The sequence below is a fragment of the Phaenicophaeus curvirostris genome, chromosome 11, assembly GCF_032191515.1.
Source record: "Phaenicophaeus curvirostris isolate KB17595 chromosome 11, BPBGC_Pcur_1.0, whole genome shotgun sequence".
Lineage (NCBI taxonomy): Eukaryota > Metazoa > Chordata > Aves > Cuculiformes > Cuculidae > Phaenicophaeus > Phaenicophaeus curvirostris.
Window position 1 is genome coordinate 4,485,410 of NC_091402.1, and position 112,618 is coordinate 4,598,027.

Below are 112,618 nucleotides of genomic sequence, written 5' to 3' on the forward strand. Positions count from 1 at the left end.
TATGAGGATGATCCGAGGGCTGGAGCACCTTCTCTGTGGGGACAGGGTGAGAGAGTTGGGGTTGATCAGCCTGGAGAAGAGAAAGCTCCCAGAAGACCTTCTAGTGACATTCCAGCACCTGAAAGGAGCCTACAAGAAGAGGGACTATTCATAAAGGCTTATAGTGATAGGACGAGGAGGAATGGATATAAACTGAAGAAGGTTAGATTCAGATTACAGATAAGGAAGAATTTCTTCACCATGAGAGTGGTGAGACACTGGAACAGTTTGCTAAAGGAAGTTGTGGATACCCCGTCCCTGGATGGGATGGGTTGTGTTTAAGGCCAAGTTGGATGGGCCTTGGGCAACCTGACCTAGTGGGAGGTGTCCCTGCCCCTGGCAGGGGGGTTGGAACTGGATGTTCTTTAAGGTCCCTCCCAACCCGAACTATTCTATGATTGTATAAGAGCCGAATTCTGTAAAATCACTTCTGGAAGGCCTGCTAAAATGTGTCTCATAACGAATAATACAAGTTTTGAATTTCTGGATGCTTTCCTCGCTGGTAAAGGACAGGCATCTGCTGACTCATTTTTTTGTGCATTTCCTCTAACGCCTTTAAGACTTCTATCCTGGAAGAGGTGTTTGCTTTTCTAGTTCCTGGCTGATTGCCAACAAATTGCTCTGTGATTACTTGGCTCTTTCCTTGCATAATTGTTTGCCGTTTCCAATATGGTGTTTTGGCTCTTGTATGCTGTGTTTCTTCACAGCACTCAGAATCAAGCTTCCCAAGGTAGACCCTTGGGTTGACATGTGATGCATGTGAGCTGAAATTCTGAAGCCCTGATTCCCATTCTGTCGTTGGACACAAAACTGGATGGAGACATGCCATCCATGCTTATTTTTCACATATTCTGAAGATAGGTACAACTACTTTCCCTAAATCACATGAATATTTGTAGACAGAAACAAATGTAAGCACTATGCAGTCATCACCTGCTGTTGTGGAATCATAGAGTTGTCTGGTTGGAAAAGACCTTTGAGATCATTGAGTGCAGCCATACCTGTCCACTGCTAAACCATGCTTGAGCACCTCACCTACCCACTTAGAGAATGATGTTTCTTTGCCATGGAAACCATTTCTCAGGGTGATTTCTTTTCCTTTTGTATGATGTTCTTTTCAACCCGGAGTTGCATCTTAACAGATGAAATGGAAATAAAAGAACTATCTCTGTGTTCTCTTCTGCTTTGAACTGAGAGCTGTCAGAACTGCAGGGGAGCAGTGAGGAAGGAAAGGCAAGTGTTCTGGGACTAAGACATAAGCAATCAGTTACTGCAGCTGATGTTAGGGAGCAACAGCAGCCTATGCGGCTGAATTATTAAATCAAAGAGAACCTTAAGGATATTTTCTTGATTTTAAATATCCTTTTTAATATGTTTTTTCCTTTTGCTACTGATTCAGTGCGTAACTATAGTTATGGTTGTTATATTTTGAAAATCATAGGTCTTAAAGGGCTTTTACCTTTTTTATTTTAAGTTATGTTATTTCATGTTATATTTGATTTTTTTGCATCTGTTCAACCTTTAGTTGACCAATATTCTGTAGGGGCAGGTGTGACAAACCGATAAGATCAGATAATTTAAGGGGAACTGTGGTGCTGTTAGCTATCTGTAGCACTGATTTCCATCGAAAGCATTATAAATTGGTGTAATCTTATGACCGGTCTATTTTAATGTGTTTCCTTACACTCCTAAATGCTAAGAATTAAATCTAAATAGCTTGGCTACTCAAACAAGATGTAAACATAGCTTTAGATCTAACTTTTTAACTGAAGATGCAGACAAAGCACACAGAGTTAATCTACAGAGGGAGTAACTGAGGAATTGCATTATATTAAAATACCATACCTGGTCCATATTAATTCTTCAGACAGAAACATACTCTGCAAGCACCTGTGTGACTGCAGAACTGTGCCACACAAGGACAGAAAATTCCCACAGATGGCTAAAATAGGAAAGCAATTTAGTTCTGTTATGCATTCATGTAAATCTTAGTCTTGTGTTAAAGACAGTTCTGCTTCCTAAGCTGCTTAAAAGAAGATATCCCCTTTGCCCCCGAGGAACTAGCGAATCAGAGAGCAAGCCAGCATCTTTTGCATTCATCTCTTTGCTTAGAGACCCTCTGTGTGGTGGAGATGACAACACTGCCAGGTCCCAGGGCACCCAGGCACTGAGCCAGTATGCACAATGGCACTGGCCAGTATCAGATCTTTTCATCGTCTAGGAAGGGTGAACGCAGGAGGCATGTGGTTAGAAGATTAGAGACATGCTGTTCAATGTTTATCTTGTAACAGCAATGAGAACAGGAGTTTATATGTGTTGTCTCAGATAATCAAAAAGGTAATATTTTTGTTATTTCATCCTTTTTGCTTTCTTTCTGTACTTTCTAATATGGCACATTCATCACTTCCCAGTTAACTACAGTTATAATTCGCAAACCAACTCTGAAAGTTTAGTGAATCACTAGACATCAGTCAACACAAATACATTATTATATTTCTGTTCCTTGATGCTTCCTGTAGTTTTCCTTTTCTCTGCTTCTAAAAAACACATTTGCTGTCTTTCAATTCCCTCTGTGTTCCTGTAATTCTTCCTCTAATTTCACTACCATTATGACAAGGCAAATTGAGAAAGAAAGAAATTAGGCCCATTAAAAAGAAAAGCAGAAAACTCCTTCTTTGCTATAAGTCATAAACAACTATTATCCTTTGGGTTTTTGTTTACATTTTTTTCTAGTACTCAAAGCTCAGCATCACTGAAAGTTATGGCCAGTCTCACTCCTTCATGGATGCTTACAGAACCATAGAATGGTTTGTGTTTGAAGGCACCTTTCGAGCCCATCCAGTCCAACCCCGTAGCAGGAGGCAGGGCCATCTTCAACCAGATCAGGTTACTTAGAGCCCCCTCCAACTTGACCCATCCCTGAATGTTTCCAGGGATGAGGCAGCTACCACCTCTCTGGGCAGCCTATGGCAGTTTTTCATCACCCTCGGTGTAAGAAATATCTTCTTTATATCTGTTCTGAATCTCTATTATTTTAGTTTAAAACCATTGCCCCTTGTCCTATCACAACAAACCCTGCTAAAAACTCTATCTCCATCATTCTTGTAGGCCCCCTTTAGGTACTGAAAGGCCACAGTCTGGTCTCCCTAGACCCTTCTCTTCTCCAGGCTGAACAACCCCAGCCCTCTCAGCCTTTCCTCGTATGGGAGGTGTTCCAGCCCTCTGATAATTTTTGTAGCCTCTGGACCTGCTTCAATAGGCCCATGTCTTTTCTGTGCTAAGGACTCCAGAGCTGGACGTAGGACTCCACGTGGGGTATCACCACAGCGGAGCAGGATCCCCTCCCTTGCACTGCTGGCCCCGCTGCTTTGGATGCAGCCCAGGACACGGTTGGAAACAGGTTCTCCCTCTACCTATCTATAGCTGCATTTTAATCCACGTTTTCACAGCTTATCAGGATTCTGACCATGAGGGATCTCCTACTTACCATCGTATGTAGCCCAGAAGGACAAGCACCTTTAACTGCCTTTTCTTGCTTTTGATGGCAAGGATCTTCATATGTTTACCTTCACTAAAAAATGAAGTAAAGTATATTAAATGACATGAACAGTAGTATATGCTAAATGTATATGAGTAGAAGGCAGCATTTGCTAGACATAATAAACCCATTCACTATGTACTCAACACTGACAGAGATGGAGGAGTGCCTGAGGCCAGCTGTCGTAGTACAATTACCTCTAATGCGGCCAAATTACTCGGTCAATCACTCAAGATACCTTAGTGGATCTAGTTTGCTAGACTGATGGGAGCTTTCAGTGGCATTCAAAGAAAGGGCGTTTTATAATTACTGATAATGTAACTCCTAGGATTATGAATTGCAGGCTTCTTTTTGAAATAGTTTTACAATGATCTCTTGTGCAAAATAATTAATAAGCAATTTGTTGATTTATAGGCAACTATTCAACAAACTCCTGTAGTTATGGTACTGTTTCCTTTCTACTATTCTTCAAACATAACAAATGTTACATACACACTTTCCCTTTGACCTACAGTATTTATTCTTTCTAGATGCTCTTGGCAGACTAGGAGCGATCCTACTTCCCTTGTCAAAATCTAGGAGAGATAGAAGAATCTGTTATTCAACAGCGATACCTGGCATGCAGTAGTTGCACCATTTTACAGGTTTTTCACTGGATCAGTTGTTTCCTTCAGCCCAAAGAACCCTCAGTTTTATTGAAATCAATTACAAATCATCACAGAGCCTAGGTGGAACTCTGATGTCTTACCTAATGCACCTAAAGAATTCTGTGTTTTAATGACTTCCTAGAAAAACCAGACGAGGACTCAGGAGAAGAGATTCTGCAAATAGAATTTAGTCTCATATTAAGTGAACATGAAATAACCTTACTTTTTCTTTTTAAAGCTTCTTGATTCCACGCCCACCATACGTATTTCAAGGTGATACTTCCTTTCCTGCAAACTGGAAAGGTCTGATCTGACATTCAAAAGAATGAGAATAACTTCTAATTTGATTGCATAGACTTCTGTTTCATTAATGTGTAGCAGAGTCAGCACCAACTGAAGAGCTGCAATGACAAATGTTAATCTGTAGCATCTATGGTAGTCTTATCAGTAATGAGATAATTAACTTTTTAACACCATCATTTTTGTAAAAGGACATTTCAAAATGCCTTGTCTGCCATATATTTCATCTTTACATGAAATAATTGTTGCTATATAACAATTATTAACCTATGTTGCACTTAAACAAATGCCAGTTCTCTGGAGTTATCTTGTGGTTGCTCGGAATTTCAGTGCAGTCACCAGCAGAGATTTAACTATGCCTTCTTGAAAGCAGTTACAAAACTCAGTTTAAGTTGAGATAAAATATTTTTAACCATGAAAGCAAAAGAAGTCTGAAGTAATTAAGTCTAATTTAAATAATTCGCAGAGTGACAGAATGGTTCAAGTTGGAAAGGGTCTCTGGAGGTCACCTTGTCCAAATCCCTGCTTAAGCAAGGTCACCAAAAGCAAGTTGTCCAGGACCATGTCCAAATGGTATTTCCAAGTATGGAGATTCAATGTGCCTGAGAGCCTGCCTGGATGAATGTCTACAAAGTAATAGGATAATTGATGGTGGTGTTTCTCGCTGGCAGTGGCAGAACTGGAACATATGGTCAGGTCTATTTTTATACTAAAATATTTTTCACTGCTGTTTTTATGCAAAATACATTTTACTGTACAAAATCTGTCTTTCCACTCTGCATTTTGAAGAATTTCTATGGGAATCCTATGTTTCAGGTAGAAAGTTTAAGACGATAACACCAGATGATGTTTTGGCTCAGATTCTCACCAACAGGGATAAGTACAGCTTTACAACTGGATCCCATCTTTGTATCTACAGAGTAGTTAAGAATGAGATCTATAGAAGCAATAATACCGCTGGAGCCAGGCTCTCTCAGTTGCTGTGGAGGCTGGCTTTTTGCAATACTAACAAAAATACCGACAAATACTACCAAAAACGTTAACAAACTGTAACAATTCAACACAAATTGCAACACAACCTAAAGGAGGTGGTTGGTTGATTCCTGATTTTATAAATATTTTTCAGTTACTTTCAGATGAATGTGTCTGTATTGGACCGATGCTGTTTAATATCTTCATCAATGATATAGACAGCGACATTGAGGGCACCCTCAGCAAGTTGGCAGATGGCACCAAACTGAGTGGGGTAGTTGCCACACCGGAAGGACAGGATGACATCCAGAGGGACCTGGACAGGCTGGAGAAGTGGGGCTGTGAGAACCTCATGAGGTTCATGAAGGCCAAGGGCAAGGTCCTGCACTTGGGTCAGGGCAATCTGCGGTTCCAATACATGATGGGGGATGATGGGATTGAGAGCAGACCTGCACAGAAGGACTTGAACCGGCAATGTGCATTCAGAGCCCAGAAGGCCAACCGTGTCCTGGGCTGCATCAAAAGAAGCATGGCAAGCAGGGTGAGGGAGGGGATTCTGCCCCTCTGTTCCTCTCTTGTGAGGCCTCATCTGGAGTACTGTGTCCAGTTCTGGAATCCTCAACGTAAGGAGGTAGAGCTGTTGGAACGGGCCCAGAGGAGGCTACCAGGATGACCCAAGGGCTGCAGCACCTTCCCTATGGGGACAGGGTGAGAGAGTTGGGGTTGTTCAGCCCGGAGAAGAGAAGGCTCCCAGGAGACCTTATAACGACCTTCCAGTACCTGAAGGGGCTACGAGAAAGCTGGGGAGGGACTGTTCACAAAGGCCTGGAGTGATAGGACAAGGAGCAATGGGTATAAACTGGAGAGGGGCAGATTTAGACTAGGCATAAGAAGGAATTTCTTCATAATGGAAGTGATGAGGCCCTGGCCCAGGTTGCCCAGGGAAGCTGTGGCTGCCCCATCCCTGGAGGTGACTTTGAGCCACTGATTTTTTGAAGACAACCATCCAGCCAGTTTCTTATCCACCAAACAGTCCACCCATCAAATCCATATCTCTGCAATTTATAGAGAAGGATGTTGTGGGGGACCGTGTCAAAGACTTTACAGCACAATAAAGAGATGATAGTGGCACAGAGATGCATACAGAGATGCATACAGGCTAGTTTACCAGGTTAAATTCATTTTGCAGGTGAAAAGCAGCAAAGATCAAGTCATGGTGGTTTTTGTATTGGCTTTTGACACAAGCATATATAGCAATGGCTTGTCTCTGGCTTGCTGGCCTATGCTGAATGCAGTGCTTCTTTATCTTTGTTAAATTAAAGATAGCATGATTATGTGATGCAGTTGTATTTTCTTTTTGGCTATATAGATTTGCTCAAAGTCTATAGGCCAGTATGCATCCAGTTGTTTATCAGAGTGTAAGTGCTCTCTGAATTTGGTTTCACAGCTGAGGACAGTTAGTGGCAGAACCTTTGTTGTGCAAGACCTGTGTTAACATGGTGTTAGGTCTGCGAGTTACCCTGTAGCACCAGAGTTCCTGAGTTGCCCTGAAACTTTGCAAAATCTTTTAAATATCCAACTGCCTTTTAGTCATCTGAATATCTTTATGTGTGGTTTCCACAGCCCATCAGCATTCAGTAATTGGATCCCACACTTTTTTTTTAATTTGTTGTTCAGTGTCAGTAACTGGCAGGCTGTGGATTGTGTGGGCAGCCACTATTCACAGCAAATTGATGGGATTACATTTTCAATCCTTGCTTCAACCTGAAAGGAGGTTGCAGAGAGGTGGGTGTTGGTCTCTTCTCCCAAGTGACAGGTGGTAGGACGAGAGGGAAGGGCCTCAAGCTGCACCAGGGAAGGTTCAGATTGGACATTAGGAAAAAATTCATCACGGAAAAGGTTCTCAGGCACTGGAACAGGCTGCCCAGGGAGGTGATTGATTTCCCATCCCTGGAGGGATTTAAAAGGTGGGCAGATGAAGTGCTCAGGGGTATGATTTAGTAGTGGACAAGTACAATTGGACTTGATGATCTCAAAAGTCTTTTCCAACCCAGGGATTCCATGATTCAGAAAATGTATCTGCAAATGAGGTGGCTGCAAGTGAGGTATACAGAAACAGAGCCTTCCACAGCATGTGCAGGTGTTAGCTTGTGCCTTTGCGTGCACTGACTTGTCTGGGTGTCAGCCAAAAGCTTCCTTTCTGCTCATTGCATGAGTTCTGTCCCACTTCTGTAAAGTGGTGTTGTACAAGTATGAAACTCTAGCTCTTTCCTGAGAATCCAAGCAGTTTTAATGAGGGCTCTTAAGTTCTCTCACAGCAGGAAGTTTTAGGTAATTCTTCTGAACTGTTGCATGTGCTGCTGGCTACCAGACACTGAAGCATTAGCAGTGCATCCTAAAATGAGAGAAGCAGTGGAGTGGAAAGCTGAGGTGAGCTGAGTAGCTCCGTGAAACCTACTTGAATAAAGGCCCAGAGGGTGTGTTGCAGTCTCTGGGCACCTGACTGGTGTGGTGCACACTGTGGTCTTCCAGGCCATGTGTGTTTTAAGGAGCACGATGTGCTTTCTAGTTTACAATCAGTTGCAGAGTGTCCAAACAAAATCCCTTTGAAATAAGGTTCCCTGACATCTGCTGTTCAATCACCCTCAAAACTTCTCATTCCTTGCTTGTTTTAGAGTTGCTGATTATCCATCTGCACCGTATTCAGAAAGATTTGTTAGTGCTGTCTTGAGAACATCTCACAGAGCTCTTTTATTTCATTTTCCATGTCTTAGGAGAGTGATTTATATTAGACAACTACCAAGCATTGTAGGAAAGTTTGTCCTTTAGCTAACTTATAGTGTGTTGCAGCTGGGGTATTGTAGAGGGTTGGTTAAGAAGGAAAGGGCATCAGGACGCTGGCTCTTTAAGGCTTGATATTTTGGCAGCGCCTCAATCTCAGAATAACCTTGACATTTAGAGGAAGCTGGCTTGTAGCAAGGCGAAGTGGGTAATGTAGTAAGTAGTACAGCTAACCGCAAGGCAGGAACAAGAACAGAGCATGCTTGGCAACTGCTACCAATGGGCACCTAGTGCGTAGTAACTGCTAACCAATTAGTGCATGAATAGCGGACACAGACCAACAGGCACCTTACGCGTAGACTGTAACACGGTGTATAAAAGTTGGCGGAGGGTTCGTAATAAACTGAGCAAGATTCTAAACTCATATTGGGTGTGTCTCTTGACTACGGCCGTTTCTCCTTGCAACAGGGTATAGCGTGTATTCACACTATTACACTGATATGTAGAAGCTTAGTAATATCCATCGACTTAGGGTGTTTGGCTTGCACCTTTCTTGTGTAAGTACAGCTGACTTCACCACATCAACAGTAAGATTAACCTTGATTTGTTTCCAGAGTGGTTTCTGTAGTATCCTACTGATTTCCTCATCCTCCAATTCTGCACTTCAGCCTAAACGTTTTTGATGCTGATGATAGAACAAAGTTGCCTTTTGAGGGCTGCTGGCTGTATCCCTTTGACCCGTACAGCTATCTAGACACGTATTCTTCTGTCTCCTTGTGCTTACAGCTTCCTCGGTGCTCCTTCACCCCTTGCTGCTGATTAGATTGGAGGCTCTGCCAGGACTTTGTCCTGAAGCTGTCACAGTCTTGTTGCAGAGCTGAAACGATGCTCACTGTTAGTATGCGTGTGTGTGATTGTACTAAAAGTAAACGGAACCTAAAAGCAAAAATACAGGAAAAACCTGTTTCAGTAGTACTAGTTTCATTTTCATGAATTGCTGCTCTGTGGCTTTGGAGATGCAAATGCTGCTCTACCTGAAATATTTGAAGGGGGAAAAAAAGGGAGAAATAATACAAGGAATCTTACAGATATTCTGTATTTCAGTACAAAGGTGAATTTGTTTGGAGCATTATAAACAGCAAAAGAAAAGAGGACTAATTTTTTAGAGTAATCAGCACAGTAAGGAATAGTGGTTTGGGGGGAAAAAAAAAGGATATATTTTCTTAAAACTGACACTTCTTTCCTGGGAAGATATTCCAGAAGGCTCTGAAAGTGGGTGTGTGGGGGTGGCTGGGAGGGCGTGCAGCCCGGGTGCCCGTACAGATCAGAAGGGAGCGGTGAGTGGCCCTTACTTGCTTTCAGCAGGAGTAGACGGTTCAAGTCTCATTGTTTTGCAGTGGTAGAAATAAGGAAACTGTTAGGTGCCTCTCCTTATCAACAGGATCCCAAAGGTCTGTGAGCTCCCTATGAGACAATACATTTGTGGAAGCGTTCTGGCAGCAGCACAGAGGCACTCTGTCCCTGGATGGTGGTAATGACTGTTCTGTTTCATTGCCAGCTGACTGGGTAGCAACAACTTTGATTTCTAAAATACCAGAATACCTACAGAAAGTGAGACTGGATCCTAAAACATTGCATTTATGTGCTAGATTTTGCCGGTAATGGGTTTAACAAAGATTTAACTGCACCCCCAGATAGGATCAAATTGTAGGATGTGTTGCAGCTGAGGAGAAGTGCTACCCAGAGAAGTGAAGGAGCCTTCCAGAGAGCAATCTTTTTGTCCCTTCAGGACAGTGGTCTGAATGACAAAGGGAGAGCAGTGCAAGGGAAAGGGAAATAAAGCAGGAATCTGTAGAGAGGGGAGGGAAGAAAAACCAATGGCGTCAAGAAAACTGGCAGTTTGCTGACACACCGGTGAGAACAGGGGACTGGGTAAGGTTCATCTTTCATTGAGCTCTGCTGGTGTCATCTGCAGCTCAAATTAGTAATTAAATGTCTCCCCCAAAGTTACTGGAATGATTTGAGGAGATGGTTTGAACAGGAAATGTCTGTAAAAGTTATGAGTGGAAATTAGGAACAGAACTTGCATTTCCAGGTGTGACACAGTGCAGAAAGGGCAATCTGTCCTAACAGTGAGTGGCATCTAATATAACTGTTTATTAGGATTGTAGCTTGGTTATAAAATGAGGATTTTTGTTCACTTCTTGAAGTCTTTGTTCCTCATTTGAGGGAAAAGAGTTACCCCAACCTGCAAGAGAACTCTTCCTGGGGGAGGAGGGGTGTGAAGTCAGCTCTCTTTGCCTTAACCATTTTGCCTGAAGACTGCCTGCTTGTGTGTCGGATTCAACAGAAGGACAATGGACGAGCGAGCACTGCTCTATCTTACTTGGGTGGACTCCGGACCCAGAGCTGGCTGCGGCTGCGTGGAGGTGATGCAGCGGCGTGTTCGACTGAGCAAGTTGCACTCTAAAGTGTCACCACTATAGACGACATGGATCTGAGTTTTCGATTTGACTTCTGTGACAAATGCTTAAGTCACGGGGTGGAATGTGAAGTTAGACTACGTTTATCTATCTGCCTTAAACATTTTGTTGGAGGACTACCCACTTGTGGCACCAGCTTGTCTGTGGTGCCACGGTTCAGCTGGGGGCAGTGCAGGAGCAGGCCCTGCTCTCCCTCGCTGGGGTGAAGTCGGGCCCCAGAGGTGGCTTTGGTCAGGGGAGGGGATGCAGCCGTTGCTGCTGCCCCCGCTACCCCCACCCCCCACCTGCTCGCTTACGGAGCCCGCCAAAAACACAGAGATAAATGGACTCGGAAGGGAGGAGTCGGGTCTCACCTCCATGCTCGCTCTCACACACTTCGATCGGACCAGCCTGGACCACGCGGCCTGGCCCACGTTTTCCCGAGATCATCTGCTGCCTTCGATGTGGTGATTTCTTTCCCTCTCTCTCTCTCTCTTTCTCTCTCTCCCCCACCATTACCTCATTGCATGCGTGTTGGATCAGATCCTAGGGACTGGGGTTGTTTTCGGGGATTCATTTCAGTAACTTTGGGTGGTTGCGCCCCGCTGTGTCTTAGTTGTGCGCCCCCGTATCTTGGTGTGTTTAGGTTTGCTGGAGCCAGAAATAAATCCTGCTTTTGATACTCACCCTGGGAGTGAGCTTATTGGCCTCCGGATCGCCACATAGACAAACGAATCCACTTTCCCCCCTCTCCCCTGTCAGGGCCGGACACGAGCATGTGGCTCGTGGGTCCGGGTTGTGACAAGGGGCTTGTCATTGAAATGAAAAATGAACAGCATTTCCCAGAGGAAATACTTAGAGGTTATTTGGTCCTTTAAGCTTGCAGGTGGAGAAACTGAGAAGGAAAAACAATCATGCAGTTGCAAATATTGCTTGTTTGTGCATTTGGAACTGCAGATTGTCTTTTATAACCCCATTACCTGCTTGGGGGGTTTTTTTGTCACTTGTTTCTTGGTTTATTGGGATAAAGAGAGGAAGTAGTTAAGATGTAATAATTTTTACAAGTTCACAGAGAGGCCGCTTGTCAGATCATGTCCTGTTGATAGAATTCTATTAGTCAGTCATAGTTCTTGTAGAGAAAAAGCTAAATGTTTAATGCTTGTGCTAATTACACTCATTGAGAACAGGACACGTAATACATCATGAAGTTGCAAAGAATGAGTTTTAACTTACTCCTTTATTAGCTAGAGGCTCATAATCATTTTCGTAGAGGAAATTGTTACTTTCTAAATCCAGGCGTAAGCACTATGCAGTAGGAAGGAGAATTCTTTTTTTCACCTATGTACTGATTTTTTTCAAAGTAGAGTCATGCTTTAAGTATATATATACACATATAAGTATGTAAAGCATGGTCTTAATTTAAAAATGTGTATCAAAAATAAGTGTGAGAGGGAAAATAAGGATCTTTTTAAAATCCTCTTTAGATAAGACAGACAGTTCAGCATTTAGATCAGGAATTATGTATTAGTTTCTTATCGTTTCTGGGAAGTTAAGGGAGAAAAGCATGTGCGTATATATATGGATATAACACATTTTCACCTTGCTGCTGCTTCCTTCCCCATCTCCTTTGCCTCCTAACCCAAACAGTAACAGAACAGATACCTTACAGGGTGGCAAACTGCACCTTGTGATGGGGTACAAATAAGAAATCCGAACTGCCCCTACAGCCACCACTGGATCCAGAACAAGGAAAATAAAAATAATAAGGTTCATTACCTCTGAAACTCCTCTCAGTATGTGAGATAACGAATCCAGGTCCTGCCGCTGTGGATTTTGAATAGATAGTTCAGCTGGGAGTGTTCATGGTTAAAAGCAGTATTTTCATCATGTTGGATGATACTCAGCGTGAATAATGATGGAAGAATCTGGCTCGTGATATTCAAAAGAAGAGCTAGTATTGATTTCTGGTAACTAAATGCTGATTCTAAAGATAAAGATGTCTGTTTTCCTTCTGTTTTGTCCTAGTAATTACTTTGGGGAAAAATAGAATTGAGATCACGACCTTTGTTTAACGTAGCTACATACCCTCTTTTTCACGTTTGACTTTGTTTTCCTGTGCTCATGGCTACTCATAATTAAACAGGGCATTAGAGAAATCTCTCTGCCAACTCGTACTTGTTTACAATGGGATGTTATTAGTTTTGACAAATTCGTTCTTTCAAGTTCAAGAAATAGTAACGCCTCCTGGTGCAGTTCATAGAAATATTTGTTGATCTTTGTTACAGTCTCTTATGGAAAATCAGTTGTGACAACTCAATAATAATACACTTCTTCATGGAGTCATCGAAGAACCTCTTCAGAGGCTGATTTTGTTAAGTAACGTGATTACATACAGCTTTTCAATAAAGGAACGCTTAGCTTTACACTTAAGTGAACTGTGAATTTACTGAATTACCCGGGCCCTTGATATGCTAAAACTTGTCACTGTAAGAACAATAAACTGATATTGCTCTGTGGCTTGGTGTTCTGGAGCCATGATGATGAACACGAGTGACTGAGCGGCAAGTATCTTGTAATCTTTAGTGTCTGGTTACTATTACAGTGATAAATATGCGACTCGCATGTGAGGTGTGGATATGGTTGGGACTCATTTGCCGTTAATCTAAACCCTGAAGTTCCTCTGCACATCTGTAGTAGCTGCACCCCGCAGTGCAGTAGTGACAGTTGCAGGGAGCCTTGCTCCTCTGAGTCATTCCATGAGGTCCCTTTCCCACAGCTGCCTTATCAATGTTTTAATAAATCCTCTGTAAATGTCTGTTTTCATATGATTTTTTTAAGGCCAAGAAGTTTGGCCATCAGTGCTTAAAAGAAAGATAGTCTTCTACAAGATTTGTTGATGAGCAACGGGAATAATGTTATCTGTTTATCCAGAACTGTTGACGAGAACTGGCCTTAATGTGGAATTTGTTGGTTTTGGAAAATGCCTATGTTATTCTGAGGAAGCATACAGCATACTTAGGAAGTATTTTCTGAAGTAATGAAAAATATCCTTCTTAAAATGGCTTAGATATTGTGTATTATTTATTTCAGTTAATGGTAAGATGTTGTGAATTAATAACTTCAGAATGCATTTCAACAATTCTTGGAGAAAACTTTTCCAAACTTTGAAAAAAAGTTCAGAAGTCTGCTCCATAAGAAATTGGTTTAGAATCTCTATCATCTTACCTAGATATGTACCTTTTCAATGGCAAGCAAGCATAGATAGAACATTGAATGGTTATATCATAGATATTGCATGTTGGTGAGTCAGTCAGAAAATGGAGGGAAGGTATCACAATATGACTGATAGGGTGATAGAGGATTTCACATGTGCAGACAGTAGGACCGTGAACGCTAGGGTTTTCACTTCTTGCTGGACAGACAGGCATGAACTCTTGCTGTAAACTACTTCCAAACACTGACAAAGGATAAATAAGCCATGGTGCAGTACCCAGTGCCTGTCAGTCTGTCTCTGTAAGATTTTGCATGTGCAAGTTGTGATAGAATTTTCAAAATCGCCTAAGGCAGTATTTCTTGTGGCCTAAAAGGTTTCTCTTCCACCATTTAAGCCCATTGTTTCCTTTCCTGTTTATGATGAGTGGCATGAGAAAGTTATTCTGCCTTTCTAATGACAGCTTATGCCCCTGCTTCATCATTTAACAATCCATTTTTTTCTGTTATAAGCTATATTTCTGAGACTTTTGCACACTTTTATTTTTGTCCTCTGAGCTGTCCAGTTGACTTGTGTCTTTCCAGAACTTTGTTGTACAAATGTAAGAGCTGTATCTGGCATCTTTGGGTTGAGAATAAAATTGTGAGGTTTACAGGGTGTGCTCTTATTTATACATTGCATGGTGGTATTTGTCATTTTCTTAAATATGTGTTGACTTATATAGCTATGATCCAATTTTAATTGTAATCTCATTTTTAAAAACATTTTTATATGATTCATGAAAATTGTAATGGGGAAAGTTATGCCAAAGCAAGGACGGTGTGGCTCAGCCCAGAACGTGACAGACTGTGGAAACTTGAACAAGTTTTAGAAAGGTTTTTTTAGTTTAATTTCAACAGAAGCACAAAGCACAGTCTGAATGGTCCCGTTTCGACTACTGAAATGGACAAACTGCAAGAAAAAAAAAAAGCAATCTAAGATAAAATTATGTTTTGTAGACTGCTCCGGATTAAGTGGATAATTTGGAAACTTTTGGAAGTAGTTCCGCTGTTTTATTAACAAAAATAAACCAGAGCAGTTCTACCTTAATCACAGAATCATGGAATAGTTTAGGTTGGAAGGGACCTCAAAGCCCATCCAGTTCCACCCCTGCCATGGGCAGGGACACCTCCCACTGGATCAGGGGCTCCAAGCCCCATCCAGCCTGGCCTTGAACACCTCCAGGGATGGGGCAGCCACAGCTTCCCTGGGCAACCTGGGCCAGGGCCTCACCACTCTCATGGTAAAGAAATTCCTCCTTTTGTCTAGTCTAAATCTGCCCCCCTCCAGTTTATACCCATTGCCCCTTGTCCTATCACTACAAGCCTTTGTAACCAGTCCCTAAACTATTTATTTATTTATTTATTCATTCATTCATTCATCCTGGGCTTTACAAGGGTTGTGACTTACAGACTTCTGCCACCTACAGAAAATAAGGCCCATTTGAATTATCTTCTGCTGGCCTTTAATCTTCCCTTTACCTTCTTTCAGCAATTTGATTTGCTGGAGCATAAAAGACGCTCATTGCCTGATGCATATCACACATAATCATAAAAACTGTAAGAATCGAAGGAACAGTTTGTCTTTGGTCTGGGGTTTCTTTGTTTTGTTCTCCTGGAAATGCCCTGCCTTTCTCTACAACATCCCTCTTGTGAAAGCAGAACAAGCAGAAGAAATCACATTCTCTAGCTATTTTAGAACAGAAGTGGATTTTCCTTTAAGATGACGCAGTGATGGAATGGGTGAGGTTAGAAGGGGATTCTGTCTCTTAAAGATTTTCGTTAACACTTTTCCTGAGGTTAAAGCAACAGTTGTCTTTTCTGAATTGGGCCAAAAACTCTTAAGTCTTTGTACTTACGTTAGAGGTACTGATGTGATTGTATTTGTGTAAAATCCTAGTGAAGAGAGATTAAGTTGCTTTTTTACTCGGTAACATCAAGGTTCATGGTGATTACTTATGTAATCCTGTGAGGATTTTACTGAGAGAGACATGGTTTAGGTGTGCTTTTGTACTTAACATTGTTCAGTTTGACATATTTCTGAAATTTTAGAAGTCTACCCTTAGAGCTTCTAAACACAACCCCTCCAAAGTTGAGCAGAAAGTAGGTCCACATAATGACCTGTATGTGAACGTGGGGAGAGTCTGAAACAAAAGTGGCAAGGAATTAATCCATTACATTGTTGTTACTAATCACACAATAACATATATTATATAACATATATTATATGTTATTGTATATATATTATATGTATATATATTATGTTATAAATATATTTATAATCCTATCTTCCGGTCACAGATCACCCATTTCAAACCATGAAGTGTTAAGTTTGAAACTTACACTGATAATTATCTTGCTACTTAACTCACATGATACTTCTAATAATTCTACTACCAACTTTTAGCTGAATGTTTTTTCCGTAATCTTTCAGTCTCCTTCTCATGTGCCAGAAGTCTGAACAGTGCCTGCCAAATTCTCTGGTTTCTTTCTGACAGCTTCTGATTTGCTTCTGCATTTTACATGAAGCTCATGCAGTGCGTTAATCACCCAAAATATAATTCGTTGAGTGTAATGCAATATTAAATCATGCTGATACGGCAGGGCATTTCCTTTTCATTCAGAGAAGCTGTAAAGAGCCCTCTGGTTTTTATTTCTTTGCTAAGCTGTCCAGAACTTTCTAGTAATTAGATTCTAACAGCTCTGCTGAAGAATGCTGCTATTGAGCCCTTATAGCCTTGAGTTCATATAGTGAATGTGAAAGATAAATGTTGTAGACTCATATAATAAGGTTGGAAGGGATCTTGACTGGTCATTTGGTCCAACCCCTGTTACAAAACAGGACCAATGTAAAATTTGTATCTAACTTTGAAGTTAGATCAGGATCTCATGCAGTCAAGGTTTGAATATCTCAAATGACAGAATTCCACCCCAGCAGCTTGTTCTAGTGTTTGAGCATTCCCATTATGAAGAATATTTTTCCTTGTGGGTAACTGGAACTTCTTTTGCACCTCAGTTTTGTTGCCTCTTACCATTTTGTAGAGCACCTCAGAGAAGATAGAGCCGGCCCCTTCCTATTAACAGCTGTTAGATAGTTAACAATAGCAACTGGATCTTTCAGTAACCTTCTTAGCTTTAGATTAATCAGATCCAGCACACTGAGCCTGGTGTCATGAGTCCTGTTCTTCAATCCCCTAACCAAGACCTTAATCATCTTGGGTGTCTTATGTGTAGTGGCACTCCACTGGACTCATGTTTTTACAATGTGTTTGCCCAAGCTGGATGCAGTACTCAAGATGTGATTGCACACAAGTACTGGATAGCGGATAACAGCCTCTTCACTTATACTGTTTGCTACCCTCTTGCTAATACTGTCCAGTATGTGGTAACCCTTTTTTGTCTCAAAGACATGGTGCTGCCTTATGTTCATTTTGTCTTCTGATGGGCCCCAGGTCCTTTTCTGCAAAGCTGCTACCTAGGCAGCTGGCCTCCAGCATGTGTGATGCCATTTCATTCCAGGTGCAAGGCCCTGCATTTACAATTCTTGACTTCATAAGATTTTCATCAGCTCATTGTCTGGGCTGCCCAGGTCTCTCTGATCAAGGAGCCCTACGCTCCACGTTCCACTGGTGTGATGTGGTTCTTTTTGTCTGACAGTCATGAAAGTTAAACAACTCAGGATTCCCAAGTAGCTGGTTGCTATGATGTTATAGAGACAGCAGTACCCTTCTTGAATTGCAAAGTAATGATTACATTGTTGTTCTAATAATGAAAATCTTGATTATGGTTTATTTATATGATAATCTGACCACAGACTATGCATAATAAATACAATACTGATAACTTGCAGCTGATTTAAGTGTATTGAACTGCTCATCTGATGCCTGTAAAATACAGTTGTATCTTATGGACATAGTTTGTGATCAAAGTCCCAGGGAGCTCTTTCCTACTGTGTCCTGGTGTTGTGTCTGTCTTGCTCCTGCCCCCCTGCAATGTTAAATGTCTTCCTGTTCAACTTTTGTAAGCATATTCTGCCTTTTCTGTGTGGTCAGTGTGTAATCACTACTCCATTTCCTCTCTGCAATCTTTGGATCATAAGGAGTGTTCTTGTTTTCTAAGCACTGACAGTTTTCCCCTGTAATCAATGCTAAGACCAGGAAAGCAGTCTGGGAAAACTGATAATGATTCTGTGCCATTCATTCTGTGTATGTCACTTGCTGCCCTCTCTGCGCAGGTCACTGGAATTACCTCCCGTATGTCACCATACTGAAAAGGAATACTCTGAACTTTTCTTCACCCAACACTAGTCGCTATAGACTTAAGCCAGAACCACTTAAATTTAAGTAAGAGGTGCTCTGTGTGTTAGCTGTAAAAAAACAGAAATAAACCAAACTTTCTTCTACTGGAAACAATTCATACTCGTAGTGATCAGGTGAACAGTCAATGTAGGCTTTTTGAGAGGAAGAAAGAGTGGATGTCTGGGCTAATGAGAAGCAGGACCTGTCTGCAGAACGTAACCAGATATGTCCTTTGCAATAGAAGCAGTAATAGGTGTTCCTTGTGGGATGCTAATTTCATAGGCTGGAGGATATGATTATTTTGCTGCTAGTTTCCTCCACTGATGTAGAAGATCTGCTGTCAGTACGCACGTTGTAAAAGGTCTAATGGGAACAGAGCAGCCAGATACATCCGAGAAAGAAAGTGAGAAAACAATAGTTGAAAAGTCTTATTCTGACAAATGCCGCTCTCATTGCTTGTCATCTTACTGTGGTACATTTCACTTATATTTGCTGCTGCCTTTACCCTGTAGACTAACAGTCCTTTGCTGTATGAATCTGTCAAGATCAAATAAAGTCAAGTTCAGTTAATCTTTAAGGGTTCTGTTAATGAAAGGAAGTTCTGTTAAAAATTACAGTCATGTGGATTCCAACACAGCTTGAATGTTCCTGTGTAGGGAAGCTAGAGGGTCCTTTCCCTCATTAGCATTCGTGGGTTTTTTGCCTAAAGACTGTGTTAAAGAACTGAAAGCCTGTTAGGCATTCCTCTCTCCAAAGGCTGTCTGTATTCTGTCCTTAAAAGCAAAGAAGTGAAATGTGGGAAGTCTAGTTTTTCTGCCCTGTGAACAATCCTTATGTTCTTATTACATCTTGATCTGGTAGTTAGAACAAGCTGTTGTACTTTAAATGCTGTAGAAGTCTTAAAAATCCACCCAGGATCGAAGTGGTTTCTAATGTTAGACTGACTAGCTGCTAGTCCAGTGAAAACGTTACAGGTCTGTGGTTTAGTTTGCTGGGTACAGTCTGTATTTTTGAAATCTGAACCACAGCTGATCAAGTTGTCGGTTGCCAGAGTTTAGCCCTGATCAAAAAATCAGGAATTCTTTTTGGCATCAGCAGGCCTTGGCTCAGCCAAACCATTGGACTCCCACAAGCTGAAGTCTTAAGCTGCAGGAGGGCATCCTACCATACTGAGGTTTATAAATGTGACTGCCAAGTATGTTTACAGAATCACAGAATCACAGAATAACCAGGTTGGAAGAGACCCACCGGATCATCGAGTCCAACCGTTCCCATCAAACACTAAACCATATCCCTCAGCACCTCATCCACCCGTGCCTTAAACACCTCCAGGGAAGGTGACTCAACCACCTCCCTGGGCAGCCTCTGCCAGTGCCCAATGACCCTTTCTGTAAAGAATTTTTTCCTAACGTCTAGCCTAAACCTCCCCTGGCGGAGCTTGAGGCCATTCCCTCTTGTCCTGTCCCCTGTCACTTGGGAGAAGAGGCCAGCTCCCTCCTCTCTACAACGTCCTTTCAGGTAGTTGTAGAGAGCAATATGGTCTCCCCTCAGCCTCCTCTTCTCCAGGCTAAACAACCCCAGCTCTCTCAGCCGCTCCTCATAAGGCCTGTTCTCCAGCCCTTTCACCAGCTTTGTTGCTCTTCTCTGGACTCGTTCCAGAGCCTCAACATCCTTCTTATGGTGAGGGGCCCAGAACTGAACACAGTACTCGAGGAGCGGTCTCACCAGTGCCGAGTACAGAGGGAGGATAACCTCCCTGGACCTGCTGGTCACGCCGTTTCTGATCCAAGCCAAGATGCCATTGGCCTTCTTGGCCCCCTGGGCCACTGCTGGCTCATATTCAGTCGGCTGTCAACCAACACCCCCAGGTCCCTCTCCTCCAGGCAGCTTTCTAGACAGACTTCTCCTAGTCTGTAGCACTGCACAGGGTTGTTGTGCCCCAAGTGCAGGACCCGGCATTTGGCCTTGTTAAACCTCATGCCATTGGACTCTGCCCAGCGGTCCAGCCTGTTCAGATCCCTTTGCAAAGCCTCCCGACCCTCCAGCAGATCCTCACTTCCACCCAGCTTAGTGTCGTCCGCAAACGACGGACTATATTTTAGCTATTGCATAAAGTAGAATCATAGTAAATCATAGTATAAACCACTAGCTTTATTGTTTGTTTCCTTCCTACGCTTCATCTTTGTTCTGTTTATTACTCACCCTGCCATACTCGCAAGTGACCATTTTCTTGGGTAACGCCCGTGTTTGTGCAATACTTGGTTCAGTGTAATGTTACCTTTGACTGAGACTTCAAACGGCAGTAAAACTTCCACTGTAATACACTTCTTAAAGCTCTATTAGTCAGGCTGTTTGGTGACTTACAAGTTCTTTTAAAAGAATTAAAGTACTGCAGTAGGAAGTAAAATATAGCTATTCTTTCAGCATCACTGAGAAATACTTTGGATCCATACACCTAAAGTGGAGGGCAAGTAGTAACCTTGTTGTTAGTGCTGGTTGAAGAGACTCTGGAGATCTGGACATCCTTCCCAGCTAAATTAGGCTTTTTGTGATCATCCCCATCTGCAAAGATCCATAAACATTCTGGACATGCTGTAGAGCTGAGAAAATAAATCTTTTACTTATGCACCTGAGGAGGATATCTCAGTGATAAAAATTGCTGAAAAGCCTGTAAGTATTACAGAAGTGTAAAATGTTTGTTGAATGAAGTTTAACTCTAGGCTCATTTTTACTTTCAAATTCTTTGACCTGAAGAGAATAAACAGGAATGATGGGCTTTTGCTGAAGAGCATTTGAGGATGAATGAGAAATGTAGGGTTTAGAGTAATCTACTTGTTTGTTTGCTTAACTTTCAAGTGTTATTGTTTTCATTAGAACAGGCAATTTCCAAAACACTCCATTCTCTGTGTTTTAGCGTTTGTGCAACTGTTGCTCATGTTTTCTGAACTAAAAGGAACTAGCAGCCTCTGCTGGCAAAAAAACTCACACCAATCCCAAACCAAAATGAACAAAACTCAACAAAGAGACCCTTCTAGAAAAGTATTTTTAAGCCATCTATACCAGCATGTATTCAGTGGGTCTGAAAATGTGAAAAAAGAAATTAAATATGTCATTGACTGTGGAATTTTGACATCATTGCTTAGGTCACCTCATCTACTTGATTAAACCTCCTGCAGTCTTCCAATCTCTGCAATGTTTAAGTATGAGCTTTACTAAGACAGCATCTACCTCTGCCAGCATTTTTCTAAGAAACTAGTTTTCATTTTAACATGTAAATCCACTTTTCATGGTCTTTGGTTTTTGAACATGTATTCTAAGTCTTGTTATTTGGAGGTCATCATACATAAATTTTGTTAAAAAAGAGTTCCATACTATGGCTGAAGACTATTACTGATACAGGAGAATGCGCTGCATGTGCAATTCCAGCTCCATTACTGATAACTTTCTTCTTGTGAACTAAAATTACAACCGAGCAAAAATCATACAGGGCTAAAATGTGCAATGTATACCGAAGTTTCATGAAAAATGAAAAGAAAGAAGCCCCTTACTCCTTAAACTGAGTGCTTACTATCTTTTCTTCAAGCTATTTCTAAAATAGTTTTCTTCTAAGAAAAGAACAGCCATTGCTTATTTTAGCAGTAAAATGCCCCAGTAAATTTACTGTGACATGGGAAGAATTTGCTCTTACCCTCTTTAAGAAATAAACACTCCATCTGCGGCTGATCGGCACTTTTTTCGTATAATGAAAACAATCATAGAATCATAGAATAGTTTGGGTTGGAAGGGACCTTAAAGATCATCCAGTTCCAACCCCCTGCCATGGGCAGGGACACCCCTGCAGTGATAATGAGTAGTATTAATGAATATGTAATAAATCATTTTAGGGATTCTAAACTGCCTTCAGATTGTTAAACAACAGGCATGTGCTAGGAGAGGTGAGGCAGTTGTGAAACTTAAGTTATTGGACCGAGACTGCATCTCACTACTACAAAAGATCTTCTGTAAGAAAACAAAACGGGAAGAGAGACTTCATGTCCGTAATAGTTTCTAGCCTGGCTGTTTCTGAGAACACTTCCGAGTGTGGTGTTGTGACTGGGAGACCTGTTGTGAGAGATTACATTAAGTTCTTCTGTCCCTTTGATGTTTTCTTAGCAAGAATAATAAGAATAATTCGAGAATTCTGGTAAAAATATATCAACTCCGGCAGAACTTATGGGAATTGTAAAGGCCGTTGATTTTTTTTTCCCCCATCTTCTTATTAAAAGTCTCATCTACACATCCTTGTTTTAGAAATGTCCCAACAAGATGTGACGCTGTATGTTAAGGAGAATGTATACTCTTGCCTAGCTTCCTCCCTCCCCATCGTTTTTTGAAAGATGGTATTTTGAGTCCATCTAATGAGTGGCTGGTTAGATGTTCCAAGAGAAGCTTTCCTCTAGGGGAAAAAGCTGAACAGGACTTGTTATAACAGCTAACATTGGAAAATGGGGAAATGGCAAGGTGGGCTGAGAAGTAGTTGAATGGAGTAGAATTCTGAATGTTTTGGAGCAGCTGAAGTTTCAAGGGTTGTGCTTTCCGAGGCATCAGGTTGAGATCTTTTCTGGGAAAACTTGTGAATTGCAGAAGAGGATTTCTCAGTTTGCTTCTAGTGATCATGTGTTCATTTTGTTTCTCCAGCCTTGAGTGTAAGCTGGGACAGACTCTTAAGCTACCTTAAGAGTCAGAGTAGTACCAGGGAAATCCTCACTGAGCTTAAACGACAAAGAAAATGTAAAAAATGCCTTTCAACTCTCAACACTTGCTTTGATGAGGTGCTTCTAGCTAGAAGCTTTTATGCCTGCATTTCTGCTGTCTCATGTAAAATGCGAAGTGTACGCGGTAGAAGGAAACAAAATGAAGTTGTTAATTTGCCCGTGTCATTTTGAGGCCAGACAGTGCTGGAAAATGGACAGGATTTGTGGGTGGGGCTTTACAGCACCGTCCTTCCTGCCACTGGATGGCAATGTTTGACAAAAAAATCCCTGGCCAAATATTAGGAAAAAATAAACCAAGAAACTGGTACCCTGTTTTACTGGCAGAGGAGGTACACATTTTCTTTTGAGTATATGGCTTTCTGGAATAAAATATTAGATTGTATTAAACTGAACTACATTTCTTTATTATTATTATTGCAATAGCTTAGAAACCTCCTGGGCCCTGAACTTCAGTGTGTTAGATGCTGTTGAAAACGTGTATTTCATGCCTACAAGAATTCAATAACTTCCACTGTATCCAAGCACCTTCTTTTAAAGTTATGGATGTTAGACTCAAATCTGAGCAATTTATTTTGGGTTGTTTTTTTTTTTTTTTTACAGTGAAGTGTGTGTTTTGAAATGTACCAAGCAAAACTTTGCAAACTATGCTATAGCTATATGCCTGCACATTAATTTTGTTTGTGAAGAAGAATTTGCTGAAGTGTTTTCTTGAATGAAAATTGAGATGAGACACTTGAAACAGCTGTGGCTGCTCTGTTCAACTGCAGGCAGCTCCAGTACATTGCACTTTGTAATCCAGGTAGTGGTCCAGCCAACAATGGACATGGGAAATAAATTCTATTATAACTAGATCAGAGCATATTTCACAGATCTTTTTGTTCAACTAATAAGCCCAGGAAAAGTAGTAATGTTGTATTGAATACGGTTAGACGTTATGCCTTGTGTGTGTGTGAAAATAGTCTACTTGTTACACTTTGACCTCAGTTGCTTTACTTAAGTGTTGGTTGCAGATGATTCTCTGTGGGATTAGCACTATGGAAAGCACAAATCTCAGTGCTCGCTTTACCGTACCTGACTCTTACTCTAACAAGGAGTTCATATAGAATCATAGAATAGTTTGGGTTGGAAGGGACCTTAAAAATCATCCAGTTCCAACACCTCCCACGGGATCAGGCTGCCTAAGGCCCATCCAACCTGGCCTTGAACACCTCCAGGGATGGGGCAGCCACAACTTCCCTGGGCAACCTGGACCAGGGCCTCCCCACTCTCATGGTGAAGAAATTCCTCCTTATGTCTAGTCTAAATCTGCCCCTTTCCAGTTTATACCCATTGCCCCTTGTCCTATCACTACAAGCCTTTGTAACCAGTCCCTCCCCAGGTTTCTTGTAGCCCCTTCAGGTATTTAGTCTTCTAAACATAGTATTTCCTTTTGAGCAGACAAATCAAGGGGGCTAGCTTTCAAAACTCAGATATTTAACTTTGCATGACAGCAACGAGGTAACTCTAGTAAAGATATAATAACATCTGAATATAAATATATGTGGATTATTTCTAACAGAGACATGGCATATATATGATATGGCTTAGCTGAGCAGCTAGTCTTGACAAAGATAATCACAAAAATGACGTGAGGATAGCAACAGTTGGATTTAGTACCTCAGAGGATGGTTGGCTCTCTGAGGCATGGGATATGGAGCAGTTGATATGAATACTGCAATCACTGAATAACATGGGAACAGGAGTGCAAATGGACTAGTGTGTTATAATGTGTAAGGTAATTCCCTCTGTCCTAATTATTATAAGTTGCAGGAAGAGAATTTAGGAGGCAATATGTCAAAGGCTAAAAAGTTGTTTCAAGACTGGAAGAGTTAAAGTGAAATCATCTGTGAGTCCCAGCAAATCTTCAAGGAACATGAGAAGGAACTCATAAACATGTAAAGGAGAGCTAATTGCAATAGGTTTATATATTTTTAATGTTAGACGTTAAGTAATAGGGAACTGTAGGTGTTACCAGACACCTGTGAAAGGGAGGGAATTTATGAGAATGTACATACGCACAGAATGTGTGGATAATTCTCATGAAGCAATGTCTGTAATGTTTACACAAAGTTTACATTGTGACACATTGCAACAGTGAAGATGACTGGGCTGTAGGAAAGCTGATTTCTGGGTTCATGTCCTAACGCTTGTCTCATTTTTCCTATATATAAACAAAAAGAATGATCTTTGACTGTCTTGTGGACACCTGAAGAATACAATAGAGAAGATAAGCACTCCCTACACACACACTTATTTTCTGTCATATATATTCCTTATGCCACTTGGAGTTTCAGTGTCCCTTCTTCCTCATCCCTAAAAGCTTGCATTCCGTTTTTTCCCCCCCATCTTTCTATTTTGCTTAAAATGGAAAGTGTTGAATGAATTCCAAACGTTCTGCCAGGATACAGCAGCATATAGCAAGGCTCTTCTTTTTCCACTCACTGTGGTTTTTTGTAATTGTTTTCCTTCACATTCGATATATTAAATATGAGCTTGTTGAGAGGAACCTAAATGGACCAAATTGTTGGGTTCTCTGTGGGTGTAACTGGTTGGTGTATACAGTCTTTGCTACTCTGGAAGTCAGGCAGGGCTTTAACTGTGTGTGTATCTCATGGAATAAATGAGTAAATGATGTCTATTTAACCGAAGATGTTTGGGAATGTATCTTTCAGCAATCATGCTGAGTTGCAAACCAATATATTGAAATATCTGGCATCTTCTTGTTGTAGGGGAAGGGTTTCAATTTTACCGAGTTGATTACTTTCTTTAAAGAGTCATTTGTGCCAATATCACAACAATATTATTAAGATAAATTAGATTTACACTTCCAATCATTTAATATTACTAGATGAATAAAGCAGCAGCAAATTATATTCTAGTAACCGTCTTTGACAGTTTTGCATTAAAAGTTAATGAAACCTCACTGTTTTGCTTTAGATTCAACTAATGCTGGATCAAAACTTGATTCCAACAGCAGTTCCTCCCTCCTCCTGATTTTGTTTTAGGACATGGTGGTCTTGAAAGTATTTGGGAAGGTCATTATTTTGGATAAAGGGACGTAAGTTTGTGGACTTAGTGGAGCTCTGACAGACTACCTGAGAATCTGCCTCTTCTATACTTCAACATGATCTGTTTGTCCGAACAGCAAGGCTCTGGCCTATCTTAAGGAATGTTTGCTGCACTCTGGTTTTATTGTCACTTGCAGTGAAATCAGGAAAATTCCACCTCATATGGGAGGAGAACTTGGGCTGCGAGTTATGACTGGGCAGAGTGGTGTGGCTAACAATGGCTTTGGATTTCGAACAATGACACCGTCAGGGCCAAGAGTATTAGTGAGATCATTTCCTTCCTTCATCTCATGCTGAATGGAGACTTCCCTATCCTTCAGTCATATCTGGAGGCCTGCGTGGTAAGGAACTGGATAGTATCTTGGGAATATCTTGATTAAAATCTCTGATGTTTGCCTGATAGGGTGAATAATGACATGCTGTAAAAGGGTGAATGCTGAAAGGTGCCTTTATGTGATGAAACATGCTCTGTGCAACATAAATCACATGTTGAATGGACTTCTGGGGTATCTGTTGGGCAGAAAAGAGAGGTGTTGGTGCTACTTACTGAATCGTGTTGTGTCTGATTGTTCCAAGCAATTGTTATGTGCAAGGCAGTGCGTGGGAGTTACTGTGACTGCAGTCCCTTTCTGCTGGTCACAGCACTGTTGACAGAGCAGTGTGTAAGGCTGTGTTATGGGGGATACGATTCCTATTAAAAAGCAAGTAGAATCATAGAATCATAGAATAACCAGGTTGGAAGAGACCCACCGGATCATCGAGTCCAACCATTCCTATCAAACCGTTACCGTCCCAAGAGCGGGATGGTGCGAGGTTGGCTGTAGGGAACCAACGCTGCGGGCTCAACGATGCTCTGGTCCAGCCCAGTCGCATCGAGAACCCCCCCAGCAGAGCCCTTTGCAGCTCCAGCACTCGAATCCGAGGACTGGAGGCTCATCAATTGCTCCGGCAGGATAAAATAAAACCAAAAACCACCCACCAAGCTAAATCCGGCGACCCCGAAGACTTAAGTAATTGACTTAACTCAGTTTTCTGTTTCGGGTTTTGGAGTTTTGTTTTGTAGGATGTGTTTGGGGTTTTTTTCTTTGCTTTGTTTTTTAAAGGTCAGTTAAAGCACCCACTTAATCATTTCCCCAAAGAAACGTAGATTTGAACTGCAGTGGAATCGTATCTGGGTGTCTCAATCTGGAGAGGGAAGATTCCAGAAATTTTGTTTGGCTGCAAAGTATGTGAGGGTGTGGGTGTGGGAGCCGGACCCCGAGTAACGATGAATCTCAATGTGAGTATGGTCGTTCTCCTTTATTCGTAAACACAACAATCCTTATATACTTTTCCAACAGAGCATGCGCCAACAAACAACTTACAATTGGTCCAATTAAACTGTCCGCGCGCCTTAAAAGTTACAGGATGGGCTCGAGAGGGTTGAGCGCGGGAAAGGAGCTAGTCCGGCCGTTTATGCGCTTCTCCCGGTCAACGTACCGAGGAAGGCTTAAAGGGGAACGCCAGGTTTAATCCTGAATGTTGAACCCTGGATTGTTCACTGCTATTAAATCATATAGCCACCCTTCCACAACTCCCCCTTTTTGTTTTTGAACAAGCCAGGCTTCATTCGTTACGTGCAACAGCATTTTTCTTACACATAACATTACATTGCTAAAAAGCACTATCCCTAAAACTACCATTATCAACAACATTAGTCCAACTACTACAAATACACAAAACATCAAGATAACAAACTTCTGATCTCTTCATTTATTCACTCGCATTGTCTTCTTGTGTTGGCAATTGGTCGCGTGCCATAGATGATTCTCGATAGGGTCGAATGCTTCTAGCTGGTATCCATTTAGGACCACCCTCTGTGGAAACACACATATATCCTCGACCATTGAATATAACAGCAACAGGTCCTTTCCATACCCCAGTTATCGGATCCCTATATAGCACTCGAAAGCAAGGAATAGTTGTTTTCTCACTTAACTTTATACTCTGATGATGTATTACTACTGATGGCTCTTCTCTGTTACCCATTAAACACAAATAGTTCAACGTAAATAATGCCTTACTTAACCTCATTTGCACATCCATGTCTTCCCCTTTCTGCTTTTGCAAATAATCTTTTAAAACTTGATGCGTTCGCTCTACCAAAGTCTGTCCAGTAGGGGAATGCGGAATCCCTGTAAGGTGTCGAACTCCCCATTTAGACAAGAAGATCCTCGTCTTTTGACTACTATAGGCAGGCCCATTATCCGTTTTTATGGTCTCAGGCACCCCCATTACCGCAAAACAAGATAACAAATGTTTACAAACGTGTTGTGCCTTTTCCCCAGGCAACGCAGTTGCCCAGGCAAATTTCGAGAAGGTATCAATTGTTACATGAACACATTTCAACCTTCCAAATTCCGCAATATGTGTAACATCTGTTTGCCAAAGTTCTAAGGATTTTAAACCTTTAGGGTTAACTCCTATCCCTATTCCCGGGCCGTGATTCCCACATTGTGGGCAAGCCTGTACAATACTGCGGGCTTCATTTTCTGTTAAATCATATTGTCATCTTAAACCTTTGGCGTTCTGGTGGAAGTGCTCATGGCTCTGCCTTGCTTGACGAAACTTATCCATAGGCGGCATATGTTGAGCTGGACTAACCAAACTATCAGCTATTTGATTTCCTTCTCCCAGCCCCACGTCAAGTTGGTGACTACAAACATGAATAATACAACAAGGCTCAATACGTTGTTGAAGTGTTGATTGCAACTGCATAAATAATGTCCCTAGTCTGGGATTGTTTGTTTCTCTTATAAGAGCATCTTCTAACCTGGGCACTACTCCTGCCACATATAGTGAGTCTGTGACAACATTGAGAGGAACGTTCAACCAATTTAACAAGGCCCAGGCTACAGCAGTTAATTCCAAAGTTTGGAGAGAATCTTGAGGTTGTCCCTCTATAATGTGTTTATGCCATGCGTTGCCATTGTGCCATACACAGACAGCACGATGCAGCCGTTTTCCGGCATCAGTATAGACAGTAAGACCGTCTGTCAGTGGCTGTGTGCTGACCTTCATTTTTTCCAACCACTGATTTCGGCACAATATTTGCCATCTTTTCCCTTGTGGATGCTGTGAATGTACTTTCCCTACAAATCCTAATTTGGCTTCCTGAATTATTGTTACATTTCGTAACCACCACTCCAGGTCTACAGCATTAACTGGGATGCTAATATCTGCAGGCTCTTGTCCAGTGAGCTCAATGATTCGAGATCTACCTTTTCGTACCAATTCTGCTACAGCATCAGGTCGGGTTTGGATACTTGTTTTTGGCTGCACTCTTAGAAATACCCATTCCAAGATGATAAATTCATCAAACCCGTCTTTGTCAGTGGCATTACTATCCAGTAAGGTAGAGACTGTCTCCCCCTTTTTGTTTTGCCACTGACAAATGACGGCATACGGTGATTCTAAACCATTACACACTATAAGTGAAATAGGTATATCTACGATTCACCGAGATGACCAAGAAGTTTGCAATTTGCAAACAATTTTTTGCAACAGGCTATGGTGTTCTGCAGTAAGTTCAATCTCATGAGCTGGGTCCGCATTGCGTAATAACGCAGTCAGCGGGGCAATTTCGGTGTTTGAAATCCCGACACAGTTACGTACCCATTGAATGTCACCTAGCAATGTCTGTACATCTTTCACTGTTTTTAAACAAGTTTTGAGCTCTATCTTTTGAGGCCGAATTTGAGCATCAGTGATATGCCAACCCAAATATTTCCAGGGGCTTGATCTTTGTACCTTGTCAGGTGCAATAACAAGCCCTCTTGCTGCTAACATGTCTATTAAGGTTTTTAACGCCATGTCGCCAAAGGGTTGGTTGTCTCTTTTAAACTAGAGAATTAAACAAAAATAATTTCTAAAAAGAGAGACCACTCCCAGATTCTTCTGGAGCCTATCCCTTTGGGACATGAAAACAAATCATTTTTCAGAATATACCAAATTTAAGATGATCTTTAAGGCACCGATTGCAACATTTATGGAAAAGGACATGTGAAAACAAAATATATTACAACATATTAATACAGTTGGAAAATTCTAATTGAATGTGAGGTCATGAGAGATGCTGTTATCTCCCTCTTTCCTCTCCTCTTGCAGGGCTTCTCTCATTACGTTTGATCTCATGTTCCATCCATCCACGTCACAATTTGACGTGCTGCTTCTGATTTTGGTCCATACGTTGTTACGGTGGTACGGGCTTGTTGTAAAATTTTCCAGTCGTGTGGCTCCCATTTCCCTTGTCCATTTTCTTGAATTACAGGAAAGGCTAAGTGCATAAGCCCTTCGCTGTTATTTGGAGTCATCAAGCGTCCCTGCATTATAGCATCCTTAATGACCCCAGTCCATCGTGTACCTTGTGGCAAAGTTGGCCGATTAGTAGACAAAGAAGGTGGCAGAGTTTGTCCCTTTCTTTCTATTCGTATTTCCAAATCGTCAAGACGTTGTAAAACGGTTTGCAATAGCTGCGTGGTAGCATCCACCGGCCGCCGAGTCCTCTGTCTGGCAGGTGGTGTTGAATTGCCAGATGAACCACTAGGTGGCGGCAGCGGAGGACAAAGGGGTGGCGGGGTGGGTGGCGCTGAAGGACTCAGTTCCTCGATGGGAGGAGCACAAGGCCGACGGGGAGAGGGGCGCCAGAGCGAGGGCGGTGACCGCAGCCAGCCGCTCCGCCCTGCCGCCGCCCTGCCGCGTCCTCCTCAGCCGAACCGGAACCGCTCAAGGCATCAGCTTCCGGTTCGATCGGCTGTTGTGCGGTGATCCCGTTCCACTCCTCATCTACTTCATCCCCCCTTTTCAAGTCACTAACAGTTTTACACACAGTTCCTATCATGCCTTTTACCGCAGGCAGCCCAAATAATCGCGAAATTGGACCTGGTTTGGCTGGGACCCTTTCAACGTTAGATACAGGTCCCAGCATCCGAATTGCTGCACAAGCTACCTCCCTTTCCGTGTTCATCTCCTTTAATGTCTCTAAAACGAGACGCCACTCTGCACGGACGGCCTTAACCTCTTTTTGTTCCTTTTCGGATCCCGAAATAGTTTTGTCCCATAACGTGCCCCCGTAGTTTTGCCAGTCCGTGACCGAAAATATCGTATGCGGGTCTTCAAAATGACCCCATCTTTGACCTAACTGTATCAACTCTATTACCTGCTTTGCGGGTATATCATGCCCTCTCTTAGAGAGGATTCCCACAAGCAAAGTGGCCGCAGCGTCTGTTTCCATAGCTGCGCCTAAGGGGTGAGTTGCGACCTCACACCAGCATCTACCCTGCCCTTTTGGCCCGGATAGTGCTTCCCTTAGCCGGTTCTTCCCAACCCCCTCCTCTAGCTGCCTTCCCGCAGTCTCGGAGAAATTAAAAAAAAAACCCTGAACCATCCTCTGCTACCAGATGTGGGTGTGGGAGCCGGCCCCGAGTAACAATGAACCTCAATGTGAGTATGGTCGTTCTCCTTTATTCGTAAACACAACAATCCTTATATACTTTCCCAACAGAGCATGCGCCAACAAACAACTTACAATTGGTCCAATTAAACTGTCCGCGCGCCTTAAAAGTTACAGGATTGGCTCGAGAGGGTTGAGCGCGGGAAAGGAGCCAGTCCAGCCGTTTCAGGGACTTCCCGGCGCTGAGTCCCGGGCTTTTGTTATGTGCTTCTCCGGTCAACGTACCGAGGAGGGCTTAAAGGGGAACGCCAGGTTTAATCCTGAATGTTGAACCCTGGATTGTTCACTGCTATTAAATCATATAGCCACCCTTCCACAGGTGATCTTGAGTGCTATCATGAAGCACATGCAAGAGAACCAGGTGATCAGACACAGTCAACATGGGTTCACGAACACCTTCTATGACAAAGTGACTCAACTACTGGATGAGGAAAAGGCTGTGGATGTATCTTCCTCGACTTCAGTAAAGCCTTTCACACAGTTTCTCACAGCATTCTGCTTGAGAAACTGTCAGCCTCTGGCCTGGACAGGCGCACACTCTCCTGGGTGGAAAACTGGTTGGCTGGAGGGCCCAGAGAGTGGTGGGAAATGGTGTGAAATCCAGCTGGAGGCCAGTGACAAGTGGGGTTCCCCAGGGCTCAGTGCTGGGTCCAGCCCTGTTCAATGTCTTTATCAATGACCTGGATGAAGGCATCGAGTGCACCCTTAGCAAGTTTGCAGATGACACTAAGCTGGGTGGAAGTGTCGATCTGCTGGAGGGTAGGGAGGCTCTGCAAAGGGATCTGAACAGGCTGGACCGCTGGGCAGAGTCCAATGGCATGAGGTTTAACAAGGCGAAGTGCCGGGTCCTGCACTGGGGGCACAACCAAAAAACCCCTCCTAGGGTGGAGGAATCAAGTTTGCAGCATACTGTGGGGTGAACCACTCCAGCTCCCAGCATATTGTGGGGTGAGGAACTGAATCTTCTGCCTCACTGCACGGAGAAGCACTCCAGGTCCCAGTGTGATGTGTGGGAAGGACTCCAATTCCCACCATCACGCAGGCTGAAGGAATCTTCCTGGATGGAATTTTTTTTAGTCTTTGATTTAGCAGCACTTTACAGCTTGTTGGGGTGGATTGCAAATTTAAAATAGCTGCTATGTATTCATCAGTTGACTAACCATTTATTTATCCATTGATTAACAAGGCAATTCAAAGCTATTCAACAAGACTTGCTATACCTAAATCTATAACCTAACTAGAGATACAAAACGGGCAAGGTTGTGTGTTTTACCTCTCAAGCCTTTCCAGCCCACGGGAACTGCAGGAGCTCCCGCATCATTTTAAAGAATGCCACCAGCTTCTGGCACGGAAAAGGACAGGGCATAGTGCTGGCGTTCTGCGTTGGCTTGTGAAGGGTCGCTGAGGTGAGCACTGGCGGTGAGGTTGGTGCAGGCCTTCCTGCTGGCTGCAGCTCCATCTGTGCCAGGATCCATTTGAAGAAATGCCGAGTGGAGACGCAGACCCCCAGCTGATGGACTCTGGCACAGCCTTTGCCCCAGCTGGTCACTCCTACCAGCCAGAAGTGCTCAGCCCATGGATCCCGACAGATGAGAGGACCGCCGCTGTCTCCCTGCAGCAGAGGAGAGAGGATTAAGGGGATGTTGGGGGCCTCTGTGAGCGCGAGGCCTGGCTCCTGCTCTCTCCCAGCAGCTCCAGAGTGGTGTTCCCTGCTCAGAAAGGCTCCGCTCTGGTGCCGGAGCCAGCAAGACCTGGTCTGGGAGGGGGCTGTTTTGGGGGGATTTGGGTGGCCTTGCCGGGGCTGCCTGCGCTGCCGGGCCTCGTCTCCTGCTCCTACCTGGCAGGTGTCGATGCCGCCCTGCGGATATCCTGCACACAGGTTGTGCTGGTGGATGGCCCCGCGGTACCAGCCGCTGCTGTTGCAGACATGGGTGTCGATGAGGAGGACCTGAGCCTCCTGGAGCACATAGTTTGATGCTAGAGCTGGGAGCACAGGCAGGAAGGAACAGTCAAGAGCGCGTTGCTGGTTCTCTTACCTTTTTTGGGGGAGCCCCTTCCTTCGGGTTTGCCTTTGCCTCTGCAGCAGCATCTCAGCAGTGCATCCCTCCCATCTGGCCCTGGGGAAGGGGTCAGACCTGTCTCTCCCGGGGCAGACGTCATCGAGGCTAACGCTGCCTTTTACCTCTGCTTTTAGGAAGCCCAACCCATCTCCACACCTGGGAGGCGAGTACTTCTTTTCAGGAGCTCACCTCCCTCGGCGGTGGCACCCCAACCGCCCATGTAGCAGGTGGTCAGCTGGGACACTTTGAGCGAGGGGTGGGGCACGCAGGCGAGCTGCACATGGGTGTTGCACTCGACGGGCTGGTCCAGTTCCAGCAGGCGATGTCATTGCTCTGCGAGATGTTATTGTACTGATTGTGGGACCAGGAGCCACTTTATGTTGCACACTTGAGCCTCGGGACCCAGGCGACTCAGCTGGATGGCACCGACCACCACACACCACTCCTGAATGTTCCTGTGAGACAAAGGGAAAGAGGGTTTTGGGGAGTGGAGGTACGTGCTGCGGCAGCTCGGCTGTCAGCTGCCTTCTCCTTCCCAGGGGAGAGAGGGAAGCAGCGGTGCAGAGAGCGCGGCCGCCATAGTGTGGCTCAGGCCTGAGAACCATCGAGGTGGAGGCTGACAAGAGGCGATGGCAGGAACCCAGCCTTCTCCTGAGCCGTCTCTCTGCTGGGCTGGGAGGGCCCAGGAGCACCGCGAGGAAACGGGGTGCCGGTCTGCCGTGGTGCTGCAGGCTGGGCGCCTGCCAGCGTGGCGGGAATGTCCCTGTTCCCTGGCGCTCCTGACCTGGCCTCGATGAAGCAGTGGGTGGCTGTGAGGACCCACTCTGGGCCGATGAGGGTCCCTCCACATATGTGCCACATCCTGGCTGTCCCAGGGCTCTGGATGCTGATGATCCAGGGCCAGGCCCTGGCCTGGGCATCTCTGCCTCCAACGACACGCGACATGCTGTAGCTGTGATCCATCAGACAGAGTCCGCAGGTCCTGTGGAGACCAGAAACTCGTGACTGTCGTACTCGGTGCCTCTAGGATTCCTTTAGCCCCACAGAGGAGTTGTGCCAGCGGCGTGGGTGCTGGTGGGGACCAGCGCCTCCCAGCCAGGGTCGGGGGAGCTGAGATGTGGCCAGAAGGGACAAGCGGGTGCCTTCCAGCGAACCCCAGCAGAGCCGCCCCAGCTCCCTCCCCGAGCCTGGGGCCACTCACTCGCAAGTGTCACCTGTGCCCTGCATGGACTGGCACAGAGACAGCAGGACAAGGACGAGGAGCACACGCATGGTGCCAGCGACACATGGCACCGCAGTGACTGAAAGCTTCTTGTGACCAGGACAACAGCCGACAGACTGCCTGCAGCGCTCCCGCTGCCTGCAGAGCCTTTGGCCCCGGGTTGATGTCGCAGAGGCACTGGTTGTGGGCACCGGGCATGTCGGGTGTGGAGGAGGGGGGCAGCATGGGGTGTTGCAATCAGGAGAGGAGCTGGGGCGGGAGGACTGTTTCTTTCGAGGTTGAATTGATGCCACTTTTCCCAAGTGACCAGTCGCAGCATGTCTGTGTAAGAGGACCCTGTGGCCTCTTCTGCTCAGGCACAGGGGAGGTGGAGGAACCCTGTGTAAACCAGCACTGTCTGCATTAAAACTTTGGATTGGTTGCATGCGATGCATGTGTTTTACTGATTTGGTGTTTAGAACAAAGCAAGAACGAGGTAGAGCATTTGGATTGAGCTGGCCTCTCTTCCCAAGTGACAGGTGACAGGATGAGAGGGAATGGCCTCAAGCTCCGCCAGGGAAGGTTCAGGCTGGACATCAGAAAAAATTTCTTCACTTGAAGGGTCATTGGGCACTGGCAGATGCTGCGCAGGGAGGGGGTTGTGTCACTGTCCCTGGAGGTATTTAAAAGACGGGTGAGTGAGGTGCTGAGGGGCATGGTTTAGTGATTGATAGGAATGGTTGGTCTCGATGATCCAGTGGGTCTTTTCCAACCTAGTGATTCTGTGATGTGTTGTGAAGACGATGTTAGCCAGAATCTGGCACTGGGAATCCCACGCTGTGCAACACAGTCTCTGATTTAGCAGCCTGTGCCAGTGAATTGGTCAGTGGGAGAGAGCGACAGGGCTGTAAGGTGGCCAGGAGGCGCACTCAGTCGGGGCAGGTACCATGCAGGCCGGGCACGGGCCCAGCGGGTGGCATCGCCGGGTCTCAGCCCGCAGGGCTGCCGGGCCTCAGGGCAGCACTGGGTCGGAATGAGGGAAAGGCACAGCTGTTTGGGGAGAACCCGTTGTGTAGGGTGAGAAGAAATGGTCTCAGAACCTTCTGATCATCACTGGGATCTGCCAGATCCTAAGCTCCCGCTTGGTGTTGTTGGCAGTTTATGGGCAAGGAAGCTCATTTATGGGCCTGCAAGAAAGCTAGAGAGGGACTTGTGGTGACAGGACGAGGGGGAACAGATACAAACTGGAGCTGGGCAGATTTAGACTAGACTTAAGGAGGAATTTCTTCACCATGAGAGTGGTGAGGCCCTGGCCCAGGTTTCCCAGGGAAGCTTTGGCTGCCCCATCCCTGGAGGTGCTCAAGGCCAGGGTGGATGGGCCTTGGGCAGCCTGATCCCGTGGGAGGTGTCCCTGCCCATGGCAGAGGGTAGAACGGGATGGGCTTTAGGGTCCCTTGCAACCCAACCTATTCCATGGTTCTATGATTTCCTCTACAGGACGCAGACCTGACCTGACCTCTGACAGCTGGGGACTAATGTGGGAGGAAGGGAGGCGATGTTTCCTCACACTGCCCCAATATGCTGGCAAAAATCAGGGAGTGAAGCTGTACTTGATAACCCAATCCTATCTCACCCTAATCTTTAACCCTAAGTCTAACCGTAGTTTGCCAGCAATTTATCTGGTTGCTATATATTTAAATTTAAACTGTAGCCTGCTGTTTCTGATGATGATTAAGTCTAGGTACTCAAGTTTTCCTCATTTTTAATTAGCCATTTCTGCTTCTCTGGGCACACTGTCATAGTTGCTAATGGAATTTCTGGTTATGCTCTGACTTGAACACTGTTGGGAGCAAGAGAATTAATGCCTCTTTTGCTGAAGAGGTCACATTCTCTCATGAAGTTCTTGTCACAATCATTCCTTTCCACAGCTTCTTTGCTTTCTGGGCTTTGAAGACCACAGCTCTTTGGGGACATCAGAGGGTTGATTTCTCAATTTCTATGGTAGCTGCAGGAGCTTCCCATCCCATCTCATTCAGGAAGCCTGTCTCAGGGATGTCTTTGTTGTACTTTGTCTCCCCCTTTGTATATGTTGTTGAGGGTTTTACTTTTGTAACATGAGGCAGTAAGAGGTTTATTTTTCCTGTAAGGGGAGGGTGAAAATAAAGGCTGAATTGATAAAGCTCAGGAAAAGCAGTTGTTTCTTTCCTGCAACATGAGGTAAGAAATATCTGCATTAACTGGCACTGAATTATAATCACGAGATGTTCTTTGCAACACTTAATGTACTAGCAAAGTAATGACTGGCCTGGATCAGCCTGCCCTTTCCATAATCATGAAGTATAATAATTAGAGAAGCATTATTCCAAGTAATGCACTTTATTGGAGCATTAGGTTTACAGAAAGATAGTGTGAGTGACTTTATTAGTAGGAAAGTACATTTTGCAGACTGGAGTTGGCATCAGCTTCTTCTGAATGGTCATTAGGCAGGAATACTCCACGGCTAAGCAATACTCTCTAATACAGTTCTTTATCTGAGAGAGCAAGTTGTTTCTAGAAGCCAAGGACCATAATTTTACCTTCCTTGGTTTTTTTCCTTGGTTTGGGTTTTTTTTGTTCGTTTGCATTTCTTTGGAAGGCAATTTACAGTAATAACACAGTATGGCAGAGTTTACAATGTGGGTATTTTTCCCTTAATGGTAGCATAGCGAATTTAGAAAGAGTAAGAAAGCAAAAACATAGTTTTGATGTTATCAGGACATCTCAGGGTAGAAAACAGCAAACCTGAGGCTATTTCTTGCCTCATCGCAGTGGGTACCATTCACCATTGTTTGGCTTCTGTCTGATTAAATGCAAATGGCTGGCTAAGAATCTTGTTTCATACTTGTTGCAACTATGAGTAAGCAACTGATAACTTATTCTGATTAGTCATTACTGATGCTTGATAAATGTCCTGCTGCATAAAGAACAGGAGAAAATGTGTGGTTTTCGCTTAAATCATGGTCTTCATAATTTCGACACTGTGTTGTGAAGAAGTGGCTTCAAGTACTTCTCATAGGCTGGGCTTATCTGTTCAGAAAGAGAATGTGAAAGGGAAATAATAGTTTCTAAGAAGAAAGAAAAGGTTCTAATTTTTTCTGGAGGATGATCTCTGAAATACAGGAAGCTAGACTATTGAAAACCCCCAAACAGCCATCTACTTCAGCTATGCAAGATCTCTCTCCCTGTAGTATGCACTGTCCTTCATGACAAGTACACAGTACTGATTCCCAAGTAGGACAGCATATTTTTTAACTTCAAAAAACATGCTTGAACTTGAATGTTTGCCGAAGGCAGATTTTTTGTTCAGCAGTAGAATTTCAAAGGGCTGCTGATTACCACAGTAAAAATCTCACTTAAGGCAAAATGAGTTTTCAAACAGAGCAATCACTACTTGCATCATGCAGAATTTTACATTAATCCAAAATATGAATGAATTAAGAAGTGAAAGTAAAGTGCTAAACATCATGAAGGATGAAATTGCCTTAACATCTCTACTCTTTCTGGTTAAACATATTATTAAGAAAATTAAGTACTGCACTAGTAGAAGCCCCTTTGAATGGAAAATACTCTGCAATCAGTGGCTCTTGCAGCCATGTAATACTGTGTAATAATATGTAAACTAGGTAAGCAGATTTTTGTTTTAGCTTACTTCATACAATGTTACCAAAACTCCATTGGTGGCACCTGACAGTCCAGCTCCCTTTCCAAGCTGCAGTACCCCAGGGAGTGTAATGCATCCTTAGGTTAAATGTCTAAGATAGACTGTAGGTGGCTTAACTGGAGTATCACAGATCATTGCTCAGAGTGAGACACTAAGAATAAAGGTTCTTATTTCACTTGCTTTTATCTGCACTGCTTTTATTAAAAGAAAAGGAAACAATTTCTGCTTTGGCTAACAAGCTGTAATCCAGCATCCGTACCTGCTTGTTGGTTGGTGACTTCTGAGCCCACTCGTAAAGCCGTTGATAAACCTGTCCATCGTAACTGCCAAGCGCAGAATTCAAGCTTTTGTCTGTGAAGTCAAAAGCATCCACTAGTGGAACAGCATCCCTCCTATGGAGTAGATGAATGACATTCATATTACTTAAGCAGGCAGTGCTTTGCGAGGGTGGAAAATACTCAGAGTTAAACCTGAAAGTCAATAGTCTGCATTCCTTGGTCTGAAATGCTTGTGCCAGTTATTCCTCTTGCCTGCACTGTGGGGAAAATCCCACTTGTTTTGATTCCTCAGAAAAGGCACGTTCTACTAATGCCCTGAGTGGTCTGTACTGTTGAATGGGAATTGGCAAGATTTTGTAATTGCCTGGGGTCCATCCCTATTCCCTAATTTAAGACTCAATCTCCTGTCAGGTATTTCCTCAGCAGATTCTGCCAGTTCTTGCTTCTGGTTTTCATTGGGCTTTTTTGTTTTGCTTTGTTTTTTCTTACACTGTATGTGTTTGTCTTACAGAATGATATAAAGTTGCTACTAGACAGATGTGAAGTGCTTTGCTGATCTCCAACCTGCATCTGCTTTTAAGTATTTCTATTATCTCATTATGAGGTATCATGGTCTTCTGCTCTTCTAGTATCTGTAAGAACACGGCAATCCTGAACTGCATAATCCTTTACAGCACCAAGGGCCCATCTAGCGCAAGAGCCAATCTGACAGCAGTTGGCAGCTGATAGCTAGAGCCTAAGGACAGATATGTAATGTCAGCATCTTCTCCTAATGTAATGAGTAACGTAATGTAATGTAATGAGCCTTGGTGGAGCTGCGACTCCCCGGCCACCCAGCGCTGCTTTTGCTTTCCTATCTAAATAAATAGTAAATTGATCCACGTTTGGACTTTGTGTTGTTAACTCAATTATAACACTAAGCAAGAGATAGTTTCTTTTTTCTCATCCTCCCAAACAATGACATTTGCATCTATCAGTTCCTTTTGGGGAGGCGCTGTTTGGGAAAGGCTAAGTCTTTGCTAGGAAGTGTGTCTATCCTTTCTACTAATTGTATCCTTTCTGCAAATTGAAAATAACTGACCGTCAGTACCCAGGTAAATAGCCATTCTTGAATCTTGTTAACAAGGCATGGACTAACACTAAGAAATTGCAATGAATCCCAGAGATGACAGTGTGTAAGGCTTTTGAAAACATTATGCTAAAGATTATTGCTTAACTTGAATTCTTGGATCACTTCTGAAAATGCTTGCTGTTTGGCTCCGTCCCTTCCACTCTTGGATACGATATATTCTTATTTCTTTCGAGGTGGTTTATGTGTAATTTTATATAGAGCAGCAACTCACTTCTCTGCACCATGAGTTAGTTTGTTCTTTAACAAAGAGCACTGAAAGATGAACCCTTTGTGAGATGTGGTAAGTTAAAACTTCAGCATATCTTAGCATTCATATAGTGAGTAATAAATGGAGTCAAGCAGATGCATCTGACCTAGCTGCAGGCGGGATTGTTTGGGTACCAGGTGAAACTCAGCCATGTCAACACAGTAGGCTGTATTAGCTGCCGCTTAAGCAGATTTTGCAGTGTATGATTCATTGCTGGGGCTGCCTCCTGCCAATGCTGCTCTGACTACATGTTTTCCTGCTTTTGCTCTACTACAAATAGTAGAAAGTGTTCAGGATGTATAATTTATAATTTAAGATTGCATGTTACAGAACTTTAATTTAGAGATTGCAGAGGAGCTGGACACTTAGGTCTGTTTTGCTGTGAAAATGAGCTCTGTGTATATGTTTCAATCAATTGCTGCCAGGCAATCAAAATAAAAAACAAGTGAGGTGAGTGGGGATGTCTCCATAGGTACAGCAGCACCATTTTATACCTATCATAGGGACAAAGTGGATAGCTGTGTATCATCTCTTACGCCAGAGCAGCTCACCGAATGACAGCTAGGAGGTCCAGATATGAAGCTGTGACCATGTCCATCTGAGCTCCAGACAGGTATCCGTCATGCAAGAAGAGTCCTGCATTTGAGAAAATCCCATGTAATGCAAAGAGGTCACAAAGATGTTTCATAATCTTCTGGATGCCAGGCTTGGTCTTAAGCTTTTCCACGGTTTCTGCAAAGTTTTCCACTGAGATGTAGTGGCAGTGAGCCTGGAAAACAAATACTTCAACAGTGAATTCATCTCAAAACACTTTTAGTAGGCCAAATAACTCAAACCTTCTTATCAAGAATATAAAACCTTTTCATTTCCCTGGCACTTTTCCAGTTTGTATTCTTTGTTGCAGAGAGAGAATTGAGGGGGGTGGGGAACAGCCAGCACGGTGGTATTTATAAACCCTAGAAAACTGCTTCAGGAACCATGGTAGTACTAAATATTTCTGATGAATACCCCGAAGAGTTTGTCTGATGGAGACACACTGTAATCTGCTTGTATTGACTCCTAGCAATTGAATTTTGGTTATACATCAACAGGAGAAAACTCTTTTGGAAGACCTTGGGCTCATGGTACGTTGGGCTCAGAGTCCGTAGGGCTTCAGCTCTGAAAACATCTGTTGTCACAGAACAACAACTGAACTGACCTCTCTTTTCTCTGGTTTTAAGTAAACTGATAATTTCTGGGTCAGACATCAAAAAAGCATTTAACTGCCAAGTTACAGAAATACTATCTGAGGTCCAGAGCAAACGAAGCAGGCTGACTCCACCTGTTCGTGGAGGTGACTCTTGAGATGCTGACATAACTGTGATGGTTGGTGGTGTTAGTACCTGTGTGGGTTCACTCCCTCACTAGACAGTTCTTCTCCCAGCTCTTCTTGCTGGCATGATAAAGCAGTGTGGGGGCCAGCACGGTCTGCAAAACCTGCCTGAGAAGTTGGGTGTCTACTCAAGCAATTAATGAGTTTGGAGTCTGCAGCAAAGCCATAATCAGTGTCTGAGCCACTCAGCTGAGAGCTGGCAGTGTTTATTTGTATAGCTGCCAGCTGTGTGAGTGAGTCTCCAGGGAAAGTAAGGCATAAGAAGTAAATATAGCATTGCCCCAAGAAAGCAGCAGGTTATTAAGGTTTTAAAGCTATGGGGGAAACTGAAGAGGTTCAGCTGACTCTTCCCCTTGCTGAAGTATATAAGAAACTTCAGGGGCTGAGATCCTGTTTTCTGAAGAGTCTAGCAGCTCTCTGCATACGTTAGGCTCTTTAGAAAGAGTTTATTTCTGACTACTCCCGTGTCAAGGTTCTCCTCCCTGCCTCTCAGAAGGAGCTGGAATCCAGCTCCTCCTCTGACATGTGATCTCCCCTGCTCTTCAGTCCAGAGACCTCAGCGATCCATTTGAGTGGGGGCAGGAGGGAATGGCTTGTTCGTTAGTGTGCAGACAGCACTGGTCACAGCATTTTCTAGAGATAATCCCTAACAGGAACATTTTGCTTTAGTTTCATTCCACTAAAAATATGCCTAACTTAAACAGCTATTGGGAAAGTAGTTTTAAAAAGTCCCTTTGTTTATAGGAGCTCTCCTTTATTTAGATTTAGTTTAGATATCAGGAAGGTATCACTATGAGTGTGGTTCCTAATAAGAAATCACCAAGACAGTATCACCACAGTTAGGTATGAGGGGGGTTCTGTTTTCCCTGTCAGAGTCTTCTTGCTAAGTCCATTTCAGTTTGGGTTGTCTCTGGATGAACTGCAGATTTCAGCAAATTCCATTAAAAAATGTATAACAGTAAAACAAGCTATAGATCTGTTTCAAAATCTTCCTTTCCTCAATTTAGGATGGAATGATGGAACACATTCACTGTAATTGCAGAATAATTGCACTTATTTATATAGTAAATAGAGAATTTTGGCTTTTTTTTTGAGATACTGACGTATCAGTGGTTATGGTTTTCATTTAAATTTAGGGCTAGTCTCCCCTCTTGCTTTTTTTTTTTTTTTTCTTAGTTCTGTACTATCCCCTGTTTTGGGGAACAAATATTGCTGTCCTTATCCTAGTTCAACTGAAGTCATACTGGTTGCCTAATTCATATTAACCAGGAGTAGCTTTTGTGTCTGTTCTTAATACGACTTCGCTGATTTGATTTTTCTTTCAGTAGTAATTAGCGTTGCATTTGTCATTGCTTTTCCCTGCAGTCATTTTCTCTTGGGAGAGCAGTAGGTGTAAGAAATACCAGGCATGCTTCACCCTTGCTGTGACTTTACCAGCTTTCAGTAAGGTGGCTTTGGGGAGACTTTCCTGTGGGAGCAGAAATGCTGGCTTCTTATAACAAGATGAGCATTAGCTAGAGAAGGTGGGTTCTTGTTGCAGCATATGGGAGGTCTGATTCTGCTAGCAGTGGCAGCATAACTGTGGGGCTTGGTTATTTTTCTCACTTTCATTTCTTCTCCCTCTAGTCTTTTTCTACCTGTCCTCTTCAGATGACAAATTCTACAGATCAGGAATTGCTTCTTACTACCGTATTTCCACCATTCATACCACAGTGGTGCCCTGGTCTTTGTGGTATCACTTTAGGTGCTACCAGAAAACAAGAAACAGCACCAAGTCTTAAAGATAATCATGCCATGTCTGCTGCATACTGTATCATAAAGACAAGTTTTAAATAAACAGATAAATTTTGCTAACCTTTGCAGCCTGCACCAGCTGCACTGTGCATTGGTTCCACGCATCATATTTTTTGACTCCTGACTGGATCAAGTCCTGTAGTTTAGCTGCTGTGCTGCTTATGAGTCTGGAAAATTGAAAATGCTTATTCAATATGACTATAGTAGCCCACATACACTTTTTTCGTACTCAGATTTGTGTATGATCATATGACAAAATGTCATTTCTGACATTTGAATTTATCTACACTCAGTATGAGCGAACTGAGATTGTGCAAAATCTAAATACACACTGGGAGAAGCACCCAGACCACCCCAGTACTGAAGGGTTTCTGCCTTCTCAGCTGACCAAGGGGTCAGCTGAATTTTTCTTGGATGTTGTAAGGAAAGCTTGCAAAGCAAAATAAAGCAGTTATTTTATTGGACTCATGTTATGTTATATTTCTAATTTTCTACACAGGGATCCAGATCCTGCTCCCATTATTTTTGTTTTGTTTTGGTTTTACATTGATTTGAAGGACAGCAATATTATCTCTGTTTACCTGGTTTTTAGAGATGATACCAATATGACCCATAAATATGCACATAACACTAATGACACCACTCATGATGCCGTTTTTCTTTGTGTTGAGCAGCTGAATGGCCAGTTGAAATGTGTAGTTGAAAGGCTACAGACAAAATGAGAGGCTCTGCCTTTGCTGTGAAAGCAAACATCAGTTTTTCAGGTATGTCAAACTTGAACTTTCTGTATAGAATTGCACAAGGTACAGTTGCCTAAAGGTTCTACTAGATGGCAACTCAGTGATGTGGTCTGGACTTGACTTAAATAGTGCCATCACCCTCATCTAGAATCAACTGTATGGAATATAGTTGTTAGGTAGCAGGTTGCTTAAAAACTTCTGAATGTGGAAGTAGTATATTGAATACTTGACGTGGTTGTTAATCCTACATGAGTCTTTTTTTTTTCTCTTTTGGGAGCAGATGATGTCAATTATTGTGTAACTTACGTTATTTTATCTCCCTTTAAAGCCAGGAAGAAGCTGAGCTTTTAACACATTTCTGATGTAAAAAGAGAGAAACCCCATCTCCTGTTCTCTGTACTGACCTGACAGCTGTGTGTTGATAGGCCTCTGTGTAAATATCTGGACTCAAAAAATCCAACTTGCTCTTGGCTGGACACTTCCTGGGTTTCACTGCAGCCAGATATGTGACAGATGGTGGGATGGACTGGCCAGCACTGGCTGCCATGAAGCACTTCACCAGGAACCTGGGAAGAAGGTAACAATCAGAGCAGAGTAAGGTTGTGATCCCCACATACAAAATGGTTGTACAACATGTAAAGTGGGCTTGGGTGAGGAGCAGCAGGGCATGTCCTATCCTGTCAGTGGTCCAGAATGGACTTGAACAAGTAATGACCTTTTGTTTTACGTGTTATTTGAAATATCCTGATCTGTGATGAGCCCCAGAGGTAGCCCATCTACTGTATTTAATGTCATAGATATTTGTAATGGTGAATTTTTAGGAAGAAACTCGCTGTGGCTATTAGCAGTCTCAGCAACATGGTGATTAGATACATTATCAACTTTGCAATGTGAGTCTTAATGCTCTGCAAGTTTTACTGGTGGCTTGGTCTTACCCACTGATACCCAGGACACAGTGACATTACGTTAACAAACATGAGACCCTTTCTTGGAGCTAAATACATGTCCAAGGAGCACTACCTTGTGGGTTTTTTTGGCGTCTCAGCTATAACTTAGACCAACCAGGTCTGGAAGTAAAAGGTTACAGCATTTCTTTCTTGACCTTGGTACTGATTGTGCAAGAGGCGGCAGTTGTGGGTACAGAAATGTGTATGCAAGCATAAAGCTATGTGGTTAGTACTTCTGTCCTGGGGAAGGGCACTGGGTTTCTCCTTTGAGTAAAAACACATATTATTAAAAGTTCAAGCAGCTGTGGTTTCCTTCTGCTGTATTTCATCTACTCAATCACCACTCTGCATGTTTGGAGGAAAGTGGTGTTCGTGGAACATGGCTTACCCCCTTCCAGTATTTAAACAACTTTTCCTTTTTTGAATCAACCTCACTTTACCAGTATCACATTACAGTGGTTGCTTAAAATACAAACCATAGAACTCATGATTTTGCTGCTCTACTGGTCAAAAAGGAAAATGAGGCTATGCCGAACAGTATCTACACACATTCCTAAACCAAAAATAGAAGAGATAATCCAATTCCGACACACCTGCCTGTTAGACAGAATACATGAATAGTTTATGTCCTGAGCTGTATTTTTAGAAGGTGCTGTAAGAAAGGATTTTACTGGTTTTGGAGAAGAAGTATAGAGGTTGAATAAATGATGGGGCAGGCTTTTAAATGTACAGATTTGAATTATTACCTGGCAGTTTGTAGGAACAAAATGGTGTTTTCCCCTTCATAAATGCAAGAAGCAAGTATTTTAGTATACAACGAAGGGAGTCCACTCAGCAAGGAGTAACCGTGTCCGCCACATGCCCGAAGGCAGATCTCTACTGCTGAAGTGCAGTACTGGGTAACTATCGCTTTAAAGCCTGAAGAACATGCATGGAGCTGTTGAAAAACACAAAGGCAGAGTGTAAATGGTGGAAGTGGTCTAAAGCAGTCCTCAGAATAAGTTTCCTTTTTTAATAGTGTGCAATTTCTCGCCATGAGATCCTCCTTTGCACGCTGGTGTAGCACCCAGTTCCTTGAGCCTGGCCTTCAGTTTCGGCCTGGGATGCTGCCTACCCTTGTGCTGGGCACGCTGTGTTCAGTTTGTGCATTTTTTGATTTCTGTCAACCAGCAGTGGCTTTGGACACCCTTGTTCAGAGTGTGTTTTCATTTTAGACTTTGAGTTGTAAAATCTTACGTTCTATCTAAAAAAGTAAAATTTTTGGCTTTGGCTCACAAGTAAATATTTGCACGTGCATTTGTAGATGAGGTTATGAAATAATGCTTTGCACCACCAGCTACTGGGAACAAGGTTTTTATCAGATGGACATGCTTTTCAAGACCTTTTCACTCTGCAATAGTTCCCAAAATGCAAAATTTGGGGCGGTAAAGCAAATGCTGTTGCTTTACTGGTCATGGACCTAGGACACACCATTTGATCTCTTAGTGCTTCTTCTTTCTCCAGTTGTCTGGTGATGAGAGGAATGCTTGTTCAGTTTGCTAAACTACTTTGATATTTAGAGATGAGAAGTGCTGTACAAGCTAGTTCTGCTGGCACTCACCTCTGGCAGCATGCTGAAGTTCTTCCTCTGGATCTCTTTGTAGCCCCTGTCTAATAGCTCCTGCAGGTAGTTGTTAATGAAATGAAAGGCATAGGCTGCTGCCAACTGGGGCAGCAATTTTTCTTGCTGAGTCTGGTAGTCCAGGATTTTTGCTTCTTGTTCCCTGTTGGAATACAGTTGATGAAGCGGGGAAAGTGTAGACACAGGCATAGCTACTGTTAGCTTACCTATCGCATAAAGAAAATGAGCATTTTTCATTATCAAGAAGCAGTAAGTGAACAGAACTGAGCTGATGTCGTGGCAGCCAATCTTCCCAGCTTGTTAAGCTGTTAGAGAAACAAGCCCATGTAGGAAAAAAGTGATTTTTCTGCTGTGTGGGTGAAACAGCCTAACAGAACAGAAAAGGCTCTGTGTGATCGGTCAGTACAGAGGGGGAACAGGAACTGCGGGAGAGGATGAGGAGGAATCCTTCAAGGACAGCAAGGTTTTAGGTGTTATAGAAGGGGCAGTGGCACTGCACCCTGAAAAACTTTTCAGACTCCACCTTTGTGGCCTCGGGTGTAGATAGGTTTCTCTGGAAATATTTGAGTCTAAATTATTCTAAGCTTTCTGAGCTTTTTTTATATGTTCTTTGCCCCTTTTGCTGTGGTTAACACACTTAGGACTTTGAATGACGGAATTGGTTATTATAATAGTTCAGCATGCTATGCTCTTTGTTTAGTTTGCATTTGAATGAAAACATGTTCTCATTACAATCTTCTTGCTTTTCAAATGAGAATGAAGTGAAACATTTTTTGAAATCCATTCAAATGAAAATATTTATTTACCAGATTAATATAATTCAGGGTTGTAAAGTGTGGATATTGGTATTGTGGATGGTGGAGGTTATTTTAATATTGTGCCCACTAGTAGGATGCTATGGAATAAGGGTTCAGTATCATGTCCACTTTGTCTGGATTCTGCTGAGTTACGGATTACAGGGGAAGACCCATTATAAGAAAATGTGCCTCTGTGAACCGCTGAGCTTTTCAAACTATGAAACTCATCGCAGAAAACCTGTAAGCATTCTGTAAACCTTGACTGAAGCTCATGAATGTAAATAATGGGGAGGCATGTTTGTAATACCCTATGAGGGTCAGGAAATAAGGCAGTGATGTACTGAAGGATAAGATGAAAAGCAGAAATACAGATTGGTGTGGGGAAAGATGGTACATGGTCCCCTTCCCACCACTGCAGACTTATGTGGCATTACCCAGGCTTCAAATTGGACTGCCGGCGAACCACAGAGTATCGGATGGCAATGGTGCAAGCTTTCATTAGAGGTATTATAACTTCATCCAAAATGATGGAAATGCGCACTGTAGTCATTGGGAAATAATTAATCTTCTCTGACCCCCGTGTTACATAGGTGCCATCTGGTTGAACCTAGAATAGAGAAAGGTTGTTAGACGCCACTTTCTTCAATACTAGGATGATTGTGTAATCTATCTGTAGAATAAAATGGACATTGAAATCCTTCATTGAATACAAAACTCAATATTTTTATGTATGATGGATGAAACATCCATTTGAAAAGACAAACTCTTACTGCTTCTGGCTTAGATAGGTTCTGCCTGCCTGGTGATCCCCACCCTCTAAACGTGGAATCCCTGACGCCGAGTTTCATTTAGGATTCAGGTAACTTCTGCCCTTGATAAAACCTCGGCAACTTGTGGAAACCTCAAATGAAGACTTTTGTCCTAAATTTAGGCAAGTCCCTGCTGCCTCTCTGGCTGTGCAATGGAAGTCTTGAGAGTGGAGTCTCTGATCTCAGTTTGTACATACCTCACAAAACTTGTTCAGCATGTTCTCCCTGGGAACACGAACCTTCTGCAGCATTAGGTAGCCGTTGTCAACATGCTCAAAACTCATTTTGGGACCAATGTCTCCTGCAGTTATGCCTGCAGTGGGAGAAAACATGGCCTTCTTGCTTCCACTTGAACTTTTTTGTCCCCGTTTTGCAGCACTCTGGGGATCTCAGAGGAAAGGCATATTCAGCTCTGCCTCTTCCCCAGCATGAATGGTCTTGCCTGAATATGAAACAGGCATTTGAATGCCTCATTTTTCCTGTGATTCATCTGTTACTAGGACCAGCTGAGATCTGAACTGAGGTATTAATGTGGAGATGATCAGAGCAGCCTGGACTTCTGGTTAAGAAGAGGGCTTAGGATGCAATATATCTTCCTTTAGATTCAAAGGTTGCATTTAATGATAGCTATGCTTTGGGTATATACTTTGGTTTGGTTTTGGTAGTTGTAACTCCCTGTGTTCACTCTCCCTGGGCCAATGTTTTAGAAAACATTTAAGAGCAAAACAGAGAGAGCACCTGGACAAGTGCTGCAGTGTCTGGAGTCATTTACCTGGGCAGAGTGAATGGTCCTGAAGGCTGCGTATCTGCACGATGAAGGGATGCACACCGTAACATTTCCCATGGACGTACAGCTGAGCAAAGACCACCGTGTGTGTTGATGACCTTCCCACTGTAAGAAGACAAACAGCCCCCTTTCCTTAAGGTACAAGCTCAAAGACTTCCACAGTTAACAGCAGTCAGCGCTGTTAACTCTCCCTCTTAAGTCTCCCTGACATATAGGTCATTGTAGGTGTGATCCTAATTTAAGCTCGAAATTGCCTAAATCTGTGTTCTGAACCTGCTCTTGGCTCTCAGATGCTGCATCATCCTTCTTCCTTTGTTTCTGCCTGTGAGGCCTGGATGAACAGTTTGCATAAACAAATGAGAAAAAGTAAGTAGCTGAAGTTCATGCAGTGCTGAGAGAGTGAGAAGTGCTGTGGCTGTTAGAGTAACTCCAGTTATTTGCTGTGAAATACCTTCTTGGTGGGAGCCATAAATTTCACACTTAAATCCTTTATTCTGAGACTGGCTGATTACTTGAATCCTTTATGCTAATGACCTCCCTGAGGTTTTCAGTCACCTCAGTATTATTTACAAGGATGAGATTGATTCCAGCAGAGGCAGGAGCCTCCCTGAGGGAAGTTCTCCAGCCTTGCCTGCCACCAAAGAAATTTTACAGATGACAGTGGCTTCCTTCTGGCCTTTGAACTTGTACAAACTCTTTTGGTCTCTTGCTTGCCTCTTGATGTGTGCCTCTCTTACTGATGTCCTCTGCTAGCACCTAATCCTGCAAACACAGAGCTTGTGCAGGGCAGACCACGTAACTGAAGGAGGCAAATGAGGAAAACCAAAATATCGTGTGCAGTACTTACTATCTCCAGGCCACCACTTCATGGCAGAGATCATTGGTGTGTTCAGTATAAACTCCTGAGTAGTGACATCAAAGACTGCTGTTGTTTCCAAACCCTGAAGATAAGTGCCTTTTAAAAACAAATAAACAATATATATATATGTCCTGGTGTATGACAAGGATGGAGAGAGTGGAGGATCCCTGGAGGCTGGTGTGGATATTACTAGGGGTGTGTGGTTTACCCTCCTGCCAAGAACCATGGGACAATGCTCCCAGTGACCCCACACCATCTCCTGCAAAGATCTCTTGAGCCACATGGTACTCGGGCAAGCTACACAGTTCATGGTGACAACCATCATCTTTGGCAAGTTGCCTGGCTGATCCCCTCCACTGATGGTGACTACTTGGTATGTAATCATAAGCTTTCACTATTTGCCTTGTTATCTTTTCCACATTGGCAAAACTAATGCCAGCACATCTCCAGCCTGCAAAGAAACCCTGAAGACATCAACCTCTAACTCTTAAGTGGCATTTTCACCAGCATCCACCCCTGCCCCAGTGAAGCACGGACAGCTTGAACTCAAACCCCTCCTCTGGACTAGAGGTCCAGAGCCTCTAGTCCCATATAAGCACTGTTTTTTCCTTTGTAGCCTTACCGTGCCCTAGTTCAGTCTGAGCATAGCTTCCAATGATCCGATATTGGCTGGCCAGAGGAATCCATTTGGCAATCTGTTTGTCAGAGCCCAGCACCAAAATGCTTCTTGTGAAGACCCGGTGAAGGAGGAACGTGACATCTCCTGACAGTGCCCTGCAAAGAAGGCACAAGCATTATTTTTATACAGATGACGTTCCGGAGAATGAGGCCATGATACTGTGGTGGTCACCAGACATATTGCCTGCTGCCTTTTGATTTTTGCATTGTCACACCTTACCCAACATCCAGCATCAACATGGAATTGCAGCTGCTTTTGATCCTTCTTTCATAACAAAGTTTCCTTAAGTCTTGCTAGCTCATTATTTCACTTGCTTTTGGAGGAATTATCTGTCCTGAGTAGCTGATGATGAGCTCCTAAAAACACAGCCCACCTCCAAAGCTCCTGTGGCTCTGATAGCTTGAGTCCTTTGTGTCTTTATTTCACTTCATAGGATTTTTTTCTTGATTATTTAAGTCACATTTTGAGGCTGAGATAAAAAAAAAATCTACTACCCTACCCTAAAACCCCTAAACCCTGGCAACTCACTGTCGGGCACATTAGACTGAATTAAACATGTAGACACTTGAGATCTGGATTTCCTGAACCTTCCCGTTCCTATTCTGGGGAAATACCTCAGTATGCTGGGTTTGTTGCTGTACTATTCCCTGAGTGTTTGCTGTCAGTCCCTGTCAGTGAACAGTACTGGGGTTCATGGAGATCTGGCCTGACTTGAGATGTTTTTTTCTTACGGAAACATTCAAATAGAATCATAGAATGGTTTGAAAGCCCTTCCAGTTCCACCCCCTGCCGTGGGCAGGGACACCTCCTACTGGATCAGGTTGCTCAAAGCCTCATCCAGCCTGGCCTTGAACACCTGCAGGGATGGGGCAGCCACTTGTGTTTGGCATTGTCTTTACGGAGATGCAGGACCTTGCACCTGCCTTTGTTGAACTTCATGAGGGTTGCACAGGCCTCCCTCTTAAGCCTGTCCAGGCCCCTCTGGATGACACCCTGTCCCTCAGGTGTGTCACCTGCACCACTCAGCTTGGTGTCATGGGCAAACTTGCTAAGGGTGCACTCGATCCCACTATCTATATCTCTGACACATAAATAAAGAGCTAAACAAATATATCCTTGTAACACCTGATTTATTGACTGGCCTGGTCAGGTCCTTCACCATTGCCAGCTGACAGGGCTACAAAGCACCATTCCAGAAGCTGTGAATGGGAACTCGGGCATGGTAATTTCCATGGTGTAAATGAGAAACTCCTTCGTTTTAAGGTTTTTGTCTGTGTGAGAAATCATATGAAAGGAATATAGCCCCTCTTCCTGGCGTTCCTCAGAATATGGCTGAATTACCTCAAATGGATAAGTACCTGTGCTTTCACGTATAAAAGTAAGCATCTCTGCTTTACTCAGTAGCTTGTATGGCTGTTAGCACATTGCTTTACTGCAGCATCTCATTCTAGATAGATACCTTTTTATTGTTAATAAATGACTATAACATTTCTTTTATACTGGCCCTGAGAGAGAATCAGTCATGCTGAAAAAAGGGGGGGGGGGGAAGTACAAGCTAAGAAGTTAAAGGGAAAGTGCTTTGATTAACAGGAAAAGACTTAATGAACCCTTTGCAGCCCATCCAGAAATAATGTTACTTTAACTGCAATTTTAAAAAGCTGGCTTTTAAATGTGTGCCAGTGATGCCCTCTGTGTGGCACCAGGACTGTGTCAGGAAGAGCTTGGTGCTCACCTGGTGTTTCATCAACTAAGAGCATCTTGTGCAGCAGGCTGTGCTCTTGCTCCAGCAAAACGTGGTGGGGCAGGGCTGGCCCTGACGAAGCCCTTGGCATCAGGGGGCCTGATCAAGGCAAACCTCCATGGGATAGACGATTGTATTTCATCAGTTTTTTGGTTTTTTTTTTTCTGAGGCAGGAGTAGAGAGCTGCTTTTTATTGGGAATATAATGATCAGGTCCAAGACCTCTTGCTGGAAGATTTCCCCCTTTATTTATCCCATTCATTGTAGGCAGCAAAAAGCTTAGTGTAAAAAATCATGATCTTTCATGTGATGAACTATTGGGAAGTGACTGAGTGTCAGCAGTGATTTGTGCAGGCATTGCCCTTTTGAAGCATGCTTTAGAAGTGACACCTTCTTACTGGGCATGTAACCTTACCGAACAGCGTGCCCTGGCGACAGCAAACTGGTACTTTGATTTAGCAAAGGGGCAAAGAAGGAGGGGCAAGCAATTAAAATGAAAATGTGGAGCTCAACCCCATGCAAAGGGTTAAGAAATACTTTTTTAAGGAAAGGGTTGTGAAAAATACTTTATTCCATTTACCAAACAACTAAGGTTTTTTCTTTTTGCTTTTAAATACAACATGGATTTTCTAGATGGAGAAAATATATTTCAGATTTATCTAGGAGCCAGTAACCACTTCCAATTCTGCTTATACATTTGAAAATGTCTGAGGGGCGGTATGAGAGCTGTAGCACAGGTAAGGAACTTGCCAAAGTGGAAATACTACACTGGGGATGTGAACTGCCATCACATTGTACTCATGTGCTGCTCTTTGAGAAGTTCTCTGCCATGCATCATCATTATCCTTTTTCCTGAGAGTGCTGCTAAAGTAAAAACCTGCAGCACATTTCTTCCAAGACCTTATTTATCAACGACTGGCCTTTCCAAGCCTTTGCTAAAGCTGATTCTTTTGGCATACAAAGCTGTTAACAAAAAATCAGTTGCACATTTAAAAAATATATAAAAATCACCTGTAAATGTACTTAGATTCAGGTCCATTCTCAGTCCATCCCATCTCATGCATCTTTCTCTGGAGGTGAACACCTTTTCTGACTGCTGCTTCGTACCTCTCATTCTGGATCTGGAAATACTCATTTTCTCTGCTAAATACAGGGTCGCTTTCGATAGCTTCAACTGCAAAGCAACATAAAAGTGTTGGTTCTCCTGGAGCTGGAGAGATGTGGGCAGCACCTTAAGTCCTGCTCGGAGGAGTGGACAAGACTGGGGTCATGAAAACAAATGCTGGGACTTTTTAGGGTGACTGCAGGTAGGTTTTAGTTTGCCAGTAGTGGCTCTGATGGCTGTTGTGATGTCAGCCTGAAAAGTGGTGGGTTTGGGGAAGAAGGAGGGGAGGGAAACCGAGTGGGCCTGAGAGAGGGGTCTACTGAGCAGACATAAGGACCCTGCAGGGTGAGGCACTCTCCCTGGCCAGGATGTGGGAGGCGACTTTGTGCCTCAGGCACAAAATGCTATGGATCCCCAGCTTCTAATCGCTGTTCCATGCTGTGAAGGCAGCAAGAATTTCTGGATTTTGCCCAGAGGGCAGCTAACGACTGGACCTGCTGGGTGCCCGGCTCAGCACCCACGCTTTGGCTCAGGACTTTATAAGCCTTTGCAGCACTGTGAAGCAACTGTGGGGTTTGCTTTCTTTATCATCTTAAATGTTCCTGCTGCTCACTTTTTGCCTTGAAACTTTTGAGTCCATTCCCGTTTAAGGTTTTACTGACCTCCAGTTGCACCATGAAGCATGTGGGCTGTGCCATTTTCTTTTGATAATGATATAATATGGATGTCGTTACAGAGACAAAAAAAGATTGGTTTTTTTCTGTTCCTTCTCAGCACATAGTCATTTTTTGGCACACCTATCGTGAGTGAGAGCTGCTCAGTCTGGCTGAACCAACTCATGCAGGGAATTCCCTGCCTGCAACTGCCTGATGTGCTGAGGAGTCCCGCTGGCTGCAGTTGATGTGTGGTGAGCATGGCTGTGCAGCAGCACTAGCGCCCACATGCACCCCCCTTGCACAGAGATGCTCCTTGTACTTCAGTTTAACCAGTTTTGCCAGAGATACTGGGGATGGGAGCAGGGAAGACAGAAAGTGAGAGTGGCTGCAGAGGAGTCATGTTGATTTATACTAATAGAGGACTCCATTTCCATGGTCCCACTTTTTTAAGAGACGGGTGATAAGCAAATACCCAAAAGCACAAACCCCACTGTGCTTCAAAGGCAGAGCAGAAAGAGTGGGGTTGCAGGCATACACTATACCAGCCTCCAGCCAGGGGCCTTGTAAGGCTCACTCACCCACTGCTCTACGTATCCGAGTGTGCTCTGCACCACCATCCAGCCAGGCCGTAAGCTTTTCCACGCTGAAGGAGGCCGTTTGTCTCTCGCTGGCGAGGTCAGGATTCACGCTGCTGAAGACTGAGCCCTGTGAGTACTTGCTAGTCTCTGGCAGAGCCATCCTGGAGGCTGAGCTGCTCTGCGAAAGGGTAGGGCTTGTTAGTGCTGGCACTCCTTCAGTAGGTGGCTGTAGGTGTGGGGTGCAGCGAGGAGCACTTTCAGTATTTTGACCAAGATGTCTTATGAGGAGCAGCTGAGGGAACTGGGGCTGTTTGGAAGGGAGAAGAGGAGGCTGAGGGGAGACCTCATTGCTCTCTGCAGCTCCCTGAAAGGAGGCTGTAGCAAGGAGGGTGCTGGTCTCTTCTCCCAAGCAAGAAGCGACAGGACAAGAGGAAATAGCCTTAAGTTGCACCAGCGAGGTTTAGACTGGATATTAGGAAAAATTTCTTCACATAAAAGATTGTCAAGCATTGGAATAATAGGCTACCCAGGGAAGTGACAGAGTCACCATCTCTGGAAGGATTGAAAAGACACGTAGTTGTGATGCTTAGGGACATGGTTTGGTGGTGGACTTGGCAATGCTGGGTTAAGGGGTGGACTCAATGATCTTTTTCAACCTGAGTAATTCTGTGATTCTATGTTGCACATTGAATCCTGGGGCATTGCTCCCTGCACTGGGTGCACAGCTACTGCAGGGCACTCTGCTCAGCAAAACGGGTGTAGGAGTGCACTTTGTACATCAACAGACACATTTCCGTGTTAGCTTAAAAAAACAAACAGGGCTTCCATGAATATCTATGCACCGCCTTTGTCCTTATGGCAATGATATGGACCATGAAAATTTAGGGCACTTTTAAGAGCTCAAAATGCAGGTTTTATGGTTGGGGTTTTTTTTTAAGAAAATATTTTTCTTCACCAGTCTGCCTGCAGTATTTTCTGAGAAGTTACTGCTGGAATGCCCACAACTAGGTGTTAAGTGTTCAAGGGGGGGTCTGGCCTGTCTCCCCACCCCGCTGCCAGCCACACCTGTGAAGAAGGCACCCAGACTTCCCAGACTGCCTCCACCAGCCTGCACATTAGCTCCTACCCTTGTAACCAGCAGGATTTGTACCAAGGATGCAAGCAAAAAAGTGTGAAATGCAGCAGAGGGCAGGGGAAGCAGATTGTGTCCCTTGCCTTCATAAACTATTTTTAATGTTATTGCCCAAGGAAGTGGTGGAGTTCCCATCCCTGGAGGGGTTTAAAAGCCGGGTGGATGAAGTGCTGAGGGATGGTTTAGCAGCGGACATGTACAGTTGGACTCGAACTCAAAGGTCTTTTTCTAACAAAAGAATTCTAAGATTCTATGAAAATTTAAACTCTACAGAGTCTTGCAGAAACGCTCTTAATTCCCACTTTTTTGATACTCAGGCCTTTAACTCAAGGAGCCCCCTTTAACACTGGTGCCCCCTTTAACTCAAGGTCCCCCTTTCACTCTGGGTGCCCCTTTCACTCAAGGTCCCCTTTAACCCCGGGAGCCCCCTTTCACTCTAGGTGTTCCTTTAACCCCAGATACCCCTTTGAACCCGGGTCCCCCTTTCACTCTAGGTGCCCCCTTTCTGGGTGTCCCTTTAACCCCGGGTGCCCCTTTAACTCAAGGTGCCCCTTTAACCCATGGTATCCCTTTAACTCCAGGTGTCCCTTTAACTCTGGGTGCTCCTTTAACTCAAGGTTTCCCTTTAACCCAAGGTGCCCCCTTTAACTCTGGGTGCCCCCTTTAACTCCGGGTGCCCCCTTTAACTCCGGGTGAGACATTCACTCAAGGTGTCTCTGTCTCCAGGTGCCCATTTAACCCTTGCTGTCCCGTTTCACCCTGGGTGCCCCCTTTCACTCAAGGTGCCCTTTAACCCTGAGCGCCCCTGTAACTCCAGATTCCCCCTTTCACTCCTGGTGCCTTTTAACTCCAGGTTCCCTCTTTAACCCCAGGTGCCCCTTTACTCAGGGTGCCCCTTTAACCCAAGGTGTCCCTTTCACTCAAGCAGTTCCTTTAACTCCAGGGGCCCTTTAACTCCAGGTTCCCCCTTTCACTCTCGGTGCCCCCTTTCTGGGTGTCCCTTTAACTCCAAGTGTCCCTTTAACTCCGGGTGCCCTTGAACTCAAGGTGCCCTTTAGCTCCAGCTTCCCTCTTTAACCCTGGGAGCCCCTTTAACCTCAGGTTCCCCCTTTAACTCCACGTGCTCCTTTCGCTCCCGGTGTCCCCTAACCCCGTCCCCGTACCTCTCTCCTCGCGGGGTGCTCCGGGGCTGGGCTGGGCTCTCAGCGCCCTCAGCCACTGGGAGGTGTCGGTGCCCGTACAGGGGTGGAGCTGGGGGTGGGGGGGGGGTGCTCTGAGGTCCCTTCCACCCAAACTCTTCCATTCATACCAAAAATGCGGGCAAATCCAGCTCTCTGGGACTCCTTTTGGAGTTTTAGGAAGTAAGAAGCCTTTATCAGCCTGGGCAACGCGAGGAATCAGAATCACCAGGTTGGAAAAGACCTCCAGGATCATCGAATCCAACCATTCCTATCTGCCACTAAACCATGTCCCTGAGCACCTCGTCTACCTGTTTTTTAAATACCTGCAGGGATGGTGACTCCACCACCTCCCTGGGCAGCCTCTGCCAGTGCCCGATGACCCTTTCTGTGAAAAACTTTCTCCTTATATCCAGTCTGAGCCTCTCCTGGTGCAGCTTGAGGTGTCCTGTCCCCTGTCACTTGGGAGAAGAGGCCAGCTCCCTCCTCTCCACAACCTCCTTTTAGGCAGTTGTAGAAAGCAATAAGGTCTCCCCTCAGCCTCCTCCAGGCTAAACAAGCCCAGCTTCCTCAGCTGCTCCTCCTAAGACTTGTTTTCCAGCCCCTTCACCAGCTTCTTTGCTCTTCTCTGGACTCGCTCCAGAGCCTCAACATCCTTGTTGAATCAGTCTCCATCAGGTGTGTGCAATAAGACTGATGGGTATGGTTGGACTTGATGATCTCTGAGGGGTGAGGAACACTCCTTCACTGGTAAAATACTGACAAAGTCTTCACAGCAAAGGCAATAATGGTTTTATTTTACATTTCAGCGCTGAATTGGATGCCCTCCTTAAAAAGGCCCACCAGCTTACAAAAGCAGCAGGTATGCATACTAATTTTAGACAAAGAACTATGTAAGTCCTCAAAGAATGTTTATTTTTTAGGTTATCCAGCCATGTTTGGAGACTTCTGTCAGGTTCTCTCCTGACCCAAGATAACTCCATCTTACAAGACACAATCACATCAATAAATTCTCACAGCCCTAAGACAGATTCTTTCTTGACCTAAACCAGCTACATTTTGCAAGACAATTAATCATATCAATAAATTCTTGCAACTGTAAGTGGGCGTTTATTCTTTCAGGTTATTTATCCCTGTCTGGAGATTGTCTGCATATTATCTCTTGATACAAGATAGATTTATATTACAAGATAATTAAACATACAAACCAGCTGCAGCAAAACTTATTAATTAATTCTCACAGAGGTCTTTTCCAACCTGGTGATTCTATGATTTTCTATGATTTCTATGAGACAAGAGATGGGGGACAGAGTGAATTTCCCACTTACATACATATGGATAAATTTTCCCAGAAATCTTATGCATATTCTATCACTTTCCAAGGTCTAATTTAATGTTACAAAACTTCACAACATTTAAAACTTTTGCTGGTTTGGAGCTGGCTCCAGCTCTTTGCTTGACCTTGCCTTTGACATAAGAAGAGATTCCAAAAAGAGGTGATTACAGAGGAAAAGACATCTGTTCAGCACAGATCATACTTCACGCAGGGTGTTAGGAGCTTCAAAGAGTGAACAGTGTCTAGAAGAAGTGTGTCTGAAAGAAAACATGCAATCAGAGACAGAAATCATCATATCAGAGGGACATTGTATCTAATTACTTAAAACCACAACGGCTTAGATGAAACTTAACTGTACTTTAGCTTAAATCAAAATATTCTACTTTTGTATCAGTAATTACTTCTTGTATCACCATGATTTTTGATTTTTTTTTCCCTGTCTTCTCAGGATGGAGGACAGTACCCCTCAGGCGCTGACTGCTCCTTCCCTGTGGATTTGCCTTGCTTAAAGTTTTCTCAGCTCACTTATGCCACTGGCCTCTGTTCTCACAGTCTGGGCTGCAAACCAGCAGCATGGACATGTGCCTCACAGGCTGGGTCATGGAAGGAGGTGAAAGGACGTTGCCATGGGGTTGTGATGATCATCTCCAGTGATGCTGAATCTGTGCCTGCTGTAGCCTGTCATGGTGTCGAGGAGCTGGCAACTCACACCGCCCTGGCTACATCAGTATGAGCCTGATGGAAGAGGAATTCCTCCTGCCCACAGCTCATCAGTGAGTTTGTCCTGCTGCTCTCATCTTTTGCTGGAAAATGCTCTGTCAGGGAATGAGGTGAAACAGGTGGGATTCACTGTATTCACTGAGAATTTAAAGGATGGGAAATCAGATATAGTTTTGCCTAACTGTAATTTTAAGCTTGAGACTGAGTGAACCAAGCCATGAGGACAACAATAAACCAAAACAGGTGACTGTAATGCAAGCAGTGTATTTATGGGCAGTGGATGGTGCATTAGGGATGAGTCTGGTAGATTAAAGATGCTGTTTGGGTCTGTCACATGGATGCAGGGTGTCCAATGGGTGGCAGGTATTCCGGTCTGCACTGTGCAGCATCACATCTCATGGTGACGCAGGGGTTCCAGCACTTGAGAGGCAGCAGCATCTTTCTGAGGTTGTCCATGGGCTTTCTCTATTTGCTCTGCTGTTTTCTTCTGCTGGAATCAGAATTGCTCAGCCTTGTGCTTCCCAGGTGCTGTTTGCAGTTCAGCTAGCAGGTCTGGGTCTCTTTAAAGAAGAGTGAGGGATGACAGGTTGGAAGAAATCTCCCCCTGAACCTGTTTGCAACCGGATGTTCAGGCAGGCTTGTATTTGGGCGGGCTTGTATTTGGGCAGGCTTGGGTGCTGCCTGGGTAGGTCATTGCCAGCTTGTGCTAGGGAAGTCTGAGCTGGAGTGTCACCAGAGCTGCTCACCTGGCAGCATTCTCTAACGCCTCAGCTCCATGTGCTTGCAGAGAGCTCTTGAGCTTCAGTAGGAACCAACAAAATCCACAAAAGCACCTAGTCACGGTGTGTTGGAACACACCATAATTATTATGTTGCTGATAATTTTGCATTTTCCCCCATTTCCATAAGCCCGGATATCCCTAGTATCATGTCTGACTCATGGGGTTCATATGATGCTCTTATTAACCACTCTGTGGCAGTTTTAGGTAATTTTAGGAAATTGTCCAAACATTGATAAATCCGTAGGACATATAGAGGAGAGTTCCTGAGAATTGGGTGTTTAGCCTGGGCCAGTCTGAGGATACTGCTGGCTTGAGGAAGAAAACCAGTATTTGCCATTTCTGAGGCAGTAACGTGAAGTAAAATATAAGGGGGGGGGTTTCGTTATGGGAAATTCCACTGCAACAAACTATCTAGGAGCACTTCAGGAGTGAGTGCATAGGGAAAGAGGTCTCAGCATGACCTGGGTAAATTCCGAAGCTGATAATGAAAACTCCAACAGGAAGAAAAATCTAGGCAATGGAGCAGTTTGTGCATAACTAAAAGGCAGCATGTCTTTAAAAAACAGAAATGATTGGGTTTTACTCCTTTCTGTAGAAGAGGAACTGTCGTGCTATGAGTGACTGTCTTGAACTTAGCATTTCTGCTGTTAAAGATATTGCTAATGAAGCTGAGAAGTCCTTTTCATTTTCTTTGCTGCATTCAGCTTTTAGTCCTGGCTTTTGGGGAGCACAGCATGTGTGTGACCTGCGCATGTGAAGCATCCTCTCTTTCTTATCTCTTTAATCTGTGGTCTTTGATTGCTGCTAAAAAAAATCTTTTAAAATGTTTAAAAATAATGAAGTGAGCTCACTAGTGTGAGGATTAGCTTTCTGTTAAAAAACAAGTTATCAAATTAAATCCAAGGGCAATGTCTTTCCTTGACTTTGTAGCTCTTACCCTGCCAGGCAGGTGGGCATTAGTGCCCAGTTAGAAATCAAACACGGGAAGTTTCAGTGCACAGAGCCTGATCTCACAGTTTTTATGCCCTTAAAATTTCAGCAAATTGTGATGAAGTCTATGGATAAACAATTGGATGCAGCATTGAGTGCAGATGATGAAAACAGCTTGTTCATGAGTAAGTTAATACAGCACTAACAAAGGAGTTGTTGTCAGATCTTTACATTCAGTTGGTTTATTTGGCTGTTTTCTGCTTGTATCCTCGGAGCTTTTTCAGTTCCTTGTGAAAAAGAGCAAAATATACAATCATCATATAGTTTATTTCTTCAAAAGTGTCCACATTAAACAGTGTCAGTTAATTAAGAAGAGTTGCATGACATATATTTTTATATAAATGTATAAACACCAACACAGACCATAGACTATATACCACATAGGCGACATACACAGTGCAAATAGTTTTCTTCCATCAATACCCTGATAATCTATATCTTCTGGATATACCATGTTTATTCAGGAACGTGTTTTAGGGGCATAAAGAGGAATTCTCTGAGACACAAAGATATCCCGAAATCTTCCTGGTGATGTCTACATTGATTTTATTTTTGGGGTGCCACCTCCATGCTGCCATGCCAGGAAGCACAAGAGCATCGGGGAAGGTTTCAGGTTTTAGAGGTTCTGGGTATGAGCCCAGCCAAAGGAGGCAGTTGTCATTCGCAGGCGTGAGAAGTGCTGTGTTGGAAAAACACTGTGATTTTTTTAAGCCAACACTTGAACAGTAAAAGCATCATTTCCCATGTGCCGTCAAGGAGGGCTAGAGCCTGGAGCTCGTGCTGGATGTGCAAAGCTGTGTGCCCTGCTGTGTGCTGTGGGGCTGCTAGAGTGTGTCCCAGCCCTGTGGGAGCTCTCACTGCCAACTGCTTGCAACTGGTTTCATAGAATCATAGAAGAGACCAGGTTGGAAGAGACCCACCAGATCATCGAGTCCAACCATTCCTATCCATCACTAAACCATGCCCCTCAGTGGTGGGTTGGTGTGTGGATGTGGCTGGGTCCTAATTCCCAGTCCACAGGGTCCCAGCGGGCAGCTGAGTCTGAGTTTTTTGCTGTTGCTCCAACACTGGAAGGATTTCTTGTGGCTCTTTTAACTCACAGTATGATCTGGCCCTCCCTTTCTCTTCTGGACACCCACTGAAAACGGCCCAGACACCCCTGTGCAATCATGGACTGCGCTGGTGTGTAGCCCCACTCTGTGCTTGGTAGACCCTACATCAAAGGGAGACACCTTGATTTTTTTCCTAGATATTACTTGCATACTCAAGAAGACTGCAGCAAAATATTTTTAACTTTTTAATTGCTGATCTGAGCACTCAGCTTACCCAGACCTTACCCGCACCCAAGGACTTGCATAAATGCTTCTGTCTGAGCCTGGGTGAGCTGAGAACAATGATTTCACTGGTTCATATGGAGTGACAGATTGCCCCTCCTGGAGTGCATTTCTATCTATGGCAAAATTACAAATTAATTTGCTGAATTTTTTTGAGTTCTTGGATCAAGGTTATCTAATCTGTGCCATAACTCCTCACAAAACCCCAGCACAGTAATTCTAGCTTGTTGTTTAAGGCGCAGCTGTATACAAGCATTCTTAGTGACACCTTTTTTTTTTTCCTCGGAGAAATTTGGCTTCTTTTTTCCCCAGAAAAAAATGTTGAATGCTGCTTTTTCCTTGTGTTTTTAATCAGAAACTATATGAAAAGCTTCCTTTCAGATCTTGTTTGACTCGCAGTGGCCATATGCACTGGATTTTGAAAGACAGACTTGTTTAGAATAAATGTGGTGAGCAAGGGGCTTAAAAACTACTGCAGAGGCTGTGCCAAAGAATGGGCACTTGAGGACTGAAACTGAACTAAGGGCTTTTAAAGACCAATCGGTTGCAGAAGCCCCATGCCTGTATCACTGCTCTGGACATGTGATGTGGCACAGATTTTTTACACAAGCTGCCAGGTTGAGGAACAGTCCTCTGAAATGAAACACCCCACTGGACCAGGGAGACTAGGGATGGGTTAGTAATTTTTGAATTAATATGTGGTAAATGCCCAGTTTCCCTTAGTTTATGTATGAATTCACTGAAGCTGTGGACAGTAGATACTGTTTAATCAGGTATTACCTTCCCACCTGACTAGATCTGTTGAGGCTTGCCATTCCAGAGCTAGTGTTGCAAGGCATTTGGTGAGTTATGCTGTTTAGGTTTTGTATCAGGACTGATGTGAGAAGCAAGAAACTAAGACCTTTCTGAAGGAGCAATTTCAGCTCTAGAGGTGGACAGCTTAGGGCACGGGTACCCCATAAGTGTGGTAGGCTCTGTCTGTACACAATGCAAATGCACCATCTGTATCAGCTTTGCTTTACCAGCAACAAGATTTTTAGCTTTGCAAGGTGACGATTGAAATGAGGCAGCTATGACCTTAGGAAAAGGGAAAGAGAAGCACTGACAAATAATTTTGCATCAGTACCTACGTGCCCTTTACCCTGTGTTGTTTACAGATGTCAGCTGTGCGCAGGGTAAATAGGACACCAGTAGGACATGATTGCATTGCTGCCTGTCAACCACAGGACATTTTTACAGGTCCCCATGGCAGCATGCACCCAGCTGCTGGGTGAGGGGCTGAAGCTAATAGTCTAGGGCAAGAAGTAGGTTTTCTGCCTGCCAAATCCACACAGATCTGCTGCCTGGTCACTGCACGCTTCCGTGATCACCCATGATGAAAACACCCAGCCTTTGCTATCTGCATGGGGCATTTGCCTCCCACTTGGGGAACTGATAGTATAGCCCACTGCATTTTCTATCTGTGCATGGAACTGCCTAAAAAGTTTTTTTTCAAAGAGGTTTGAAATGCAGTATAAAGGTGCTTGTGAAGAGCAGTTGCACCTGCCTGTGCTGCATTGTCATGGGCACACAGAGGTTGATTTTTCTATTAGTTCAGTAGTACAGATGTGCTGCTGGGGCACAGCCTCAGCGAGGCTTGACTCACATAACAGTGCAATGCCAGTGACACTTGGGAGAGCAGTTACCATCACCTGTACTGTTGTCAGTAATATGCAGATTGTCCCTTTTTGTTTCCATGCCCGGTTTCTAGGAGGTTCTCCAGAGCTGCACCTACCCTCCTGTCATCTCGTGCCTGACAAACCTGCCACCAGGAAGAAGCAGTGGTCCCCCAGACCATCCTTTTATAGACTTCCCGGGCTTAAACAGTCACTGTGTCTCAAGAATTAACCAGGAGTTAGCTGGGGGTAGCGTACACCCACAATCTGGAAGGGGAGAAACCCATAATTTCTCTCTGCATCTCCTTGTGTGAGTACCACTTCCATGAATACTGCACCTTTTCCACAGTGGTACCTTCCTGGGTTAGGAGAACCTTTTCTTGTGCCTTCTGCTGGAGCAAGTGTTAATAACCACTATGTGGCTGTGACTGTCCACCATGTCCAGAGACGTCAGCGTGCATGTGTTAGCGCCTGCCTTGGTAGGATCCCTGTTGAGTTTTGGCAGAAGCTACACTGCTTTCTCATCCCCGGTCACTGCTGATGTTCTTCTCAGGTTTTCCTTGACTTTAATGAATTCTGGTGCATGCTCTTCCTGCTTTTCTTGCTCTTTCTCCAGCTGTAAGAAAGAAGAGTCTCTATTACCTGTGCATACTGAAGGACACAAGCACATCAGGTACATTAAAACAGCGGGCTTCATTATTGCTGAGGTGTCCCTTTATTGTTGCCCAAAGCTGAAGGAGTGTGTAGTGCATGTGCTGATACTTTTTTTCCCCAAACTATTACACCAGAGTCTTGTTTTACCCCGAATCTCATTTTCTGGTCCACTGAGACATTTTTCCCTTCCAAGGAGGAACACCTCTGACAAGAAAGCAGGGGAGTGCTTCACTTCAGACCTGGCATGGAGAAGGGAGGAGGAGGTTTGAATCCTTCCCAGCAAAAGGGGTCTGTGAGCCTGGGAAAAGCTCTCAGCAGTAGATTATTGTCTAAAGAGGGGAGGTTGTTGTACTGGCTCACTTATGTGTAAAGTCTGTGGATCTGTCCCTAAACCACCTTGTTTCATATTTCTGGTTATCTGCTGAGAGGGCTAGGCTTTGACTTTCAAGTGATCTTGGCTTGGCTGATGTTATTGCCAGGGACTTGTTGTGTCAGTAATTAAATAAACTAGTTTAATTCATTTGCATTGCAAATGCTGGCAAGTAGGGTAGGGAATTACTTGATTTTCAGTGGCAACAAGCTGACTTGCTGCTTGGGTTTGGATAAGAGGACAAGTGCAGAGAGGACCTGGGCCATAACTGTTCGTCTCACCTCTGTAGCCTCTCACCCCACAACACAGGGCCCTGAGCACCCCTGTGGTGGGTGCTGCAACAATCCCCATGCTATTTGAGGTGCTGTGAACTGGAAAGCAGACCCCAGGGACACCATGTGGGGCAGTAACACTATTCCTTGAGCTGAGTCTCAGCCTACCCATCTCCTCTGTGGTCTGTGCCTAGTGATTAAGATAATCTGAGGATGACTCAAAACTCAGCTGTACCTGATCCAGCCTCTGGTGCCTCTTTAATAGCTCTTTTTCAAAAGGAGACTGCAATTTCTTTGCCTCTTCCTCCTCCTTCTTCTGTCTGATGAGTTGGTTTCGCCGTCGGTGCTCAAGTACCCGCTGCAGTTCTGGCTTGCTCTCCACACCCAAACCTCTGTGGATAAAAAGCAGGTAAATCAGGGCTGGGGCACCTGCATCCCAAGGTATAACCACTGCCAGCCCAGCAATCTCAAAACTGTTCTTCGTCCTGAATGGATACTTGGGAAACCTGGTCCACAAACCAGTCCTGGTCCACAGAAGGCTTTGAGGGTGTTACTGGGACCACTGTAGTGCAGGTTGTTGCCTTGGGCAGCTTACCTCAGGTGGGCAATGCCTTTGCTTTGTCTGGGGCTTGCGGCGCTGGAAACTTTGCTAATCCCATTAGGCTGAGGCACTACAGCTTTATGGGTTGGTATGGAAATGGCATCTTCCTTTAGCTCATGCTGTTACTGGTTTCAATTATATCAGAGATGGCTTCAGCAGCACCGAGGGCATTTTAAATAATAACGATTTTTTTTTTCCACCAGCAGGGGTAGTCATTGATCTGCAATAATTGTCCTGGTAGTTCCTTTCCTCCCTGTTGCATCCCAGCTTTGCTACAGATCCGGGGGGGTTAGCGGTCCTCCTGCTGGCATGAAGCGTTTGGGTCAAGAGGCCAATATTAAAATGTCTTTTTCTTCTGGAAGCCAGAGCATTTGCCAATGGAACAGACACCCGGCTCCCCTTCAGCTGCCTGAAGCATCTCAAATGAAGCAGGGTTGCTCCTGTTCTGTGAGGGGTGGGATCATGGGAAAGGAGACAAGGCAAGGACATGCAGGAAAGCCATATATACATGCCAAATAGATTAAAGAAATTCTCCAAACAAATTTCAGAAGCTGAACATGTTAAATATTGCCATGCCTGAATTTAGACACTAAGATTTACCTCCTGCAGCTGACCCTGGCCACCTTCCTGCTATCTTTTGCCCACCCTAGAAGTGTGGGAGTAGTTATGGATGTGTAGGGCTATGCGTGAATGCAGAGCAGGTCTAGATGTTCTCCTGAGTCGTTGTGGGACAGTTCCTGCCCTTCCAGGATGGTGGTTTAACCAACTCGTGTCCTCCATTCCAAAAGGAATCTGCCTTTGTATAATCTATCAGCTTCCTGGCTTAATCACTAAAAGTGGTGACTGTCTGGCCTGCTGAGCCCTAGCTAGAGACAGGCAAAATCTGAAGCTGCTGGGAAATAAAACATTGGTTGAGTTTTGGGAGACTTTATTGCAACTGCACAGAGTTTCGTATTGCTGAAGAACAGATTATTAAGAAGTGGTCAAGGCCACATGTACGCAGGCTATTTTCTGCAGCAGCAACTGGAAGGTAAGTGATCTTGCAAGAAAATACAGAACTAAAAGTAGTTGGGGTTGAAGTTGTGTTTGTAAGGGGTTGAAGACCTCTTAGCTGTCACACACAGGGAAGGAGTGCGGCCTGACCACTTTCATGGACTGGGTTTAGCACTCATGTAAATCAATGGAGAGAGTCTCGTTGCGAAATGTGAGGTGTTTGGTGTTCCTGTGGGTGAAGGTCTCTTTTGAGGCGAGGAGCAGACTTCCCTGTGTTTGTGCTAAGGCCTTTCCCAGGGCACAGTGGGTTGGGGTACACTATTAATGCAAAGCTCCTAAGGTCATTTGAAAGCAGAAACATGAAACCCTGTGGACTATGGAGCGTCCTTGGCAAGGCGGCAGGGGTTGAGAAGGTATCTTATATCATGAGAATTTAAATTGTCTGGCAGGAGAGGAAAATGCTCTCCAGGTACAGCAAACCCCTGAGCTATCACAGCACAGCTGGGGACCACGTGCTTGCATCCCTCCATTGTCCATCCAAAGTTCATGGCAACATCAGTGAAGGCAGCTGCAGCATTGACCCCACTGCTTTCATGATGTTCTTTTCAAGGCAGGAGGAACACAGATTTTGTATAGATGCTTCCCCCAGAGCTTGAGAGAAGGCAAAAACCTGCCTTGGCATACCAGAGACACAGCTTGAAATGTTGCCTGTGGGTTTGTTACTAATCTTTGCCTGTGTTGTTAGTACCCAGAGGTGTTGACTGAGATAAGAGTTTTGTTGTACAAGCTGCTGATCCGAGTTGTTTTCTATGCTGCTTAACGGGGAAAAAAACAACAGTGAGGCAGAAACAGGAGCAAGTCGTAGATTGTTCTTGCTGCCTATCTCCCCTCTCTCACCCTATAGTAACATGAAACAGGAAGCAAACGTGATGGATATGAGAGTAACAAGAAACCAGCAGTTATGGATTATTGTTTGCAGTGGGGTTTGTTTCACATATTTGCCGAAAAATATTTGGGAGACCAGAGCCTAAGCAGGTTAAACCGTTGCCTGAGATATACAGGGTGATAAACAGAGGGGTCCGGAGATGCAGGATGGCTGCAGTAGAGCTGCCTCCTGCCAGTATCTGGTAGCACACGTGGATGTAACATGATGGCAGGGACAGAAGAAGAGTACAAATCAACCGCGTACTCTTTCTTTGCCACTTTGAAGTTCAGTTCAGTGTGCTGCCATGAGGTCTGTAGCCACTTGCTGCCATTCATCTTTGCTACCTCCATTGCAGGAATTTCTTGTTTCTTTGTTCCATTATGGTTACAGTAGAATAATGTTCTGCGAGATCAGTGCCAATGCTGGTGGGTGAACCTTTAAGGTGAGCAGTATCACTAGGCAGGTTATGGTCACTCTCAAGCCAGAAGGTTTTAAAAATATCTGGCTGGTATAGTTAACTTTGCATTGATGCCAGAGTATGGCCTGGGCACAGTCCCTGTAAATCTTCTTATTCTGGGAAAATGAAATAAAATCCAAGGCCAGTCAGTGCTAGTATTTATTAATGAACCCCGCTGGCAAGCTTGATTCCTTGCTGAATTAACATACATGTCTGGTTGTTGTGATGACTCTAGTCTTTTTGAACAGAGACTGTGCTCCTTTTAATTAGACGGCCAAAGTGTTCTCATGTCAGAATATTTCAGTGTGTTCAGAAAATGTCAATATAAAACTGGCAGATTTCTCTCTGTGCTTAAAAGCCTCTGAACTGAATGTGCTTTTATTGCACTGATGTTCACACAGTCGCTGCAAAGGAGTGATGTGCTTATAGGTTCTCAGTCACTGATGTCATTATCCTGATGTTGTATCTTTACCCCCAAAGAGTTAAATTGGGCTGATAGGGTAGGAGGTTGGGAATGTGAATTCCAGCCATTTTACCCATTTGAATTTTAGGGAAACAGCGATTAGATTTTTCCTTGTACCTCCTGCTAATGCTCTTCCAGCTCTCATTGGCTCCATCCAGCCTGCACCTCTTACTGCTTGTGGGTTGACCTTGAAGCACACAAGAAGACTGCACATTGCTGGGGACTTGGCAAGTCAGTGATGGAGACAGAAGAAGCGGGACCAGGGAAAAAACACGTGTGGGACACTGAGAAGGGGGCTATAGGAGTGTTTTGCATCTGCTGGCACTTGTGGTTTGAGGTGGGTGGAAATAGCGAGCAGCTCTGCAAGGTGTTCACCAGAGCCTCAGGATGGCAGCACAGAAGGCTTTTAGTTCAGCTTTTGTTTTAAAAGAAACCATTACCTCAGAGAAAAGGGCTACAGCAAGTTTTACACCGAGTGTGTTTGCAAGTGAAGGAATTTATCGTGCCATTCCAACTCTCAGGCTGTCACTGCCACTTGTGCTTCAACAGGCTGAACTCTGACAGCTCAGCATCTCAGACTTTCTCTTACCTTTTGTGGTTCATCAGCAGCTCTCTGTGCAGTTCTTGGTGGCTCTTGGAGGCTTTGACAGGATTTAGGAGCTTTTTAGGTTTGATGAGGTCTGGGTTTCCATCAATGCAGCCTGGGTGAGTCAGGATATTCCCACCGTCTGGTTGCTCCCGCTGTACTTCAGTGTACATCGATGCTGGAAGAAAATAAAGGTGTTTGCATGAGAAGTCTAACCCGACATGGGGACCCACTGGAGCTGTCCTGCCCTAGGCGAGACAGAGGAGAAGATATGGTGCCTGCCTGGCTGCTCGACACCCATGTCAGTGTCTGTGTGCTGGTGTCTCCACGTGCTGGTGAGAGGTTTGGGGGTTTTTTTGTAAAGGTTTTAATTAATATCCCCTTTGCATTGTTGATGAGGCACATATTAATGAGATCACTTAAATTTCTTGCCAGCCACTAAAACTGGGAACAACCATGGAAGGGGACTGTGCTGAGCTGCTGCTTTGGTCATCCTGGCTGAGGCTGTTGTTGCCTTAGCACAGGGGCTGCTGTGGGATTTGAGAAGCTTCTGAAACACAGGCCTGCGGAGGTGCTGCTGTGTCCGAAGCTCTTGTCAAGGAAGGATTTTGCTGATATCCTGCTGGCCTAATAATCAGAATGGAGCCCAATGCCAAGGGAAGCATAACTCGCCTATGCAGTATGTGATTGTGCTGTAATAATTTATATGTTCTAGATGTAAGAACGATTCCCCACTGTTTTGGAAGTGATGGCAGCTTGGATTTCAGGCAGAATCACAGGGCACATGCACTGTTGGTATTTTCCAAGTTCTCTACATTTCTCCTTTACAAGAAAACCCTATACAGAGTGAGTGCAAAGCATAAGTTATAAGACAAACTGCACGTAGTGGTCTGTGTCTTTAAGTGTGGAGCACAGTGGGATTGCATACAATTAATGCCAACGTATGGTCTAATCAGGGGCTCAGAACGGGCAATTTATTCCTGACTATCCACTTGAACAATTTGGAAGCTTACCAGTAAGAACAAAAAGTCCCAGGAAAAGAGTGTCTCATTATTACAGTATTTTTGGGGGCCTACTGTGAATTTATATGGTTTGGTGGAACAGCAAGGAAAACAGTTTTTCAGTAATGTTGCCTCTCACTCTTATTGCAGTCTCACATATAAAGGAATAAAAGAGAAAAATCCCTGTAAAAAGAGAAATCAATTAAAAAAGGCAGAGAAAGCAGGCTGGGTCATTCTTTCATAGTCAGTAAGTACTTATCAAATGTAAAGTGGATTGCAATCAAACAGAATTGTGTAAGAAATAGTACTGCTGAAGAAACTATTCAGTATCTAACAACTTCTCATTGAATGCTAATGTGGCCAGTGCCCTACTGCTTTGGGAACAAAGAAAAACAAATCAGAGCCCATTACATGAGTGTAATTGGGGTGAATAGTTCAGTAGCTGTTTAAAGGGCACTTGGAAGCTGGAACCAGTGATTTCTTGTATCAAATTATTTTCCCCTAAGGTCATACATCACTGCTGGCAGAAGGGAAGGTGGCATGGTTTGATGTTTTAAGGCAAGTGCCAGGCTGATTAAACCCCTGTGGAGTCAGATTCCATAGGCTAAAACTGGAGGTTCCCCATTGCCTTCCAGAGGGAAGCAGGGTCTGTAGAACAGCCAAGGGTTAAGGCAGCACAATTTCATGGATAATTTTTGTTAGGTGAAAGCCAGGTTTTGAACACTGAGAAAACATATCAGGTTTACGCTTGGATAAAATTGCTTTGGAGTTTTTCTTCTTCTACATCTTCCCTTTTTCGGTCTTTTATTCACAGGAGAAGGAGCAGACAAAAGACAAGGAAGGAAAGTACAAAAGCAAAGGTTCATTTTGACGTGAATGAAATGGCAAAGCAATGCCTTCATTCTTCAGACAGAAAAGTCTCTCCATGGAGTAACTTAAATACAGTGCCAGGTGTTTTTAATGGAAACACTGGTTTTGTTCAGCTATACTGACAGGCTATCCTCAGTGTCATTGTGTCATCCTATAGCCCTTTTCCCACTGTTCCATGCTGTCGTTTAGACCAGAGCTGTGTCCAGTGTGTGTGTGCTGGGTACCAAATCCTGCTGTGTGGCAGGAGGAGGGGTGGTGTGTATCGATCTTGTATTTGTCTGTCTAAAATCCACCTGTTGTAGATAATGCAGTGAGCAGCGAGCATGGAAGGATTATGTGGGCAACCAAGCCTGAAGGATCAGCCTGGATGCTGTAACTCCAATGATTTTGGTGGGTTTTTTTCTATACCAAGTAGCTCTTGGGCCCTGATGCTAAGCTGTACTGCATCTTGGGGCACCGGTGCAGCACTGTTTCTTATAAAGTACTGTTTTGCCTCCATTTCCATGATGTATGGATTTTCTTTTGCAGCTCAGGAGTGGGAATCGCTTCTTCCCTATCTCCAAGACCCGTATCTTGGGAAATTTACTTGGGGCAGCCTGAGCTAACACCCAGTAGCATCCAACACTATCACACAATGTCATCCAGCCCTTGAGCTTGGTTGTGTGGTTTTTCCACTCCCCAGACACCCAGGATGATCAAGGAAGAGTTCCCCTGACTATGTAGCATTTTGGGCAAACACCCTGCGGAGCCTGGAAGTTTTGAGTCGGCTAACGTGGTTATTTTCTAGACTGGACATTGCATGGCTGAGTCTTGCAAATCAGCAGCGATTTATCAATCTATTTACTGAAGGCAGGTGGAGAACTTCTTCCCTGAAACTAGTAGAGATGGAGAAAATGCTGGTAAGGAAGGAGTGGGAGGAATTGAAACCAACTGGAAGCATTTCAGGCCAGGCAGCTGTTAAATCAGCATGCAAAAGTCCTAGCAATGAGTGCAATTTGCCTGAATGATACTGTGGGGGCTAAGACACAGCAGGTAGCTCTGAGCTTGGTTTTCACTGTGCCGAGGGGTGTGCCCTGATCGAGACTGGATGCAGCCTTGAACCTCACTACAAGAATAGTGCTTTTATCCTTCAGAAGACCTTAGCCTGGAACAATTTGGGAATTGCTTCATTTGCATTGAGCAGGGGAAAAAATAAGAGTATGAAAATATTGGTGAGGCTGAAACACAGCTTGGAGTTATGCTGGGAGTAAGGATGGAGCTTCCTTTCTCCTGCAGGTTGGCAGATAGGGACCCAGTGCGAAATGTCTCTCATGGAGTAGATATATCATCTTCAAGACCTGATGTAATTCATGTCCGTGTAGGGGGAGACAGACTGCTGTCAGGCTGGTTTTTGTCATTATTTATAGTGCTGGAGGTGTAAATCAAGCCAGCTCTCTGCAGTGGATTTACAGCAGGATGTCTAGTTTTGCATTATTCAGCCATAGATCAATGAACAAGGCTCTGCTCTGGCACCTCTTTGGCCGCCACCATATATCAGGGAAAGGTGTTAGATGTTTTTATATCGTTCTTGGCAAGATATAAACAAAAAAAAAAAGTGCATTTTAATACCTACTGCTGCACTCAGAAAGACATCATGACCTTTTAAATAGATCTGCTTTGGAGTGTTGCTTATAAAAAGTATCTGTGTTTGCTTTGACAAAGTCTTTTTTTTGCTTTTAATTATTTTCCTTTTCCTCATTTCTAGAAGCCTGAGGCTTTCTAGGAAAGGTACATTTCCAAATGACTTTTCTCTAAGTAAAATCAAGACTGCCTGGATGAGGAGGCCAGGGCCACTGGCAGATTCTTCATGTGGGGTGTTATTTCCCCTCTGAACCGTAGCTGTAAAATGAGCTCCCACTCTTAATCAGTTTTCTAGGAGACCTGCTGGGAGTATTCAACATTTTTGAGACGGCCCAGAGACCAACCACCTTCCTGCTCTGAGGCGTGGGACTTGCTGGAAGAGAAAGGTGACATTTTAATATCTTGGTCTGTTCTGATCTAAACCAAAGCCCAAATTTCTGCTCAGACCACCTGGTAATGCTTATCAATCCCCTAGTTCCCAGAAGATTTGTGATAAAACCATCAGTCTGAAATCCTGGGGGAAATTGTTTCCACTTCTGATTATGCTCAGCCCCAATCTTTTGGGTAACAGGATATCAGGCAGTTTTCGCGCAACATTAAATGCCTTTAGAAACCCGAATGTTGTAACTAATAGATTAAATACAGCGTACTAGGGTGCTTTAGTGCAGCCCAGTGCAAGGAGAAAGGTTTTAGCCTGCTCCAGGAGAGGACGAGGAGGAGGACCAGCTCATGCCCAGGGTCAGGCATTGGGCATGGAGGCTCAGCTGTGGCTGGAGCTGACCTACCCCTCCTTTTGCTGCTGCTGCTACTTGGAGAAGATGCCCTTTGTAGAGCATTTATTTAGGATTAAGTGACTTGTTTCTCTGCTTTGTGAGCCCCTCTGCATCAGGACTGTGTGCTGTGTGCTGCTCCCTGTGTTGCTGCTGGCAGCCTGCTTCACCATCCTGTTGGGATGGAAATAAATCCAAGGAATGTTAAGGGGATTAACGGTCCTGCAGAGGGCAGGTAACCTGAGGGGTGCATCTCTGCTCATAGCTGCCTGCCTGGCTCTAGCTGTTTTTCAGAAGGGGAAAACAAGAGATTGAAAAGAAAATTAATCCATGAATATCGGCTTCAGAAAGTTGCAGGGTGGAGGTCTAAGCTCATACCTAGCACCTCTCAACTTGCGATGGTATAGGAGAAAGGAGGTATCAAGATATCAGCATTCGGCTGCTTTTTGTATGTATTTATGTTAAATACCTTGTCCTCCTTGACTTTTGTTTTGCCAAGCTCTCCTTGAGAGCCTGCCTCTCTGTGAACCCCTCACTTTTCCCCTGTGCATCCCTTGTCCCTTTTTCACAGCACTTGCAAACCAAGTTTCTGAACCTTTTGTGCTGTGGGCAGCTCTGCTCAGCAGCTTGCCCTGCCCCATACAATGCTGCCCTGCTGGTTCTCAGCATCCTTAGGTCACAAAGCTGTCAAGACTGTCTTCTGTTGGTCAGTGTTTAGCTTTAGCTGAAATCTATAAAGCAAATGTAGTTTGCAATCTTTTATTTCTGCTGTCTGTGTCATTTGAGAACTAATTTTCCAGCTAGAGCATCTCAGGAGAAGTTTGTCAATAGGGGCAGATGATAACCAAATTGCTCTTGTTAGAAATATTGTATGGGCATCCCTTTCTGGGCAAAGAATGGGCCTCTGTGAAATACCATCCATGTAAAAATAGGCAGAAAGCCTATTATTCTTGGAATAGGATCCATGCTCAGAAAATATTGCTATCGGTAATTGTGTGAAAATCTGTTACTTGGTAAAAGGGATAACACTGGCCAAAAATCTCAAGGTGCCCAAGTTCAGAACCCTGGATCTGGGTTTGTAAAACCAGGGACTGAAGGGACCATTTCCTGGGCAGAAACGATCACTTAAAACTGTAGCTACGGAGAAGAACCTCTGGTTTTCTGGATGCCAGAGGTTTATTCATGAACGTGTCTTTTTTAAAGAACTGTCAGATTAACAAAGGGCTGCTGAAAGAAGCTGGTCATGCACATCCCACAGGTGAGGAGACTGCAAAGCCAACACACTCGATAAAGGTCAGCAGAGCTAGTTTGAAGCTATTTACACAAGTAAGCTCAGACTGGAAAATATTGTGAGTTTCTGGCATATTTAACTGCAGCCATGAGGGACCTTCCCTGTTCTGTGCTATGGCCCCTCTGGCATCCACTGCCCAGGAGCCTTCCTTTTCCACGGATGCAGGAACCTTCCCTCAAAACCCTCCTCCTTGGGAAGGCTGAGAGGAGCGAGCCTATCCTCACCTCTCCTGCCAGGGTTTGCACGTGCAAGTCGGTGGGTGTGGGACCTTTAAAGTAGCCTCAGTTCCTCTCAAGCAGTAGTACATGCACACATCAGCCTGTTAGCCAGAAGTTATTATTTTTTTTTCAACTTTAGAGCATGACCTTTCATCCAATGCATTTCTACTGTCTGAAGTTTGGCCCTGTAGCTTTTCCCACAAGAGTGTAATGGCAGAAAAGCTCGTTCTGTATGCAAAATCCTATGAAGAATGAAGCTGAAAGTTTGTCTTTTAGATTCTTGAATTGATGGCATGTGCTAATTTGCCTGATTTTCCTAACATTAATTAATTGTAGTTTAGAAACACAGAACAGCTGGGGTTGGCATCTTGGGGCAGGGCAGCAATTGCCTGTCGCTCTCAGTAAGCCCCAGAGGTTTGCATGGTGACAGCATCTTTTGGGTGTGCAAGAGTGTTGCAAAGGATCTGGTGCTGGGAGGACAAGTGGTTTGACCTCAAAGCAGGGCACTTGCTTTTGGAAACCACTTTCTGCATGCTCAGGGCAGAGTGAGGCACCCAGGTGCCAGCTTTACTGGGTCAGATGTGGATGTGGCCTGATGGGGAGCCTCACGCTGCCTGGAAGCCCTTTGGCAAGTGAGTCCCCGCAGCCAAGCCTGCAAAATGTGCAGTAATGCCCCAACTAATCCATATGTTGCTGTTGCACAGCTGAGCCCTGAAAAAAATACCTGTCATTCCTTCACGTTAGCTTAATGACTGCTGTGCCTTACTGCCCTGGTGATGGGTGGGGATGATGTTAGTGCTGATGATGACAATGATGATGATAATAATATACTGAGCCCAAAGACTGACAGATGCTAACTGTTACCCTCCCTGGGTGAGGGAGGGTAACATCCTCACTGTGATTTTACCCTCCTCTGGTTCCTGCCATGCCAGCAGCTTGAAAGCATCTCATACCAATGTTCCTGGCACATTCCCCCTTGCTTGTCACCAGGTGACCGAATCACTAATGAATGATGCTCAGGAAAGGAGTCAAAGAGCCTTTGTCTGCTTTTAATCTATAGTTTTAAATAATTAAGCAAGGCTAATTCTAGTATTTTTAATGCAATAGAGTGAATGTAACTTGATGTGGCTGCTGTGGGAAGCGGTTCCCAGCGATTGGCCTTGGGACTACAGGCGTACACACCCCATGTCCCTTTCCTTCACTCAGCCCTGATGTTCAGGAATAAACCCCACAAGGTTGCGAGGCTGGAAAGGGAAAGAAAACCCTAATAGAAATGTAAAGCAGGGCAGGGGGCATGGCCGTGCAGCTCCTGACCCCATTGTCATGTGTCTCCATTCCTGTCTCTGCACGCTGAGCACAGGCTGCCCACAAGTACAGCCAGTCTTCCCCCACCAGAATAGACTGTGCTGTCCACCAGCATAGCCAGCCTTTCCAGTCCAACCAGTGCTACCCAGTCCTACCCACTCTTGCCAAGCACCTTGCAGGCGCTGCAGTGTGTGGTCCAGAATCCCCCAACTTCCACCAGCACCTAACATGCCTAAGGGAGGCACTGGCTGCTCACACACCACCAGCTATAATAATCCCCAAATGTAAAGGACACTGGGTGTCACCACAGTCACCTGCTGAGCCTTGCTCTCATGTGTGCATATTTGGAAGAGAGAAATCCTGGCAGGTTTGGGGCTAGCTGAGCTGTCCGGTGTGTAGAAGTTACCAGTTTTATGTTGGCTAGTGATGGAAATGCTTCCAGAGTCAGGCAGCAGCAAACTCCCCTCTGTTTGCAGGCAGGGTTGGGTATGCTGGTTAATCGTTTAATTTTATTACCTTGGACTATGATAGGCAAAGATAACAAGGCTGGGATCCCACTCTGTTAGCAGTCACCAAGCGATGTCAGCCCTGTGCCTTTTGCAAGTGGCACATGGCGTGACTTGTTTAGTTTTGTTAAGCAGTGACAGGTGCTTAGCAGCCTTTCTCAGTAATCACAAACTTAGTTTTAATATCTTATCAAATATTTGCTCTGTGCCTTTGCATGCCTGTGGTAGAGACACACATCAATCATTAATGAATGTTTTAAGGTAGCTCAAAGGTATTTGGTTGAATACAAAGAAAATCCTCCCATGTTTATTTGCATGGATTGTATTAGCAAGTGCCTCCTGTCCAGCCCAACACCCCACCAAGAAGAATGTTTGAATCCCAGCATGAGTGTGCTTGGGGAATTTTGTGTGGGATACAGGTCAGCTTTGAAAGGCAGAAGTAGAAAGGCAGCTTCTAAACCAGCCACCGAAGTATTAAAGTAACATGATATCTCAAATAAAATTTAAACCGGGGTCCAAAGTCACCTGTGCATAAAGACACAAGCAGTGGTGACTAAGGAGGGGGGGTCAGCAGCTGTCCCCGCAGTGGGGAGCAGGCAGAAAAGCAAGGACACCCTGGGGTGGCTCAGGGGGCCCTGGGCTTACCTGATTTCCGCAGCGTGGCCCTGGGGAGCCCAGGCAGTGAGTGCTGCCCCATGCCCCACGACATGGGGATACGTGGGCTGAGTCTGCAGCTCAGCTGCACTTGCACCTGCGTTACTTTTTGACTGGGTCCGATGAAGATGCTTGGCTCCTGCCAGGTCTCTCCGGTGAGAGTGGGGATGGAGGGTCACGTGGAGGCAGATGCTGCACCAGTGCTATCTTCCCACTGCTCTCACCACCCCACAAGGACCACACCGAGGGCTGGAGCTCAGCTGGCAGCAGCCAGTGGCCTTGCCTGCTTCTCAGTGCTGGTCCCAAATGTCTCTCTGCCACCCCAAAAACTTGCTGCCTTTGCTCTTCGTTGCTAGACAGCGTTTTCCCAGGATGGAGGAACAAGCTAATAATTATTTCCCCACAAAGCAAACAGCTCCATGCGTGCCCAGGTGCCTCAGCAGCCCACTCGATACCGCCACTGCTGCCAGCGGAGAGGTTGTGTCCCTGTTCCATGGAGGACTATTTCTCTTAAGAGTGCCTTAACCACGCTCCTGGAGAAATCAGATCGCCCCAGAGGAAGCCACACGCCCACTCTCTTTAGCAACCAACAGCCAAACCCAGCACCAGGGCAACCGCTTGAGTTATCGTGATTATTCCCTGGTGTGTTGCAACACCCTGTCATCTACCAGCTGCTGCACGGTCCAGGAGGAGCAGCAGCTACACCCCGTGGGTAAGAGTGGCAGGAGGGAGAAGCAGCCCCTACATGGGGTTGTGGGCATCAGGGCAGCACCAGGGCTCCCACTGCCCTGGGTCACATCCTGCTGAGATGCAGCCCCTACTTGGATTGGGCCTGTTGTGCCCATCCTTGCTGTGGCCAAGGCTATTAGGTCAGCCGTTCCCGAGTTCCCACAGCCTGGGAAACCAAAGACTGCAAAGCGGAGGGAGGAGAAGGAGTCAAACCACCCCAGCAACTCCTTTGGCTCTTAGATGGGTGCTGTGGTCTGGCATCTCCCAGCTCACCCCATGCCAGCCTGCAGATGCCCAGAGTTTTGGTCCCAGGAGGTGGACGGGGATAGAGTGAAACGATTTCCACCCAGAAGAAGGGGTAAAGCAAGTGTAGGGGCACCAGCGAGGTGCAGGTATGAGCTGCATTCCAACACCCCTGCACCCATGGGTGCATGCACCAGCACGGCCACCTCCTGGCTTGATGATCCTGGCCCCATGAAGGACTGTAGGAAGGAAACAGGCTGGCATGGAGGTGCTCGCTCACTTATTTTCACCTCTCCACATCCCAGCAATATTTTCCTCCATCCCAGCTGTGCTTTCCAGCTAAGGACTCAGGAGCACAGAGTGTGAACAGAAGCCCCAGCCTCTCTGAACTTGCCTCGCAAAGCCCTCTTGGGGCAGCCTGGGCTCCTGGCACTCACCTGAGCCGCTGCTCCCTTGCTTCCCGCTTCCACCTGGACACTTGGGCTGAAGGCAATATTCTTTCTGGAAGAAAAGAGAGAGAAATGGGAAAAGACTGTACAGATGTTGCTCTGTTAGGGGAGGTGAAACCTAGGAGTTGCTGGTCATTTGCTACGATTATTATTTTCTTTACCTCCTGACCAGAAGCTGCTAAATTTAATTGACGTGGAGCCTCAAGTGCAGGCGATGAGAAGCAGGCTGGTCTGCATTCCCCTCTATGTGGTATGTGCATATGTGCTTGTGTGTGCATGGTCGGCCTGGCACAACCAGCTGTGGATAAGACACAGGCAGTGTTCTGAAGGTCCCATACAGCTTTTGCCCCTAGACCAAGGCTGTGGTAGAGAGGGGTACTGAAAGAGGAGAGGCTGTGCAGTTTGTCTACTCAAACTGCAACCTGCCTCACAGCCCACACATGCCCCAGGAGCGTTTTTTGTCTGTGCAGATTCCCTGGATTGCACCATTGCCTGGCTGCTCATTGCATGCTCCAAAACAACCCAGCTCAATTTCAAACTGAAAAAGAGGTGGATGCACATCTGTACTACTCCCCTTTGAACATGCTAAACAGGATTTGAACAACTGGTGTTGAGCTTTCAGTCTGTGAGTTCACTGGAGATGTGTCAAAGGAGGGAAAGAGCATCAATTTAAACCTGCTTTGAGATCCTGAGTACATGTGGTTGTGGCTGGTAGATGGGGGAGTGGAAAAGGGCTGTGATCCACCAGGACCTGGTTTTGACTGAGTAAAACAAATTGGAAAAAGGCAAGCTAGATTTTCTGGACATTTTTCTGTCTGATATGCCCTGGTGCCCCTCCAGCTGCACATGTGGGGTCCTCTTTGCTGGAAAATGGGTTTGTGGGGTGCTTAGGACACCCCATCCTGAACCAAAGGACTTTTCATGACAAAGCTGTTTTTCTAGGAGCTCTTTGCACAGTAATTCTCTTTGCTATCTAAATTGCTAAGAAATCTCGCCCTGTGCTCCTGAGTCTTTGGGATCAACAAAAAGGCTTTGTATTCCCCCATAGCTCCCTGGAGGTCATTGTGTGAAGGCAGTTCATTGCTGTATGTTTATCTGCAGTGGCTCCTGCAGACAAGGAATTGCATCATTCACCAACTCCCCCTGTGTTTCTTATGAAGTGTTTCTGTGTCTTAGGAGAAGGTGACATGGGGAACTCACCCCAGCACCTCTCAGTTTTGCAGGTGGGGGTCTTGTTTGGAGGAGTGTTGCAACTCAGAGGAGCAAGCCCAGGGTGGTGCCTGAGCCGGTAGCTGATGGAAGAGATGAGCAGCTTCAGCATGGCTCTGGCACAGCTCTCCAGCACGTGTAACCACGGAGGGATCATTTCTTGGGACTTGGACTCTGCTTTGCTGAGGAAGCAACTTGGTTTTTTCCACTCAATGTGCACACATAGAGAAAATAATGCTGTACTGAATGTGCACCTTGGGCATCACTGATGGGTGGTTGTATGGTTACTTAATGAATATTGGGGAGAGGAAGATGCGTTTAGGGTGGCCCACAGCTGCGTCCTCATGACTTTTTAGTTGCTGAGTTTCTTTGCTAGTGATGTTGGCTACTGGCTGTCATTTCTCAAGCCAATCCTGCAGCACCAGGAGCTTTCTTCTGTGGACACGTGTATTAAAAAACCCCAGACATGTCAAGAGAATACCCAACACAAATTCTGGCTTTTCCGTGCTTGTGTAATGCAGCCACCGTGACTCGAGTGCGATACTAGTGAGATAACACTGCCACCAAGACAGTCCACCCTGCCACAGCGCCCAGGAGCCTCGGTGCAAGCTGTGAATTACAGAGCAGACAGCTCTGCCTGGCCCTGCCTCTCTATATCTTTATTAAATCCTGGATGGGAGTGCAGCATAACTGTCAGTTGTACCCAGGCTGCTGATTTGCAGACAAAATTCTGGCTCCGCTGAAGTCATGTGGTGCTGGGACATGAAGGCAGACAGTGTTTCACTTCCCACTGCAGGGAAGTCTTGGAGGCTGGTTAAACATTTCCTGCACCGGGTTAATGTGAGACATTAGCTGAGGTGCTGCTGCAATGGTGGAACTGGCCAGGCCGCCCAGCCCTCCCTTCCTCCCACTCCATGGGCCTGGACCCCAGCACAAACCTCATGCAATCCCACTACAATCTAAGTCGTAGATGCTGGTTGCACCATGGTGGTGACTGTGGGGATGGCAAAGCCAAAGGCCGGGGATGGGAAGGCTGGTCAGAGCTCTGCCTGCTCCTCTATAACCCATAGCCTCCGAGGCATGGGGTGACTGGAAGCACTCATGCTAATCTCCACTTGAGCCATTGGTATGTTTGCAGAGCAGGATGGCTTCTCGCACCTCCCTGGCTCACAGGGAGGAGTTAATGATTGCCCAGATGATAGAGAGCTGGGCATGGGGATGGGTACTCCAGGCGTAAGAGAGCTTCATTTGTCAGAGTGAGGGCTCAGACGGGGGGATGTTTAGCAGTAAATGGGAGGAAAACACCTGCTATTTCCCAAAACCTCCTATTTCCATGTGAAAATCAGTTCTGTGTGCAGCATGACTGCACATTGCCGTGAGTAAGGAGTAGTAATAAAATCTAGTATCACATGGTAATGCTGTGCTGCTCTGCAGGTAATCAGGGCACATGCAAGTCGGGCAGGCCCACAAAGAAGGAGCTGCCCCAAGCCCTGCCGGTTTTTCCATCAGTAGCAGCAGCAACCAGCCCGCAGTGACCTCACCAGCCAGGACATTTCTCTAGCAAGAGAAGGAGCACTCTGGAAACACTGTTGGGAGCAGGTACCACTTCCAACCTGCAGGCCAGCTCCTGCCTGGCATCCCCAGCCCGCTTTGAGCATGTCTGTGAGGAGACCTGAGCTGGCATTAGCCTGGCTGTTAAGTGAGGTTAAAGGCAACAAAGCAACCTAAGGCATAAATAATAAGCAGTCTTATGTCATACTTTTACTGTTCTGTGTTACTCCTAAACACCCTGAGCATCGTTGTATCCCAGCAGCACCATTCCTGGCCCTGACTCTGATGCACAGCAGCAAATGTCTGGTGGCAGTCTGGTGGGTGTAGGCTGCTTTGAACCATCAGTTCTAAGCAAACACCTTCCTCCAAGGCGCCCTGCTCGGGGAGTGCAGTGCTCCTACTGCAGCTTAAAGTCACCCTCGCTGTAGAAACCACTAATCAGTGTTACTTGTCCTACGCATGCGTGCTCCAAGACTTACTAGCAGCAAAATTGATAGCCAGTAATTTTGGACTGTGTTTGTGCTTTGATGAAAGCGGTTAGGGAAATGAACCATCAGCATGGTCAGAGTGTGAGCCGTGGAAAGGGCGAGGGCGATGGCTTCAGGTAGCTTCACATTAATACAGGTGCTATTAAGGTGCAATATCATAGCATCTATATTGCATTACAGCCAAAGCCTGAGCTGATAAATTAGGCACAAAATTACTGCAATCAGATCATGGTGATAAAGAGGTATTAAAATGGGTGAAATACCATCCAGGCCAAAAAATGATGTGAATCTCCTGTAGACCTGTAGACCTGGTTTTGGGAGGGAGGCACCATTAGGAGGGCTGGAAGTTGCCCAGCCTATTTGGGAGCAGACAGCTCAGAGAAAGGTACTTTGTGCAGAAGTTGCTGTAGCAGCTGCTGACATTGGTGTTCTGTGAATGGACACAGCCATTGATTAAGACAGACTTCTTGTGTAACCCAGAAGCTTTAAAAGAAGTTGCCATGACCTGGAACAAGGCATTGATGGTTGGCAGCTTGAAACCAGCATTTCTATGTGCGATGAACATGGGCTTTAGAGATTAGCCAAATTGTACTCTAGCACTGCTTTCAATTAGCCCCCAATACTCTCTTGCTACTCCTGGTACTCTGTATGAAAACGTCTCTTACATGTTCCTTGATGCTGAGATATCATCTAAGCTGTTGCCCAGATCTGCTGTGTTATTGCTGGATTCTGGTCTATCTGTGCACACTTGCAGCAGCTGCGACTGATCCAGAGGCCTCAGTGAAATCATCCACTGCAAGAAACTTTTGAGGATGATTAAGACTTTTTCCCATCTGTGATGTCAATGCACAAAAATCTGTCAGCTTGATTGTTTTGCTGTGAAATCTCGCACGATTTTCTTGTTAAAGAGGAACACAGAGAAAATTCACAGTTTGTCCTGCTGCCTATTATCATTGCTAATTCCTTGCTGGTTTTGGCAGGAGTAAGTGCTGCAGTTGGGGTGAATTTCCAGAATTTCTGGAGGGCTAGGAAAGGCAGCGTAACAACATGCTCCCTCGAGCGCTGGCAGACTGGGTTTCAGGAGGGTTACTCCCTGGCGGGGAGCTTGACCGTGCACATTCCTCTGCTCCCAGATTATTATGGGACACTTATTTTGGCATGTTTTGCAGTCAGGTCTGGCAGGCACCCAGGAGTTGGTGTCCAGGCACATCCCAGAGCTCCTGAGCCAGCAGCTATAAAATCAGCTGCTGCAGCTTGGCCCTTGTCATGGGAAAAGGGCTCAGCAGGGTCTCTGAACCACCACGGCATCCAGTGCTTGCTGCATCCTGGTGCCCATCCCCATCATGCCCTGTCCCGGGCTGCCTGCTGCTCTGTCGCCCTTGTCCAGCCCTGCAGACACACTTGTCCAGGCGTGAGCAGGTTTTTCGAGTGAAACTTGTATTACTCCTGGTCCCTGGCCAAAACCATAGCTGATTTGACTATTGTATTGCAAGGGAGTCTAAGAAATATCAAGTTATCTGTATAACATTTCAATACCAGTCTTCTGACCTCTACAAGTCTGCATTTCTTAGGCTAAAGTGGAGCTGAGGGTGGGTGCTCATGGCCACTCTCACAAGGGTAATCGACAGCCTCAGGGATTTTTGACAAGAGCAGCTTGTAAATTCAGTCTTGCAGAAGGAGGCCAGGCTCTCAGTCTGGATGCGGGGCCAGGCTCGTGTTACTGCAGCTCCCGTGCTGCTCTCACGGAGCACAAACCAGGTGGCCACTTTGCTGCCTAGTCGAGTGGAAAATTGCAAATGCTTCAAATAGCATTTGGTGTTATTTTATTCATAAAGAAAACACAATTTGACACAGATGAGTGCTGCACTGACCTCTGCCTGCCTTTGTCACCAATGCCACTCCCTTCTCAAATCCAGCACTGACCTCCCATGGCCACCAAAACTGGCAAATCCAGTCCACTTTCAGAGATTGCCCAGAAAAAAAATGCAGAAAAAGGCTGAAGCAGTAGCATGGGAAGGGGACCTTACTGGAACACTAGCCCTGAGGCAGGGACCCCCACCCAACTCCCCGCTGATGCTGAGCAAATGCTGCTCCCTGGCCGCACAGGGCTCCACGGCTGGGGAGACGGAATGGGATACATTAGACCCCAGCTGAAAATTTCCTGCAGATTAATGACAGCAATCAGTGACACGGCTCAGCCCTGCAGCAGCCAGTGCACAAGTCAGCATTCAAGCTGACTATGAGGTCTGACATTTTGCTGCAAAGGGCACGGAGAGGCTCTCGGCAGCTTCCCAGCATAAACTGGAGCAGCACATCCATCTGTTGGCGTGGTGCCAATGGACCTGCTGTGCTCCCTTGCTCCTAAGGAAACCTTCACCTGCAGTTCAGCACTTTCTAATCTGCTCCTTCACAACATGCAGAGCACATAATGGCACTGCATGCCAAGAAAAAGCTAAATTCTTGCCCTGCTCTCTATTGGCAAAACCTGCGTCATCCACCTCAATGTTGTTAGCAGCAGTTAAGCTGTTCCTATGGATAAACCATTTTTTACCTGTCTTGGGAGCTTATTTTTGCCCTGTGCTGGAGGTGTGATACCACTGGTTATATGAAAGACTTCTCTACGATTTCTGGGGATGCTGTCGACTGCATAGGAAAAGCATCAGTCAACAATGCACAAAGGAGCTGCAGCAGTTTTGGAATGAACAGCTGTCACGCTACAGAAAGACCATTAAGGCACTCTAGAGTGCTTAGAAGAATGGCATTCTGAAAAAACTGAAGCTTATGCCACATGAATAATAGGGAAAATATTTATTTATGACACTGTGCCATGTTGTCCTAGAGCCACCAGGCTGCAGTGGCATCATTACTCCATTTTGGAAAAAGGGACTATGTTTCAGGGGCCAAGGACACTACTGCCATCATCAATATGCTCTTCTAATGCCACCTGGTTGTGCTTTTTACCTGGCCAGAGTCACTAGAATTGTCCTTTAGCTCAGAAAAATGGGGTTTGGGAAAAATAAGGGTAGCAATTCCCTGGCAGCCCCAGGCACTGCTGGTAGCAGGCTGGCAAGGGAGAACAGGGTGGTCTGTCCCCTGCAGGCAGCCAGCCAGGTTCTGTGCAGGGGGCATCCCAAGGGAAAGGCTAAAAGGGAGACGGTTTGGCTGTTATCTGGGATGAGATGCCACCCACCAGGCTGTTCACCGTGGGCTACAAATGGAGGAGGCAGTGGAGGAAGAGGTGAACCATTCCTGCTATCGCAGAGTTCATGAGGAGGCAGCAGGTGCCACTTTAACTAGCCCCTCAGGAGCACAGCAAAGCAGTGAAGCAGCGAAGCCTATAATTGCTTTAATCCATTTTTTTATTCGAGGACTGCTGAGCTATCCCAGACCTGGCAGCACCTGCATTTCCCATGCAATCATCTCCCCATGAGCGTATTGTGCACCTTCCTTCTGTCTGAGCTCTCTTCCCTGGCTCCCCTGCAGCTTAGGATACTGCGGGCAGTGTTGGCCTGTGCCAGCCAGCCTCTGCCTTTCATCTGGAGGGGCTGGCAGCACACTCCTCTGCATCCTGCCCATCATCTTCTGCATCTATCAGCCACAGATCAGCCCCTGTGTCACAGCTCCTCATGCAGGGACTAGTGTGATGTGTTCAGTTGCCTTAATGCCCAGGGACTGTGTTTCTTTGGTGCTTCAGGGAGAAGTCAGTTGTCTAGAGAGTCCGTACTGGTATCACGGCAGCAGGGTTTGCACCGTGATGAAGGGTGCAGCACAGAGGCTGCTGATCTAGCAGGCTGGGGAAGGTGGAGCCTTAAACTGGGGCAGCTGTGCCCAGATTAGTTTCCTGCCTGCACCGAGCCCGTATAAACCCTCTGAGGATCAAACTGTCGGTGCCTCTGGAAGGAGAAAGTGTGTTGTATTTGAGTTGGTGTACCTGTGCTGTCTGAGTATTTGGGATGAAGAGGTATAAAGCTGTTGGAGTTTAGCCCTGACCTGGCTAATTTCAGCAGCTAAAACAATGCAGCTGGGCTCTCAAAGCTGTAATCTCTTTTCAGGAGCTACAGCAACCCACTGGAATGAGTTTGGCTACTGAGGGTTAGGATGCTATGGTATTTTATTTTACTTTCTTTGAAAGCTACAAAAGCTTGGAGTGAAAACCAAGTCTCTGCTTCATCTTAGTCCCCACCTGGGGGATTTTAAAGGGCTGAAGAAGATGAAAGCAAGAAAAGGCAAGATAAAGTCACTTTAGAGGATTTCTGTGGAGGTTCTGGGACCTGTCCTGGCCCAGCCCTCCCACTCTGGGTTGTATTGTGTTAGACAGGTGAGAGGTTTTTGCTGTTTCACAAGCCTAAGCTGTTTTTTTAATGGGCATATGTTATTTTTGCTCAGAGATGGGCTTTTCATCAATAGTCTCCCCACTCTTATGAGGCATACGGGACTTCTCTGATGTGAAAAGTCATCAGCTCTCATCCCTGTCCTGCTGAACCAAGTCTTGTTGCAGACTGTGTACGGCAAACCCTTCTCTTCAAGAAGGTCAGTGTTCCAGGACACTGAAATGTTGTGGTTCCCAGTTGCTGTCTGATTTTTGGCTTAGCTCCCAGGGCCAGTGGCACCAAACAACTGGTGGCATTCAGCAACTTTCAGTGGGACTTGTTCTGCTCATGAGGCTTGGCATCCACAGCTTTTTCTTCTTGAAAGCAGATGCAACCCTAGCTGGGAAGCAGGATGGCTGCTGCTCCAGCACCAGAGCAGGCAGGGTCCCTTGGAGGGTTATTGTGCTGCCTGGGCACAGGGATCCTTTGAAGGACCTGGCAGGGACACAGGCTGCTGTTTTTCTCAAATGGTAGTCAAGGAAAGCCTGGAAAATCCTGCTGGTCTGTGGAGCATGATGGGGCAGCATTGTGCCAGCGCACTGCCTTGGAGGACTGTAGCCCTGTAATGCCCCGTCTCGTGGAAGCAGCTGAGGGACTGTGGAGCCTCTCCCGGGTGTCTCAAGCTGCTGCATTTCATGGCTCTGTCTCTCTGTGGTCAAGCTCTTGCATCCTTTCTGGGAGTAATTTGGTCCTTTTTCCTCAGCTCATTTTTGAAGTGGTTTCAATTCCAGCTGCTGCCCGTGCCAGTAGCTGAAAGGAAGATCTGGTGAGGTGCTGGAGCTGCCTCCTTTGGCCTCATGCAATGGGTGTCCCTGTACTTGGACAGCCCCTGTGCTGGTCCCTTCATGGCAGTTCCCTGAGCTCTGCTGCTCCAGCATGAAACAGCCCTTTGCTTTATCATTTCTAACTTCTTTGCCAGCCACAGCTCCTCTTGTTCACCTTACTCGCTCCCGTGCTTTCCAAAACACTGGCCCAAAATTTCTGTAGTCAGGATAAGGGTTTCTAATCTCTTGAATAGCGAGAAACAGCTTTTTGGACAATCTGGTTCTTATATTTAATGATACAGACCTTTAAAATTTTCCCTTTAAAGACTGCCTTGGCATTTTGGAGTTCTGCTCCCTGCTGAACCAGAGTTTTTGCAGCTGGTGCTAGTCCAGAAAAGTGACAGTGCTGAGCATGGTGGATGCTGCTGTAGCTGGAGTTACCCTGCATGTGTGTTCCTGGTGTTAGGGTGATGCCAAGCGTGGTATGTGCACGGGGAGCTGAACTGTCAGGGTTAGTCCCAGGGGAGGGATGTCTACTGCTGGGTGTTCACCTGTGTGAGGAGTCTGGGGAAGAGTCCCTTGCTTAGCATTAAGTGATACTGGGAAAGTATGACTGCTGCTTCCTACCTCCTTCAGCCTGAAAATCACAGGTTTTACTTCTTATTCTTTCCTTGCCCTGAGATAGCAGCAGGCAGATGCCCATTTAAGACAGACAAGATGACTTCTGCACAGATCCTTAGTAGGAACATCATCCTGCTATTATCCACAGCCGAGCTGCTGAAAGGACAAGGTCACTTCTTTAGCTATTTGAGAGCCTTCTCCTGCAAACGAGGGGCAAAGCAAGAGAATTATTCCGTCTCTCACCATTTTGCAGAGGAATTTTTTTATCACTTGCTTATTATGCTGGAGCTGAAGTGTTGATTGGTGTAACCTTCACCTCCCTTGTTGTGTGAATAATGTATGCGATTGCTGGTGAGAAAATTCCATGAAATGCAGTGAAGCAGCTTGGCAGAAGCCAAAGCTGGCCTGAAATAGAGCTTTACTCTGGGCCAGCCATTTAGGGAGAGCTGGGGGTACTCTGCGTGGCCCAGGCTACTTCTCCTGTGCCCAGGAAGAGAAGGATGTGTGGCAGACCAGAGATTGAGTTTCATGTGTCTGTTTCTCAGCCAGCACAGAACTCGCTTCTCTGTCCAGGCCATGAGGATATCCTCAGCGGTGGGGTGAGTTGTGCTCACAAGAAAATCCTTGGGTGGATTAAATGCCTTGTGATGACCTGCATCAGTGCTGGGAAGCATCAGCAGGTGTTAGGGAAAAAGCTCTGAGTGATGCAGGGGGAGAGCAGTGGCTGGTGATGAATGTGCAAGGGCAGTGCTGGGGAGATGTGGCTACCTTTTAGGCTTTGATGGGGTTTTCATGCATAGTGGATGGCGAGGGAGCAGTGCTGCTCCATCACCTTCCCAGTTCAGTCACTGCACCCTCACCCCTCAGAACTGCTGCCTCTGGTCCTCTGCAGTGCTCAGATGGAGGAGTATCCTCTCAAAGGCCCAGTTTTTCAGCATGGGCAGCCAGGTACTGTAGTCTGCCTGAATGAGAGGAGCCTCTCTCCCTGACACTGGCATGCTGCCTCTTGTTGTTTTAAACCAGCCGCAGAGCAAAGCTCCTTGCTTAGCAGCAAGGCTAATCTCAGCTCATCTGACATTAGTGTAAACTGACACTCTTGGGAATTTGGGGACAGAAAACTTTCCGTGGGGAAACGGCCAATGGCCACTATGCAAACTCTGCCTTGAGAAACTGGGGAGAAAAGCAGAAGAGAGGTGTAGGTGTCTGGAAACAACCCCTTCTGCTGCCAAGGGGTGTGGAAGCGTTTGCCCAGGCGCTCACGGGAGCTGCTGCCAGGGACACTGTGCTCGCAGGATTATTTGAAGGTGGTTTGCTGTGGTTAGTGAGATGTCAGCTGCATTCTTGCACCCAGCAGAGCTGGTGCTCTGCAGGGCATAGGGATCAGTGGGGAATTGGCTCTGGCTATACAGCACCCCTGAACTGGCCCCTGTTGAAGTACTTGCCTTACAGCGAAGGGAACCCTGGCAGAGGGCTGCGTCCTGCTTGAGCTCTGCTGTCAGCTTATACCCACGGGACAGCAGTGACACCAGAACAGCTTTTTGGGAGCAGTTGCAGCCTTTGAGAGTAGAAATGCCCATGAAGCCATGCTGGCAGCCTTTCCGGTCACTTTTGTTGAGAAGCTGGGGCTTGCCTTGCACTCCACAATGCACTACTGTAATCCCCCAGGAGTGCTTCTCTGGTCTAAGCTTAAAAGGGGTGCAGTCGAGACTGCTAATGCAGGCAGTGCTGGTGAGGGGTGCCAAGCCTTTCTCCTGCTCCACGCTTCCATGCAGATCCCCTCTGAGCTGCAGCTGGTGGATGGGTTCATTATGACCCCCTGTTTTGCCGTATTTTGTTTGTAACGGGAAAGCAAATTGTCTCGGAGCTTGTTGTGGCTGCCAGCAAGCTAAGGGTGAGCTGGTGTGATGGGAGAGCCCAAGCTCCTGGGAGTGTTTCAAAACCAGGCTGTGATGGGATTGGGGTGTTTCAGAAAGGGGAACGGTGGGGAAAGGCATCCAAAAGCCATCTGGTCTAGTGGTCGGGTGGCCGACATAGATCGCTTTATATGCAGGTGGGCTGAACTGTGTGGCACTGGGCCAAGACTGACCTAACCGGCTTATTTCCCTGCTTTCAGTAATGCCTGTAGAAATTTGCCAAGGCCTGAAGGTCACAGCCATGTGAGCAAAGGTCTGGGGATTAGCTGCAGGCAGAGCACAGCTCCTTCTGGGTGTGCTATTGTAGCCCTGAGCCCCAGGAATGACTGAATCCCACCACCTGACCAGGGCTCCAGGGTATGCTGGAGCCAGCACAGCATTGACGGCTCAGATGGGTGTCGGAGAAACAGAGAGCATCACCTCCTGTACCTGGGATGTCTCTAAGGTCCAGGAAAGTAGATAAATGTTTCTTATCCCACATCATCCCTGGTCTTCCTTCTGGGTGTAAGTAGCACTGGCTGCTGGGTTGCTTTTACGCCCATTTCCCCTGCAACAGTGTGTAGCTCTGGTTTTGCAAGAAGCCCAACAGATTTGCAAACTTCTGCAAGGCATTTGTTTTGGATGTTCCTGCACAGAGACCATGCTCATCTGAGCATGTAGGGTACCTCCTGGGGCAAAGGGTCATAGCTGTCCCTATTGGGATAGGAGTTACTGACCTAGTGTCGTGCACGAGTGCTCTCTTAGAGAGCAGGGACACACGTTCTAGAAGCCTAATATTGGATCAGGGCATCACAACCAAGTAGTGGCGATGCATCTCTAGGAACTGATGTCATCAGACATGAAAGCAAAATGACAGCTAACAGTGTCCTCAGCACAAACCCCTCTAGCAGCCTCTGCATACCTCTGATGCTGAATCCCTAAAGTCTTGTTTCCTTTTGGAGCTGTTTGGGTGCTCTCCCTGCAGGATTTGGAGGAGAGGGAGATGTACATGGATGCTGTGGGATTTGGCCCAGGGTCCTGCTCTGGGAGGGAGGTGGCAGCAATTCACAGGCTAAGAAATACCTGGGGTTTGCTCTGTGCTGCATCTGTGGGAGAGAGAGCTTGAAGCTGCCAGATACACTCAAAGCAAGCCTGATGTTTCTCCCCAGAAAGATAGACTTCGTCTGTCCTAATGCAATGCTCTGATCCCTGCCTTGCTGTCCTGAAAGCCCCAGCAGGCCCCAATCCTGAGCCCATGAGCTGAAAAGTCTTAATCTGGCCTTGACGAATGACACCATGCTGAAGAGTAGCTCTCTTCCCTCTAATCCCTCATTGCCATCAGCTGCCTTAGTACGTGGGGCATGCCTCCTCCATCATCCCTCCACCACTCCAGCAGCCCTCAGTAGAACTGTCCCGTTACCTTTTTCCCATGAGCCGCCCCCATGGTCCGATGTATCGGCTGTGTCCTGCTCACCCAGGGTGCGGGACTGGCTGGCTCTCGGTAGTCACTGTCCTTGTTACTCCTGGGGGGATGCACAGCTGTGCGGCTCCTGGCCCCTCGGCAGCTGCTGCGGGGAGACGTGTGTGAAATCCAGCCTGTCTGCAGCAGGGTCGGGTGGGAAAGCTCGCTTTTCCTCCCGTCTCCCAGCACGTGGAGAACTCATTTTCTTCATGTACCTAACGGCTGGCTCACACCCAGGCTCTGCCCAGGCACAAAGGCAGCTTTCATGCTGCGGATGCCCGGTTTCTAAGCTGGGATCCGTATTTTGAGAGGCTGTGGAAGATTATAGTAATTGCACTTGACAGGGCAAGATGTCACAGGATGCGGATTCGCCCGGCTGCGGGGCCCTGGCACCTGTCTGTCATCACCTGTGGCTTCCTTCCTAGCTGCTGCTTGGGTGCTTTGCTGAAATAAATCTGTACCCTGAAAATAAGGCACGGTTATCTCTCTGCCACCTGTCTGTGTCCTGGCTCTTGGCTCCTGCTGCAGCACTGGATTTCTCAAACTTTGCTCCTGGGAACATCCCAAGCTGCCTCTTTGCTGCTGGAGCCCACCATTGACACCAGATGAGTCCATGTTACCTGGAGCTGCATCCCGTGAGGCTGGGCAGGTCAGGGCTCTTGTTTGCTGAAGTTTCTGGGGGATGCAGCACAGCGAAAACCAGCCAGGTAGGTGCTTGTCTCTGCAGTAATGGATCTTTCCAAATGCCAAGGCACTAAAAACCCTAATATGTTCCTGCACCCACTGCCCTTTCCAGATCTATTTAGAAAACCATTAAGTTAAATTTGAGTCTTGAAGCCATATTTATAGCCCTGCCTCCAAGATTCTGGACTTTTGAAAAGCTCCGATTTATTTATTGGGATCCGATGACTTTGGCAGGAATGGCTCTTCAAAACATGGGCTGATGATAAAGGTTCCTGCACTGGAGTTGCACTTCCACGTCTCCCTGTGCATTGAAAATAGCGATGTACCGTAAGAACCTCTCAGTGATAAGTTCAGAATTAGTTTTAACTATCTAGTTTGTGCTGTAAAATAAATTGCCTTTGTTTTGGCTTTAAACCAGATTCTTAATATTAGGGCTAGGAAGAGTTTCTTGTGGCTGAAAGGGGCGGGTTGTTTGCTGAGCTGCAGCTGATGCCGTGCACTGGATCACCCATGCAGCTGCCTTTACAGCTCTCGGGCTGTTTTCAGTTTAATTTATAAGAGAGTTTAGATCCTTTGAGGGGGTTTAAAATAGTTGGCATATTTATGCTGTGCGATGTGAGGGCTGTTGTCTCTGTTGCATCGTGTTACTTCTTGCTGCTGCCGCGTGTGGGGATGATTCAGCACTTGGGATTAAGCACTGTTGTTGCAGCCGATTTAAGGATTGATTTATGGTTGAAGCGATCAGGTGCACATTAAGAGCACAGGAGGATAGGCTGGGATAAAATACTACAGCTACTGGGAGATTCCTCTGATGGCTCTTTTGGGGCTTCATTTCAGTTTTGCCTTCGGAAGCTGTGGTAGAGGTTACACAGTTGATGACAGAATTCTCCCCTGTTTACGGAAAACTTCTTGCCTCACAGGTTTTGAGCGGTGGTGCTGGATTTTGGTCCCAAGGTTTCATCCCTGAGCTGGCTGGCACACAGCAGGCTGTCTCTTCTGGCCTTACCCTGCCAATGCTCCTCACTTTTGCTCCCTTCAGATTACTTTAGGTGTCAGATAACCAATATGAACTGCCTGCTAGAAGATTTTCTGGGGCAAAACCTACTGTTTGAGGCAGAAAAGGCTATGCAGGTCAGCTTGTTAACCCACACAGCTCCAAGCACTCCAGCAGAAACGCTCCACCTCCACGTTCTGCAGAACTGCTTGTCTGCTTTGAAGGTTGGAGGAAAAACAGATACAATCAAAGGAAATTGAAGTCTGTACATGATGCAAATTTGTTCCTGATGACAAATAAATCCAGGCTATTACTCATGAAGCTTATCTGACCTTGGCTGTGCTTGTGCTCAGGGAGGCTTTGGGCACAGATGGTGCTTGGGTGCCAGCACCCGCAAGCAAGTTGGGGCAGATGCTCCCCCAGGACCCCCTCGATGCTGGGCAGCAGCATGGATAGTGATGTGGAAGGGGGTCTGCGGGGCTTTGGCCCCTGTTTGGGCAGGGATCTCTCCTCTCCCAGCTGTGTGATCGGCCCTGGGTTGGGGGGCAGCTCCCAGAGCACAGCGGGTGTGTGGGTGCCAGACCGGGTGGGTTGTGTTGCTCCAGACTGATCTCAGCTCCTGTTCTCTTGGTAAAAGGCTCCCACCTACTGGTTATGCTGCACAACTTCAGCTGCCTGAGGAACTTCACATCCACCCTTCTGTCTTTGCCAGGCAAAGTCCGTTTGGCACCTCTTCTGGTGTTATTTTGACCTTTAGGGATGTGCCACGGAGGATTTAGCTTGGATTTAACCGAGGAAAGATGCAACCTCGTGGGGAAAATGCTTCAGTCTGCAAATATTAACCCACATTGCTGTGAGCCACCCCTGTGGCTATCTGGCCTTTCTGTTGCTGTAGGAGACAGCGAGGGGTTGGGGGGCGATGGTAGGAGCTCTAGGGAGAAACCACCAAGGCTTTAGCATCCCCAGGGGCGGCTTTTCCTGGTGCTCTGTGAGGAGGGGGAGCACCTGTGTGCAGTGTGCAATGGAAGTGAAAAAGTAGTGTTTTATAATTGGGTATCTTATTTAAGAAACCTGGAAAAAACCCTTATACAAAGTTTTTGTTTAAAAGACAGAAAAATAAAATACCCCATATTGACCCATAGATGAGGACAGTTCAAGTGAAACCTGGCTGGGTGTTTGCTCAGGCTCTGCAGGCCCTCGTACAGCTCTTCTCCAAGCCCTGTGCAGCCCCTGCTGGGAAAGGGCTGGTCCCTGAGGCTGGGGAGCTGTGGCTGGGCCAGGTGGCTGGGTGACAAGGGGGCTAGGGTTGGTGTGACACGGCTGGGCTCACCCCAATAGGGCTGGTGTCCTTGTGACGCTGGTGAAGGCCCCTCTGTGACAGGCTGGAGCTAATCCATCTTCCTGGGGGCACAGCCCTCCATCTCCAGCAGCTCAGGCCAGCCATCGTATTTATTTGTTTCCTTATCATTTTTGATGTGCTGCAGGAAAAAAAAAAAGAGAGAAAATAAATGAGTAGGTTAGTGGCACAGCGCAAGTTTGCAACGTGGCAAAGCTTGCGGTTTGGCTTGACGTGGAGGATTACAGCTCTGGCCCAAGTTGTCTGCAGAGAGGGAGGTGAGATGTAGCTCAGGAGGTGCTATGAAGAGGACAGGAGCCTCCAGAGCTGGAGGCAGGGGAGGAGCATGTACCTGCTCAAAGGGGCTCTTGTTCTTCAGCCCTTTCACTCCCAAGAAGACCCAGTTGTCCCGGAAGCCCAGCTCCTTCACGTGGCTGCTGCCCAGCTCCATGAAATGTGCCCTTACTTTGTCATTCATCCTGAAAGAGGGTAAGAAGGTGTCAGTCTGGTGCTAGGTGACTGCTCCCCTCCCGGCCCCTCTCTGCTGCTAGCAGCAGCACCTCCAGCTGCCCCCGGCGGTGAGTTTTTAGGGGAGCCAGGTGGAGCTCCTGGGACCAAACTCACTTTGTGGCAACATCATCGTAGCTGGCTGCCAGCACAACGGTGCCGTCCTTGACCTCTCCTAGGAAGGTATCCAGTTGGTTAATGTCTGGGAGAGAAGAGCATTAGGAAAAGAAAAAGAGTTTTATCAGGGAATGCGACGTGGCAGCTGGGGAACCACCTCTGGGTTGGTGGGAAGTATTCCTGGCTGGCACTAGCACAGCCAGGATACCTCCCACCGACCCAGAGGTGGTTCCCAGATGTGGGGTCACGGTCCTGGGGAAGGAAGAGCTCCCAGATACTGCACTCCTCATCTTGTATTCCCACCTGGGCTGTCCCACAGTGCCCAGGGCTGGGGCTTTCCTCCTGCCAGCACGACAGGTGCAGGGGGAAAATTTGCCTCCAAAGCTAGCTCACTTACTTTGAAATATTGTATAGGTGAATTTACTTCCCAACATCAGAAACAAACATACTTGGCCTCAAAACTGCCTGCCCAGTGACGCTGCCTGCGCTATGTTGTGGGAATTCTCCCTACTCCTGCATTTGAGGGATGCTCGAGTCCAATGCCCCATCTAGTGGCCCAGGAGCTGACTACTGTCTCCTTTCTGCTGCCTTTCGCACTGTGTGGCTCCCTTTCAAACTCAGCCTGAAATCTCACGATATTGGTGTTTCTCCTTAAAACTCCAGATTTACTAAGAATACACTGCAAAACCAAAAAAGCAGAAAGGGTGATGCATCCCTAAAAAGGCTCCAATAGCAACGGGCAAATCAAAATCGCTGTAAGGGTGATTTTAGCATGTGATTTTGAAAAAATCCTGCCAGAATTCTAGAGAGATTTGGTAACCATTTTGCAAAAACAGTTGGATTTACAGCATCCCGTGAGTCAGGGCTAGCTAGGCTGTGAGCAGGTCCTGCCCTGGCTCAGGGCATCTTCTTACTTTTAGGAAGATTGCTTGAAGCCGGCAGGAGCAGGAATGTGGCCCATGTACCTTGCTGGGGCTGGGGAGCCACATCTTGCCTGCTGTGCCATGAGATCCTCATTTATTCTTTTGTGAAAGGCAGAAAGACAAGCTGCTGCTCAGATGCCGTTCAAAAACTGAGTTGGAAGTTGCAAAATCTTAGGATTAGTGTAACTATCTGATCTCAGAAAGTAGCCTCTCTCTGCGATTATGCACAGGTAAAATGAACCAGAAGCCAATCTTGGATGCTGATGCATTACAAAGGCTCCAGGCTCAATGGCCTCAGGGGAAGCTGAGCTTTCAGTGGTCCAAGCTGGCAATCCTGGTCAAAGCCCACTAGTCCTTATTGTTAAATACATGACAGAGGAGCAGTGAGTGCTGCGGTGAGCCCTGGGTGGGAGCCCTTAAACATCCAGGTGACTGTGCTTACCTCCAGAGTACATGTCGAACGTGTCTGCTTTCAGGAGCTGCCCAGTCGTTCCTGGAAGGTTAAAATTCAAAACGGCAGAGTGAATTTTTCTGGGGTGGCTCTAGGCTTTGCCTGGCCACCAGCTTGGGGTTTTTGCTGCAAAATGCTTTGATCTTATTTGCTGTGATGGCAAACGTGTGGCATGATGGCTTCGTGAGCTCCACCGAGCATGACCTAGGAGAGTTTGTTTCCATCTCCTTGCTAGTGTTTCCAACCATAAATTTTCATACCTGATGCAGCACTAGCCCGATGAGCTTTTGGCTCGGCCACAGTGCCTAGAATGGGGTCCCCAGGGGCTTGTTCCCTCCCAGGGGAGGAAGGGACCCTGCCCATTGGGAGAAGGGGCTTAGTGCCCCCCCAACTCACCGTTCACCAGCGCGATGTTCAGGCCTCTGCCAATGTTGTTTTTCACGCTGCTCATGAGGCTGGAAAGGAGAGCAGAGGGCACTAGTAAGTGCAGGGATGCCCTGGAGAAGAGGGTGACAGTGAAACTGTGATGGGACAAAATGGCTGCAGACAGCAAAATATTCCCAGAAGCTGCAGAAAACAAAACTATTTCCTTTTTTTTTTTTAACCACAAATGCATTGTGATGGCTCTTGAGGTGTTTGGCAGAGGCCAGACTCGCCCTGTTCAAGACCAGACCAGCATCCCTGCCCCATCCCCGGCGTGTGTGGCTTACATAATGTCATCGAAGCAGATGGAGGGTCCCACTACGTTTGCGGCACCGCTGATGATCTTGAAGGCAAAATAGTTCTGAGGGCAGCTTTTCTCGTTCCCACACTTGTGGCGGGGCAGCTGCTGGCCTGTGAGGGAGGAGCAGAGCTGCGAGCGGAGGTGTTGGCCCCATGGGAGGACCCTGGCTGTGTCCCTGACGGGCTGAGCAGTGCTGGCACTGGGACAAGTGGCTTACTAAGGGGTCAAAGCCTGGACCAACTTCTTGCATGAAAGAGGCTTGTCCTGGATTTGGGATCAGCTTCTAGTTTGAGGTTTCTGGTGCTGAGGCTTGGAGTAGGGTGGGATGAGGTGGCTGGTGTGCTGAGTGCAGCTCTAGGTGTAAGCAGGGAGATGGCACGGCTGATGCAGTGGGGATGCAGAGCAGGGTGTGATGGGGAGCGTTCAGACCTGGGGCTCATTCAAGAACATCCTCTTGTGGCTTTTCTGCCTGGAGTTTCCCCGTACTTGGGCAGGGCAGGGACCTGTGATCTGCCTCCTGCTGTAGCCTGAGGGTGTTTCTCCTGGGGCAGGGTATCCTGTGAAGGTTTATGTGCTTGCAGAGCCCACCAAAGACATTGCTTCTATGTGCAATAAGGAAATTCCCCTGCCTTTGGGATGGTGGGATTTTGCCTTGTAAAGGGGTTCTGGAGGGCAGCTCACTCCACCATCCCCTTCTGCCCTGGAGCAGTGTTGTGTGATGGTGATGAAGTCAAGAGCAGTACTCACTTCTGGGCTTGTTGGTGACACCTGTGGGTACCAAAGCAGGAAGGTTAGACATCCCAGAATGCTGCTGGCTCTTCCCCAAGCCAGGAGCTTCAAGCACTTGCTCTCCAAAACTGTTCCCTGTGGCTGCGAGTACCCTTGGAGGCACCTGCCCTGGTGCAAGTTCCCACCATGCTGTCCCCTCCTTGCCCTCATGATCAAAGCTGGTGCCTATACCCTTGGTCAGGGATTGCAAGTGCAGATGTTCATGGCAACTGCCCACAGCTTGGAGGTCTGGCTTGCAATAGGGCTGCCTGCATCTTACTTGTGGAACTGTCGATCTGCTGGAGGGTCGGAAGGCTCCAAAAGGACCTGAACAGGCTGGACCGCTGGGGTGAGACCAATGGCATGAGGTTTAACAAGGACAAAGGCCGGGTCCTGCACTTGGGGCACAACAACCCTGTGCAGCTACAGACTAGGAGAAGCCTGGCTAGAAAGCTGCCTGGAAGAGAAGGACGTGGGGGTGTCGGTTGACAGCGACTGAACATGAGCCAGCAGTGGCCCAGGTGGCCAAGAAGGCCAATGGCATCTTGGCTTGGATCAGAAACGGCGTGACCAGCAGGGCCAGGGAGGTTATTCTCCCTCTGTACTCGGCACTGGTGAGACCGCTCCTCGAATACTGTGTTCAGTTCTGGGCCCCTCACCACAAGAAGGATGTTGAGGCTCTGGAGCGCGTCCAGAGGAGAGCAACGAAGCTGGTGAGGGGGCTGGAGAACAGGCCTTATGAGGAGCGGCTGAGAGAGCTGGGGGTGTTTAGCCTGGAGAAGAGGAGGCTGAGGGGAGACCTCATTGCTCTCTATAACTACCTAAAAGGAGGTTGTGGAGAGGAGGGAGCTGGGCTCTTCTCCCAGGTGACAGGGGACAGGATGAGAGGGAATGGCCTCAAGCTCTGCCAGGGGAGGTTCAGGCTTGACATCAGGAAAAAATTTTATATGGAATGGGTCATTGGGCACTGGAACAGGCTACCCAGGGAGGGGGTTGAGTCACCTTCCCTGGAGGGGTGTAAAGGATGGGTGGATGAGGTTCTGAGGGACATGGTTTAGTGATTGATAGGAATGGTTGGACTCAATGATCTGGTGGGTCTTTTCCAACCTGGTGATTCTATGATTCCATTTGGACCCAACCAGAGCCCTACCAGAGCCTCACCGAGCCAGCTCCGCAGGCTGATGACTTTCCATCTTTGATCAAAGTACGTCTCCACGATGAACCATGTGCCCAGCAGCATGATGAGCGGCAGCACACACCGGATCACACCTGGGAGGGGTGAGAAAGGAGCCAGGTGTGAGCAGTAGCAGTGCAGGCTGGGGACTGGAGCATCCATCTGGCTTCCTGGGGTCTTGGTCTGTGTGTCCTAAGGTTACCAGGCCCAGGGTGACAGCCAATACTTGTGTGTGTGAGGGAAGGCATCTAACACTTCTTCCTTCATCCTCTAAAAGTACTCTGATCTCTTAATTAATATCTATAGCTTGTGTGGTGATGCTCAAATAGGCAGAACCCTTCTACTGGGACACGCTATTCATATTCTTGCTGCATTAAAGTAAATCTGATAATTAGTCAGAAAGCTATGTAAATCCAAATATTTCTTATGTTCCCAGTGCTGGGAAAGCTGCTATCCCCCAATTAGTCACTAGCTACAGCTGAGCAGCTGCTAATACAATTGTGATTGGCATTTGGCTTTAAAGCAGCACTCAGCAGAGTAAAACGTTCCAGTCCTGCATGGCAAGAGAGTAGAAAAATATACTTCTATTGCAGCTGAATAGCTCTTACGGAACCAGGAACGTCTCAATACCATTTCTTCCCAGCCACAGAGTGTTTCTCTGGCAAAAATACAATGGGCTGAGATGTACACAAATCTTTTAAAAACTTGATGCTTACACAAAGGCCATTTCCCATGGTCCTGGCAGGGGAAGGTCAGGGTAGCTGGGCTTGAAACGGGTCATGTCAATGAGAAGAAGGCATAAAGTACTGTAGAAAAAGGGACAGAGAGAAGTGAATCTCTGTCTCCCTCCTTACCCGTCACCCGCATTGTGGTGGGCACACAGAGTGCAACTGAGGGGGTGGCCGGTGTTCACAGTTCACCCTGAGGAAAAAGAAGGAAGTGCTATAAAGCTTACATGTAACTGACCCAAACCAGGCAGATGTTAGATGAAAAACATAATTGCTATGTTCAGGCATATTTGCAATACGCAAGAGTTTACCAAAGATACATAAATTCTTATCGGGCAGGCGTGCTCGGTGCTGCCCTGATGCTGAAGTCCTGACTCCTGTGCATTGGAGTAGGTTGCACTGATTGAGCTTGCTTAGCTTGCTTTGTTTTTAAGCCTCTGGACTCTTTGCTGCGACTGCTGCCCTGTGTGCTCCTGTTTCGTGTCCTTTTCTGAACAGCGGTTCACACTTTCCTACTCTGACAGTGATGAGCTCAAGGAGCATGTTTTCCAGTCACAGCTTTACTGTGTTTCCTTCTGGGATGATGCAAAGAAAGCTTTAAATATTAGGGGCTGCAAAGCTGTCTGAGGTCAAGCTGTGACTTGGCCTTGCCCGGTCAGGGAATCTGCAGGAGTGAGTTTGTCCTCTTTAAAACTAGAAAGGGGCAGGAAGGGGAATGGAGCTGCTGAGCTGGGCTGAGGATTGCCTGGTTTGGGGATGCAAAACTTAACAGAAATGCCTCCCTCTGTCCAAATCCTGCCACATCCTCACCCGTGCAAACAGCGAGTGGTTGTAATTTGGAGCATAAACTATTTCTTACCTGAGACCATCTGTCTGGTCCCTTCCCTCCCCCTGCTGCCACGCTGGACAGGATGGGTGTCTGCCACCCAGGCGCTGGGGACCTACCTCTGAAATTCGGTGATGCAGCCTGGAGAACGTCTGTCTTGGAAACCAACCCAGAGTCCTAAAGCAAATTATCACCTGTGAGACGTGCTCAAGGCTAAAGAGCCTTATATTAACTAAAGCAGCCCTTTAGTGAGGCTTGGCGTAGAGAATCTGTAGAAAAGCTATGCTGAGAGTTGCTTTCCCTGTTTGAAAGGTAAATAAAGAGATACAGGTTGTAGCAGGGCTGGGCTGAGGGTTGGTTTTGGGCTTCTGCGTCATAAGGAAGGAGAGAAGAGCTTTGCCTCCTGCCCAGACCCACCCTGGGTCCTCGCCCAGGGTTTTTGCTTGAGGAAAAAATGGGATTGAGCATTGCCACGGAGCGGAGTCCTCCCCTGGCACCCCAGTGGGATGCACCCAGCATCCTCCCCTCTGTGCCTTGGTGAGATGCTTCCCCCTCAGGTGCCCCTGGGGTTGGTTGCTGTAGCCTCAAAAAATCAAAGAGGAAACCAGGAGGAAAACGACCTCTCTCCTGGCTGGCCTGAGATCCTGGAGGGGATTTGCAGTGGGCCAGGGCAGCGATATTTCAGCTGTCCAGAGCTGGAGCACAGCACCAGTCTCCATGAGGCCCCACCACTGCGTCTGTGAGGCTGAGAGAAGGAGGAGCTGCCAGAGCTGCTCCAGTGGGAGAATGGCCTCATGGCTTATCTGCATTTTAAAGGAAGCCGTGGAAGGTATTTGTGATCACAGGGATATCACAGCACTGTGGTTTTGATAGCATATCAGCTAAGCACACTTGCTTCTTGGCAGCATCACACTCGTCTAAAGCGGTTCCTCCCAGAGGAAGGTGGCCACGAGCAAGGAGGGACAGAGCTCTGCGGTGCCCACAGCCATTCCTCGACCACCTCGGGCTGACCCCTTCCAGCCCCATGGCACAGGAGCCCTGAAATGGGTATGGACAGGCATCAACAAGCCTCTCTGAGGACCCACAGACCTGAAAATGGACGGTTTAAAGGTTTTGGAGGGCAAATACTGCCCACGGCTGGATCTGGCAGGACAGGACTGGGCTCTTGCCTTTTGTTCCTCCCAGCATGAGCTTTAGATCCCTAAAGGCAGGGAGGCTCTCCCACGCCAGGCTCCCAGCCTAGTGGCTGGTGGGTGCAATGGGGGCCGAAGAGCAGCCCTGAACCTCACCCTTGGCAAGTTGTAAAGCCTTCACCATTGGTATTGATTCACTTTGGGATTTTTTGAGTTCCCCTTCACCAGAGCCTGGAGTGGGTGGGGACTGGGACCTGGGCTGGGGTTTGGACACAGCGAGGGAGCTGCAGGGACACCAGCCCTGGGCGCTCCTTGCACAGCGCGTTCCTTTGCCAAGTGTGTGGTTTTTCTATGCGCATATTGATTTTGTTGTGAAGGGAGAGAAATGGAAAAAAACAAACCGACCAACGCTACTGCTTTAGGGTAGTCATATATTTATTTTGGCTATTTATCTTCCCTTTAATCCCAGATAAAATTTATTGGGCAAAGTCCCTAGGTGCTGAAAATCCTGGAACCTGATTGCATTACAAGAGGGTAGCCCTGTTTGGGGATTTCTATTGTATTCTTTAAGTTGTTTGGCTTGACTTTTTTTAGTTATTATTATTTTTATTTAATTTTTGTTAAGGCTGTGCTGGAAAAAAAAAGAAAAGATGACTGTACTCTGGCATCTGCCAGAGAGTGACTTGCAGGAGAGGGAGAAAGGAAGGAACGGTGGTGGGTGATAAAAAGTTATTTATCTAATAGAGCTGAAACTTATTTGCCTAAAGACCATTCCGGGAACAAAAAGGCTCTTGGACAAATATTGCTTAAGAGTTCTGTGGTGGTGTAAGGCAAAGGCTCCACTCTGAGCCCGCTCAGGACTGAAGTGTCACTGGGCAGCGCGGAGTTACTGCTGGCAAGAAACCCAGGGAGAGCCTGCCCTGCAGGGGGGGATTCCAGAATGCGGGGGTGGGGGTGAAGATTTCCTCCCAGTGCTGCAGGAAAACTTCACTCCTTTTCCCCAGAAACTTCTGCTTTTGTTGGGTTTGGGGACGGTTTGGTTTTTTTTTGCTGATTTGGAGCCCAGCATGTCCCTCCCTCTCCCAGCAGGTCCCTGACTGTGAATGAGACATCATTTTGGTGCAGAATGGGGATGTGGCTCCCAAGAGGGTGGCTGCTAGATGCTGCTCATGCCTGGTCCCAGCGAGTCACCCCTCTAAAAGTTAGGATTTTCTTGCAAAACTGAATGCAAGGAGCACAGAAAGGGGTCTAGTTTTGGGTGGGTGCTGTGAATCCAGGCCTGGTCCCATCACAGGAGAATGGAGGACACTACAATGCCATTTTAGGTTGAAAAGGAATCAATCCAACTGAGCTTTGCTGGGTTACTCAACAAGAGAGCATTGTTTGCTAGAGAACATATAAATTCCTCAGCTCATAAAAATGCTTGGCCAGCTGCTGCATCTACCAAATGGATGTAGAGGCATCTTGTGGTGGAACCATCCCTAGCACGGGTCTGTACTTAGACAGGGTGAGGCCCAGACCATGAGACACAAGTCCAGCAGGACGCACGTGGTGGTGGGCAGGGTTCTGGGGGGCTGCAGGACTGCAGCCAAGGTGGGACTCGACACCTGCAGGGGTTACTGAGGAAGCCGGGCTAAGGGGCCAGAGCAAAGCATGCAGGCTGGTCATGGTGCCTGGTCCAGATCCCTCCCCGCCTGCTGCATGGGCGACACAGACCCATCCTGCTCTCAGAGGAACATCACCCAGCAGCTGCAGTCTATCTTTTACTCTTCTGTTAGTCACTGGCAGCCACTTGTCTCTCTATCTGTATGTGTGACTAAATCACTATGAGCTCCTTTTTCCAGTGAGGTTTCCCCGAGCAGTGAATCGAGAGCTGCGGCAGCGATGAGAACTGGAGGGGAGCAACTGCACATCCTGCAGCTGGCAGCTCGGATCGCTGTGCCGTGGGCTGAGGGTTGTACTGAAGCTGCCAAAATCAAAATCCCAGGGCAAAAGGAGGGACACAAGTGTTGGTGCTCAGGGTTAGCAGCAACCTGGCTGGTGAGAAGAGGGCCGAAAGCACATGGCAAGCACAGTAAGGGGCTCTGGTTTTTAGTAACTGCATGCAGGAGGACCTGAAATATGTTTCTAATAGCTAGAAAATTGGGTGCCAGCACCCCACAGGCTCCCGATAACTGCCTGAGAGGTGTTGTGGCAGGCAGGGTTGAGCGCTAGAGCATCCCTCATCTCTCCTGCTTACTCGTCTGCTTTCCCCATGTGCAGCCCAAGGCCAGGCTGCTCTGAGTCTGAAGAGGCTTTTCTTGGGAGATGGGAATGCTCTCCTTGTCACAGCACAGATGCCATCAGCTTTTTAACGGAAATAATCCCCTCCCTTTTGGTGCTGTGTGGGCGGCAAGACATGGTCCCCACACCAGCTCTTTCAGCAGTGCAAGAAAAAACAGATTATATCCTGAACAGCAGCCTGGCTGCATGCAAGCTGCATGCTTTGCAGAGTGGATGCAAATTCATCTATAGCCACGATGGACAAAGGGCTTTGACTTGGACCACACATCACACAACGTATTCTACCACATATCCCATAGTGGGATACTCTGCAGAAAGGCGTGGGTTCAGTCATGCTCTAGAAACCCCATTCCCTCAATCAGGGACAGGACCAGCCTACATACCTCTCAGCATCCCAGGTGCACTGTCCTTCTCCGCAGGCTGCACGTGTGCTGGGGCGTCCCGGGGACACGGGGCATCACCTGCTCAGGAGCCTGGCAGTGCGGCTGCCCAGCCCGCTCCTGCTCTCCGTGACGCATGGCACCTCCCCGAGCCTTATCTCGCTGCCTGGCATGGGCTGGGCGCCCCTGGCTGGCAGCGACAGGGAACAGCTGTCCCATGGGAGGGAAGAACAACTTATTCCTTTGCCTGTGAGCTCATGGGCTTCCTTTGGAGATTTTATCTGCTTTGGCATCCACTTTTTGTCCTGTATCAGAAGAGGGAGGCCTCTCCAAGGGTGAGCACCAGCCTGACACTCTGCACTTGCACCAAACCAGCCCCAGCTGCTGCCATGGGAGTGGGTGGGCACGAAGCCAGGACTAGTGTCCTCCTGGATGGGATAAATCTGGAATAACCCAATGTGGCAGGTTTCCCCATGGCTGCACACGTGCAGGCTGGCCCTGAGCGCCGCTTTGCTGCCTCGTTTGTTAGAGACTGGAGGTTCCCTTTTCAAATAAGCAGCAACGGTCTTGAACTCTAAGAGTCCTGAGTTAACTGTAGGTATAGATTTGGGGCTTTTTCTTTTTAATCATTTATTGTTATTATTATGCTTTTGAAGGAAGAAATCACTCCTTGGAGACTCCAGCTCTGTGGTTAGCACTAGAGGCCCTATCCATTTTCCAAAGCTAAGCTTCATTTACCTGGCAGCCGACAACAAAAGCGTTCTCATTCCATTTTTTTTTCTTTTTTTCTTTTCCATACCCATCACTTAGAAGAACCAAATGGCTTCTCTGGAGGTTCTAAAGCAATTTTCATGCAAGAGCCAGTGGAGGAGACACGGGGCCAGCAGTGGAGGCGCCACCTTTGGGGCTGCAGCTTGCAGGGGCCTTGGAGCAGAGCCCCTGCAGGACCAAAACTGCTCCCTCATAATTAGCTTAATACCTGAGGGGTTTTCTCTAGAGAAAACTGCACAGAGCTTTCCTCTGCCTCCCCTGGTGCTGGTCCCCTGTGCTGGACAATGGGTACAGGATGTGGCCCAGGTGCAGGGGGTGCTGGGCTGGGCACCAGAGGGAATCACGGCACCAGAGGGAATCGCAGCCCCTCTCTCTGCACCAAAACCCTCCAGAAAGGGAGCAGAAAAGCAAACCTAGGCCTGGGCTTTGCATTGGGCTAATTACTGCACTTGGAAATAAATTTTAGCTGCCGTGAGAGTCTGGGCTTATACAGTGCAGACTATATCAGAAGCCTCCACCCGCTCCAGGGAAATATCCTTCCTATTATTTTGTTTACCTGCTGGCAATAACTGTCTCAGCTCAATAACAAAGTGCCCCAAGCCCTAGTGTGCTGAGGCAGGGGCCTCTGCTCTGTTCCCCTGCCTCCCACCAGTGCAGGAGCGAGTCCACGGTGTGGGGCTTGCAGCACCCTGAGGGATCCCTCCTTCACGGTGAATTTCTCCTACTGCTTTGTGGGACCTGAGGCCCCTTGGATCTTCTATGGAGATGGGGACATTGCTGCTGCTTGCAGGGAAAACAAGCACAAAACGTCAGTGGTGCTGGGGGCCTCACCATCCCAACAAAGAAACCTTGTGTGAAATGCTTCTTGTCTCCGCAACTGCGTGTTTCATCCAAGATGTTTCCCTAAAACCACAGGAAAGCATGGGGAGCTGGCAGCTTTTCTCCTGGGTTGCGGCTGCAGCACAGCCCCAGCGCTGGTGTTGGCGTGAGGAGCCCTCGTGTCCCATCCCTCTGCCCTGCGGTTGCCCAGGTTTTCTCGTCTGCTTCGTCTGCTGTGGCACAGAGCAGAGAGGGGCTTTCAAATCACACATAACACCAGTGCTGTGAACAGCGCATCAGCTTTGTTTCGATTCAGCAAATAGTTAACTTGTGCAGTGCGATAGAATTACATCAGTCTCATCTGTAGTCTCCCCTAGGAGACTGCTGCATGATACGGAGAAAGAGAAATTAAGAAATAATAGATGTGATATCAAAAAGCTGCCAGGCTGGGGAATGAATAATCTGTGGTGCAAAGTGACTGCACTGTGAAGAGCACTGTGTAGGATCAGCAGGAGCAAGCCGGTGAGCAAGTAGCTGCTCTCCTCCTCCTCCTTGTGCCAGCGCCGCGTGTGGGACCTCAGTGGGTGGTGGGGAGCACTGGGGTGCTGGTGGCTCCTGCCAAAGATTGGCAGTGACTGCAGGACTGTCCCCCTGAGGAGCTGTTTCCTATAGTGCTCAGCACCAGGGGGAGGCTGCCCCCCCAGAAGATCCCTTGTCTGTTGGACTCTGCAGTGCCTGCAAGAGTGTATTGTGAAGGGCTCACACGGCTAAATGAATCACAGAATCACAAGGTTGGAAAGGACCCACTGGATCATCGAGTCCAACCATTCCCATCAACCACTAAACCATGTCCCTCAGTGCCTCGTCCACCCATCCCTTAAACACCTCCAGGGAAGGTGACTCAACCACCTCCCTGGGCAGCCTGTTCCAGTGCCCAATGACCCTTTCCATAAAAATTTTTTTCCTGATGTCAAGCCTGAACCTCCCCTGGTGGAGCTTGAGGCCATTCCCTCTCGTCCTGTCCCCTGTCACTTGGGAGAAGAGGCCAGCTCCCTCCTCTCCACAACCTCCTTTTAGGTAGTTGTATGAGGTTATGGAGAAGAGTTCTGCTGCTCACAAGTTTTGCTGCTCTGAGGACAGGTTTGTCCACCTCTGCTTTGCAAACTTTGTCCTGGGAAGTGCTGCAGCTCTGTGGTTTCAGCTTGGCTGTGCCAGGTTAAGCTGTGTACCACAGCTGTTAGATGTAGCACCTTTAAAAACAAACAGCCTTTTACTCATCTGTTTATCTACTGTTAAGCAACACTTGTGGTTCCTGCACGCTGAGAGGGTGACAGCTGTCCCCGCAGTTTGCACCTCCCCACCTGCACTGCCGTGGGGCGTTACTCCCCCGTCAATAAACCAACCTGATCTGTAACTCACCTCTCCTCTCCCACTTTTACACAGGTTAGCAAACAGAAATATTTCGTTGACTGACGAATGAATCTTGCCAGCAAATTGATGGATCGTCCCATAGGTGTCACTGGTATCCAGGTGACCTGGCACAGCCCGAGCATCCGGCTGAAACGCCACCGGGGTTACCTTGTGCCAGAGAGGGTGGAAGAAGAAATGCATGAGGACAAAATATGATAGGAGGGATGATCCTTCCAGTACCTGAAGGGGCTACAAGAAAGCTGGGGAGGGACTGGTTACAAAGGCTTGGGGTGATAGGACATGGGGCAATGAGTATAAACTGGAGAGGGGCAGATTTAGATTAGACTAGAGTAGGAGGAATTTATTCATGATGAGAGTGGGGAGGCCCTGGCCCAGGTTGCCCAGGGAAGCTGTGGCTGCCCCATCCCTGGAGGTGTTCAAGGCCAGGTTGGATGGGGCTTTGATCACCCAGATCCCGTGGGAGGTGTCCCTGCTCATGACAGGGGGTGGAACTGGATGGGCTTTAAGGTCCCTTCCAACCCAAACTATTCTATGATTCTGTATAAGATTATTGGGCAAAAAGATGCCAGAGCAGTTTCAGAAGAGGCGCAGGAATTGGCAAGGGGCTCGTTGTGCCGTGGGTGGTGTGCTGGCTATTTGGGCTGCTCTAGCGTAGCACATCTGCTGCACCCGTGGCAGCCCTGGCAGCACAGCTCTCTACTGCCGGCTCTGCTGCTAGGAGAGAAAAATAAGTAAGGGAAATCTTACCTGCTTTTACCATTAAAAGAGAAATTAGCTCGTGCAGGGCTAAGCTGCCACTCTTCACGCCCAGTACAGCCAATCTCATTTTATTGTTTTGCTGGACTCCTGCACAACCGAACGATGACAAATACCAGGAACTAGTAGAATGCAATTACTCCACATTAGCTGAATTCACAGTATAGAAACAGATCATAAACAGACATTGATTATTCTTAATTTCACATTTTTTAGCATTCTGAATTGTAGCAATTATGCCTGTCCAAGGCAATTATCTTCTCTTTCAACTCCTCTGGTCCCCGGTCACTGCCCTTCCTTTAAGATTGTATTTTTTTAGTGCTGAAAAGAGGACATTTCAATGCAAATCCCTCCCTGCTTGGAGGACAAAGTGTCCCCCTCGCAAATGCTCCCCTCCCGCTGGCTCTGCAGCCCCAGAGTAGCTCCTTTCACTGCCAGCTGCCCCCAAGCGCAGAGTGGTGCCCGGTGTGACCTGCGGCCCCTGGCCCACGGCTGCTCTCCCCCACGTTGGTTGCAGAGGCGATTAGCAGCCCCGGCTCTCGGAGCGGCTGTTGCAGGGATGCCTGTGGGAAGGGCAGCATCAAAGCTTGCTGTCCATCTCCTGTGGGCAGTTAGTGCTGTGCAAGCAGTGTTCGTCTATTAAGCATCCTCTGTTTTTTTAACACGGTCACAGGCCAGAATATGATCTCTGAATGCCGATTTGCTCCATCAGTGATGCTGTGCTGGGGCCGCTGTCTGCAGCCTGGTAATGACTGTACCCTTCTTGGACACATCTGTGAAAGGGGCTGGTAGACCTCCATATTTTCTTGTTACAGACTACAAGCAGTATTAAATAAATGAGTGTAGATATAGAATCATAGAGTGGTTTGGGTTGGAAGGGACCTGAAAAGCCAACCAGTCCCACCCCCCTGCCAGGGGCAGGGACACCTCCCACTGGATCAGGCTGCCCAAGGCCCATCCAACCTGGCCCTGAACACCTCCAGGGATGGGGCAGCCACAGCTTCCCTGGGCAACCTGGGCCAGGGCCTCCCCACCCTCACAGGAAAACATTTCTCATTAATAAGTCATCTCAATCTCCCCTCTTTCAGCTCAGGAGGCCCTTCCCGTACTGGAACCTGCTCTAAGGTCTTCCCAGAGCCTTCTCTTCTCCAGGCTGAACAACCCCAACTCTCTCAGCTTGTCCTAGTATGGGAATTGCTGCAGCCCTTGGATCATCTCCGTGGCCTCCTCTGGACCTGCTTTAGCAGATCTGTGTTCTTCCTGTGCTGAGGACTCCATAAGTGAATGCAGGGCTCCAGGTGAGGCCTCACAAGAGCAAAGAAGAGGGGCAGAATCATGTCCCTCAACCTGCTGGCTACACTCCTTTTGATGCAGCAGATACTCAATTTATATTTATCAATATAAATTATTGATATTTGCACAGGAAGTTTCTAACTCCAGAAGTTAGTTATCATTAAATTTGTTTCTTAGACACAAGCAGTGATTTCATTACAGAGTGTAGTGGAGCATCAAGTCAGCTCTGCAACACCGATTCGGACAATTAATGACAAGGAAGGGGGGGAAGTTCGTGTTGTTTACCAATGGCAGAGCCTTAGGGACTGTTCCTTTTGCTTTGCCCCCAGTAAACACCTCAGGATGGTGGGCGACCACCACAAGCTACGTGCTGTGCTCCCAGCTGTGCTAGGGGATTGGGATGTGTGTCTTGTGGCTGAGAGAGAAGGAGGAGGCATGGACAGGCTCGCTGGCTCCCTGACACAGCCCACGGGCTCCTGAGTTGTTGCAGATGCTTTGGTCTGATCCACACAGCAATTCTGGCCTTTTTATCTGTTTTGATATGACTTGCCCACACTGGGCTGTGGCAGTGCAAAGGGACAAAGGTCCAAGGAACTTCTAATCCAAAGCATTTCCCATTGCCAGCATCAGGCAGGCAGTTATTTATTCCAGGCAGCAGCTGCGGCCACCGAGCAGCAGCAGCAGCAGCAGTTTTTTTATTGCACCCATTCCTAGGACACGGAAGAAGGATTATGCATGCGTCCACCTCCCCAGCTTTTTATTAGATTGCAGCCAGGGGTTAAACTGATCCTTGTCAGCACAAATATAATTCCCAGGGTGATGGAAGCAGCATAAATTGAGGACAAGAGGTGGCCGCTTCTACCACTGCTCTCAAGAATGATCTGCTGGTTTACTGTATTGCTTGCTTTTTAATTGGGACATTTCTCTCTGGCCAGGGGATATCTCTCCTTTCTTGCCAATGAGGTGCAATAAATAAATGTGCTAAGGCACAGACTCTGAGGGGAGGTGAAGTGCGGAGGGCAAATTAGTGCCTGCACCCAAGCCCTTTGAACTTCCTGCTTTGCCATGATGGCACTGGTTTTGGTACAGCTTCTCCAGGCTGGGGGCACGAGGGTTGTGCTGCAGTGCACAAATCACACAGGTGCTTCATCTATTCATCTGTGAGGGCCAAACCCCTCAGGGCTCTCTTGTGAGACCTTATCTGGAGGATTGTGTCCAGTTCTGGAATCCTCAGTGTAAGAAGGAGATGGAGCTGTAGGAACGGGTCCAGAGGAGGCTGCAAGGATGATGCAAGGGCTGGAGCACCTCCCATATGAGGACAGGCCGAGAGAGTCGGGGTTCTTCAGCCTGGAGAAGAGACCTTATAGCGACCTTCCAGCACCTGAAGGGGCTACAGGAAAGCTGAGGAGCGACTGTTCACAAAGGCTTGTGGTGATAGGACGAGGGGCTATGGGTATAAACTGGAGAGGGGCAGGTTTAGACTAGATGTAAGGAGGAATTTCTTCATTGTGAGGGTGGTGAGGTGCTGGCCCAGGTTGCCCAGGGAAACTGTGGCTGCCCTATCCCCTGGAGGTGTTCAAGGCCAGGCTGGATGGAGCTTTGATCACCCTGATCCCGTGGGAGGTGTCCCTGCCCGTGGCAGGGGGTGGGACTGGATGGGCTTTAAGGTCCCTTCCAACCCAAACTATTCTATGATTGTATGATTCTATTTGTCACCTCCATTTTTTTCCAGAGTACCCATGTGTTAGCAGGAGGCGACCATCCTTGGTGTTGGGGCAGTGGGGTGAGTTTATTTGTGGCTGGTTCTGATATGTTTGTGTCATTTAAAAGCAATATTCAAAGGTGCATATGATAATCCTGCACACCAGACTGGCCAGATCTGCTTATTGGTTACAGCAGAGCAGGTAAAACTCGTGCAGGTGAGGTCTGGCATATGTGATGGGGTCATGCAGGGGCTATGGGCAGCTGGTGCTGGCAGCGCTGGCAGCAAATTGCAGCAAAATATATTGCAGCTATTGAAAGATCTACCTCTTCCAATCCGGTGGATGATGTAGAGTGGAGCTCTCAGTGCTGAACGTTGTCTTCACAGGGACTCCTCTTTGGGGGAGAGCACTGCATCTTCCTGAGTTTTGCCTAAGCGGCCTCTGCTGGTTTGAACACCTTCCCTTGCTTGTAGGCTTAGGTGGTGGATACTGTTTCCAGCTACACTACTACTAAAATGGCAATATATATACACACATCTTGCAGCAAAACAGAAAAGCCTTCTAGCTGCAGCTTCTAGGTACAGGTATAGCTCTTTAGGACCAAGGTGAAGTGCTGCCTTGCTCAGATGAAGCACAGGTAAGCAGGGAAACCCACTGGCTATAGTCAGTAGTACCTTGGAGCAATAGAACAGCCCTTTTGCCTTCAGGAGCTGTTGCACGGGCTTTGAATTTGCAGCTGGAGCCAAAGTGCATTGACTCTGATCTCCCTGAATCTGCTTTACGCTAAAGCGCAGCCCGAAAGCCTGTGGCTGCCAGTCCAGGTCATGCCGTCCCCAGGCCGTTGCATGCTGCAGGGATCTGGCATGCGGCCACCCCAGCTTGCAATTGCAAGGCAGTGGTGGGGGAAAAAAAACCCTACTCGTTCAGCTGTCCTGTTATTTTTAGTTGTGTACAGTAGTGGCAGATTAATTAGAGATCTTCCACCCCCACTTCCCCAACCTCCTCATACAAGCAGCAGAGGCGATCCTTCCCTTGCCCTGCTAGTGGACCTCCCCAATCCAGTAAATCATTACAGTGCAGACAAAACAGCTCTTTAAAACGTGCAGTAGAAACTAAAACTCTCCGCTGAGAACAAAGCCAGTGAGGTGTTTTGCACCTAACGTTTTAACTGTATTCTGTAACATTTGTAAAGCAGATCACTTTTATCGAGAGAGCCTATCTTTTCTCCCAAGGTGTAATTCCTACCCTTCTTAAAGAATATCTCTGCTCACAAAGGAAATAAAAGATAGAAATATTATGCTCTTTGACATTTGAATGCACCACTGAGAATCTGAATTAAAAGGAACAAACTCAGAAAGTATCATTTATGCAGCAGTCAACTTGAAAAAGTCACCATCTGCTAAGAGTTACCACCCGGTGTAACTGTGGCTTTATTGCTAGAGAGAGAAAGGGAAATAACTCAGGGAATTCTTGTGCCCCTGCTGGGTTTTTCTTGGTGCCACACACACACTGAGCCGTGGCGGCCAGCATGCTGCGGGGTGCCTATTGCAACTCCTCCTTTACTCCAGCTGACTACAGAATATAAATCTGAATACAGGTGCCATTAGAAGGAATGAT

At 46.4% G+C, this 112,618-nt stretch overlaps 3 protein-coding genes and 1 long non-coding RNA gene across 5 annotated transcripts; 1 reads left to right on the forward strand and 3 right to left on the reverse strand.

Annotated features, from left to right (window-relative positions):
• Window positions 1-37,540: 37,540 nt before the first annotated feature.
• ACOX2 (acyl-CoA oxidase 2) lies at window positions 37,541-54,967 on the reverse strand. The gene is made up of 14 exons (XM_069865688.1): window positions 54,741-54,967; window positions 53,413-53,575; window positions 50,605-50,756; window positions 49,971-50,078; window positions 49,109-49,228; window positions 48,534-48,649; window positions 47,962-48,134; window positions 46,710-46,872; window positions 45,856-46,046; window positions 44,567-44,728; window positions 43,484-43,589; window positions 40,808-41,025; window positions 38,859-38,991; window positions 37,541-37,965 (listed from the first exon to the last, which is right to left on the reverse strand). Exons 1-14 carry the CDS (start codon window positions 54,898-54,900, stop codon window positions 37,903-37,905), a joined length of 2,028 nt encoding a protein of 675 aa, XP_069721789.1. The 5' UTR covers window positions 54,901-54,967; the 3' UTR covers window positions 37,541-37,902.
• LOC138725132 (uncharacterized) lies at window positions 43,998-81,451 on the forward strand. Its single transcript, XR_011338182.1, has 3 exons — window positions 43,998-44,186; window positions 44,491-44,739; window positions 81,440-81,451. It is a non-coding gene; the product is annotated as an uncharacterized lncRNA (long non-coding RNA).
• Window positions 62,707-91,648, reverse strand: FAM107A (family with sequence similarity 107 member A). 2 transcript variants are annotated; one of them, XM_069865706.1, is made up of 5 exons: window positions 91,159-91,648; window positions 78,832-78,895; window positions 69,191-69,365; window positions 65,398-65,554; window positions 62,707-64,482 (listed from the first exon to the last, which is right to left on the reverse strand). In XM_069865706.1, exons 1-5 carry the CDS (start codon window positions 91,180-91,182, stop codon window positions 64,375-64,377), a joined length of 528 nt encoding a protein of 175 aa, XP_069721807.1. In that variant the 5' UTR covers window positions 91,183-91,648; the 3' UTR covers window positions 62,707-64,374. The 2 variants fall into 2 exon arrangements, with proteins under 2 accessions (XP_069721807.1, XP_069721809.1); XM_069865708.1 differs by lacking the exons at window positions 78,832-78,895; window positions 91,159-91,648 and adding an exon at window positions 77,414-77,989.
• Window positions 91,649-93,957: 2,309 nt separating this feature from the next.
• On the reverse strand, window positions 93,958-104,269 carry FAM3D (FAM3 metabolism regulating signaling molecule D). The gene is made up of 11 exons (XM_069865523.1): window positions 104,232-104,269; window positions 100,552-100,609; window positions 99,733-99,799; window positions 98,866-98,973; window positions 97,684-97,704; window positions 96,923-97,046; window positions 96,609-96,667; window positions 96,204-96,254; window positions 94,839-94,923; window positions 94,567-94,693; window positions 93,958-94,356 (listed from the first exon to the last, which is right to left on the reverse strand). The coding sequence occupies exons 3-11, from the start codon at window positions 99,743-99,745 to the stop codon at window positions 94,267-94,269; spliced, it is 678 nt and encodes a 225-aa protein (XP_069721624.1). The 5' UTR covers window positions 99,746-99,799; window positions 100,552-100,609; window positions 104,232-104,269; the 3' UTR covers window positions 93,958-94,266.
• Window positions 104,270-112,618: the final 8,349 nt, after the last annotated feature.

Excerpts from the sequence above, each read along its gene's own strand:
- FAM107A (XM_069865706.1), bottom strand. The coding sequence starts at position 91,182 with ATGGGGGCGGCTCATGGGAAAAAG. Across the intron at positions 69,366-78,831 it reads GCAAGGGAGCAGCGGCTCAG|CATCGATGTACACTGAAGTA; the intron begins GTGAGTGCCAGG and ends ATTTTCTTCCAG. Across the intron at positions 64,483-65,397 it reads GGCACCAGAGGCTGGATCAG|CTGGAGAAAGAGCAAGAAAA; the intron begins GTACAGCTGAGT and ends TCTTTCTTACAG.
- ACOX2 (XM_069865688.1), bottom strand. The coding sequence starts at position 54,900 with ATGGCTCTGCCAGAGACTAGCAAGTACTCACAGGGCTCAGTCTTCAGC. Across the intron at positions 49,229-49,970 it reads GAAGTGGTGGCCTGGAGATA|TGGGAAGGTCATCAACACAC; the intron begins GTAAGTACTGCA and ends GTCTTCTTACAG. Across the intron at positions 38,992-40,807 it reads GACCTCCTAGCTGTCATTCG|GAGGGATGCTGTTCCACTAG; the intron begins GTGAGCTGCTCT and ends TCTACTCCATAG.
- FAM3D (XM_069865523.1), bottom strand. Across the intron at positions 97,047-97,683 it reads TGTCACCAACAAGCCCAGAA|GCCAGCAGCTGCCCCGCCAC; the intron begins GTGAGTACTGCT and ends CCTCCCTCACAG. Across the intron at positions 94,357-94,566 it reads ACAAGAGCCCCTTTGAGCAG|CACATCAAAAATGATAAGGA; the intron begins GTACATGCTCCT and ends TTTTTCCTGCAG.